Source organism: Hippopotamus amphibius, chromosome 5 (genome assembly GCF_030028045.1).
Source record: "Hippopotamus amphibius kiboko isolate mHipAmp2 chromosome 5, mHipAmp2.hap2, whole genome shotgun sequence".
Lineage (NCBI taxonomy): Eukaryota > Metazoa > Chordata > Mammalia > Artiodactyla > Hippopotamidae > Hippopotamus > Hippopotamus amphibius.
This window is the reverse complement of record NC_080190.1, coordinates 47,585,894-47,730,072: the sequence shown is the minus strand read 5'-3', so window position 1 is coordinate 47,730,072 and position 144,179 is coordinate 47,585,894. Positions and strand designations below refer to the sequence as shown.

General features: G+C 39.3%; 4 protein-coding genes and 1 long non-coding RNA gene across 10 annotated transcripts in view; 2 read left to right on the top strand and 3 right to left on the bottom strand.

Annotated features, from left to right (window-relative positions):
- The window catches only part of ZNF485 (zinc finger protein 485), a 10,190-nt gene extending 6,246 nt beyond the window's left edge, over positions 1-3,944 (bottom strand). The window contains 4 exon segments of the mRNA XM_057735991.1: positions 941-1,036; positions 1,508-1,634; positions 3,309-3,395; positions 3,888-3,944. Coding sequence (XP_057591974.1) covers positions 941-1,036; positions 1,508-1,634; positions 3,309-3,341 — 256 coding nt within the window. The 5' untranslated portion in view covers positions 3,342-3,395; positions 3,888-3,944.
- An 11,460-nt stretch (positions 3,945-15,404) lies between these two features.
- On the top strand, positions 15,405-31,879 carry ZNF239 (zinc finger protein 239). Of its 4 annotated transcripts, XM_057736382.1 has the most exons (5): positions 15,419-16,248; positions 19,322-19,426; positions 21,975-22,103; positions 27,994-28,044; positions 30,342-31,879. In XM_057736382.1, the coding sequence occupies exon 5, from the start codon at positions 30,606-30,608 to the stop codon at positions 31,824-31,826; it is 1,221 nt and encodes a 406-aa protein (XP_057592365.1). In that variant the 5' UTR covers positions 15,419-16,248; positions 19,322-19,426; positions 21,975-22,103; positions 27,994-28,044; positions 30,342-30,605; the 3' UTR covers positions 31,827-31,879. The 4 variants fall into 4 exon arrangements, 2 of the variants coding, with proteins under 2 accessions (XP_057592365.1, XP_057592364.1); XR_009053910.1 differs by lacking the exons at positions 19,322-19,426; positions 21,975-22,103; positions 30,342-31,879 and adding exons at positions 24,628-24,767; positions 28,715-28,901 and having other exon boundaries at positions 15,405-16,248; XR_009053909.1 differs by lacking the exons at positions 19,322-19,426; positions 21,975-22,103; positions 30,342-31,879 and adding exons at positions 24,628-24,767; positions 28,715-28,901 and having other exon boundaries at positions 15,405-16,248; positions 27,911-28,044.
- Positions 31,880-75,377: 43,498 nt separating this feature from the next.
- Positions 75,378-89,596, bottom strand: TFAM (transcription factor A, mitochondrial). The gene is made up of 7 exons (XM_057736361.1): positions 89,170-89,596; positions 88,479-88,597; positions 86,539-86,609; positions 85,979-86,128; positions 82,496-82,591; positions 76,682-76,738; positions 75,378-76,205 (listed from the first exon to the last, which is right to left on the bottom strand). The coding sequence occupies exons 1-7, from the start codon at positions 89,268-89,270 to the stop codon at positions 76,059-76,061; spliced, it is 741 nt and encodes a 246-aa protein (XP_057592344.1). The 5' UTR covers positions 89,271-89,596; the 3' UTR covers positions 75,378-76,058.
- LOC130853909 (uncharacterized) lies at positions 89,542-97,495 on the top strand. 2 transcript variants are annotated; one of them, XR_009053904.1, is made up of 3 exons: positions 89,542-89,716; positions 90,583-90,742; positions 97,321-97,495. It is a non-coding gene; the product is annotated as an uncharacterized LOC130853909 (long non-coding RNA). The 2 variants fall into 2 exon arrangements; XR_009053905.1 differs by lacking the exon at positions 97,321-97,495 and adding an exon at positions 92,729-92,816.
- Positions 97,496-105,097: 7,602 nt separating this feature from the next.
- On the bottom strand, positions 105,098-139,383 carry UBE2D1 (ubiquitin conjugating enzyme E2 D1). Of its 2 annotated transcripts, none has more exons than XM_057735577.1 (7): positions 139,106-139,383; positions 114,766-114,829; positions 114,637-114,668; positions 112,519-112,596; positions 111,365-111,470; positions 108,090-108,183; positions 105,098-107,114 (listed from the first exon to the last, which is right to left on the bottom strand). In XM_057735577.1, exons 1-7 carry the CDS (start codon positions 139,127-139,129, stop codon positions 107,069-107,071), a joined length of 444 nt encoding a protein of 147 aa, XP_057591560.1. In that variant the 5' UTR covers positions 139,130-139,383; the 3' UTR covers positions 105,098-107,068. The 2 variants fall into 2 exon arrangements, with proteins under 2 accessions (XP_057591560.1, XP_057591559.1); XM_057735576.1 differs by lacking the exon at positions 139,106-139,383 and adding an exon at positions 131,882-132,149.
- Positions 139,384-144,179: the final 4,796 nt, after the last annotated feature.

The following is a 144,179-nucleotide window of genomic DNA, read 5'->3' as shown; positions in this document are numbered from 1 at the left end:
CTTAAATCTGGAGATCTGCAGAATCAATTTCTACTGCTCTATGAGAATGAGATCTTTTCATTCTAGCTCCTGGATATCTACTTTTTCATATATTCTGGTGAAATGCTCCATTCCAAGTGCTTTGAATTAAATATTTTAAATTCAACATTCCTTACCATCATGAAAAAAACAGAAATTCTATGAAACAACTTCTGCATGGTAACATTCTTTTTTAAAATTGAAATATAGTTGATTTATAATGTGTTAATTTCTAAAAGAAAAAAAAGAAATAAAAGAAGGAACACTGGCAGGATACATATTTTAGGTGAGAGAAATATCCATGTTTAAAGATTTAGAAATGAACAATGACACAGAGAAAGTGACAGACATAAATCTATGCAAAGTATATACAGAAAAAAATGAGAGCCAAGAGCAAATGATAACAGAGAAAATAAGTAAAAGAAGACTGGGGGGGAAAGGAAGAAAATGCTTCCCCATCAGTTTCTTTACCAAAAATACTAATCACCTGATAGTCTGGAAACTATGCTTATAACCGAAATCTGCCACTGCCCCACTGTATGGTCAGGTATATGGGTATTAAAACTAGAAACGATTAAATAGCCATTTGTCAAGCTAACCATGGGAGAATCTGGAAGGCATTGAGAATGCATAGAAGGTAGAAACAAAGCGTAGCCTGACAATGCCTGAAAATGGGGAGGGAAAAAGCACATAGAGACTGATTTCAAGGTGAGAAGTCATAGGCCTGAGGCCTTTGTGAAGGGAGCAGGAGTAGAAAGAATGAGAAAAATGGCAAGTCATTTGATATGAGGATGACACTAAAAGGAGGAAATTAGTGTCAACTGCCACAGCCCTTCTGCACAGACAAGGGCTCTATAAGATGAGCTTCTGACCAAGAACCCTCTCCTCACTGTTCTGTGCACTGAACTCCTGCCTCACTCACCTGCATGAGTACCTGATGGAACCTCTTGTACTTCCATCCATGGCTCTGCCCCTTGCTCCAACTGGCTTATTAGCTTGGGTTTGGAAGAGAGAAGCCTTGATCACAGAGAAAGAAAATGAACGTGACTGTGGTTATGAGCACAAGGAGTTATCCTAAACCTCACTCTCAACTTGGGGGTCTACAAAGAGCATAGATGTCAGGAAGGCCTAGAGGGTGGTATTAAGGACATCCAAATCATAGTTATAGCAATGTAGGAGGGGAAGTCAGTTAGAAAACCAAGCCCCTCTGAGGACAGGACACTCCTATTGTTGGTGTCAGATGAATGCTGGCATGCAAAATTTAGAGAACTAAGCCAGACTGCACACAAAGCTGCTCATCTTAAACTCTGTATGGCTCTGATCTTTCTGAGGGGTGGAAGGAGCATTAAGCTCCAGCCTCTAAGCCCATGCTAAAAACAAACAAACAAAAACTTCTCATTTAAGAGTACAAATAGCCCAAATCATTAACCCTATGAAAATGCAGTTGCCCAGCAGACCAATTTTGAGTCAAAGAGAAGGAAATCCTTACCCACAAACACCAGATTCCCACAGTTCTCCAGTATCACATCCCTGTACAGGGCCCATCGAGCAGCATCCAGGTGTCTCCCTTTAATCTGGGTAAAGGCCACAGTCACATCCCCAAATGTCAGTGATTCCTGTAAAATCAAATCCAATTCTGCTTAGCAAGGAACCGTTGACTCCCTTGCCCCTGAGTGAGGGAGTCAGGAAGGCCTCACTGGAGAAGGAACGCAAGACATTCAAAGTCAGCTTAAAGATGAGAAGCTGGAAAGTGAGGTGAGTCGTGACCCCTCACACTTCGATCACTGCCCTTCTCATGCTTCTCCAATATGTCTATCATGCTCCCTCCTCCAGCCCTGGTGTTTGCTCATTTATCACTTAGTAAGTCTTTGCTTCAATGTCACCTCATCAGAAAGTTCTTTTCTCTCCTCCCACCTTCTACTACTCTCTATCCCATGACCCAATTTATTTTTTTCCACAGGATTTCTTACTACCAGGCAGGATAGGTTTAGATTTATGGTCAGTATACTCTATAATGTGAGCTCCAGGAGGGCAGGGACCACTTGGGTGACTGCTGTCTCCCCAGCTTAAAGCACTGCCTGACACATGGGTATGTTCAAGGATGTGTCATTCAACAAATGAACAGAAACACTGAAAGACATGCAAAATGATACTGGCTTTATCCTAGAAATTACAGAGATAAATATATATTTGTTAACTGCCATTCATAGCAGTAACAACTTAATATGTACCAGGCACAGTGCTAAGACCTAAGATATACATCATCTCTCTAAGTTTCCACCACAACTGTATAAAGTAAATCTAGTTTACAGCTAAGAATACTAAGACTGAGAGAGTTGAAAGAACTTGCTCAAGGTCGCAGGCTGGTTGAGTGTACAGTATTAAAAAGGACCTATAAAAAGTGGCAATGAGACTATGGAGCAAACCGAAAGAAATGATTATGACATATTAAAAGGAAAAAATGTGTAAGGCTAAAAAATATGCATGCAAAAGTGTTTCAAATGAAATAATTTGATTCGTTAGGGTGACAGGAATATGGGTAACCTTAATTTTTAAAAATTTGTTACTCTTAGTTTGTATAATAAACACTCAACTATTTTACTACTTCTTTTCAAAATGCTGATTACTTCCTGTCAACTTCTCAAAGTTCTTCAAAACCCAGTTTTCTCCAGGATTAAGGCAAATTCCAGCCTGGCACTCTAGAACCTGAACATTTCCAACTTTCTCTGCTCAGTCATGGTTCAGATGTAATGGCTCCACTCATGCTGCAGCACCTTCCCCTAGTCACCCCAAACTCTTTGCAATTATGCACATGTCATTTATTCTTCAATAAGAACCATAATGATCACCACCACTACCACCACCCCACCCCGAAGACTCCTTTGATCCCTGAAAGTCAAGAGAGCACCACCATGGTTGTGTCATGTGCATCATTCATGATGACTGTAACCTATTACATCTTTTAATGCTATGTGTCTGTTTTTCATCTTCTCTGAGCTGGCAATGTCTTTGAGGCAACAGCTATACTTTATGCACAAAGTATGTTTCAGTTTCTAGCACTCTAGAAAGCACAGGTAGCAATAATCTATTGGTGAGTGGGCAGAGAGAAGGACATGAAGAAATGGCTGTGGGGAGAGGGGTCCCTTCTCTGTGGAGCTACTTCACTCCAGGATTGGCTCTGGCAGCTTGGTCCATACACTGAGCAGAGCATTTTCCAAGTAAGAGGCATAAACCCAACTTCACTTTGAAACAACGGCGATTTTTCAGGAAAAGTAAAAAATCAAACTTACCTGGATCTGGGCTCTTGGTAGACTTGGAGCCATCTGTCCCCTGAACTGTTCTCACAGGCAAGGACAAAGAATCTCAACTAAGCCAATCTGGGAAGAAGAAAGGAAATATGAGGAAGTCCCTCCATGTTCTAGAACTTGCTCTCTGCACACTGAAGGAGAACAACCCACCACCCTCCCCACTCCCCATTAAGGTAGAGAGGTGAAGGTGGTTAAGGGCAGGATGAAAAGGCAGGGAAGGCCGCCTGGAGTCTGACCTTGCAGCAAGCTCCAGGCCAAGCTCTGACTGTGAGTCAGCCAGGCACCTTCGCCAGTATATGTGGAAAGTGTCGGAGACTCAATCCCTGGGCCTCAGCGCAAGGCTTTAAACCTTCGGGGACAGCACGGCTTCTACAACGGGCCCCGCTGACACCTGCCCGCCCCTCGTAGCCCGCTCCTTCCTCAACCTGCCCCTCGGGGAAAGGAGGAGCGCACCAGGTCTCCGTGACCCAGTCCGGCGGCAGCCCTTCCCGACTGGGCTGGGAAAGCTAGGCCGCAAAGCTGCGCGGGCTGAGGAGCCGCGACCACCCTCACTGCGCTTACCACCAAGACCCACCAGGCAGCCGAGGACGTCGCTGCCGCGCTCAACTCAAACTGAGGCGGGCAAGGCCGGAAACGGAAGTGACCGCGGAGACCTCTGGGAAATGTAGTCTGCGATGCCGTCCGGTGTCTTAAGTTCTTCATCCTATGAGCACTATTGGCATCACTTGCGGAGCTTGGAAAAGTAATTGTGCCTTGGTCCCAGCTCCACAGATTTTGCATTAATGCTCTGAGTGTGGTCCTGGCATCGGGATTTTTTTAAAGCTCCCAGTTGATTTTAATATTCAGCCAAGGTATCCACTGCTAGAAACCGATTTAGATCTGCAAAACATGTTTTAGGTTACTTTGGGTGAGCTGTTTATGGTTTATACATTTGTTTGTTTCCAAGTAATCCTGTTTTGATTTCAAACAAAGAAAAAGCATGTTAGAAAAGTATAGCACCCAGAACACTAAAAATTACTTTCTCACCATTAACTGACATAGAAGATGCAACATGATATGAATCAGTTTTAACAAATGTATCATTAAAAAATTCTGCTTATAAAACCCAGCAACTTGACAGCTTAGGAAGGAAAAATGTATCTCTTTAATTCAATTAGGACTTTTTATTTAAAAGAAAATTTCTCAGAATGGGGCAATTCATTCACCAACCTAACAATGATTAACCAATGCCCCAGCAGGTACCACTCACTGTTCTAGATGCTAAGGATAAAGCAATTGTCAAGGACTCCCTCCTTGGCCAAACTTTACTCAGGATCCTGTGAGCCTTCTTCTCCCCTAGGCCTTGTCTTTGGCCTGCTGAGTCCAAATTCAGCAAAGAATCCTGCTAACCCAGTTCATCAAGAATTCCCCTACCCTTGATATCTAATCAAGTTCCTTTCTACCTCCCCCCACCCCACCCTTGATACCCAACCAATTTCTTCTTAGTAATTTTCCATTTACTCCTTCACCCTACCAGTTGGCTGTAAATCCCCACTTGTCCCTGTTGTACTGAGGGTAAGTTCAAGCTCTCTCCCTATTGCAATAGTCTTGAATAAAGTCTTTTTTGCAGGTTTTAACAAGTGTCAGAATAATTTCTCTTTAACACAGTGAACAAAGTAAATAATGTTCCTCCCCTCAAAGATCTTACATTCAAATGGGGGCAGGAAGTGAGAGATTAAACAAAAGCAAGGTAAAGAGATTGGAGGAGGATCTTATTCAATATAGAGCTGTATGAAGTGCCCTCTTTGATAAGAGATCATACAAGCAGAGTCTGAAGGAACTGGGGTAACAAGAAGGGTATATCTGTGGGAAGTCTGTTCCAGGCAGAGGAAACAGCAGATGCAAAGCCACTACAGAGTACGCTTGGTTTATTTGAGGAACAGCAAAAGGTCAATGAGGTTGGAATACTAAAGACATAAATAAAGGCCAGATCATGTTTGTGATGACTAATTTTATGTATCACCTTGACTGAGCTAAGGGATGTCCAGACAGCTAGTAAAATATTATTTCTGGGTCCATCTGTGAGAGTGTTTCCAGAAGAGATTAACATTTGAATTGGTGAACTGAGTAAAGCAGACTGCTCTCCTCAATGTGGGTGAGCAACATCCAATCTACTGAGGGTCTGAATAGAATTTAAAAAGTGGAAGAAGGGGCTTTCCAGGTGGCACCATGGTTAAGAATCTGCCTACCAATGCAGGAGACACAGGTTCAAGCCCTGGGCCGGGAAGATCCCACATGCCATGGGGCAACTAAGCCTGTATGCCACAACTACTGAGCCTGTGCTCTAGAGCCTTCGAGCCACAACTATTGAGCCCATTCGCCACAACTACCGAAGACTGCGTGTTTAGAGCCCGTTCTCCGCAACAAGAGAAGCCACTGCAATGAGAAGCCTGTGCACCGCAACAAAGAGTAGCCCCCACTCGTTGCAACTAGAGAAAGCCCATGCACAGCAACAAAGACCCAATGCAGCCAATAAAAATAAAATAAATTAATTAATTTATTTAAAAAATTAAATTAAAAGTGGAGGAAGGGAGAATTTGGTCTCTCCCTTAGAGCTAAGACATCCATCTTCTTCTGCCTTCAAACATCAGAGCTTCTAGTTCTCAGACCTTTGGATGCTGGGACTTACACCAGCATAACATTCCTCCCTTTTCAGGTCTTCAGCCTCCAGCAGGAAGTTACACCATTGGCTCCCCTAGTTCTCAGGCCTTCGGATACAGACGGAATTACACCACTGGCTTTCCTAGTTCTCCAGCTTGCAGATGGCAGATCATTGGACAGTCTCCATGACCACATGAGCCGATTAATTAATCAAATACACACACTATTTGTTGTTTCTCTAGAGAACTCTAATACAATGTTGGTCCTTTTAGTCCACTCTAAAGACACTGGCTCTTATTTCAAGTGAGGTAAGAAACCATCAGAATAAGGAGAAATTGGTGGGACTTCCCTGGTGGTCCAGTGGTTAAGACTCCACACTCTCAATGCAGGGGGCCTGGGTTCAATCCCTGGTCAGGGAATTAGATCCTGCCTGCCATAACTAAAGATCCCACATGCCACAACGAAGATCCCACGTGCCACAACTAAGATCCAGCACAGCGAAATAAATAAACAATTTTTTTAAAAGTGACTTTATTAAAAAAAAGAAAAGAATATGGAGAAACTGGAATCCTCCTTTGTTCTTAGTAGGATCATAAAATAGTACAGCCACTTTGGAAAAAGCCTGGCAATTCCTCAAAACGATAAATATAGAGTTACCATATCACTCCATCATTCCACTCCTAGATACCTAACAAAGAGCAATGAAAATATACATCCACACAAAAATTTGTATATGAGTGTACATAGCAGTGTTATTCATTAGAGCCAAAAGTGGAAACAACACAAATGTACAACAACTGGTGAGTGGATAAACAAAATATGGTATATCCAAACAATAGAATAATATTTGGCAATAAAATGAATGAAGTAGTGATACATACTACATAATCAACAAACTATGAAAATATAATGCTAAATGAAAGAAGACAATCACAAAATACAACATATTGTATGATTCCACTTATATGAAATGTCCAAAATGTCAAATTCCATAGAGACAAAAATAGATAAATGCTAGTGGATGCAGGGAAGGAGGAATGGAGAGACACTATTGATGGGTATGGAGTTTCCTTGGGGACAGTAATGAAATGTTTTAAAATTAGATAGTATTTATATCAGTTTCCTGGGGCTGCTGTAACAAAGTACCACAAACTTAAACAATAGAAATTAATTTTGTCACAGCTCTGGAGGCTAGAGGAAAAAACCAAGGTGTCAGCAGGGTTGGTTCCTCCTCCAGACTTTAGGTAGAATTCTTCCTTGACTCTTCATAGGTTCCTTGGCTTACATTCTCTGTGTGTCTCTGTCTTCATATAGTATTTCCTCTTATAAGGATAGCTAATTATATTGGATTAGAGCCCAACCTAACAATCTCATCTCAAGTTGATCACATCTGCAACAACCCTATTTCCAAATAAAGTCACATTCTGGAGTACTGGAGGTTAGGACTTCAACATATGAAGGCAGGTGGGAACACAATTCAACTCATAACTTTTAGTTTTGTGTTTTGTTCCTTAATGTTTTGACTTTAATACCCTGTAATTTATTCTTTACAGTTCACAGCTTATAAGAGATAGGCCTAAGTTTGTCTCAAATGAATAGATAAGTTTTCTGCACCATTCATTTAAAAGTCTATTCTTTCCTCCACTAAACTGAAATGCCATCATTATCTTATGCCACACTATATGGTCTCCAAAACAAAAATTGTGGGGAATTCTTAACCTCTGCTGTTTTCCAGAAGCACAGGGCTCAGGTAAAGTTCAACACTCTCACTATTAATAAGGTGTGGTTAAATAACTTATAGTAAATCCATATGACAGAATACTAGACAATCATTTAAAAAACCAATATAGATATAGATATGTCACATAAATGTGCAGACAAAATATTTTTGAGTGAAAAAGTCAGTTTCCAAGACAGCCTGTGTAGTTTCATCCTACATAATACCTCACGTAATAATGAGAAATGCCAGAAAAGTATTCAGCAAAGACCTTCCACAAGATATGACCCAACTTATGCCAAGTACTGTGCTAAACCTTCCACTTGAATTCTCTCTTTTAATCCTCAAAGCTACCCTATGAGGTAGGTACTATTACTATCCTCAATAGCAAAAACTTTCCATTATAGAAATTTCAAAATATACACAACATATAATGAGCCTCTATGTACCCATAACCCAGATTCAACAAATATCAAGATTGTGTTCGTTTTCTTTTATCTATCAATCTCCCCTCCCCTTTGATTTTCCGGATTATTTAATAACCAGGTATATACCTGACTCAGGGCATTTTATTTTATTTTTTACATTGTACCATTGTCATACTTTAAAAAATAAATAATAATTTAAGAGCCTGAATATGCAAATGGACAACGGCAAAACCACATATAAAAACAATCTGCAGGAACCAGCCCAGCAAACCAACCCATTATCTACAGTAACTTAGCCCAGGAAACCAGCCTGCTATAAGTCAGACTTGTAAGAAGTCAGATCACCACCTCTAGCACAATCAGCCCAGGAAGACAAACTATCAATCACCCCAAAATGTCTGGCCTTGATTAAAAACTAGCACTATCCCTAATTTTTGTCCCCGCTTCCAACTTAGGACCAACCAGGGAAAACCAAATATACTCCCCTAACCAATCACATAAGATGCCCTCTTCTAGTCAGCCCCCTCTGCTTTCCCTTCGCCAACAACCTGCAAACAGGATGCATCTGAAGCCATTTCCCTGTTTTCCACTCTAAAGCTTTCCCACTTGGCTGCCTGCCTTTGAGTCTCTGCCAAAATGCAAATCACGGTGGCTGACTCCCTTGCCATTAGCAAGCTCTGAATAAATAGCTTTTGCTTATTCTCATGTGGTCTTTATTTTCCCCACAAATCCTTAATATCTAATATCCAGGCCATGTTCATATCTCCCTAAGTGCCTCACAGATTTTTCTACCTGGTTTGTTTGAATCAGATAGGGGAGCCCTTCAAGTTGGTCCTGGGTCCTTATGACATGATAGTAGTCATCTCTGGCACTTCCTTGCTCTCTGGCAGACAAGCTGTCTCAGGCTAACGCTATGCTTTGCCATGAACCAGCCATTTCTCCAGAGAGCCCTGGCTTCTTCAGTTTTCTGTAGTTGTGTGGATTCGTCCACAAACTGGAGCTTGTGGAGGAGCCTGTGGAATCTTAGCCCAGATTCAACAGTGTTCTCAGCCTCTTGCCGAGAATTCCACTCAGAACGGGGGGCTAGGATATTCATTGGCAGTTTTGAGGTTCTGGGCTCCACCATCCTCACTATCTCAGTGCAGCTGCTGGACCTGGTGGTGGTTTGACCCGACCCATTCTGGCATTTGAGGGTAGACCCTGACTCTGGTTTTGTTGAAGATATTGTCCAGTGGGGTGTTTCTCTGCTATCCTAGTGACTCAGCCCATTTTCATGAGTGATTTGGGGAGATTCAAAACCTCTGCTGCCAGCAACATGGATGGACCTAGAGATTATCATACTAAGTGAAGTCAGAAAAAGAAAAAGACAAATACCACATGATATCACTTACATGTGAAATCTAAAATATGACACAAATAAACTTATCTACGAAACCCCCTTGTGGTTGCCAAGGGGTAGGGGGGAGGGATGGATTGGGAGTTTGGGATTAGCAGATGCAGAGTATTATATACAGAAGAACAGCAAGGTCCTACTGTATAGCACAGGGAATTGTGTTCAATATCCTGTGATAAACCATAATGGAAAAGAATATGAAGAAGAATGTGTGTATATATACATATACACACACACATATATATACACACACACATATATATACAACTGAATTGTTTTGTGGTACAGCAGAAATTAATACAACTTTGTAAATCAACTATACTTTAATAAAATAAATTTTTTTGAGTTCCTCACTTTCACTTTTAACATTTTTTTCAGTATGTTTTTAACATTTTTATTGAAATATAATTCACATAACACATACTTCATCCTTGTAAAATGTGCAGTTCAACGATTTTTGGTATATTCACATGCATGTCCAACGATCCCCACAGGCAGTTTTAGAACATTTTCATCACCTCAAAAAGAGATTCCCTTTTACCTATCCCTCCCCTCTAATTGCCCCCTCTGCCAGCCTTAATGTTTTGTTTTTACTTTTTTTTTTCTGTACAATAAAGTGAATGAGCTGTATTTATACACATATCTCCATATCCCCCCCTTCCTGCGATTCCTTCCCACCCTTCCTATCCCAGCCCTCTAAGTTATCACCCATCATCGAGTTGATCTCCCTGTGCTATGCAGCAGCTTCCTACTAGCTATCTATTTTATATTTGGTAGTGTATGTATAATAAAATAAATTTTTTAAAAATTCTGCTGCCATAAGGATCTTTCTCTACTACCCATTTTTTTGTTGCTGTTTTTGTTTGTTTGTTTGTTTTAGTACATGAAGAAGGTTTAGAGAGGCTAAAAAAAATGTAGCCTCAGTTTGCTCATGTGCAAAATAGTTAATAATCTCTGCCTGCCTACTTTCCAGGACTGTTGTGAGAATTAGCTGGTATAACAGAAATGAAAAGTCAGAGATTCAAGGAAAGAGACGCCACAGAGAGCAAGCACAAGGGCAGACACACCTGGAGCAGGTTCAAAACATCCTCTGTGGTGCCTTGGTCTCCAAGGTATGTCCCTAATGACCACTGCCACCCGAAGGTCAATGATGAGAATGGTACAGCTAACTTTTACTGCCCAGCACAGTGATAAGCATCTTCCACACGTTATTATTTCATGCAGTCCTCACCACAGCTTGAAACAAGCAAGTACTGTGAGCCTCATTTTATGGAGGAGGAAATCAGGGCTTAGTGACTGATGAACTTGTTCATGATGGTAGTTTTCTGTTGGTAGAACCTGTACTTAAGCCCAGACTGTCTCCTCCACAGCCCCTGCCTTTAGCTTCTCTGCTTTGACTCCACAAAATGAAGAAGGTATGAGTTTTCACTTAAGATGAAGGAAAGACAGAGGACAGAGGACAGGGTGAGCCATAACGGGCTGTTTAGGACTTCCCCTGTCGAGGGGCTTTGAGCCTCAGATCCTCTTTCTCTGTGGTAGCAGACTGAGTTGAAGGCAGGGCTTAGCACATCTTTTGGGTTAGGCTACAAGAGGTCAATTACCCACTTAGAGTCTTTCAAGGAGTTCTTGGAAACATACCCCTCCTCTAGGGTTGCCAGATAAAATACAGGAAGCCCAGTAACATTTGGATTTCAGACAAACACTGCAGGGGACACATATTTTCTTAAAAATTATTCATTGTTTATCTGAAATTCAAATTTAGCTAGGCATACTGTATTTTCACTTGCTCAATCTGGCAACCCAACCCTCTTCACTCCATATGGATCCTTTTTTAAAATATCTCTGGGCTTCCCTAGTGGCACAGTGGTTAAGAATCCACCTGATAATGCAGGGGACACAGGTTCGAGCTCTGGTCCGGGAAGATCCCACATGCCGTGGAGCAACTAAGCCCATGTGCCACAATTACTGAGCCTGTGCTCTAGAGCCTGCAAGCCACAACTATCGAGCCCACGTGCCACAACTACTGAAGCCTGGGTGCCTAGAGCCTGTTCTCCGCAACAAGAGAAGCCATCGCAATGAGAAGCCTGCACACTGCAACGAAGAATAGCCCCCGCTCGCCGCAACTAGAGAAAGCCCACATGCAGCAACGAAGACCCAACACAGCCAATAAATAAATAAAATTTAAAACATCTCTACTATCCTAATACAACCTCTAAAAAGCCACAGTTTTTTGGTCTAAAGATTTCTAGATCTTTAGGGATACCCTATTACACATTTAACCTTAGATTGAGGGTTTAAGCCCTTTAAGCTATTATCTACTCATCAGTATCCTTAGTTGGCTGTGCCCAACATCTTTCAGAAAGTTGACATGTGGTGGGTGAATAAAGGTGAGAAGTGCAGCAACAGCACACATTCAGGGAGAAGAGGCTGATGGGGAAAGAGAGAGGATTCATAACACTGAAAATCACTGGAACTCTCCTCATCCCCAGTGCTGGTGGAGCCCTGTGGAGAAACAGCATTTCATGTGACAAGGTACACAGAATATACTCACTGGGTGCTTTCGAATGAGTAAGTGTGGGAATGATGCTGAGCTGCTTCTAGAAGCACATGTACTATAATGATGAGTCTCTACAGCCCTGAGGCCATCTTCCCTGGACCCCTAGCAGGGCAGCACCAAAAGCCCATCATTACTGGGCAAGATTAACTTCCTTCCTCCCTCCCCTCCTGCTTGCCTGGGTGCACTCGAATAATTCTCTTCTTTTCTCTGTGCCTCAATTCTCAGTCTGAAAAGTGAAGAGAGTTAGATGAGACCCTCCTTATCACCCTCTCCATTTCCATGGCTTTTGAGGGCATCCTGACAACAGTTTGGGTAACAGACCTGGAGACACCATTGGAACTCACAGAGATCCGGAAGGAGGAAGCTCCGTGTGCCCCTGCTCCAGTCAGAAGGCAGCCCGGTTAGGGGAAGGGCTCAAATCTATACAGAAGCCCTGGACTCCCTTATCCAGCTCCAACTGTGGTTTCTCCAGCTTTCCTAGGATTCCAGTTTGGCCAGACCTGCATCTGCCACCAACCAGCTTGGTCTGGTGCATTCCTCTGTTGGAGTGATCCCCCAGCAGGCTGGACTGGGAGGCAGGGCCCAAGGGGTCCAACAGCAACTCCTTTCCTCATGTCTAACCTGACCTGTTCCAGTTGTGATGCCCTGACAAGAGGAGGTGACAGATGTGCTGTAGTGAAACTAACCCCAATTCAATACCCAAAGTGCAGAGTTTGGACCATGGCTCTGCCATTTACTAGAAGCAGGATCTTAGGCAAGTCACTGCCTCTCTCTCTTTCTCATCCTCTGTGACTCACTTTTAAGAATAGTGAGGAAGAACCCCTACTCCACAGTGCTGTTCATAGGCAAGGATCAACTTTCGGTCATGAGCCAGAACAGGGCACCCAGGAGGAAATGGAAGTGCCTCTACCTTTCTTTCTGTGTGTCTCTCAAGAGCTCCCCAGATAAGGCCTAAAGACTCAGGTGCTCCATGACTAGTACCCCACCAGATCCCAAGACCTTAACATGTAGAATATGTAGGCCCCAAATGAACACCTCCCAAGATTTTACAGAATGAAAATTGATAATACAGAAGAGAGAGGGGAATGCCCTCATGTGTGAGAAAGGGGATAAGATTCAGGGTATAAATGGAGAGTTTTCTTAAATAGAAACTGGGGCTGTTCATTCAGATTGGAAAGTATAGCAGAAAGGCTCCAATGGAGAGAGGTGGGCAGACGTGCTTGGGTGAAGGTACAAAAGTTCTCTTTTCTCACAGAAAGCAAAAGTTATCAGCTGTGAGTGAGATGGAACAAGGAGTTGTTGGAGGCTTGAAGAAAGAGGAGAAACTGTGAGATAGTCATTTAGGAGAGTGGATGAACTAAGAAAATGTAATAGGATAGTTGGACAGCATTAAGGGCCTACCTGACCCTTATTGAAAATTGAGAATGAGACCAATCATCAGACCCATGTGTTTCTGTCAGGCCACATCCGCGACACAGGTACAGATGTGGAACAGGCAGGGAGTTTGATTCAACTAGCTTTGGTGTTTTATCAGGAGAATAAAACCAAGTAAGATAGGGTCAAGAGACTGATCATAGTGATGGGTCATTACCTCTAAACTGGGTGAGGAGGGAAGTGAGAACATGAGGGGGTGAGAGAGTCAGAGCAAGAGTGATAGAATCAATGGACAGGGAAGCAGTAGGTCCTGGGGAGATAGCTTGTGTTCCCCAGACAAAAGGCAGGAGAGTATCTCTGAGGAGGAGCCTCAGAGATATGCCGTAGGCCCCCCCAAAAGTGTCCATGTCCTAATCCCCAGAAATTGTGAATGTTACCTTATTGGGCGAAACGAACTTTGCAAATGTGATTAAATTAAAGGTCGTGATGTTGAGAGAGTATCTTGGATTAACCAGGCGGGTCTGATGTAATCATATCAGTCCTTAACAGAGACACAGGAAGAGCCAGTGCCAGAGAAGGTAACGTGATGAGGGAAGCAGCGACTGTAGTCGTGTGCTTTGAAGATGGAGGAAGAGGCCACAAGCCAAGGAATACAGGCCATGAATGTACCTTGAAAAAGGCAAGGAAACAGATCCTCCTCTAGAGCCTCCAGAAGGAGCCAGCAGTGCCCAAATCTTGACTTTAGCCCAGTGAAACTGATTTCAGACTTCTGACCTCCAGAACTGTAAGAGAATAAATTTGTGTTTGCTGTACATCACTAAGTTTGTGGTGATTTGTTACAGCAGCAACTGGAAATTAATACACCACGAAGAGGAAAGACACAGAGGAGATGTCTAGGCAACAGCTCTTTCACCCACAGGATAAATCTGAAGGGAAAGTATTCTGGAGAGATGCAGTGGGTCTGCATCACTCAGTGAGGGGTGAAGGTAATGGAGATGCCACCGGGGAGAATTCTGATGCCATTCCCTTGAAGACATTAACAATTAAAAGGGTCTCAAGGAGCAAGGTTTCTATGTAAATCAATGATACACAGTACTATCAAATTTTAAAAACAAAACTGCAGGCCTATATATATACAGCATGGCCCCATTTTTGTTTAAAAAGTGTATCTGTTTGTATAAATAGTTCTGTCTGAGTACTTTTAGGAAAGAATTCTGACTGCTTCGTATTGCATGAAAGATTCCCTCATCTCCTCAGTCTTTGTTCCAATATTCCCCATTTTAAATTGCAAATCATGTCCCAACCCACAAACCCCACCCGCAATCCCCCGACTCAGCTCCACTTTTTCCATAACACATACAACACACTAAACTTTTATCGTAATTATGTATTGCTCTAGTGGGAGATCTCGCTAGAATTTAACATTCACAGTGATTTTTTTTTGTTTAAGGGTTACTGGAACATAGCAGGACCTCAAATAATGTTGGTAAATGAACGAACTTCAGAGGTGAGAAGGGGATACTCACTTCAGAGTATTTTTTAAAGGTAAAGCGAAATTACAGGTGATATTTCCATTCTTTTCCCCCAGCAGCACTTTAACAAAATGAAAAACATTTTAATGGGCATTCCTAAAATAATTTTTACACGTTTGTAGTAAAGAAAACTAGGAAGATAACCTGAAAGACCTAGTCGCAGACCTCAAAGAACTGTGAAAAGCTTTCACGTTGGATGGGACCCTAAACTGTGGGGGCAGCGCCTCCCGAAGCTCCGGGGCCGACGCCGGAAGTGGGCGTGACCCGCCCGCGGCTTTCTGGGACTTGTAGTTCCGGGCTGCAGGCGCTGGAGCGGGTCGGTACCGCGAATCCTGCGCTTCCAGGTGTCGGATTCCACGTGGGAGGTGAGAGCGCCCGCGCAGTCCGTGCTGCCGGCAGAGAGGCGTCTGGCGGTCGAGTTGTGGCCGTGCCGCGGGGGAGGCGCCGGCGGCAGAGACCCGGAAGCCTGCCGGGCGGCCGTGGGAGGGCGCGCGTCCTGGCGGAGATGCGATCATGGGCCGCACGTGTGTCCGCACGCCGCGGCCGCCGCTGCGTTCCCCCGTCCTGGACACGGTCACCTGAGAGCAGGCGGCCCCTGGCGCGGAGCCGACCGCGGCTCCGAGAGGCCCTCCTCTGGTTTGCCTGAGCTCCGGCCTTGGCCGGCCTGGGAGCTTCGCAGTTGGCCACACCGGCCTTTTCCGTGCCGGTGACTGGCCTTATTCGAAGGAGGTGTTCGGTGGACGTTAGGGGACCGAGAGGGGCTCCTGTGAGGGACCGAAGTTTCCGTCCCCATAGCCCTGTCCTCGTTGAAAAGAGATTGCGTCAGAGCCCCTGCACCCCAGAAACGATTCAGGCCTTCAGGCGTCTCAGGCAGCCGAAATCTCTGCCGAGAGGCGACAATCCGACCGAAGAGCTCCTACTGCTCTAACTAGAACTTTAGGGCAAAAATCGCAAAGCCAAGGGAGACGGGCACATCTTAGAGCTGCTGGGGGCAGTGGGATTTTCTTACCCTCACGGATTCCCGGGGGGTGCTTGGCCTATTTGGTCCAAAGCCCAGTAAAGAGAGGTGAGGGAGGTGCAGCGAGGAGAGACAGGAAAGGCACCCCAGGAGAGGGTGTGTGAAGGTAGCAGGAGCTGATTAACATTTTTCCTGCAGTCTTGCTGGACTAGTTAGTCTGTGTCCTGCAAAGTGGACTTGATTTTCATGGTTATTTCGCTTTCCCTAACTCTCCCTTTCCAGGCATCTGTCCTTCCTGAGAGGAGGAAATGACCAAGTTCCAGGTGAGTTGGGTTGCTCTTCTCTGAGAATGGAAATAACCTTTCTTTCTTGGGAAGGACATCAGCATTGAGTGCGTGTCTGGTGTCAGGTCCTGTCTTGGTTCTGTGTGTGTTTTTTCATTATTGTCAGACTTCAGTGTGAGACATACAGTATTTTATAAATGTGGGTGTAGGAACATTAAGATACTAAGAGCATATAGCTATCAAATGTTGTCACCACGGTCTGCACAGTTAACCTGTTTTAAATTCCACCTCAGTTTTCACTGAACTACCCTGCATCCATGAATTTGGCCCACTCCCCGGAGTACTGGGCTATGCTCTTTTATTGAAAGACTCCACACAGCATCTTTGGTCCTGTCTCTCAAAGCATGCCTTTTCCTGCCAGACATTTCACTCACATCGAAAGTCATTCAAAGCTGTTACATGCTTAATCCAGTGCTAAGTGGTCTCAGGAAAACAAATAGAATTATAAACTACAATGCTTTTCTTCATGAGCAGGTGATGCGTATGAAAAAACAATTATGCACATTAACAATAATCATTTATTAAACTTGAAAGTGTTAAAAACTTGAGAAAATTTGTTACATAACAGCACAGTAATTATTATATCACTCCCAGAAATGCTCCTGAACCAGGCTGTGCATCAGAATTATCTGTGGCGTTCTTTAAGAATTAAAGGTTCCTAGGCACCATTCCCCTAGACCTACTAAAAGGAGAATTTCACTCCTTTTTTTATCCCTTTGATCTTTGTACATCTAAAGATATATTGCATTTATTGTGAAATATTTCCCTACATACTTGATATGAGCATTACTAAGGTACATAAGATGGATTGCTCATCTTGTGTGCTCTGGTTTTGCTCCCTTTACCAACATATCTACATGTTTAATTGGTACAATAAATTGTTGAATTACCACGTAGCAATTTTTTAAAAACCAGTTTCTCATTTGTCTCCACAAAACCATTTCTAGAAAGTTACCTCAAGACTGACACTTAGTATCATAGAATGTTTGAAAAGGAGGGAGTCAGCCAGCCTCCTCTCTGCCTTGGTGCCATCATCTTACGGAGGAAAGCCCTAATTCTGAGGGAGCTGAAGGGAGACACCATGTCTTTTATTGCAGAGAGCAGCAAAGGCAGAAGTAAACCCCATGTTTGCTAACTCCATGCTGTTCCTTCTCTGTAACTAAAGAGGTCATCATACCAGAAGTTATTTGAATAAAATATAGGCTGGATTTTTTTTATAGTTAGATGACATTTTTTTTTATTTGAAGTATAGTTGATTTACAATGTTTCAGGTGTACAGGCTGGATTTTAAGGACAAAAAATGAGTTCTTAACAACACCACCAGCAAGACCATTTTTTGCTTGGCAAAAACAGTCCTCACACCCATAGGAAGACACCATGAGTTCTTATAAAAATCAGTTTGTTTAGAGGACAGTAAGCTGCTTTGCGGTACTGAAAGCATGACATCTCTGTGCACTGAAAATAATTGAGAACTTCAGCAAAGAATTGACATAAGACCCTGTGCTCTTTTTATTTTCCTTCTCTTCTATCTCTTCCCTATTCACTGTGATGAAGTTGGGGATTGCTGGTAGAGTGAAATCTTGGGATTCTGGCATATGTTAATAACTTTTTGAATTTAAAGAAAGGACTTCATTCCAACAGTACTTACTGTTTTCTGTGTACCAGAGATTGTCCTTGCGTCTGCTGAAAGGCAGGAGTCCCATTTAACCCCTCTCTCCCTCTGTGACCTTGGATAAGTCACTTCACAGTTATGAACCTTAGTTTTCTCATCTGTAAATTGAGAGTGCTGAGTTTGATGATCTCGAGGTTTCTCTTTTACTTGTATCATTTCCTTATTCTTTTAAACTGAATGTGAATTTATAAATATTTATCATTTAGATTTTGAGTCAGTTGTGCTAGTTGCTGAGGATTTAAAGATTAGTTGAGTGTGGTCCCTATCCCTGAGAATCTTATAGCCAATTTGGGAGACAAATTTAATAGCTATAGTAGTGGTATGTGAAAGATACTGTGAGATCTTTGAGGAGGAGACATTTAACTTAACCTTATGCTTCAGAAAGGAGGTCGTTGACTGTCCTGAAACTTAAATGGATGAGGGGATGGGAGAAATATGTCAGGGCAGAAGCAATGTATAAAGGACTATTCTAGACTAGAGCATAATGTTCGGGTGACTACAGGTAATCCAGTGTGATGACATCTCCTGCCCATCACTACCTTCTGTATCACTGTTTCCTACCCCTAAGTGATTGTTGGATTTAGCATGAGTGGGCTCTGGAAAGAAAGTGGTAAGCTATGTGATATATGCAGTTTCGAGGAATTTGACATTTACCTCGTGAAACTGCTATTCTGTAACCTTCTACTCTGGTTGCCCTTCAAGATACTGAGTCCACTCTCCCATAGGAAGCACAGGTTCCACCTTGGGGTGACTGAATAGCTTTACTGGTACCTGGGGAGACTATTCATTATTCAGATTCTTTCATTCCCAGCTTTGTCTTGCTTTAGCAAGATGACTGTTTCCTTTCTTTTTTCCTTTCCCCTGACACACTGAATTTGGTCCACTGTCATACCATTTCTCATTTTGGACTTTTCAGCCTACTGCAAAGTTGGTGGTCCATCAACACATCCTTTCTGTTCTCAGCATGGAATTCTCCCTACCACTTTATCTATGGGATCTTAAAAAATTAATGACTCTGACTGTCCAATCCTTGGATTGAAACATGGCAAAACTTATATTTTGAAGATTTGGTGAAGAGTTATTGTGGCCTAGGTAAGAAATGAGGGCCTTTCCTAGAATAGTAGCAGTGGAAATAAGAAGTAACACACTGGATGGAGATTTAGGAGACAGAATTGACAAGAAGTGGTTTGAATATTGTTGAGGTAGGGATGGAGTCTTAGACAACCCAAACAACTGGATGGAAGATGGATAAAAAAGTCCAAAAGAGCAGTAGCTAATCTGACTGCTGATAATCCCTGGCCCTGTTTTCCTCAGGGTGTGTTTATGCCTCTAAGGCTGCAGCCTCCGCTTCTGTTTCTTCTTTGTTCCACCTTTGCACAGGGACTTGAAGCCTTCTCTAGTCCACCCTCATCCCTCTTCCTCAGACACAGTGGAGACCATGACCTTGAGAGGAGAACCTGGGAGGAAACAGCCACTTCTCCTCTGGTGACTAGTGGGGTTGAGCGGGGGACAGCTCCCTCCTGCGGGGAGGGGGGGGGGGAGTTGTCCTCAGTTTCCTGAGGAGGGTGTGGGTGGTGCCCCTTCAGGCTGAGGCCTGTGGTGTCAGCACTTCTGAAGGTTACTGGGTACTCCCCTGGCCCCAAGTTGAGCTGCTGCTTTGGGCTTCATTGGCTCTCAGCTGTTTTTTGTATATTCCATCCTCTGCTTTTCAGGGTGTGACTTGCAGACTGGTGCCAGCCCACAAACTGCTTGTTACCAGTCTGCAAAGATGTAAGGACAGAAATTAAGAGTAGTTTTTTTATTTAATTTTATCTGTTGAATCTAATAATTTTAAAAATTGGCATTGGTATTTTATATGTCTGCATTCTTATTTTCTAGTAACTTTTTGAACATTGTATTTAAAAAAAGTCTGTGACATATAGAAAAATCTTAAAAGAAACTGGTCCTTCGCCAGAGGTATTTCAACAAGTGTTGCTCCATCAGTAGAACCTTGGAGGGAACCAGACTCACTGTGAGGTTAACTAAATAAATACTTGGAGTCTTTTTACACACTAGGCCCTGCTTGAGGCCTCAGGGATGCAACCATGAACAAATGAGGCAGCCTCAGTTCTTAGGGAGAGAGTGACTGTAAAAAAGAAAATGTATAAATTAGAAAATGAGATAAGGCCTAAGTACAAAGATAATAAAACAGGGAGAAGTGATAGTTACTGGACGCTCCTGTGGATTAGACAGTCAAGGAAATGCTTCTCTGATATGGTGGCGTTCGGCTGAGATCTGAATAATAAGGAACCAGGTGTGTGAAGATGAAAAAGGACATTCTGGGCAGAGGGAAAGCCAGTGCAAAGGCCCTAAGTGGGATGAGTTTGATGTGGTCACAGGGGCCAGGTGACATGTAAGGGAGGAGGGACTCAGGCTGAGATTGGAGAATTGACAGGACTCCAGTCTGTAAAGCCTTGCAGTCAAGGATGAAGAGTCTGGATTTTATTCAGTGTCCATGGAAAAGCCTTTGGAGAGTTTCATGCCTGGAGTGGTGTTTTCAAAGATCACCCTGGCTGCTGTGTGGAAAATTCATCATGTGGGGGAGCAAGAGATACAAATTTAGAAGGTTAGTGTAGGTGGAGAGTTAATGTAAGATGGAAAGAAGTGGGTAGCTTCAGATATGTTTTAGAGGCAGAGGTGAGAGGACTTAGTAATGGATAAAATGTGAGGAAGTAAGAAGAGAATCAAAATGACTTCCAGGATTTTGGCTTGAACAATTGGGTGGGTCATGTGGCTCTTTACTAAAAGGGGGGACAAGGGAAGACCAGATACTGATGGAGATTGTTGGGAGCAAGAATTCTGTTGGGGCCTGTTGAGTTTTAAGTGCCTTTTAGACATCCAAGTGTAAATGTAGGTGGGAAGTTGGAGCCTGGAGTTGAGGAGAAGGGTTAAGGCTAGAGATAAATATTTGGGAATACCTAAGGAGAACATTTTACGGTTGTGTGTAAATGTGCTATTTTATTTTTTCCAGGAATAGTCAACTACTTAGTTTAGAAGAAGAAAGGGACGTGATTTATATGACTAGGGAAAAAACTGAGATCAGAAGTGTACTTTGGGGCTTCCCTGGTGGTGCAGTGGTTAAGAATCTGCCTGCCAGTGTAGGGGACACAGGTTCAATCCCTGGGCCAGGAAGATCCCATATGCCATGGAGCAGCTAAGCCCATGTGCCACAACTTCTGAGCCTGCGCTCTAGAGCCTGCGAGTCACAACTGCTGAAGCCTGAGAGCCTAGAGCCTGTGTTCCGTAATGAGAAACCCATGCACTGCAACAGAGTAGCCCCCACTCGCCAAAACTAGAGAAAGCCCACGTGCAGCAGCGAAGACCCAGTGCAGCCAAAAATTAAATAAATAAATAATAAAATCTTTAAAAAAAAAAAAGAATTTATAGAAGACTAAAAAAAATAAGAAGTGTACTTTGGCTGAGAGGAAAAAAGGAAGGATTAAAGGATGATGATCTTGGTAAAGCATATGTGATGGAGGAAGAAAAGGAGAAAAAATAAGATGTTCTTAAGGTGTGGATTTTGAGATATTAATATTTCAGAAGCAAAGTGATCCAAATAGTGAAATGGCCCTAATTATGTTGAGTTTGAAATGAGGCAGAGATCATTGGCATTAAAGAGATTAAAAAATGTGAGGTTATCGTGTTGGGTAAATTGTTCCCACGAGTGTTGAGGTTGTTGGGATGACAGTAGGAATGGGGCGCAAAGGACAGCTCAGCAGTGACCATGAGATGACAGTGATATGGAGAGATTCAGCAGCTGGATAGCTTGATCTTGGGTGAGTTGTGGGCAGGAGAGGAAGGATTTGGAAGGAAGTAGCAAAGGAGATGAGAAAGGAAAGGTTTTCCATCCAAACTTGACTTAGATCACCCCAATCCCTGAACTGCGCACTTCCTCTACCCTTTTCCCCCCTTCCAGTGCTCCCAACCTCACCTTCCTTCTGGGGCATTTGTGCAGATGGTTTTCAGTTGAGGAGGAATGTGCTTAATGTTTTAGGAACCAGTAACATTCAAAATGGATGTCTCTGTGGACTTCGCCAAAGAGAAGTGGGGTTGCTAGACCCTGCTCAGAGGAAGCTGCAAACAGCTGTGATGCTGGAGAACTACAACCACTTGGTCTCAGTAGGTGAGAACATGAACCTGGACACCGATGCACTGGAGTCTCTGTTTCTTGATCAGGCTGGGGAGCTGTAATTCAGGAATCAGTTTACTAATTTCTCTTTGACAGAAAAGGATGTTTCTGACTATTCTAAGCAGCTAAAGAACTTTACTTGGTAAGACTTGGAGAATGGTAGCCTTACTCGGTTGTCCAAGAAACCATACCTGGTCCATCACTTATAAGCCAGAGTTTGAGACTGAAATTTTTTTTTTTCTTCGCACAGGCACCCAATCCCTTTGTGTTTCTCAGATGCGCTCACCCAGTTGGCATAAGTTGAAGATCATTATCTAATGGAGAATTCTCCATGCCCATTAGTTTAGTTGCTGGTGTAAAGCCTCTAAACTCCTCACCTGGCTTTCAAGGTCCTTCATGCCCTACTTTTACCCTTAGAGCATTATTCTCTGCTGCCCCAAGGTCACCCTCCTTTCCAGCTAAGCCTGTTTTCCTGAGGTCCTCCATGCTTCCTTGCTCCGGGACCTTTGATTACCATGTTCTGGTTTCTGGTTAATTTTGTCCGTTAAGATTTTATTTGAAATCTATTACCTGTGTGAAATCTTTGACCACCCCTCATTCGACCTCCTTCTTTTCTCAGAACTTTGAATTTATATTTCACAGGCTTGGACCTGATTACATATTCTTTTGTATGCTTTTATTTATAACTTTTAAAATTAATTTATTTATTGGCTGCATTGGGTCTTCATTGCTGCACACGGGCTTTCTCTAGTTGAGGCGAGTGGGGGCTACACTTTGTTGTGGTGCACGGGCTTCTCAATGCAGTGGCTTCTCTTGTTGCAGAGCACAGGCTCTAGGTGCATGGGCTTCAGTAGTTGTGGCACACAGGCTCAGTAGTTGTGGTTCTCGGGCTCTAGAGCACAGGCTCGGTAGTTGTGGCGCATGGGCTTAGTTGCTCTACAGCATGTGGGATCTTCCCGGCCCAGGGATTGAACCCGTCTGCCCTGCATTGGCAGGCAGATTCTTAACCACTGTGCCACCAGGGAAGTCCTGGTATGCTTCTGTTTTAACCATTGGATCTGCAAGTCTGATTTATTTTCTTTGTTTCCAGCCAAGTTTCTGGAGGGAAAGTAATGTATCTGATACTTCCACTGCTGTATGTACATAGTCAAGATTTAAAAATTGACTGCTGTGGAGTTTAGCATCGAAGAAATACGTCTTACAGTCTTGTAAAAGAGACATTATAGTAAACACAGTATATTACTATAAATTCAGTAAGTCCTATGAAGGACACAGAATTGTGCTCTGAGAGAATGAAGGCATGGGATAGGATGAGGGTAAAGTATGTATTGTTGAGAGTTTCAAGGAAAGCCTCTGAAGTGATGTTTAAACTGAGATCTAAAGGATTAATGGACATTAAACAGGTGACGGTAGGGGAAGAATATTACAGGCAAGAGAATAGTGCAAGGGAAGACCCAAAAATGTAAAAGGAGTATGGCTAGAATACAGGGAGCATCTGGGAAGAACAGAGTGGAGCCTGGCTCATTCATGGCATTGAAGGCATTGGTTAAAAATGTGAATTCACGTTGAGTTCAACGAGAAGCCATTGGAACAATGAAATGATGTGAGCTGATTTACCCAGTATCACTGGGATTGCTTTATAGACACTGGTTTGCAGAGAGGCAAAAGTGAGGTAGGATCTGTGCTTACAGTTTCAAGCTCTGCTCTAGGTTTTCCTTTTTCTTTGATATAAAATTGAACATAGTTGTCCAACTTTTTGTGTGAGATACAAAAATCACAAAAATTCAAAGAACACAGATGCAGATTATGAAGTAAAATCACTAATAATAGCTTGTGTATCCTGTTTTCTCTATGTTCTCCATGTATGCGTTTTACAAATGTGTTAAAATGTTATGAGGTTATACTGTGTGTATTTTTCAACTGGCTATTTTACAAGGTATGTCTTAAGAAATTTTTGTTATGTCATATGAACTCCCTGTAAAAGGACACCTTTTCTCATTACATCAGCATCTTCTACTATTACATGCTCGTTCTTGATAATATTTTAAATATTTTTAAAAAGTTATCACAAGATTTCACTACTACTTATAAAACCTTCCATTAATACAGTTCCTTCGCCACTGATTTTCATAGACCTGTCATTTCTGCAGCCGTTCCTAAGTATTGTACAGCAAGGATGTTGAAGCAGTGTCCTTTGACCATTTAATAACATTGGCCCACCTCATGATTTAACTGCTCCAAACTGCACTGCTTTTCTTCTATTATTTTTTTTCCTTTTTCTTTTTTGCTACTACTTTTAAACTTTGCAAACGCTGCACACAAAGTAATACATTCACCTAGGTAAAGCAGATTCTATCAAATGGCTTACAATAAAAATCAGTCTCCCTGGTCTGCTGCAGTGTGACTTCACAAAGGCACTCAGTTTTAATCCTTTCACTTGTTCCTTATGGTGTTTGCGTTCATATTTTCAAATAATATGCTCATGCATCTACTTATTTTCCTTTTTTTTCCTTTAAAGAATAAAAGCATTCACATGGTTAAGAAAAAAAGCATTAAAAGATACACAATGTTGCTTGTCAATCATACCTTAAAAAGCTGGAAAAAAGTGTACAATGAGGATTTTAGACAAGCAGGAGAAAGGCAGAAGACAAATTATATGTGAGTAGCAAAGAAAGTCCAGATGTACTAAATGTTTTTAAATGATTACAGTAATACTATAAAAATAAAAACAAATTAAAAGGTGCATAGCAAAAACTTTCTTTCATGTCCCTAACTCCACTCTAACCAGGTTCTGGTCATTTGCTATCACAAACTGTCTGCAATGAGTAAATCTTGTGCAAATATCACTTCACAACTATATAAGGAAATTGAAGAATAAAGCCCCCAAGCTGGACTGCAGAGTGCATACATAATTGTCAAAATGTCCTTCTTGGGGGGTGATACCAATTTATACTCACAAGCAGTGTGTGTCACCAGACTTTGGATTTTTGCCAGTGTTAACAGGTAGAAAATGGTACCTCAGTATAGTTTTAATGTGAATTTATTATATTATGATATACTGCTATTTTTTCAGTTTATCAATATTTGATATTTTCTATTGACTTCTTTATATCATAGATGAGGATTTAGCTCTTTTACGTTATTTCTCCCAACAGGCCCATCTTTCCAAGAATTTATGTCAGAGTCACATCAGTGATTAATGCTTATGCTTATGTTGCTTTGACTTCATAATTCTTGTTCCTGCAGAGTCAAATAGTATACTATGATTACAGTTCCTTTTTTTGTTTTTTTTTCCCTTTTCTAAAACTAATACTTGCTTTTAAAATATATTTTATTTGGGGTTTTTTCTTTTCCATTCTGTTTTATAGAATTGTGGTTGATTTGGTTAATTATTTTTTATATATCAACAATTGATTCAGCTTGTCTGTTTTATTAACTTCTTTGCTCACTGCTATTTCTTGTATATCATCTTTTCCTTAAGGTAAGTTTAATTGTTTTTTGCTATGGTACATTGCTGAATAATTGTTTCATAATTTTTAAATCCTTTCTTATCTTAAAAGGTGTCTGTTCCTCCCACTGAAATGTTTGATTGGCTGGGTATAGAATAGAATGCTAATTTCACAATCATTTTACCTCCAAAATTAGAAGATATTGCTCAGTTATCTTCAGGTGTACAATATTGTTGTTTAGTAGTTCATTGTCAATATAATTCTCATTTATATTTGCACATAACCTGACTTTTCTGTCTGGATGCTTTTAGCATTTTCTGGGTTGGTTTGTTTTTCCCATGGAGTCCTGAGGTTTCACATACAATTTTTTCTTTTTCTAAATTTATTTATTTATTTATATATTTATTTATTTATTTATTTGCTGCATTGCGTCTTCATTGGTGCACATGGGCTTTCTCTAGTTGCAGCAAGCAGAGGCTACTCTTCATTGTGGCGCATGGGTTTCTCATTGCAGTGGCTTCTGTTGCGGAGCATGGGCTCTAGGTGTGAGGGCTTCAGTAGTTGTGGCATATGGGCTCAATAGTTGTGGCTCACAGGCTCTAGAACTCAGGCTCAATCGTTGTGGCACACGGACTTAGTTGCTCTGCAGCATGTGGGATCTTCCTGGAGCAGGGATTGAACCCATGTCCCCTGCATTGGCAGGCGGATTCTTTTTTTCTTTTTTCTTTTTTTTTTAAGAACCTTTATTGAGATATAATTGACATGCAATAAACCGCATATATTTAAAGTGCACAATTTGATTTTTTTTTCTTATTAGTAAAATGTATATATGGCAATCCCAATCTTCCAATTAATTCCACCCAACCCCCCGCCCCCACCCTGGCTTTCCCCACTTGGTATCCATATGTTTGTTCTCTACATCTGTGTGTCTGTTTCTTGGCAGGCAGATTCTTAACCACTGCATCACCTAAGAAGTCCCTCACGTACAATTTTTAACATTTAGTGGGCCCTGAACCTTGAATGAATTCTAGGAAACATTTTTTTCCTGTTCTTTTATCATTTCTTTCCCTCCATTCTACTTCCACTATACTAATCGAACCTACAAGATGGACTTTTATCTTTCCATCCATCTACCCTTTACTCTGCATTCCAGGAGTACCCCTCAATCTTCCATCTTAGCCAGATGTTCGTTTTGCTATTCAATCCGTCTAAATTGCAGGCCTTAGAATCAGACTGCCTGCACTATTTACAACAGCCAGGACATGGAAGCAACCTAAATGTCCATCAACAGATGAATGGATAAAGAAGATGTGGTACATATATACAATGGAATATTACTCAGCTGTAAAAAGGAACGAAATTGGGACATTTGTAGAGACATGGATGGACCTAGAGACTGTTATAAAGAGTGAAGTGAGTCAGAAAGAGAAAAAACAAATATATTAACACATATATGCGGAGTATAGAAAAATGGTACAAATCAACCAGTTTGCACGGCAGAAATAGACACAGATGTAGAGAACAAACATACGGACACCAAGTGGGGAAAGCCAGGGGGCGGGTGGGGGGGGATATTTAGGGGGGAATGAATTGGGAGATTGGGATTGCCATATATATACATTACTAATAAAAAAAAACATCAAATTGTACACTTTAAATATATGCAGTTTATTGTATGTCAATTGTATCTCATTAAAAGTTCTTAAAAAAATAATTTCTAAAAAGATCAAGTCATAACTCATATACAAACATTAAAAAAAAAGGAATCAGACTGCCTGACACTTAATAGCTATGACATAGGTTACTTGATCATTTCAACCTTGGCTTCTTCCAGTGTAGAATGGGTGTCCTAATAATTCCTCTCACATAAGATCATGCAACCAGGGGCTTCCTAGGTGGCGCAGTGGTTAAGAATCCGCCTGCCAATGCAGAGGTCACGGGTTCGATCCTAGCTCCAGGAAGATCCCACATGCCGCGGAGCAACTAAGCCCGTGTGCCAAAAAAAAAAAAAAAAAAAAAAAAAAGATCATGCAACCAGTGCCTGAGTGCTTCAAATGAGCATAGTAGGTCTTAAATATTATGATTATCATCTTTTTCAATCCTTTTATTAATTTAGGAGAATTCTGATTATTCTTCATAGCAGTGTGTTTATATTTTATTATTAGATTGTACTGTTTTTTCACAAGTGATATCCCCTCAGATTTCTCCAGGATTTTAATTATGAACCATTTAAATTCTGTTTCCTCTGTTTACTGTTTCTTGAGTTTGTGTCTCTCTTTATTGATGTTAGTTTTCTCCTTTTTTTGTCTCCTTATGTTTTCTTAATTGTCTTTTTTTTTTCTTTTCTGAAAGTCTTATGTTCACAGTATGATACTGGAGTGTACCTCTTCAGCTGATGCTCAACACTTATTGGTGCATGCCTGTTCTACTTACAGGGGACATCTTTGCTGACTGGGCTTGGGATGGATCTAATGAGAGTCCAGATGGTGAGTGATGTAGATCCTTTTTTTTTTTGAGGTTGCCTCTTCAGGCCAGTAAGTTATCTGGGACGTGCCTGCTTCAGTCTGCAGCTCTGGGGTGTCCTCCTTGTCAGAAATTCCACCTTACAGGTTACCTTGAGGCTTTATCCTGGGCACATGTGGAGTCAGTTGCTGCTTTTTGTACCTCAATCCTATCATTGTGCAGGTTTGGCATTACCTTCTGCTTCTCTCTGCAGCCCACATAATACTTTTAGGAGTCGTTCTTTGGCAGACAGTTTATTTTGTTTTTGATGCTTTATATGAGGCCACTATCCTTAGCCACCCAGTATTTCATTTTTTGTGGGGAAGAGGGTGGTTGCTATTGGAACAACTAGTTGAGCCATTAGAAATGCCTAACATGATTTAATAAACCTGTTTCCAGAATAAATCTCCCTTACTTCATAATTGTTGATTCTGAGCTTGGAATTTGAATTTCTAGAACTTCTTGAAAAGTTCTGCTACTTCTTCAGGAGGGTTTTTCTGTACATATTTGAGCTGTGCATTGTTTTTTTTCTAGTCTCCATTAGACCTCATCTATCTGCTCTTTATCGTTAGGAGTTCTCCAGCATTTTTATTCTAGTGATGGCAACCTTTTTTTTTCCCAAGACTATTATGGATTTTTTTTTTGTCATTTCAGTGAAATATAAAGATCTTCACCCTAATTGTTTTGACTAACATACATACTACAGATCTTCCTTGACTTACAGAGGGGTTACAGTCCCATAAACTCACTGTAAGTGGAAAATACTGTTAAGTCAAAAATGCATATAATACACCTAATCTACCGACCACCATAGCTTAGCCTAACCTACCTTAATCATACTCAGAACACTTACATTAGCCTACAGTTGGGTAAAATCTTGTAACCCAAAGCCCATTTTATAATAGTGTTGAATATCTCATACAGTTCATTGAATACTGTACTGAAAGTGAAAAACAGAATGGTTGTAAGCATATTGCTTGGAGCTGCGACCGCTGCCATTGCCCAGCATCATGAGAGTAATATCCAGCACATTGCTAGCCCAGGAAAAGATCAAAATTCAAAGTACTGTTTCTACTAAATGCATATTGATTTCGTACCACCATAAAGTCGAAAAACTGTACGTTAAGCCATCATAAGTCAGGGACCATCTATACTAAGTCTGAAATCTGTATTCCCAGCACAGTTATCTCCCAGGAGTTCCAGACCCATGTATCTCACTGCTTACTGAACAGTGCAAGAATGTTCCACCTGCACCACAAATTAAGCCAGATTCTGAGTTTTTTATCTGTCCCCCTTTCCTACTCCAGCCTTGGAGATTAAGATTCCCTATCTTATGATACAGCACCCCCATTCCTAGTCATTCAAGCAGGGAACGTGAGGATCATGCTTGGTGCCTCCCTTGCCTTCTGAGTTTAGTCAGTCATCATGTGATTTAGAATGAATCTCTCCCTTTCTCTCCGTAGCTATCCTCCTTATTGTTTTCTTCTGATTCACTACAGCAGCTCTCTCTCTACCTTAAAGTCTTGCTCATTTCTGATGGTGTTTATAATCACAAAGTCAGTTGTTTCACTCCCAATTGTAATCTAATAGCTTCCTGTCTCTGAGGGGATCTCTGAGTACACACCGAGCCCTTTGTTCTGGCTCTTGTCTTCCTCTCCAGGCATAGTCTTTACCACTGTTACCTGTTTTATTTCCTTCACAAGAAACTATATATTGTTTTCCTGAACATGTCATATTTTCTCTCCACATTTCATTTCTTTTTTCCTCACATTTGTTCCCAGAAATCTCCCCCAGGGTTTGAGCTGAATGCCCCTGCTCTGTGCTCCCATGACTGGCTCTGCATGCATCTGTAGTAGCACTTACATGGTAGTATTGTTGAACTATTTATCTTTCTTCCCAGTAGACTCTAGGTTGTCAAATAAAAGGATTTCTGTTTTCTTTTTGTATCCCAAGCACCTATTAAAGTAGATTACCAATTAAATACAAATTAATTAAAATAAAATGAAGTAGTAAAGTGAAATGAAATGTTATTTGTGGCAAGGATGTGGGATTCATAGCCTTCTGCAGGACTAGGGTATGAGTACTTTTATTGGCTATACTTAAAAGCAGAGACAAGATTTCTGTCTTGTCTTATGTACTCAAGCCGTCTTCCTTCCTGACATTAACCCAAAGGACATGACTTTAAGGACAGGACTGAACTGTTTGCTAGTTACCTTAGGCACTCCAGTTCTGAAATCTTGAAATCTACCCTTTGTTTGTTATCCCTCTCTTTGTTCCCTAGGAGACTTGAATGAAAATTCTGTGGAGAATCAAGAGAAAGGATTTACATTATCTATTACCTGAAGAGCTTTCCTGCTGACAAATTTTGGAAAACATGGCCAGTGCAATAACTGGGAGTCAGGATTAAATTGTGAATCTTCAAGGGGAGGTGTACAGGAACCCTGAACTGGATCTTTCCACTTGCCAAAAGTGGGGAAAAGCATCTTCTCGTATTTCCAGACACAAGAGCAGTGTGGTGACTCCTCAGAGTGATGATTTAAAAAACATGGAGAGTGAAGAATATTTATCTTTGAAAGTCCCAAGCCAAATGGCCGCAGAGGACTCCTCAGTGATGTTCTGTAAGAATGAGCCCCAGGATCCTCAGGAAAGCAAAAGTCTGTTTGTAACTGAAGAAAGCTCTGAGAGGAAACTGACAGAGGGAAAAAGTCCTCCCATCGACCACTGTTCAGAGAACCTTCAAAATAAACGTGTGTCTGATGTAAAAGAAGTGGTCTCGCCATCATTCAGAGGCGAGACAATTTGCCAGATTGGCCAGTTGAAAGAATCCTTGGATCCCTTTGACTGTAACCGCAAAGACATTTGCGGTTGGAAATCACGGGTGGTCAGTCATAGTCATCAGAGTGCTCATACAGAGGAGAAGCCCTGTAGCCCTTATAACTGTGGGAAAATACATACCACCAGCCCAGGTGGTCACCCAGGCGAGAAAATCCACACTGCAGAGAAACTATACAGATGTAGTCAGTGCGGTAGGGACTTCAGTGAGCGCTCAGAGCTAGTCCTTCATCAGAGGGACCACACAGAAGAAAAGCCCTACAGATGTGATCAGTGCGGGAAGGGCTTCACGAGAAGCTCGAGTCTCCTCATCCACCGTGAAGTCCACGCAGATGAGAAGCCTTATAAGTGTGACAAGTGTGGGAAGGGCTTCACGAGGAGTTCAAGTCTGCTCATTCATCACTCAGTCCACACAGGCGAGAAGCCTTACAAATGTGACAAGTGCGGGAAGGGCTTTACTCAGAGCTCCAAACTGCACATCCACCATCGAGTGCACACCGGCGAGAAGCCCTATGAGTGTGGGGAGTGTGGTATGAGCTTCAGTCAGCGCTCCAACCTGCACATCCACCAGCGCATCCACACGGGGGAGAGGCCCTACAAGTGTGGAGAGTGTGGGAAGGGCTTCAGTCAGAGTTCAAACCTTCACATCCACCGGTGCTCACACACGGGGGAGAAGCCTTATCAGTGCTACGAGTGTGGAAAGGGCTTCAGCCAGAGCTCAGACCTCCGCATCCACCTCAGAGTCCACACTGGAGAGAAGCCCTATCACTGTGGCAAGTGCGGGAAGGGATTCAGCCAGAGCTCCAAACTCCTCATTCACCAGAGAGTCCACACTGGAGAGAAGCCCTACGAGTGCAGCAAGTGTGGGAAGGGCTTCAGCCAGAGCTCCAACCTCCACATCCACCAGCGAGTCCACAGGAAAGATCCCCATTAAATGAGGTCTTCAATCACATGCTCATACTCTTGAGACTTAAATATTTTTAACATCACTCTTACTTTCATATTCTCAGGATATAGTAAGAGTTATTCAGATATGTTTCCTCACTGAAAATCATTCATTTAAAGTATTTAAGTACCAAGCACTTTGTTATGCTACACAGTGAATGGATTGCTCAGATGGGTAGAGTGAAAATACCTGTACTTTGCCGTTCAGTCAGTGTTACTAGAACTACATACCCTACCCAGCATTTTTAAGTGCAAGAATCTTATATTTGTCCAAGCAGAACATGTTTCCTTTGTTCACTTTCTCTGAGTAATTGGAACTTTGGCTTCTCTTCAAATCATGTGCCTTGTGTCTTTCATATTTCCTTCCAGCCCTGAGTAACCCTCTCTAAATTATGATCACACAATATGTTAGTTTAAGGTTGAGGGGGTGGTTGGAAATATAATGGGCATGGAAATTTGTTGTTTATTGCACACATATGCTATAGCCTGTGGCCTCAAAACAAGAAGGTGAGGGACTTCCCTGGCAGTCCAGTGGTTAAGACTCCATGCTTCCACCGCAGGGGGCATGGGTTTGATCCCTGGTCGAGGAATTATTGCATGCCACGCGATGCAGCCAAGAAAAAAACCAAAAAACAAGGTGGAGAAGAGCTACTCATATAGTACACCCCACACACTACAAGATGTGGAAACCCCTCGCCCGCCTCCCCACAAGGCAACTGCTCAAGAACATGCATAGTTCTTTTTCCTGGGTGCAACTAGTCTGTTGGGATTCTTCCAGATCTTGCCACCTCAGATGACACCCCCACCAAACTAATGCCAAGTAGGGTACGTATAACATATTGAAATGTGTTAAATGAAGTTGAAATATATTAAATGTTTTAATTTGTCTCTCAACATTTACCTTTCTTATTTCCTTAATTTTCTTCACCACCCACTTTCTATACCAAACAAAGGAGTCAGGAGAGAAAGTTTTGATATTTTTCTCTTCAGACTTATCTCGTTTTAATATTTCATATACCTCCAAAAATGTCATTTGTTTTTGCAGCATGGTTACTGAACCAAACTGGGGTCTGCTTGCGTGTGCACAGTAAAGCCAATCTACTGACTCAGTTTCACTAAGTTGTGAAAGAAGTGCACCATTATTGCAGGGCACCAAACGAGTCCAAACAGCTAGTGCTTAAAGCTTGAACTCCCTGATGGTTTTCAGGGAAAGATTTTAAAAGACAGGATGAGAAAGTGGGGACTGTGGGGTGCATGATCAGCTCGTGGACATTCTTCTGATTGGTTTGTGCTGAGGTCATCTGGAGTCAACATCAACCTTCTGTTTCCACCCTCTCTGGGGTCTGCTTGCTTGCGGGCAGCATACAGTTAACTTCTTCCACCTGGTGGCGGTTTCAGTATATGTAAAACAGCTCAAAGGATGTGACTTAGAATATTATCTGTAGCCCTTCAGGAGGAACTACAGGTCCTTGACTTCATTTAATGGCTAAACTGTTATTACTTTGTCTTGCTTGACTCTTTTGCTTCTTTCTGCATTTTTCACTTCTCTGATTAAATTTACTCTTTGAAACGTGTAGAAGGCTTGGAGAGTATGTTTGGGATGACCAGGCTTAAAATATGCACTGTATCACATATAATTCACTTGGAGTGTGGAGCTAGAACACCTCAAAGGGTTAATCATTTATCCCGTAGAAGTTGAAACAAGAAGCTTGTGCAATAGCTGAAAGAAAAGTGATTGCAAATATGTGACTAAAGCAGAAGTTACTATACAGTGAACTCCTAATTGCAGCCCTGATTTTCTAAACAATGACTAATGATTTCCAAAGCAGTGCCCAGTCACCTGTATTTCGGTTATCCACCGATGACTAGTATCCGAACGTGAAAAATGGTGGGGGAGATATGGGTGCAGTACTTATTACCTTAAGAAGGTGGAGTTGTAACTGGTATTTCCTGATCAAAGATAACATGAAACAGTTAACTGGACATAGATAACAGGGAATTGACAGATTAACTTGGGGGAAACATAGCTATTATCTAATAAGGAATGAAGGAGGGCGACAGGTTGAGATTTGCCTTCCTTCAAGAGATAGTTCTAGAATATTTGAGCAGCCCACATGGAATGATTAGGGTGGTGCCCAAGCATCTGCCCTTTGGCACTGCATAATACCCTCACTTGGTTGGATACCATAAGATGGCATCACAAGTGATGTGATGCCACTTCAGTGAGCTCTAGGATGATGCATGCCTCCAAGTTCCTCCTGCCCTTGTAAGACTGTATCTGAGCATCTGTTCTGGATTTGACTCTTGTTTGTCACATGTCTTCTAATTAATGTATATTATCTATCTGGGACTTGGAGCCAAATAAGATCACAAGAATGCATGTGCGAAAAATAAATAAAAAATAAATAATAAAAAAGAATCCATGTGTGGTGAGGCCAGAGGATACATCTGAAGTCCAAGTCTCAAATGGGTATAAATTAGCCTGCTTTCCAAGTCACCTTTTATATATACCTTGTTACCAATGTTTTTAATTACGTTTAGCTTTTACTGTTCTTTTAAGCATTACCTTCCTTAATACAATTGAAATGTGATCAGAGTCCTTGGGAAGCATTTCACCGATTATGGTAAGGAAGTTTGGGGAAAAAAAAATAAGTTAGAAAAGGGGACTTGTGCATAAAAATGCAGGAAGAACAACAGGGGATATGTCACATTTCATCAGACCTTAAAAATGCCATAGATTGAGAAAAAGAAAACACTTCATTAATTTTTAAGACACAATTTCAGAGATGTGGGGGCAAAAAAAAAATGTGTTGCAAAATGGTTCCTTTTCAGAATTCAAGGGTTGCCCTAGGATTGATCCTTTACTAGTACTTGACTTGAACAAAGACCTTTGGAAATTCTCAATAATTGTATTCAATTGATAATTCTAACACTAATTTAGCAAAGGATCTAGGTTACAGATTATTTGTCGAGTACTTGAGAAAAGATTTTACAATTCTCAAAATTCTTACCTATTCAGTAGGTGCTATTTACTTTCTTCATGGATTGTTTAAGATCTTAAGGTCAAAATACTAGTGAAAATGTGATCACTACTTATAGTTACACTTATAAATTATAATCTTTTAAATTCTTCCTTTCTCATCCCCTACCCTGACAGTCACAGTTAGGAGATAAAAAGAAATATGTAAGTTCACTTTTGCAGCTCCATGACCTTTCTCATTGTACTTTCATTGGCGAGAAAGGGTCATGACCGAGCATAGAGTGCAAGGCTGAACCCTAGGTAATGACAGGGAGTCCAAAGCAACGCACCCAAAGTGGTTGTGACAGTAAAACTGGCATTGGGTTGGTACCTGAGAGCAGGTGATACCAACAAGTAGGTTCAAGAGGTAGAGCTGGGAAAAGCTAAGACAGGGAGTGTGTGGCAACTGATCGACAGGGGCTACAGAAATCAGCAAAACGATAAGGGGAAAGGACTAGAAAATGTGCTCTTGTTAAACATCTCTCTGGACAGCATTAAAATGCTAGAAATTTTTTACATTTATAAAACCACAGCAATATAGAGAACAAGAGAAAAACCACCAGAAAATAGGAGGAGGTCTCAATAAAAATTTGAAACATGGAAGAACAGCTGTTGTATCAGAGCAGAAGCAGAGACCATATATACTACTTGCACTATGGACAAGAAGGAACCACCTTGGCTCCAGGCTCAAAAATGCTTAATACTATGGAGGACAGGAGAGAGACATGAAGGGAAAGCAGTGAAATTAATCTCCAGTTTTATAGAGGACATTTCCCCTCATTCCATACATACTTGCACTCCTCCCCGACCCCTGTGCACTGTCAACCAGGGACTTATCCTCCAGCAAGAGATGGGAAATTTCTTCTGTGTAGAAACTGAATGGCCCCTAGGGACAGATGTGTATTCTAGCTTTTGAGAATCCAACAGGAAAGCAATTATCTTCTAGCTCCAATACATTTATAACAGAGCTTCAAAATTCATGAAATAAGAACATGAAATAGCTGTAGGCAAACTATCAGTTATAGATATTTCAGCACTGTCAGGTAATTAATAGAAATGGACAGAAATCAGTGAGATACATAAGACTGTCAACTAACTTGACTAACATTTATAGAATACTCCAACCAACAACAGCATAATACACATTCTTCTCAAGTGCACATAATATGGGCTATAAAACAAGTTTCAAACAATTTAAAAGTGGAAATCATACAAGGTATATTCTATCAGCAGAATAATTAAATTAGAAATTGCTAACAGAAAGATATCTGAAGAGTCACCAAACATTTGGAAATGAATAGCTCCTAAATGTGCATGGGGTAAAGAGGAAGTAACAATGAAAATCTGAAAATATTTTGAACAGAATGAGTATATAAAAATTTGTGGGATGCAGCTAAAGCAGCATGGAATTTTATTAATAACTATGCTAATAAATTCAACAATTTAGTTGAAATAGAAAAAGTCCTTGAAAGGTACAAACTACCAAAGCTCACTCAATAAGAAAGAGAAAACCTGAATAGCCCTATTAAACAATTTATAGCCAACAACCTTCCCACAAGAAAAAAGTACAGGCCAGATGGCACAAGTGAATTCTCCCAAATATTTACGGAAGACATAGTAACAATTCTACACAAACTCTTCTAGGAATAAACATTTTCCAACTTGTTTTATGAGCCAACATTACCCACATACCAAAGCCAGACAAAGACATCACAAGAAAAGAAAATCAGAGATCAATATCTCTCATGAACATAGATGCAAACATTCTTTTAAAAAATAGCAAATTGAAACTTCTAATCTATAAAAGATGGTAATGCATTGATCGTGCCCAAGCAGGATTTATCCTAGAAATGCAAGATTGCCTTAGCATTCAAAATCTATGTATTTTTCATCATAGTAACACACTAAAAAAGAAAAACCATATCTCTTTATAATGTAGAGAAAGCATTTGAAAAAATTCAACACAAAGGGTATGTATGGAAGAACATACATCTGACATCATACATTAATGGTGAAATAAAGAGAAGTTTCCTCCTAAGACTGGGAACAAGGCAAAGATGTCTACTCACCACTTCCAGTCAACATCGTTCCAGTATTTCTCCTGTGCAACAAGGCAATAAAGAGAAAAGACCCCCACCCTCCACACACCTCGTGCTGCAAGTTCTGCTTGCTGCTCAAAAATCAGTACTCGAGAGAGAGGGATGTTGGTAGAAAGGAAAATTGCTTTTAATCAGAATGCTAAGGAGATGGTGGACTCTGTGTCCCCAGAAAACCACCTCCCAAGATTCTGCTCAGCCATGAAAGTTTTTAAAGGGGAAAGGTAAGTAATCTCAGTTAATCACTGAGATAGGAGGTCAGAGTCATCGCCATCCCCCACTGCATACAGGCTTGTTATGCAGGCTTGTTGACTTCTTGTGATCTTTCTTTCAATACTATCTTGTTCACACAGTGTGTTCACACTGTTTATTGATGAGATTACTGAAGGGGAAGCTAGGGAAGAGATCTGGTCAGCTGTTAATTACTTATTCTTCATTTCTACTTCTTTGATCTATGGAAAGAACCAATAGATTAGCAAAGTATTATGTGATCAAAAGATTTGAAAGGTGTGCTAGGGCCAGAGATGAGTAGAGTATGGGGGTGCCTGATTTATGGTTAGTGACAAGACAAAAGGGGCCTCCTGTAGAGAGCTCTTTCCTGCAAAGAGGTTTTTTCTGCCAAAAGCTGCTTACAAATCCCCACTTGTAAAAACATCATTCCATTTTTATTGGATTATGGTCGAAGGTCTGTCTTCTGTAACTTCATGCTGACGTAGGGCACCGTATTCTTAGAGTGGAAGATGTCGACATGGGTCTATAGCATCTTTTTGCTGACAATTATAGTTGCCTGTTTACATATGCGGGCAGGCCAAGCTACAATTATTTTGATGCCCACAAAGAGATATATTATTATGAGCAACAATGTTAATCCCATTCTCTTAAGGCCAAGTTCTTAAAGTTGTGCTAGCCATAGATTCAGTACTTTTTTATAAACAAGAGGCAGGGGACATGGAGGGACCTTTGTACTCAGCAGGGGGGTGGGGGTGGGTACAGGGTCTTGCTCAGTTCCACCAGCATGTGCTGCACACTGGCAGGAGCTAGGTTTGGGACAATTAGGCTGTGCCTGAGGGTCTGGGCAAGCAGACAGTTAAGGGCCATGGCCTTGCTGGCTCCAAAGAGAAGCACAGAGACCTAGACACAGGAAGGGAGAATGCATGTGATAGTGGAGACAGAGATTGGAGTTATGCGGCTGTAAGCCAAGGAACACCAAGGATGGACAGCCACCACCAGAAGCTGAGAGAAAGTCATGGAAGAGATTCTCCCCTAGAGCTTTCAGAGACTGCATGGCCCTGCTGACATCTTGATTTCAGACTTCTAGCCACCAGAACTGGAAGAATTAATTCCTATTATTTTAAGCCACCCAGGTACTTTGTTACTGTAGCCCTAGGAAACAAATACATAGACCTTCAAAAGTGGCCCTGAGACAAGTGACTTTTCCATTCGGGAAAAAAAAAAAATGAGCACAAATAGATTGGTTGCCAGAGACCGGCGGGGGACCTGAGGCCCAAGGAGACCTGAGGAACCCCGGAGCAACCAGGTAGGACCAGGGGGACGTCAGGGGGGTGGGAAAGGGGAAGCCGGACGGGACTGGCGCCCCTGGGGGGTGGTTGGGTGAGGGGGGATGTTGCTGCCTAGAGGGACCCTTGGGGGCTGGGGAGATCACGAAACCACAACTGTGTTTCTCCCACCCAGGAGGCCAGGAGGCCTGCTGAGCTCCCTGGCTTGGGGGCCTGCTGGGCTCCCCAGCAGGGTCCTCCACTGTCCAAGGGCCGCTCCAGGCCGCCTGGGTCCTGGGGGTGTCGCAGGGAAGCAGGAGGGGCGAGGAGGTGGAGAGGCGGACTGGTGGGGTTGGGGGCTTTGAGACTGGGGCACGGGGAGGCGAGAGAGCGTTTCACCTGCCCTCTTGGCCAGGGAGGCAAATTGGGCTCCCGGGCCTGGTCCTTCACTCTCTGGGCCCCACCTCCAGCGCATAGGTCCTAGGGGCATGGTGGGGAGGGAGACGGGGGAGGGAGAGAGGCAGACAGTGGGGGTGGGAAGGGATTTCTCCAGGTGAGAAGAATAGGGGAGGCACGACGGGTATTTCTTCCGGGCGGGTCCTCCACCCTCCAAGGCCACTCCAGGCTGTTGCTCCTAGAAGTACAGGAGGGAAGCGGTGGGGGGAGAAGAAGAGAGGAAGAAGGGGGGAGGGACCCTCTGGGATCAGAGGATTGGGGGAGGAGCAGGAGGCATTTCCACTGCATACTGGCCTGGGAAGCCTGCTGGGCTCCCAGGCCTGATCTCCAACTCTCCAGGGTCCCCTCCCAGACGCGTTGGTCCCAGGGATGTAGGAGTGTGTCAGGAAAAGAGGAAAAGAGGCAGACTGGTGGTGGGATGTTCCAGGATCAGAGGACCAGGGGAGGTGCGGAGGACCTCTCCGCTGCCCACTCGGGCCCGGTGGGCCTGCTGGGCTCCCAAGTCTGGTCCCTTGGTCTCTGGGGCTCTCTCCAGCTGAGTGGGTCATACAAGCATGGAAGGGAGGGAGGAGAGGGGAAGAGGAAGAGAGGCAGAGAGTGATGGGGGGGACCTTGCAGGACCAAAGGATCAGGGGAGACACTGCGGGAAATGTCCCTACCCACTTGGCACTGGGAGGCCTGTTGTGACCCCAGGCCTGGTCTTCAGTCCTCCAGGGGTCCCTCTAGGTCTCACTGGTCCTAGGGGTGTAGAAGGAAAGCAGGGGAGAAGAGGAGAGGCAGGCAAAGGAGGGGGCCCTCTGGGACTGGAGGATCAAGGGAGGCGGGGAAGGTATATCCCCTGCCCATTAGCCCTGGGAAGACTGCTAGGCTCACGGACCTGGTCTATCACACTTCAGGGCCCCCTCCAGCTGCTTGGGACCTAGGAGAGTGGGGGGCGGGGGAGAGGAATAGAGGCAGGCAGGGACCCTACAAGACTGGGAGATCTGGGGAAGTGCCGCAGGCATTACCTTAGCCCAGTTGGCCCTAGGAAGCCTGTTGGGTGTCAGAGTCTGGTCTCCTGCCTTCCAGTGCCCCCTCCAGCTGTGAGGGTCCTAGGGGAATAGGAGGGAGGGGTAAGGAAGAAGAGAACCCAAGGGGGAGCGACCCTCCGAGATTGGAGGACTAGGGGAGGTGCCTCACATTTCTCCCACCAACTCAGGTCCAGGGAGCCTGCTGGGTACCTTGACCTGGTCCTTTGTCCCCAGGACCAGAGGCATTCCTGGGCCCCTCTGCCTCATTGGGCCTAAGCCTCATTCCTCACCACTCCCAGGGCCTTTTCTAAGTGTAGGCCCTGCCCATTGCCTAATCCCCCCAACCCCAACCCCGCCCCCCATCTAAGCCCTGCACCCACAGGCAAGGCCTTTTCTGGCTTTTTTTTCTTTTCTTTTTCTTTTTTTTTCTTCCCACCTCCTCACTTCAGCTATTGCAGTTGTTTACCTTTCAGGTGTTGCTCCATCTATTTTTTTTTTTAATTTTTTCTAACACATCTGTTAGTTTCCTATTCTTACCGTATTTTCTATCTTGCTATTGTCCTGCTGTTCTCCTACTTCTTTTGATTATTACTATTTTCATTTTCCTGCACCACACGGCTTGTGGGATCTTGATTCACAAGCCTGGGGTCAGGCCCGAGCTTCTGAGGTGGGAGCTCTGAGTCCAAAACATTGAACTAACAGGGAAATCCAGTTCCCAGGGAATATTCATCAGAGTGAGGTCTCCCAGAGGTTCTCACCTCAACACCAAAGACCCAGCTACACTCAACAGCCTACACACTCCAGTGCTTGAAACCACAGGCCAAACACCCAGTGAGACAGGAACACAATCCTGCCCATCCAAAGTGAAGGGAAAGTGAGATGACAAAAAAACATGTCACAGATGAAGGAACAAGGTAAAAATACACAAGACCAAATAAGTGAAGAGGAAACAGGAAAATTGACTGAGAAAGAATTCAGAGTAATGGTAGGAAAGATGATCCAAAATCTCGATAACAAAATACAGAAACTACAACAAACAGTTAATAAGGACTCAGAAGAACTAAAGAGCAAACAAACAGTAATGGACAACAAAATAAGTGAAATTAAAAATACTCTAGGTGGTATAAACAGCAGAAAAACTGAGGCAGAAGAATGAATAAGTGAGTTGAAAGATAGAATGGGGGAAATAACTGCCACAGAGCAGAAAAAAGAACAAAAAGAATGGAAGACAGTCTCAGAGACCTTGGTGACAACACTAAGCACACCAACATTTGAATCATAGGCATCCCAGAAAAAGAAGGAAAAAAGAAAGGATCTGAGAAAATATCTGAAGAGGTTATAGTGGAAGACTTCCCCAACATGGAAAAGGAAATAATTAATCAAGTTCAAGAAGCACAGAGAGTCCCATACAGGAGAAATACACCGAGGCACATATTAATCAAACTAACGAAAATTAAACACAAAGGAGAAATATTAAAAGCAGCAAGAGAAAAGCAACAAATAACATATAAGGGTAAACCCATAAGGATAACAGCTGACCTTTCTGCAGACACTCTGCAGGCCAGAAGGGAGTGGCATGATATACTGAAAGTCCTGAAAGAGAAAAACCTACAGCCAAGAATACTCTAACAAGCAAGAATCTCATTCAGAGTCAACAGAAAAATCAAAAACTTTACAGACAAGCAAAAGCTAAGAGAATTCAGCATCACCAAGCCAGCCTTACAACAACTGCTAAAGGAACTTTTCTAAGTAGGAAACACAAGAGAAAGAAAAGACTTACAAAAACAAACCCCCCAAAATTAAGAAAATGGTAATAGGAACATACATGTCAATCATCACCTTAAATGTAAATGGATTAAATGCTCCAACCAAAAGACACAGACTGGTTGAATGGATACAAAAACAAAACCCTTCTATATGCTTTCTACAGGAAACCCACTTCAGACCAAGGGACACATATAGACTGAAAGTAAGGGGATGGAAAAAGATATTCCATGCAAACGGAAGTCAAAAGAAAGCTGGAGTAGCAATACTCATATCAGACAAATTAGACTTTAAAGTAAAGACTATTACAGGAGACAAAGAAGGAAATTACATAATGATCAAGGGATCCATCCAAGAACATATAACAATTGTAAATATCTATGCCCCAAACATAGGAGCACCTCAATACATAAGGCAAATGCTAACAGCTATAAAAGGGGAAATAGACAGGAACACAATAATAGTAAGAGACTTGAACACCCCACTTACACCAATGGACAGATCATCCAAACAGAAAATAAATAAGGACACACAAGCTTTAAATGACACATTAGACCATCTCGACTTAATTGATATCTATAGGACATTCCATCCCAAAACAACAGAATACACTTTCTTCTCAAGTGCACATGGATCATTCTCCAGGAGAGATCACATCTTGGGTCACAAATCAAGCCTCCATAAATTCAAGAAAATTGAAATCATATCAAGCATCTTCTCTGACTACAATGCCATGAGACTAGATATCAATTACAGGAAAAAAAAAACTGTAAAAAATACAAACACATGGAAACTAAACAATATGCTATTAAACAACCAAGAAATCACTGAAGAAATCAAAGAAGAAATCAAAAAATACCTAGAAACAAATGACAATGAAAAGACAACAACCCAAAACATATGGGATGCAGCAAAAGCAGTTCTAAGAGGGAAGTTTATAGCAATACAGTCCTACCTCAAGAAACAAGAAAAAGATCGAATAAACAACCTAACCTTACACCTAAAACAATTAGAGAAAGAAGAACAAAGAAACCCCAAAGTGAGTAGAGGGAAAGAAATCATAAAGATCAGAGCAGAAATAAATGAAAAAGAAATGAAACAATAGCAAAAATCAATGAAACTAAAAGCTGGTTCTTTGAGAAGATAAACAAAATTGATACACCATTAGCCAGACTCATCAGGAAAAAAAGGGAGAAGACACAAATCAACAGAATTTGAAATGAAAAAGGAGAAGTAACAACGGACACCACAGAAATACAAAAGATCATGAGAGACTACTACAAACAACTATATGCCAATACATTGGATATCCTGGAAGAAATGGATCAATTCTTAGAGAAGTACAATCCTCCAAGACTGAACCAGGAAGAAATAGAAAATATGAACAGACCAATCACAAGTATGGAAATTGAGACTGTGATTAAAAATCTCCCAACAAACAAAAGCCCAGGGCCAGATGGATTCACAGGCGAATTCTATCAAACATTTAGAGAAGAGCTAACACCTATCCTTCTCAAACTCTTCCAAAATATAGCAGAAGGAGGAACACTCCCAAACTCATTCTACAAGGCCACCATCACCCTGATACCAAAACCAGGCAAAGATGTCACAAAAAAAGAAAATTACAGGCCAATATCACTGATGAATATAGATGCAAAAATCCTCAACAAAATACTAGCTAACAGAATCCAACAGCACATTAAAAAGACCATACACCATGATCAAGTGATGTTTATCCCTGGAATGCAAGGATTCTTCAATATATGAAAATCAATCAATGTGGTACATCATATTAACAAATTGAAGGATAAAAACCATAATATCATCTCAATAGATGCAGAAAAAGCTTTTGACAAAATTCAACACCCATTTATGATAAAAAAAAAAAAACTACCCAGAAAATGGGCATAGAAGGAAATTACCTCAACATAATAAAAGCTATATGTGACAATCCAACAGTCAACATCATTCTAAATGGTGAAAAGCTGAAAGTATTCCCTCTAAGAACAGGAACAAGACAAGGGTGCCCACTCTCACCATTATTATTCAACATAATTTTGAAAGTTTTAGCCACAGCAATCAGAGAAGAAAATGAAATAAAAGGAATCCAAATTGGGAAAGAAGAAGTAAAATTGTCACTCTTTGCAGATGATATGATATTATATATAGAAAACCCAAAAGATTTTACCAGAAAACTGCTAGCACTAATCACTGAATTTAGTAAAGTAGCAGGATACAAAATTAATGCACAGAAATCTCTCACATTCCTATACACTAACAACGAAAGAGCAGAAAGAGAAATTAAGGAAACTCTCCCATTTACCACTGCAACAAAAAGAATAAAATACCTAGGAATAAATCTGCCTAAGGAGGCAAAAGACCTGTATGCAGAAAGCTATAAGACACTGATGAAAGAAATCAAAGATGATACAAATGGAGGGACATACCATGTTCTTGGATTGGAAGAATCAATATTGTGAAAATGACTATCTTACCCAAAGCAATTTACAGATTCAATACAATCCCTATCAAATTACCAACGGCATTTTTCACAAAACTAGAACAAGAAATCTTAAGATTTGTATGGAAATGCAAAAGACCCCGAATAGCCAAAGCAATCTTGAGAAGGAAAGACAGAGTTGGTGGAATCAGGCTTCCTGACTTCAAACTATACTACGAGGCCACAGTGATCAAGACAGTATGGTACTGGCACAAAAACAGAAAGGTAGATCAATGGAACAGAACAGAGAACCCAGAGGTAAACCCACCCACATATGGGCACCTTATCTTTGACAAAGGAGGCAAGAATATACAATAGAAAAAAGACAGCCTCTTCAATAAGTGGTGCTGCAAAAATTGGACAGCTACATGTAAAAGAAGGAAATTAGAACACTTCCTAACACCATACACAAAAATAAACTCAAAATGGATTAAAGACCTACATGTAAGGCCAAACACTATAAAACTCCTAGAGGAATACATAGGCAGAACACTCTATGACATACATCAAAGCAAGATCCTTTGTGACCCACCTCCTAGAATAATGGCAATAAAATCAAGAATAAACAAATGCGACATCATGAAACTTGAAAGCTTTCGCACAGTGAAAGAAACCATAAACAAGACAAGAAGACAACCCTCAGAATGGGAGAAAATACTTGCCAAAGAAGCAACAGACAAAGGATTAATCTCCAAAATATACAAGCAGCTCATGCAGCTTAACACCAAAAAAGCAAATAACCCTATCCACAAATGGGCAGAAGACCTAAATAGACATTTCTCCAAAGAAGACTTGCAGATGGCTAACAAACCCATGAAAAGATGCTGAACATCACTAATCATTAGAGAAATGCAAGTCAAAGCCACAATGAGGTATCACCTCACACCTGTCAGAATAGCCATCATCAAAAAATCTAGAAACAATAAATGTTGGAGAGGGTGTGGAGAAAAGGGAACCCTCCTGCACTGTTGGTGGGAATGTAAGCTGGTACAGCCACTATGGAAAACAGTTTGGAGGTTCCTTAAAAAACTAAAAATAGAACTACCATATGATCCAGTAATCCCACTACTGGGCATATACCCAGAGAAAACCATAATCCAAAAAGAAACATGTACCATAATGTTCACTGCAGCACTATTTACAATAGCCAGGACATGGAAGCAACCTAAATGCCCATCAACAGATGAATGGATAAAGAAGATGTGGCACATATATACAATGGAATATTTCTCAGCCATAAAAAGGAATGAAATTGAACTATATGTAATGAGGTGGATAGACCTACAGTCTGTCATACAGAGCAAAGTAAGCCAGAAAGTGAAAAACAAATACCGTATGCTAATTCATATATATGGACTCTAAAAAAATGGTACTGATGAACCCATTGACAGGGCAAGAATCAAGATGCAGATGCAGAGAATGGACTTGAGGACACGGGGCTGGAGGGCGGGGTGAAGGGGAAGCTGGGACGAAGTGAGAGAGTAGCATAGACATAGATACACTACCAAATGTAAAATAGATAGCTAGTGGGAAGTTGCTGTATAACAGAGGGAGATCAATTCAGCGATGGGTGATGCTTTAGAGGGCCAGTGGGAGGGAGGCTCAAGAGGGAGGGGACATGGGGATATATGTATAAATACAGCTGATTCACTTTGGTGTACCTCAAAAGCTGGTACAAGAGGATAAAGCAATTATATTCCAATAAAGAGCTTAAAAAATAAATAATTTTTAAAAATTAAAAAATTTAGTAAAAAATGAAAGTATATCACTAATTTATACCATAAAAAAAAATCCAGACTGAGATTCCCTGGTGATGCACTGGTTAAGAATCTGCCTGCCAATGCAGGGGACACAGGTTTGAATGCTGGTCCAGGAAGATCCCATGTGCCGTGGAGCAGCTAAGCCCGTGGGCCACAACTACTAAGCCTGTGCTCTAGAGCCTGCAAGCCACAACTACTGAGCCCATGTACTGCAACTACTGAAGCCCGCATGCCTAGAGCCAGTGCTCCACAACAAGAGAAGCCACTGCAATGAGCAGCCCCCACACTGCAATGAAGAGTAGCCCCCACTCTCTGCAACTAGAAAAAGCCCATGCTCAGCAATGAAGACCCAATGCAGCCGAAATAAATTAAATAAATAAATATCCAGATAGATTAAAAATATAAATATGAAAAGCAAAACTTTAGCCTTTTGGAAGAATATCTTTGTAACCTCAGTATAGAGGGACTTCCCTTGTGGTCCAGTGGTTAAGACTGCACCCCCAATGCAGGGGGCCCGGGTTCGATCCCTGGTCAGGAAACTAGATCCCATATGCATGCCGCAACTAAGAAGTTTTCATGTCGCAATTAAGAGTCCACATGCTGCAACTAAGAAGCCCACATGCTGCAGCTAAGAAGTCCACATGCCTCAACTAAGACCTGGTGCAACCAAAATAAATAAACAAATAAAAATAAATAAATAAATAAATATTTTTTAAAAAAGAAAAGAAAAAAATAAAATGCATATAATACTCCCAACCTACTGAATATCATAGCTTAGCCTAGCCTACCTTAAACGTGCCCAGGACATTTACATTAGCCTACAGTTGGGCAAAATTATCTAATGCAAAGCCTATTTTATAATAGTGTTGAATAGCTCATGCAGTTCATTGAATACTGTACTAGTGGTTGTATGGGTGCAGATGGTTGTAAAGTTGTTTTCCCTCGTGATCATGTGGCTGACTGGGAGCTATGCCTTGCTGCTCAGCATCACAAGAAGAGTATCCTACCACATATCGTTGGCCCAGGGAAAAGATCAAAATTCATAGCACAGTTTCCAGTGAACGGGCATTGCTCTAGCACCACGAAAGCTGAAAAATCATGAGTTGAGTCATTGTAATTTGGGGATTGTCTGTATTTTTTTTTTAATATTTATTTATTTATTTGGCTGCGCCAGGTCTTAGCTGCAGCATGTAGGATCTTCATTGCCATGTGCGGAATCTTTGTGGCACATGGGCTCTTTTAGTTGTGGTATGCGGGATCTTTCTAGTTGCAGCATGTGGGCTCTTAGTTGTGGCATATGGGATCTAGTTCCCTGACCAGGGATTGAACCCGGGACCCCTGCATTGGGAGTGCAGTCTTAACCACTGGACCACGAGAGAAGTCCCCTGTCTGTATTTTATACAGATAATATTTACATAAATTTACCCATATCTTTACTTGTTTCCTCCCCAAACTGCTTCTCATCAAGTTCCCCAGTCTGAGTTAAAGGTACTACCAGGTATCTAGTGCCTCAGGAAAAAAAAAAAAAACCTTTCAATTTTTCTCTTGATTATTCCCTTTTTCTTGTACCCATAATCCAATCTAACAGCAAATCCTGCTTTGGCTACAACTTCAAAATATATCAAGAATCCAATTATGTCACTTTACTTTCACTATTTCCAAGCCAGCATAAGGCGGTTCTCACATGGAGAAGTGCTAACTGCCCTCCTTGACTTTACTCGCCCCTCCTCCCCACATCTCTGTCAGCATTTCCCCTGTATAGCAGCCAGAGATATACATGAAGCAGATCAGAACACGTGCTGCTTTGTTCAAAACCTTCCAATGGCTCCATCTCAATTAGAATTAAGGAGCTTTCAGTAGCCAATAAAGCCAAATAACCTGGTACCAACTACCTCTCTGACATCATCTCTAACTCTCTGATCTCTATCCTGTCCTGCAGACACAACATTCTGGCCTCAAGTTCATGGCACAAGCTATACCATCTGACTGGAACATTCAAAATCCATTGCCTCACCCCAATCAAATCTGTGTTAATTATAATATGGACCTCAAAGAGGCTCTTTCCTGATCACTTTCATAAACAGCACCACATTTCATTCTCTTTTGCCACTAAAATGCAGTCATGATATTGTTAGCACTTGCAACCCTAGTATACAGACACACCTGGCATCCCGTAGATGTCAAATTAATACTTATTGAATTAATACATAATATATGATTAAAAGATGACAAAGGAAATTGATGTAGAAAGAATAATCAAATATCTAAAATGAAAGAGACAAGGATTGGATTTTTAGAAGAAAACCCAAAAAGAAACCAGTTAGCTGTTATCTGCCAGTGTGATATACACATCTGAGGCATGAAGGCCAATTATTCTTGGTCACTTCCAAAGTTCTACTAACTCTAAAAAAAATTTCCTAAAAAATCTCAGACATGCCAACATCTGAACTAACTCCCTGGGATCCAATTTCTCCCAAGGTTACAGTAACCTCTATGCTCACTAACTCACCTGGGTGGCTCTGACTTTGGGATTCTTCCTTCTAACATCCATGACTCTTCTCCTTGCTCCAATTTGAAAATTGCCTCCAGTTTGGTAACACAATACCCTGTGAGTGGGAAATGACACAGGACTCGACCAGGTGGCCTGAGGTTCAGGACCTTTGAAGGAGGACAAACATAGTCTGCACGAAAATAAATCCACTTGAACATTTCACTGGGGAAGAGAACACAAGGGTTCTTTGTAGCGACTGAAAGGGATCACATTTGACTCCTGAATTTCAAATCTATAAATTATTAATCTCTACAAAGAACCACATATGTCGCAGCTAAAAAGGAAACAAATATTGTTTGGAGTTACAAATTATACAATCCCTACCCACTCAGATGAGGTGACTGTAGTTCTCCAGCATCATGTCCTTGTACAGGGTCCTCTGAGCAGGGTCCAGGTGCTGCCACTCTTCCTAAGTGAAGCCCATAGTCACATCCTCAGATGACACTGGCCCCTGAAACAGCATATCTGTGTTCAATCTACAGTGACCAGAACTGGATAGCATGCAAAATGTTGGGGGTCTAATACCTGGTCATGTTCACAATTAATAGTTGAAGAGAAAATGCAATGTAGGATCCCTTCTGTCCGTACTATATGTTGTAGGAAAATAAGGAATCATGGTATAAGGACTTGCCAGTGTATTAATTTCTTAATTCATACAAAAAGTATAGAAGTTCCTGCAAGTGTGCCAGGAGCTGTCCCAATTTCTGGGAATACAAACAAAAATAAAAGATTAATGCTGCTCTCAAGGAGTTTATAACCAGGTCAGAAAACATATTTAAATATAAATATCTGCAACAAATTTTACAGAAGCAATATAATGAAAGGTAAATGGGTAGTTGCAAAAGAGGAGGAAACATTAAGTTCTATTTTGTACTATCTGGTTGAGTTTTACTGAGAAGTATTAAGTCTTGACACTAAATCACATATTCTTTATAAATATGGACCAACTACGAGGGTGAGTCAAAAATTATCCACACTCTGGCTGTAGAATTTATTTTAATTAACTTTTAGTAAAGCCAAATACATCATTTTTCAACATAATCCCCTTGCTTTTCAATACACTTTGTCCATCTGTCAACAAGCTTTCATACTTCCTCATTAAAAAATGTTTTAGGCTGAGCTGTGAGCCATGAGTACACAGTTGTCTTCACTTCTTGATCAGAAGTGAACCTTCGGATTGGGACTGCCATATATACATTACTAATAAGAAAAAAAATACCAAATTGTACACTCTAAATATATGCAGTTTATTGTCTGTTAAAAATAAAATAAAATAAAAGCAATCAAAACCAAAAAAAAAAGAAAAAGAAGTGAATCTTCGTCCTTGCAGGGCTGCTTTCAGGAGACCAAACAGGTAAAAGTCTGGTGGAGCAAGATCAGGACTATAGGGAGGATGCTTTAACACCTCAAAATGAAGTAATCCACGACAGACTTAGGTTTCAAAAAGTTTGTGTAAGATAAGTACCAAAACAACTCATGGAAGAGCATAAACAGAAGCATTTGGATAGCTGCAAACAAAATTTGGATCAATATTCTAAGGAAGGTGAGAGTTTCTTAAAGAGAATTATTACTGGTGACGAGACATGGATTCATCACTATGAGCCTACGAGTAAACAGCAGAGTATGAAATGGAAACATCCTCAATCGCTGACCAAGAAAAAGTTCAAAAGTCAACCATCAGCTGAAAAATTGATGCTTACAGTTTTCTGGGATTCTCAAGGAACAGTATTGGAACATTATCAGGAAAAAGGTTCAACAATCAACAGTGCTTATTACAGTGAGATACTTACTGAAGAGCTGAAGCCTAAACTTCAGATTAAACGCAGAGGACTGCTATCCAAGGGTGTCGTGATCTTGCACGACAATGCACGTCCACACACTTCTGTCTACACTGCTGACACTCTGCAAAAACTTCGTTTTGAGGTGTTAAAGCATCCTCCCTATAGTCCTGATCTTGCTCCATCAGACTTTCACCTGTTTGGTCCCCTGAAAGCAGCCCTACAAGGACGAAGATTCACTTCTGATGAAGAAGTGAAGACATTGGTGCATTTGTGGCTCACAGCTCAGCCTAAAACATTTTTTTAATGAGGGAGTATGAAAGCTTGTTGACAGGTGGACAAAGTGTATTGAAAAGCAAGGAGATTATGTTGAAAAATGATGTATTTGGCTTTTCTAAAAGTTAACTAAAATAAATTCTATAGCCAGAGTGTGGAAAATTTTTGACTCACCTCCTTACATAAAAAAAGGCATGGAAGCATTAAACATACTTGAGTGACTTCCCTGGTGGTGCAGTGGTTAAGAATCCACCTGCTGGGGCTTCCTAGATGGCGCAGTGGTTAAGAATCTGCCTGCCAATGCAGAGGTCACGGGTTCAATCCCAGCTCCAGGAAGATCCCACATGCCATGGAGCAACTAAGCCCGTGTGCCAAAAAAAAAAAAAAAAAAAAGAATCCACCTGCCAATGCAAAGGACATGGGTTCGACCCCTGGTCCGGGAAGATCTCACATGCTGTGAAGCAACTAAGCCCGTTCACTGCAAGGAAGAGTATCCCCCGCTCACTGCAACTAGAGAAAGCCTGTGCTCGGCAACAAAGACCCAATACAGCCAATAAATAAATAAATAAAATTTATTTAAAAAATTAAAATTAAAATTAAAAAAAATAAAACATACTTGATAAGTTAATGGAACTATATGGTAGTAGAAAAAGGTTTGAGATGTATTAAGATAAAGCCTTACAAAAAAAAAAAAAAAAAAGCCTCACAGACATAATTAGGAGCAAGATTATAAGTTATTGTGGATATTTCAAAATATCTGATCAGTTACCCCTTAAAATTTGAGCACTCATCCAGCATGGCTATTTATATCTTTATATGTACATGAAATCTCATTCTTATTTTTAAAATACAAACATCTGTACATAGATACGCTAATAATTCCTTCCCACATTCCAATAGCTTGGGTACTCCCTGGGACAGTGTTCTCAAAGTGTGATCCATAAGTCAACAACATCAGCATCACCTGGGAACTTGTTAGAAATGCAAAATTCTCAAGCCCCATTTCAGATCTACTATGGTACCCAGTGTCCAAGTTGGTCATCACCTCCTCCCCCTTGCCCTTGTGCAATCCTCTTCCAAATTAAATAGGGCTGACTTTTTTAACCAATAGGATGTTGCAGAAATTAACAGAGTATGACCAATGAGGCCAAGTCACAGAAGAACACTGCTGCTTCCACTTTGTTCCTTCATGGCTCACTTTCTCTGGGAAAGCCAGCTGCCATGTCCTGAGGACACTGTAGCAGCCCTATGGAGAAGTCTACACGGGGAGGAAATGAGGCCTCCTGCCAAACATCAATACTAATTTGCCAGCCATGTGAGTGAGCCATCAGAGAAACAAATCCTCCAGCCCCAGTCAGGCCTCCAGATGGCTGCAGCCTCATGAGACCCCTACATGAGATAACAAATGTTTCTCGTTGTCTTAAGCTGCTAAATATTTGGGTGCTTTCTTACACAGCATTAGATAACTAAGGCATCTACAGTGACAGATACTCTGGGTGTGGGACTTAGTGAACAGTGTTTTAATAAGCCCTCCAGATATGAGACATCAAAGCTTAAAAACCAGTGATCAAGGGTAACGAAAACACTAAAGGAATTTGAAGTCTCTGGCACCTACAGCTACAACAAACATTAAATACAGCCCAATCCCTAGCCAGACTAACACAAATCCTTACACTAAAAATGTATTTACCTCAGTTCTATTACCAGATACATGTCTAGCTCTGAACAAACAATTACAAGACATACCAAAAAGTCATAAAAAACACACTCAGAAGAGACAGAGTAATAATCAGAACCAGACTCAGATACAATGCAGACGTTGGAATTATCAGACAGGGAGTTTAAAATAACTATAATTAATGTGTTAAAGCATTGAATGAAAAAATTAGACAACATTCAAGTACAAATGAGTAATATAAGCAAAGAAATAGGAATTCTAGAAAAAAAAAATCAAAAGTAAATGCTTGAAGCTGAAACCACAGTAACGGAAATGAGGAATGCCTTTGATGGACTCATTACACAACAAGCCAAGGAAAGAACCAGAGAACTTGAAAATCGGTCAACAAAAACTTCACAGAATGAAAAGTGAAAAGAAAAAGAATGAAAAAAACAGAACATCCAAGAACTGTGGCACAACATTAAAAGGCATAATATATGCATAATTAGAATATCAGAAGAAGGAACAGAGCAGAAGAAATATCTGAAGTAGTAATAACCAAAAACATTCCAAAATTAATGACAAATCCAGGAATCTCAGAGAATACTAAGCAGGATAAATACCCACAGATCCACTTCTTGTCATATCATATTCAAACTGCAGGAAACCAAATACAAAAGATCTTGAAGAAAGCAAAGAAGTGGGGGGTGGGGGGAGGTGGCACAGGGGTTGGTGGAATGTGAACCTTACCTACAAAAGAACAATGATAAGACTTACAACAGACTTCTCAGAATCCATGCAAGCAAGGAGAGAGTGGAGTGAAATATCTAAAGTGTTGAAGGAAGAAAACACCACCAACCCAGAATTAATGAAAAAGACACATTAAAGCATACATTTATATAATTCTGAATGACAAGGATAAACTCTTAAGAGCTTCTAGATGGAAGAACAGCTGACTCACAAAGTAAAGCAAAGTATCCTAGCTTGGGACTTCTCTGTAGCGGTGAAAGCAAAAAGACAATGAGATTATGAGAAAAGAATTTCAATCCTGGAATATTATACATAAATACATTGTCTTTCATATGACAGGCCCAAAATCAGATGTGTTCAAATGAGCAGGACCTCAGGAAGTAAATCATCCCTGTAAACTCTACAAGGGCACACTAAAGAGGTACTAACAAGCTGCCAAGCAAGTCTGAAGCAAGAGGAAAGTGAAGAGGAGGGAAAGGAGTGAGAAACAACAGAGCTTGTTACTGATATATGGTTACAACTAGATGGATAATATTAATATGATTTGAAATGTACAACATAATATTAAAGAAGACCTCTTAAAACAGAAGTGACTCTTCATAAGAACAGAGCCAATAATATACTAATAAATTAGCAAAACAGAGCCTGGGTGTGGGGAGGAGTAATGGATGGATTAAAACTTTCAAAGGTCATCTAAGAGGGCCTGGAGGAAGAGGAGTAGCAGTCACTACACTATGGAACAGCAGAAGAGCAACAAACTAATCTGATATGTCAGTAGATATGGCCCAGTTTTAATATTTAGGTGTGGGTTGGTAGCTATGAGAACTGAAAATCAGAAAACTACCAAACTAACAGAGAAGAAAAATGAAACAGTGACAAATCTGAATATGCCAGAAAAAGTATAAAGATTCTGAAGAAGTATAATTAATAGTATAAATTATGATATATATTGTATTGTTATACTCAAAAATATTTAGTAAACTAAGACAGATATATAAAACCAAATGTATGAATTATCACAGAAAATGGGAATGGATATATTTCTTTTTTTCTTTTTTATAAATTTATTTATTTATTTATTTATTGGCTGTGTTGGGTCTCCACTGCTGCGAGTGGGGGCTACTCTTTGTTGTGGTGCATGGGCTCCGCATTGCAGTGGCTTCTATTGTTGCGGTGCACGGGCTCTAGGCGCGTGGGTTTCAGTAGTTGTGGCAGGTGGGCTCAATTGTTGTGACTCGCGGGCTCTAGAGCACAGGTTCAGTAGTCGTGGCGCACCAGCTTAGTTGCTCCTCAGCATGTGGGATCTTCCCGGACCAGGGCTTGAACCCTTGTGCCCTGCATTGGCAGGCAGATTCTTAACCACTGTGGCACCAGGGAAGTCCCGGAAATGGATGTATTTCTCATCCAGGACAGAATGCCATATTAGTCTAAAAAAAAACCCCAAAATGTTGCCGTTTGTTGTTTACAAAAAATAAATCTAAAACAAAGTGATAAAGAATGGTTAAAAAAGAAGGAATGGACAAAATATTATAGGAAATACAAATAAAAGGGAAACAAGCATGGTCTTATTTATATCAGATTAAGTAGAATTTGCAGCCTTAAACTTCAATGGCGCAAAGGCAGATATCATGTAATGATTAAAGGTAAAAATTAATCATGCTTTAAGTCAAACCTGTATATATCCAAATAGACAAAAGAAAAACTGCTACAATTACAAGAGAATCTGGTTAAAGAAAACAAACCACAATCACAGTAAGAGGCAATATATCCCTATCAACAAGAAAGGACTATCAAAAGGAGTTTGTTGAACTTGCACATTCAGGTAATTACTAATGACAGTTAAAATTCATTGGGCAGTTATTTAGAAAAATATCTTTCATAGGATATTTTAAATACATACTATCTCATACTCAAGACACATCTATAACATAAATACTATTTTTCCCACTTAACAGATAAGAAAATTGAGGCAGAAAGGTTACCCAGCTTCCCAACGTCACCCTAAATTGGACCAGGTCATCCAAAATTAAAGCGTCACTTATAATCTTTATGTGATGCTGTGCTTTCAGAGAAAATATTACTAAGTTCTACAAATCAGAGGTTTTACAAGCTACTTTGTCTCATTATGACCTATAAAACCAAAACGAAAAAAACTCACTAAAAAGTCATTAACTCGTAAAATAAGACATTCTCCAAATGAAAAACTTTAGATGAAAGAAAAGTAACCAACATCCAAATTACTACTGTCTTAGAAAGAAACAAAGGGGAAAATCCATTACATGAAAACTTAAGATCTACAACTAAAGCTGTCACAGAGAAAAACTGTCAACTTATTTTTTAAATAAAGACTGAAAATAATTATGAATTTTATATTCAGCTAAAAGAAATATGAAAAATAAAAAGCGAATCAAAAAAAGCATGAAAAAATAAAGATAAAATCTGAAGTGAATAAAATCAAAATAAAGCCAAAATAAATGAGGAAGACTAAATTAAACCAAAAGCATTTTTTTTTAGTATGTCCCATGCATAAAATAGGCAAAACTGGGGGGACGGGGGCAAAAGAAAACTAATGTAAAACTTTAAGACAATTTAATTTAGCAAACAATTTTTTTTGGTTGTTGTACTTAAAAATTTTTACAAGAGGGGGAGGAAATCTACTGGATATAATTTTTTTAACTCAAAGGGGGAAAAAGCTATGTTCAAAATAAAAACTATAAAAGGGGCTTGACTTGCTAGGTATTTTTTATTACAAATCTCCTCTGATCAAAAGAAAAATACGTCAGTGACAAGAAAAAGTCCTGAAATACAGTCAAATATATGTACAGTGCCTATTTGTAAAAAAAATTACACTCACACTATATTAAAATATATATTTGAATGAATAAGTATCAAACAAAACAAAAGACAAGGAAACACCCAAGTAATAAGGTATTGAGTCTGTTACACAAAAGTAGAAAATCTTAGATTGGATTAAAAAGATTGAGCTACACGGTGCTTACAAAGGAGACACCTAAAACAAAACGGTAGTTCATTCATTCATTCATTTAACGACTTTTCAATACTTATTATGCACTTAGGATACAACAGTGAAAAACAATGTTGTCCCCCTCCAGTCTTCAGAGGAATTACAGTCATTCAAACCGGGAAAAACAGACAATAAACAACATAGTAATAATGAAACTATAGTATTGGATAAGAAGAAGTGTTTTGAAAGAGTGTGTTTGAGAAGTGCCATGTTGAAACTATCAATACATAATGGATTAAGGTAAGGGGGATGGGAACGCTGAGGGTTAGTGTAGTAATTTTAAGGTGGAAATTTGTGTAGAGCAAAGAGAATTGTGAGAATTCCTTGGGTGACTGTGCTTCGCTCTGGGACAAAAAGCATCTGCTCCCACCTGGGGATAACAAATGACAAACTGGGAAGAAACAACTACAACTTACATCATGTTCTAAACTTTCCATAAAGAAAATCCAGACCCTATATAAATTCACTGGTGAATTTGTACAAACAACTAAGTAATAAATAATACCAATCTTCAACAACGCTTTCAGAGAATAGACAATGAGGAAATACTTAACATGTTTCTTTGAGGCCATATAAAATTGATATGAAACCTGACAAAAACATTATAAAAAAGGAAAATAAATCTCTTTCATGAAGAAAGACAAAAATCCTAAACAACTTGTCATGAAATATATTTAAAGATGACATAATATCAAGACCAAGTGGGATTTTTTTCCTAGAAAAATAGGCTGGTTTAGCACCTAAAAGTCAAAACATTAATAGAATTATATCCGTCAATATGTTAATATCAATCCATTAAAAGAATAAAGAAGAAAACCATATAATCAACTCAATAATTAAATTCAACACCATTGAATGATAAAAACTTTCAGCAAACCAGGAGTCAGGAGTAGAATGAAACCTCCCCAAGGACAGCTACCAAAAATGTTACAGCAAGTATCATCCTAAATGATAAAATATCAAAAAGTTTCCCTTGAGACCAGGATGAAAACAAGTATGTACTATTCAATTCCATGGTACATTAGAGCTACTAGCCATAGCAATAAAGAAAAAGAAAGAAAAGTTTTTAAATGGGTTAAAAAGTAAGAAATATCCATATAACAAAATTGTGTGAACAGAAACTCCAAAATAATCTATAGATAAAATATTAGAGGTAATAAATGGTAAAAAAATAAAATAAAATAAAATAAAATAAATAAATGGTAAGGTCACTGAAAACAAGTTCAGTATACAAAAATTGACTATACATATTAGCAACACCTAAATAAGGAGAAAAATTTTCAACTACCTAAGAATAAATCTAACAAAAGAAGTACAAGATGGGGCTTCCTAGGTGGCGCAGTGGTTAAGAATCTGCCTGTCAATGCAGAGGACACGGGTTTGATCCCTGCTCCAGGAAGATCCCACATGCCACGGAGCAACTAAGCCTGTGTGACACAACTATTGAGCCTGCACTTTAGAGCCCGTGAGCCATGACTATTGAGCCCACGTGCCACAACTACTGAAGCCCACGGGCCTAGAGCCTGTGCTCCAGAACGAGAAGCAAGGGCACTGCGGAGTCCATGCACCACAACAAAGAGTAGCCCCCACTTGCCGCAACTAGAGAAAGCCCATGCACAGCAACGAAGACCCAACACAGCCAATAAATAAATAAATTAATAAATTAAAAAAAAAAAGTACAAGATGTACACATGGAAATTATCAAACATTGCTGAGAAAAATTAAAGGAGACCTAAGTAAATGGAGAGAAATGCTATGTTCATGAGTTGAAAACTCAAGTCAATATTAATATAACCAAACTCCAGATCAATCTATAGATTCAGTGCAATACCAAATTCCAGCAGATGCCCAGGGCAGGGGTGGAATGGGGGCGGGGGGGGGGGTTGTTGACAAGATGATTATAAAGTGTATGCAGAAATACAACGCACTTAAAGTAATCAAGGTAAATCTTGAAGAACAAAAGTGGAAAACATAGCCACAGATATGAATACTTTTTATAACACTAGGATAACAGGGCAGGGCGGTACTGGCATGAGGCTAGACGAAGAGGCAACTGCAGTAGAAATAAGAACCCAAAAAGAGACACACACATATAGTCACCTGATTTCGAACAGACACCACAATTCTGTGGGGAAAGGAAGGTCTTTTCAATAAATGGTACTGTGGGAACTAACTAGCCATAGCTCAAAAAAAAGATACATACATATTTATGTGTATGTATCTAATAATTCAAAATAGATCATAGACTTAAATGTGAAAGCTAAAACAAATCAAGTTTTCAGAAGAGAACATAAGAGAATTTCTTTATGAATTCATGATGGGCAAAGATTTCTTTCAAACAGGACACAAAGAGCAGTAACGACTAAAGAAAATATTGACAAACTGGACTTAATTAAAATTCAGAACAAGTCTCAGATTTAAAACAATATCTGTAGTACACATATCTGACAAAGGACTCATATCTAGAACATATAAACATAGAAGTTAAAACAGCAGAGAGGGCTTCCTAGGTGGCGCAGTGGTTAAGAATCTGCCTGCCAATGCAGAGGTCATGGGTTCGATCCCAGCTCCAGGAAGATCCCACATGCCGCTGAGCAACTAAGCCCGTGAGCCGGAAAAAAAAAAAAAAAAAAAAAAACAGCGGAGAAAAACTATCAATTTTTTTAATAAACAAAACTGGAATACACATTTTAATAAAAGATAACAAAATGGTCAGAAAACATGAAAAGATGCTCATTGTGATCAGCAATCTGAGAAACACAAATTAAAACCACAATGAGATACCACTACACTCACCCACCGAATACTAAAAAAGAAAAAAGAAAAGAAAATCTCACAAGCAATACCAAATGCTAACAAGGCGATGGCACAAGAGAACCTCTCACACATCGCTGGGGGAGTGTCAAGCAGTACAACTACTTTGTAAAATCTGTTTGGCTGAATCTATCAAAGTCAAACATATGTATGCAGGCTATGACCCATCAATTCCACTCCTAGGTATCTGTCCCTCAGATTCAAGTGCACATGTGTACAAAAGCCAGAATTAGAAACAACCCAAATATCCTTTCGGAGCAGAAAAAAACTGATATATTCATACCACGGGAAAGAAACCAAACGACCGCTATACATGGATGACCTCAGACACATAATATTGAGTAAAAGAAGTCAGACATAACAGAATATATATATTGCATTCTTCTATTTGCATGAAGTTTAAAATGAGACAAAACATATGATAATACAAGTCAAAATAATGATTACCTTTGAGTAAGTGGGCACGTACAGTCTTAGAAAGAAAACAAGGAAGCCTTCTGTGGCACAGAAAATGCCCCTTATCTTGAGCTGGGTGATAGCTATCCAACTGCAGCACATATGAAAAATTCATCAAGTTGTACCCTGAGGAGTTGTGTGCACTTTATTTCAATTTCAAAAAAAGGAAGAAATATTAACAACTTCAATGTAACAAGATTTGATCACTGACTGGATGTGCGGGTAGCAGGTAAAGGACAGCACTTAGAAATAGATACTAGGGGACTTCCCTGATGGTGCAATGTTAAGAATCCGCCTGCCAATGCAGGGGACACAGGTTCAATCCCTGGTCTGGGAAGATCCCACACGCCGCGGAGCAACTAAGCCTGTGTGCCACAACTACTGAGCCTGCGCTCTAGAGCCTGCGAGCCACAACTACAGAAGCTGGTGCGCCTAGATCTTGTGCTCCACAACAAGAGAAGCTACCACAATGAGAAGCCAGCGCACCGCAACAAAGAGTAGCCCCTGCTCTCCACAGCTAGAGAAAGCCCAAGAGCTGCAGCAAAGACCCAACACAGCCAATTAGAAAGGAAGAAAGAAAGAAGGAAAGAAAGAAGGAAAGGAAGAAAGAAAGAAAAAGAAAGAAAGAAAGAAAGAAAGAAAGAAAGAAAGAAAGAAAGAAAGAAAGAAAGAAAGAAAGAAAGAAAGAAAGAAAGAAAGAAAAAGAAAGAAAGAAAGGAAGGAAGGAAGGAAGGAAGGAAGGAAGGAAGGAAGGGAAGGGAAGGAAGGGAAGGAAGGGAAGGAAGGGAAGGAAGGGAAGGAAGGGAAGGAAAGGGAAGGGGGAGGAGAGGAGAGGAGAGGAGAGGAAAGGAAAGGAAAGGAAAGGAAAGGAAAGGAAAGGAAAGGAAAAAAGAAATAGATACTGGGTTTGTCACCTGGATGATGGGCTGGCTGGTGATAACATTTGATGGGAAATAAAGGAAGAGGGTGGGGAGCTTTAATAACAACTTTCCTTTTGGATTGTAGAGTTCAACAGGCCTTTAGAAGAGCTAAACAGAGATGTCCAGCAGAGAGTTGGCCAATTGGGTCTAAGGTAGTGGAGAGTTCTGGGCTGGAGTGCCAGAAAAGGATCCCAGCAAATGGTGCATCCCCAGACAGGACAGGAGATCACTCAGCAAAACCAGGAGAGTGAGGACAATAAAAGGCCAAAAATAGACACCTTGGGAGAAGCAGTAATAAGAGACAAGAAGAGGAAGACTCCATGGAGCAAACAGAAAAGAAATAATCACAGAGGAAGAGACCAGAAACCAAGCAACACTTTCTAGGAGGGACTGAACATGAGTATCAACTGGATAGAATGCTCAATTAAGGCAAATACTATAGGATCAATGACATTTGTCATAATAAGGTCACCGGTGTCCCTTACCAGACAGATCCAACAAGTGATGCAGTTTGAAATGTGAAAGGGCGATGGGGAAGCATGTGCCAGAAAATACATCTTTAACCTATCTACTACACAATCTATACATAATATTAGAGAAGATTATCTGAAGGTGACATAATCCATTCTTTCTTGCAGATATCCCTGGTTCTGTGCATGGATCAAGTGGGACCATGAGAAAGCGGTCTACAAGGCCTCAGTGTTGCAGCCCCTAGAAACCTGCCTTGATTGAGTTCTCCTTTGGCACAAAGTGTCCTGCTTCCCCTGAGGAGTAATTACAGGCAGCTGGCTACACCCATTTCCCATAGTCACTGAAAGATCATTTACTATGATACCTACAGGAAGATTAGGAAAGGAACATTTTCTTTAGAATTCTTAATGCCTCATGAGGAATTAGCATGATGATTTCTTTAAGGGTCAATGCAAATCATGTAACAAAGAACATCTGCATTTTTGCTATGACTATCAGAAAAATCAGATAAATTTGCTCAACAATAGTACAGAATAGTCTAGTAATAGCACAGAACCTGTATATTTCTGCATATTACTTCATCCTAATATTGATGTGATCCTACATATTATCCCTGAAGTTGATTTTCATCCATTTATTTATTTCCATTCTAACCTACTAACCCTAAAAAGTCTCATATAAGACACTGTAAACAAAGGAGAGAAAAAATAAACAACTCACCTGAGATCTGTTCATTTTCTGTGGATTGAGGAAACATTTGGAGAACTACAAAGGCTGGGCTGGAGGAAGAAAGAATAGATCACAAGGGACTTCCTAGGTGGCACAGTGGTAAAGAATCCACCTTGCAATGCAGGGGACAGAGGTTAGAACCCTGACCCAGGAAGATACCACATGCTGCGAAGCAACTGTCTGTGCGCCACAACTATTGAGCCTGCGCTCTAGAGCCTGTGAGCCACAACTATTGAGCCCATGTGCTGCAACTACTGAAGCCCACGTGCCTAGAGCCTGTGCTCCTCAACAAGAGAAGCCACTGCAAGCCCGTGCACCACAATGAAGAGTAGCCCCCACTCTCTGCAACTAGAGAAAGCCTGTGTGCAGCAACAAAGACCCAATGCAGACAATAAATAAATAAACTTATAAAAAAAATCACAAGAGATCTGATCTACCTTGCATCTCCTGGATTCTCCTGCCTATAAGCTCCACACACTAGCTGGATAAAATGCCCTCCTGTAGAACATCTTTTGGTCCTTAACTCCCTCAGCAGTAGTTTCTCAGTCTTTTAATAGAAACTGGGTTTGACTTAACTATGTCTGAAAATCTACCTATTGACTAGGCTGCTAAGAATGGGATGACCAGGACATTCATCCTCTTGGGCTCAGTGGTTTTCATCTTTCATGCTAGGCAGAAACAGGTAGTCCAGGAAGCTCTTTCCTTCACTACTTCCTGTGTCTGTGAAGTCAGGATGGATGGAAGCAGACACATCTGGCAATGCCACGTGTGATAAAGGGCATGGTGTGAAGCCACCTCAGGAACTGGAAAGAATGGAGAATCTGAAAGGATGTTAAGAAGATCTGAGATAAGTTTTCTTAGTGGTGGGTGTATTTTTCCCCCAGACTGCACTCTCTCAAAACTGTAATTTCCTGGGAAGACGTGCCCCTTCCCTTAGCCCAGCTCACCTCTCCTGAAACTTGGCTCAAACCACACGTTGTCACAGCCTGAGAGTGGCTTGCAAAGCACAAGGATCACATAGTGCTGTGTGCAAATCTAGGGTCTGCTCTTTCTTGGCCTTGATCCTCCTCTATTCTGCAGCCCTGGTGGGAGGTCTCCACTCGGAGACCATCTTCCAGGTGGGATTCCTCTTTACCTCACAAAATTGCCTTGCTCCTAGGAACCAAGACCTGAACCCGGAGGACAAAATCTTTTCAGCTGGAACCTACATGAGCGACCCAAATCCTGGAACTCCCTGTGCCCCAAAATCTCAGGTGGGTCCTTCAATAAACTCAAGCCAGGACCACTGAAAACACACACGCTGGACAGTTCAGATCAGGCCCAGAACTAACCATTATGAACTGTTATCCCAGAGCCCTGAAGAGACACCAAGAACCCCAGAAATACAAGTGACCCATGATAAAAGAGTTCACGTTATACTTCACAGCGATGCCCCTTGCCTCAGTGCATGGACGGATACAACGCTAGATTCAGGCAGAATTGTTTCTTAGGGAGGAAGCAGGTGTGGATGTGCCTCCCAGCGCCGCCTCCCGCCGGCTCTGCGGTTTTGAGGCACTAGCCGGCCTCTCTGAGCATGTTTGCTGATCTAATAGAGTGGGAGGGCGAGGACTCCCTGCAGTCCTCACAGAGTGCGCGACAGCCGCGGAAGAGTGGCCGCCAACACTACAGAGGCCTTTCTGGGGATCCGCAGGCGCCAGTAAGCGCACAAGCACAGAGCCGAACAGCCCACTGCTGCAGCTCCAGGGGGCGGGGATCGAGGCCGGAACCCGTTCTCCCCCACGCTCGGTCGCCCTTCACACCGGCCACGTCCCAACCGCGCTGCAGTCCTCGCCGCACCCGGACTGAGGCTGCCCGCGGGGCGGCGCATGCGCCGGAGCACTTGGCCGCTGCTCCCGAGGGGCGCGCACCGCGACCACAAGGGTGCGTCCCTGTCAGGCCCCTGGGCGGGAGCCTAGCGCCAGAGCTGGCGGCAGGACCTGAGCTGAGTGTGTCCGAGCCGCAGAGGGGGTGTGAGGCGATTGAGGTGCTAGCCGAGACCCTGAGACGGGTGGAAGAAAAGACCCGAGAAGAGAGACCCGCAGTGCAAACGTTGAAAACAAACCTAGTGATAGCAGGGCTTCGCGCAGGAAGGCATGGCAGCTCAGTGCTGGTGGTGCTGGCAGTAGTAGTAATCATGATAAAGTGTGATGATGCCAGCTTCTCGAAATTACTTGTGAGAAATGGAGTATTGCCTGTCATGTCAGTAAACAAAGAATGTCATAGTCATCAGCGATTGCAGCCACCTGGGAGGGTGAGCTGGTGAGCCCTGAGAGAACTCAGGAAGGAAACAAAGAATATCTGCCCTCTAGCAGCCGTCAGATTGCAACCCCTCCCCACAGTGAGTCCTGAGGAAACTTAGGATAAGAAAACAAAGGGTACTGGCCCCAGATAGCTGAGGTGTGTATCAGACGAATGGTTTCAGTGAGCCCTGACTTGCACCTCCCCATACATAGAAAAGCACCAAATTCCTTAACTTGAGATATCTAGTTTTCTTTTATTAACGATGATCTTTTGTTCCAACTACCTGCCCTTTGTTGCAAAACTCCTATATATCCTGGCTCCCCCTTTGTCTTCTGGGAGGAGTTTTCTCAGGGTTACTTGAAATGCTGCCTCCAGGGCTTGAAATCCTAAGCATGTCAGCCGCATAAAACATAACCCAACTTTTAGGTTGTGCATTCTTTTTCAGTTGACACTTGCACTACACAAAATTGTTAGATGAGTAAAAATATGCACAAACTGAAAAAGATTGTACAACCGTTTGATGTTTTACACAAATGGGATTTTCAAGCCATAACTCTTTCAGTAAACAATATAAACATTTTCTTGGTCAATATATTTCCTAGTTCTTGTTGAAAATGTCAAACAAATAGAAAATTTGCAATATTCAGTGAGCAAAAAGGAAAAAAAAGATTCAGTGAGCAGATTTACCTCACCTAGAGTCAATAGCTATTAATAATTAATATTTTGCCATATTTGCTTTATCTAGATGTGTCTTTACTTGTGATGAAACTTCAGCCCTAAGAATGTCATCATATATCTTCTAAAAGTAAGGACATACTCTTACATTATCATAATACCATTATCACACCTATAAAATTTAACCATAAAAAGCATCTAATATCAAGTCCATATTCAAATTTCTCATCCTAAGAGCGTCTGTTACAGAAATTTTAAGTTTTTGAAGCTGTCTTTTTTTAATCCAGAATTCAACAAAACTCACATATTTATAATACATAGCAGTGATATGAGGAATGTGTAAGTGTAGACATGGCAAGATTCACTCAAAAGTCACTAGATAATAAAATATAAATTTTCCCATTGGAAAAAAGTGTAGAGGGCATTCTCAAAAAGCATAAATCTACAAATAGGATAGAGAATTTTTGTTTTAATTCTGCTTCATATTTTCTGAGTATTCCAGACTATTATCCACCATTCAACTACACAGTGCATCAAAATCAAATTTTCTTAAAAACATAATTCTGTTCCAGAGTTATCAATTTTCAGGCATGTTTTTACAGCACAAGCATTAACACCACACCTTAAATGAATATTTGGATTAGTTGGTTAAAAAAGGATTTTGAATTTTAACAACACTGAATGTTAAAAGAGCAGTACAAGTCAGCAGATCCTTTACAAGTTTCAAAGCAAATTCACATTTATAGGAGACTGACACAGGATGAAGTTAAATTTTGTGTGTTAAAGGTGACTACATATAGTAATAAACCTGCCCTTGATTTGCTGTTCAAGAGAATTTTGAAATTCTGTGACTCTCAACAATTTTTTTACATTTTAAGAGAATTGCACTATTTTAAACATTGTACATAACACAACTTTCAAATATTTATTCACATTATTTTAAATTTGCACAATTTACATTCCCATAAAATGTGGCAGCACTGTACTTGACAGGCAATCCTTTGCAGGGCTCAGATATGCATGAATTTCATCCAACATGGTTTGGTTAAATAACACGACTCCCCAACAACACAATTCAAGTTTCAGTTCCTATTGCTATTAATTGTAAGAAATCCCATAAAGGACTACATACTTGGTTGCTAGCTCTTCAGTCTACAAACCACTACATTAATAATGGATGCATTGGGATTGCCATATATACATTACTAATAAGAAAAAAAATCAAATTGTACACTTTAAATACATGCAGTTTATTGTATGTCAATTATATCTCAATAAAAGTTCTTAAAAAAAAATAATGGAGGCACACCGTGATCAGTGACCAGTGACATTATTTCTTTCAAAGTCTGTTGGTGACTGGTCATTGTAAATCTGTTATTCAATTCAGGCAGAAACAGCAAGAATCATAGTTGCATGGGCTCTTTGTCTCCTGGTGATAAACTGTTGTGGTTACTAAGAACGCCAAAACTCCCTGTATGTAACGATTCCATCCAGGCCTCTTCAGAGAGACAACCAAAGTCTAGCAAGGCTTCTAGCCGCATAAAACAGTGTCCCTAGGGTGAAACCTCTGATAAGCTTCCCCACCCCTGCCCTCCCCCCCCCCCAAAATGCTTACCTGAAAAAACGACTCCAGAATTTACTGTTACTTCCAGTGTATACCTAATGATAGGCCCCTGTATTTACTAAAAAGGACTTACAATTATGAATCTTTCCCCTGTGTACTTAACTTACAGTATTATATTACTTTCAGGTGTACAACATAATGATTCAAAATGTTATAGATTATACTTCATATAACATTATAATAAAATGTTGGCTATATTTCCTGTGCTGTAAGTTACATCCTTGTAACTTATTTTGTACTTAGTAGTTTTTACCTGTTAATCTCCTTCACCTGTCTTGCCCCCTCCCACCTGGTAACCACTAGTTTGTTCCACTGTATCTGTGAGTCTGTTTCTGTTATGTTATATTCATTTGTTTGCTTTATTTTTCAGATTCCACATATAAGTGAAAACATACACTATGTCTTTCTGTGATTTATTTAACTAAGCATAATATGCTTCAGGTCCATTTATATTGTCACAAATGGCTAAATTTTATTCTTTCTATGGCTGAGTAGTATTCTATTGTATATATATACCACATCTTTATCCATTCATCTGTTGATGGGCACTTACGTTGCTTCCATATCTTGGCTATTGTCAATAATGCCGCAATGAACATGGGGGTGCATATATCTTTTTGAAATAGTGTTTTCCTTTTCTTTGATATATATCCAGGAATGGAATTGTGAGTCATGTGGTAGTTCTATTTTTCATTTTTTGAGGAACCTCCACAGTTTTCCATAGTGGTTGTACCAATTTACATTCTCATCAACCGTGTATTAGGGTTCTCTTTTTTCCACATCCTCACCAACACTTATTTCTTGTCTTTTGAATGATAGTCATTCTAACAGGTGATAGAGGTGTGAGGTGATACCTCATTGCGGTTTTGATTTGCATTTCCCTGATGCTTAATGAGTTTGAGCATTTTTCATGTGCCTATTGTTCCTCTGTATATCTTCTTTGGAAAAAATACCTATTCAGTTTCTCTGCCCATCTTTTAATCAGGTTGTTTGTTTTTTTGATATGGAGTTGTCTGAGTGTATATTGATATTTTAGATATTAACCCTTTATCACACATATCATTTGCAAATATCTCCTCCCAATCAGTATATTGCCCTCTCATTTTGTTGACAGTTTGCTGTGCAAGTTTGATTACATCCCATTTGTTTATTTTTGCTTCTGTTTCCCTTGCCTGAGGAGACAGATCCAAAAAAATACTGCTATAACCTATGTCAAAGAGCATATTGCGTACATCTTCTTCTGGAAGTTTCATGGTTTCAAGTCTTACATTGGTCTTTAATTCATTTTGAGTTTTTTTTTTATATGATGTGAGAAAATATTCAAATTTCATTCTTTTACATGTAGCTCTCCAGTTTTTTTTAGCACCATTTATTGAAGAGACTGTATTTCACCCATTGTAAATTCCTCCCTCCTTTGTCAAAGTTTAATTTACAATATGTGTTTGGGTTTGTTTATGGGTTCTCTAATCTGTTTCATGGATCTATGTTTCTGATTTTGTGCCAGTACCATACTGTTCTGATTACTTTAGCTTTGTAGTATAGTCTGAGGTCAGGGTGCATGACACCTTTTGCTTTGTTCTTTTTTCTCAAGATGGCTTTGGCTATTTGAAGCTGTTCGTGGCTCCATACAAAATTTAGAATCATTTGTTTAGGTTCTTTGGAAAATGTTGTGGATTTGATTTAATCTGTAGATTGCTTTGGGTAGTATGGTCATTTTAACAATATTAATTCTTCTAATCCACGAATGTGGAATATCTTTCCATTTATTTGTATTGTATTCAATTTCCTTCATAAGTGTCTTACAGTTTTCAGAATATAGGTCTTTCACCTCCTTGGTTAAATTTATTCCTAGGTATTTTATTCTTTTTGATGTGATTGTAAAAGGGATTATTTTCTTGATTTCTCTTTCTGATATTTCATTATTAGTGTATAGAAATTCAACAAATTTCTGTATATCAATCTTGTATCCTGCAACTTTACTGAATTCATTTATTAGTTCTAAATAAATAAACTAATTCATTTATTAGTTTTTTGGTGGAGTCTTTAGGGTTTTCTATATATAGTATCATGTCATCTGTAAATAGAGACATTTTCACTTCTTCCCTTCCAATTTGGATGCCTCTTATTTCTTTTTCTTATCTGATTGCTGTGGCTAGGACTTCCAATACTATGTTAAATAGAAATGGCAAAAGTGGGCATCCTTGTCTTGTTTCTGATATTAGAGGAGGAAAAACTTTCAGCTTTTCATCATTGCGTATGTTTAGCTGTGGGTTTGTCACAAATGGCCTTTATTATTAAATTGAGGTATGTTCTCTCCATAGCAACTTTGTTGAGGTTTTATCATGAATGGATGTCGGATTTTGTGAAATGTTTTCTTCTGGATCTATTGAGGTATTATATTTATCTTTCATTTTGTTAATGCGGTGTATCACAACAATCAATTTGCAGATGTTGCCTCATCTTTGCATTCCTGGTATAAATCCCACTTGATCATGATGTATTATACTTTTTATGTATTGTTGAATTCAGTTTGCTAATATTTTGCTGAGGATTTTTGCATCTATGTTCATCAAGGATATTAGCCTGTAATTTTCTTTTTCTGTAGCATCTGTCTGTTTTGGTATCAGATTAATGCTAGCCTTATAAAATGAGTTTGGAAGCATTTTCTTTTTTTTGTTGGGTGGGGGATAGTTTGAGAAAGGCATTACTTTTTAAGTGTTTGATTAGAATTCCCCTGTAAAGCCATCCAGTTCTGGACTTTTGCTTGTTGGGAGTTTTTTGATTACTGATTCAATTTCAGACTAGTAATTGGCCTGTTCAGATTTTCTATTTCTTCCTGATTCAGTCTTGGAATATTGTACGTTTCTAGGAATTTATCCATTTGTTCTAGGTTGTCCACTCTGTTGGCATATAATTGTATGTAGTATTCTCTTATGATTTTATTTCTGTGATATCAGTTATAAATTCTCCTTTCATTTCTTTTTTTTTTTTTAAGATTTATTTTATTTTATTTTTGGCTGCATTGGATTGGTCTTCATTGCTGTGAACGGGCTTTCTCTAGTTGTGGAGAGTGGGGGCTACTCTTCATTGTGGTGCACCAGTTTCTCATTGTGGTGGCTTCTCTTGTTGCGCAGCATATGCTCTAGGTGCACAGGCTTCAGTAGTTGTGGCTCACAGGCTCTAGAGCGCAGACTCAGTAGCTGTGGCACATGGGCTTTGTTGATCCGCGGCATGTGGAATCTTCCCAGCCCAGGGATTGAACCCATGTCCCCTGCATTGGCAAATGCATTCTTAACCACTGCGCCACTAGGGAAGCCCCTCTCCTTTCATTTCTAATTTTGTTTATTTGGGCCCTCTCTCCTTTGTTCTTAATGAGTCTGGTGAAAAGTTTATCAATTTTGTTTATCTTTTCAAAATACCAGCTCTTAATTTCATTGATCTTTTCACGGCATCGCCAAAATAGATAGATAGATATAGATAGATGATACCTTGATAGATGATGATGATTAGATAGATAGATAGATATAGATTGATAGATAATAGAAAAAGTGATTATTGATAGGTGTTTGCTTATTGTCATTTTGTTACTTGTTTTCTGGTTGTTTTTGTAGTTCTTCTCTGTTCTTTTCTTCTTTTAGTTTCTTCCCTTGTGATTTGATGATTTTCCTTAGGGGTATGCTTGTGTTCCTTTCCAGTTTTTTGTGTACCTATTATAGGTTTTTGATTTGTGGTTACTGTGGGGTTCATATATGTTGAACTATATCTATTTGCTTCTAAACTGATAGTTATTTAAGTTCAAAGACATTCTAAAAGATCTACATTTTACATCCCTTCCCCACACTTTTTTTGGCCACACCGCACAGCATGTGGGAACTTAGTTCCCTGACCAGGGATCGAACCCACACCCCCTGCAGTGGAACTGTGGAGTCTTAACCACTGGACTGCCAGGGACGTCCCCACATTTGGTTTTTGAAGTCATATTTTACATCTTCATGTTTATCTCTTCATATTTACTGTAGTTATAGTTGGTTTTACAATTTTTCTCTTTTAATCTTCATACTAGTTTATTCATACTAGCTTGATCCTCAATCTTTACTATATTTTGCCTTTACTCGTCACTAGTGGGATTTTTCCTTTCCCATAAATTCTTGTTGTAGTCTTCTCCATTTAGGGAAGATCCTTTAACAATTCTTTTAGGGTCAGTTTAGTACTGATGAACTCTTTCAGTTTTGGCTTATCTGAGAAGTTCTCTCTCCTTCAATTCTGAATGACAGTCTTGCTGGATAGAGTATCCTAGGTTTTTGCATATCCTAGAGTATTGTAGGTTTTTCCCTTTCAGCACTTTAAATATATCATGCCACTCCCTCCTGGCCTGCAAAATTTCTGCAGAAAAATCAGCTGATAGCTTTATGGGGTTCCCTTGTATGTGCCTCTTTGTTTTACTCTTGCTGTCTTTAGGATTCTCTCTTTAACTTTTGCCATTTGAATTACGATGTCTTGGTGTAGGTCTCTTTGGATTCATCTTGTTTGGCACTTTCTGTGATTTCTGTACCTGGACATTTTTCCTTCTTCAGGCTTTGGAAGTTTTCAGCCAAAATTTCATCAAATACATTTTCAACCCCTTTCTCTTCTCCTTCTGGGATCCCTATAATGTGAACGTTAGTATTCTTGATGCTGTTCCAGAGGTCCCTTGAAATATTCTCATTTTAAAAAATTTTTCTTTTTGCTGTTCTGACTTGGTGATTTCTAGTATTCTATCTTCTAGATTGCTTATGCATTCTTTTATCGCTTAATCTCCTGTTAATTCCTTCTAATGTATTTTTTGTTTGTTATTCTTCAGCTCTAATTGGTTCTTTTTCATGTTTTACAGTTCTTTGAACTTCTCATTGTGTTCCTCTATTCTTTTCCCAAGTTCAGTGAATTTTTTTTTTTTTAATGTATTTTTTCCCCCTATTTCTTTGAATTTATCAGGTAAATTATGTTTCATTTCCCCCCCTGGGATTTTCCTCCCCCCGTTCATTTGAAACATATTCCTGTCTTCTCATTTGACTTTCCCTATTTGTCTCTAGAAATTAGATGAAACTATCACTATTATGGTCTTGTAGGCATGTCCTTCTGTGGGAGCATCCCTATGTAGTCTGTTAGCCCAGTGACTTTTGTGGGAGAGCTGGATCTGAAGTGAGCATAGGTCATGTCTTCTCCTGGTGTGTACTGATGGCGGGTGCTTTGATAGGAGGTATGGCTAGCGTCCAAGGGAATAGAGCTGGAGTCACATGTGAGCTGGGACTTGTCCAAGGCTCAGTGGTGGTTGTCACCCTATTGGGAAGTGGGACAAGATCCAAGGGACTGGAGCAGGAGCCCTAAGGGAGTCAAGCTTCTTCCTGGCATGATGGCAGTCTCTGCCTTGGCTAGTAGTGATGTTGGGCCTGAGGGGTTGGAACAGCACTTCTGAGCTGGCTTTGCTTTTTCTCCAGTGCACGCATACATGCGTGATGGCAATGGTGGTCTCCACCTTGCTCAGAGGTGGGGTTGGGGCCCAAGAGGTTGGAGCCCCAATTCTAGGCTGGCTTGCTCTTTCCCTACTACATTCCCGCATGTCCAATTTTGGTAGCAGTCTTTGCCTTGGTCAGAGGTGAGGTTGGGGCCGAGGGGTTGGTTTCACTTCTGAGCTGGCTCTACTTTTTTCCCAGTGCATACATGTGTTGGCAATGCTGTCTCCACCTTAGTGGGGAATGGTGTCAGTTCAGGAGGGACTGGAGTGTACACTGGGGTGTCCTGGCAGGCCGACCAAAGCATCAGGCAGTTTTTAATCTGCTGTTCTGTTCTGGGACTGGGAGCAAGTCTGTGTGTGCTCTTCAAGAGCGGCCTCAGTTTCTTACAGCCCTCCAGTAAGCCCCAATGATTTTCAAACCCACTAAGCAGGCTTGTCTTCCTAATGTCAGACCCCAGGACTCAGGTGCCTAATATGGAGCATGAATTCCTTGCTCCCTAGGGAGGATTCCCAAGTCTGTGGCATCCTCATCTTCTGAGTCACCTGCTAGGATGTGGATCCTGACTAGGATGCTTCTCCTCCCCTACCATACTCTGTACAACAGCCTTGGTTGTACAAGAGCTGTTCTGCTAGTCTTCAGGTCTCCTTCAGCAAGAATTGCTCTATACAGTTGTATTTTTGATGTGTTCATTGGGGGACGTGAGCTCATGGTCTTCCTGCTCCTGCTTGATCCCACCCTCTCTCCAGATCAAAAAAACAATTAAAATAGCATCTTAGAGATGGGTATAATCAGTTGACTTTTTAAAGTGAAAGCTGATGTATTGGTAGCCTCTATAGTAAAAAGTCACTGTGTCAGAACTGTATAATTGACCCTTGAACAACATGGGTTTGAACTGTGTGAGTCTAACATATGCAGATTTTTTTCTACAATACTACATAATTAATGGTTGGTTGAATCCACAGATGCATAACTGTGTATGTAGAGGAACCACATATACAGAGGGCCAACTATAAATTATACATGGATTTTTGACTGTGCCCCTAACTCCTGCATTGTTCAAAGGTCAAATATACTGCCTTCCTTATTCTCCTAACTTATACATGATTTGTGGGGGTGGAGAAATGAAATTGGTTAAATCTTAAATTAATACAGACAAAAAAGTAAATTCAATTATTTTCTTGCACATTACATACATACATTAGACACCATTATGTAACAATGATTTAAATGATGTTAGGGTGATTTTTAAATGTTCAGCTTATTTGAAATTCTTGTTTAGGGTCAATTTTAAGTATGTAGCTTCTTAGCCAGCAAAAAAAATTTTTTTAATATTTTTTAATGTGCTAGAAAATACTCGTGTTTTATGTATTTTCCATTAAATATAATCAATTACCAAAAGTATTTGTCAACAATGTGAGAGAATGATGATACTAGCTTTGTATAGTTTTACTTTCTGTTTGGAAACATACAAATTCAAAGTAATAAATATATTCATTTCTTATCCTTCCCAAAGGTTAAATTTAAAAAAAGAGTATTACTGCTTTAAAATTCAAAACATACAATCTGTGCTTATATTTTCAAATTTTTCTGTAAGAGCTTGGAGCTTTGAAAAGGAGAGTGGCTGTGAGGGGAGGAAAGGAAGGGAGAGAGTATTCTTATGAGAGCATTCTTATAGTAAAAAGACATAAAATTAAGAGAAATAATGGATACTTATTACTTATCTAAGAACTTCCTGCTGCTTTAGCACAACCTGTTGATGATTAATTTTAGGTATGGTAAATATCAGAAAAAAAATCAATAAAATTGTCTAGTTACTTTAACTCCACTTTTAGTAACATCACTTTAATTCAGAAATTTAAATATACACATTCATAGCCAACTTTTTAAAAAAGCATATGCCTTGTAAAAAAAGTAACATTTCCAAAAAAAGGAGTTAGCCAAAAGCAATAGAGAAATTACATGATTACAGTAGGCTGAATTTGCACATAATATCCCTTAAACATCAGAAAGTAGAATAATTACACACACACCCCTGTCATAAAATTATTTCAAAAAATCTAATACTGGTACTCTAATGAACAAAAGTATAGACATCTCTTTATGACCACCTGCTCAGAACAGCATAAACAGTGCTTTCATTTCCTCAGCATCTTTTCCCCTGGCACTATTCTTTAGCTCTTACAGCAATTACTTTGTTGGGTCAATTTAAGAAAAGTCTAAAATGTAAGGCTTTATATGACTGGCCACTGGTTACTGATGTAACCTCTTATTCTTCATAAGAATAGAATATTTGTGTATATCATTAAACTCGATGGCATTTGATATATGGAATGCCAGTCTTCAACATGTATGGAAGTTTATTAAGAAAGGTTTAAAATCAGATTATCCTAATATTTAAAGTATTAACAATGACATTCTTTCAGAAACAAAGAAAAACAAAATATTATCATAAGATGGTTTTGCTCTAGCTCCTTTCACTGTTTCATACTTTTCCTCCCTGTATTAAGATGTAAATATTTAAGAACTTACCAGACACTGAACTTCCCTGTATATTCAGGAAGATAAGATTTGAATGTGTTCGGTATAGAATGACATAGGTAGTTAAATGCTAAAAGGGCTCAGAAAGTAATTGCAAAGATGTTTTATACAGTTGTCCTGAAGGTGTTTACATAACTCATTTCTCTACCTCACCCATTCTATAATATTCATTACAAACAATGACTCCTATGTGCTCCCTGGGCTCATCTGAAGCACAGAACACAGTAAATTGAGTGATTATTTTCTCCATTCTCCTAAGGCTGGTACAAAATCAGTACCATTCTAGATGCCATAGGAAATTAGGGATTAATTCTCTCCTGGAAACCTAACTGAGAAAAACTTATGATAGACACTAGCACACGTCCCTTCCTTCCCTAACCCTTCCTCCCCAGAATACTCTACCCTCAGACCCATGGCGCCTATTTACCTAATGGCAGACTTTGTCCTGTATTCCTATCCATAGGGGAAAGTTGTCTGAAAACACTCAACTTCATATATTTAAATCTTAGGCTTCCTCTTAAGCTATATTTTTCTCTACAATCCCTACCTTTGCCAAGTTTAGTATATAACAAGTCATTTTTTCATGACTTTTTACTTATTTTCTATCTATAAACTACAAAAATCTTCATTTGTTTCTGGAGATCTAGAATACACAATTTGGGGGCATATTTTGCATAACATAAATATAAATTTTGAGTTATCCTATTCCTATGAACTGACGATGACAAATATTTGGCTCACAAAAGCTGGTGTGGATTTTGAAAACCTTTGCTTGACTCTCCTAAGAGGATAAACAAATGCTAAAAGATGGTAAGATTTATGTGCTAACTGGCAAACTCTTAAGATTTATTTTACTAAGCCATAGCAAATAATTTAAGAGCATCCCATTCCACACCATACAGATCAGTCTTTGCAGACTATGCATCTCTGTAGCAACTAATCAACTCTGTCACTGGTGCACAAAAGCAGCCATAAACAATGAGTATGGCTGTGTTCCAATAAAGCTTTATTTATGGACACTGAATTTCATATTAACTTTTATGTCTTGAAATATTCTTTTTTTTTTTAACCATTTAAAATTGTAAACACAATTCTTGGCTCACAAGGCCGTGAAAAGCAGGAAGGGGGCTGGATTTGGCCAACAGGCCAGAACTGGCTGTCCTTTATATAAGCTTTTATATGTTATGCCAAATGCTTAAAAATTATAGGTTCGAAGTCTAGAAACTTTGGAAACCTACGTTTTTTAGGTCTCATATTTTAAAACTTATACAAAATAAGTTCTCCACTTTCTGGATAAATACACTCACATAAGAGAAAAAAAAAATCACATTCCTACTTTAAAAAAACAAACAAAAAAACCAGAAAGCTGTAAAATGAATGTTTCACCTTAAAACACATAATTAGGAAACACTTAAATTTTTATCCTATGCAATATGAAACAATATGCATAGATTTGGTACATAATTTTTTAGTTTTTAATTTAGGAAAAAAGATAATGAGGAAAAAGGTTTATAAACCTCTCTCTTTTATAAAAGTTGCAACTGACACCAGAAAGCCCTTGCATGTACAACCATCATCTCTGACTACAATATGAATTATACCCAGGATGTGGAATTTACCAAGATGAGTTCTGGATGCTCTTTTAAAAATGCACAATTATATCACAGAATACAATGGCTTCCACAAACTTTGAGACACTTTTGAATAGGAAACTCCTGCCTCCATAATATAAGGAAACAAAAATATTCTTTCCATAGTCATCAACTATAAAAAAACTTCACAGTCTGATCTACCTTTATCAAAGGTAAAATGATTCACTGCTACATTTCATGGATTAGTTTGATGCTCAGTAGTTTCTAAACACAAAATAAATTCCACATGAACTCTTATCTGTTTGGGTTTTCCAAAGCAAGACACCAATACAAAATGTGTTGAACTGGCTGGCCGAAGTCCATGGGCTAAAGAAAAGGAATTAAATATAAATGTTTACCAACTTTATCCACTAATTTTACAACAGCTTTGGGTACTGAGACCTAATTGGTTTCTTGTGTCTATCCATTACGAACATAACTCAATCTTCTATTTTAATACTTCCCAGGGTCATTTTTTGCTGGGTATTTCATTGAGCGTCGTATAAGATCATCTCGTCCAACTTCAACCATTTGTTCTTCCCAAGATTTCATTTCGTTATGATAACGAACTTTGTCATCTTCAGCAAGTTGAATATATACCTGAGAAAAAGTGTAATCGTTAAAATGATTTCTTTAGAGGAATCTTCACAATTAATTTCTGGAAGGCTTTCCTAAATATATTCTAGAAATTACCTTACTATTCTACACGTATAAAGGGGGACTGGAAAGGAATGTTTTTGTGAGATAAAAATTAGATCAAAAAAAGATAAAGATTTTTAAATATTAATGAAGTTATTACAATTTCAGGGCTTGGAGTATAGAAAAGGAACAGGGGCAGGATGTGATCATCACTGGCTACAGTGACACTAAGTTATGAGTGACACTGTTTTAAATACCAATTTTATTTGCAGTCAAAAACTACCAAAAGAAAAAGCCAAACTGGTTCTAAGAATATGAAAATAATTTAAAAATACTTTGTGTAATATAAGGTTGTTTTCACATAAATCAAGCCTTGCCCTAATATATTCTCATAGATATTCTAACTAGACATTTGAGATTAAAACCATACTACTTACTTGCTTTTGAGAATGAGAGAGATTTTTCCAGCTTTCATTTACAGTTTTCAGCTTTACCTGTAAAACATGTTTAAATACCAGATATAGGGACTTCAATGATTAAAGAAAAATGCTTTTTTATTATTAATTCCAACAACAAAGACTCAGATATCAAGAATCATAGGCAAAGACTCATCAATTTTTGACATCTTTTCTAAGTAAAAATTATTAAACTGTTAAAATGTACAAAAATGAAGAGTATGAAGATATTTTAAGATATCTTTTAAAATTTGAGATGTAATTGACATATAACATTAGTTTCAGGTGTACAACATAATGATTAAATATTTGTATATACTGCAGAATGATCAGAGTAAGTCTAGTTAACATTCATCACCACAGTTACAAATTTCTGTGTGTGTGATGACTTTTAAGATCTCCTCTCCTAGTAATTTTCAAATACGCAACACAGTATTAATGCAACACAGTATTAACTCTAGTCATTATACTGTACATTATATCCCCAGGACTTATTTATTTATAACTGGAAGTTTGTACCTTCTGGCTACCTTCACCCATTTCACTCCCCACCCCCACCCACCAACTCTAGCGAACACCAATCTGTTACCTGTGTTTATGAGCTCTTTTTTTAAGTTTCCACATATAAATGAGATTATACATTGTCGTTTTCTGACATTTTTTTCACTTAGCATTACATTCTCAAGGACCATTCATGTTGCTGCAAATGGCAAGACTACGTTATTCTCAGACCATTCACGTTGTCACAAATGCAAGACTCCTTTATGATGGTCTGAATAATATTCCATTGCATATACACCACATTTTCTTTATCCATTCATCCATCAATGGACACTTAGACTGCTTCCATGTCTTGGCTAATGTAAATAATGCTGCAGTAAACATGGGGGTATATATATCTTTCTAAGTTAGTGTTTTAGCACAAGGGCTCCCTTTTTACCACATCCTTACCAACACTTGTTATTTCTTGCTTTTTTGATAATAGCCATTCTAACAGGTATGAGGTGATATCTCAGTTTTGATTTACATTTTTATGATAGTGATGTTGAGTACCTCTTCATGTACTCGTTAGCCATCTCTATGTCTTCTCTGGAAAAAATGTCCATTCAGATCCTTTGCCAAACTTTTAATCAGATTTTTTTTTTTTTTGCGGCTGAGTTGTGTGAGTTCTTTAAATCATTTGCAAATATTTCCCCCCCTTTTGGTAGGATGAGTTCATTTTGTTGATGGTTCTTTTGCTGTGCAGATATTTATCTTTTTGGATTCAGAAATATTAATATTTAAGTATAAACTACATTTTGTCATAGACTAACTTCAAAACTAAGTGTTTTATTTCCTCTCTGTAGCTTAATGTTTTATTCTAAAATTTGTGCCAACACGTTTAGTTGTAGCCATAGGAACAATACAACACCAGTTCTTCTACTTAGCTGAACTTAATTATGTGACTTGGAAAAAGTCATATTATCTCCCTAGGCTTGGTTCTTCATCTGTAAAATTAAAGGGATGTAGGAATCCCACAGCTGGAAGAGAGGCAGAGAGGAGAGTGAGTATACCTCACACAGCTTGTGCTGTTGCTACCAGAGAGCAAAGACTAAAGGGAAAAATAGGTGGGTGGAGAAAAAGGGACAGAAAAGAGACAGAGGGACAGGAGAAGGAGAATGTGAGGGAAAGATGGATATGGTTTGCAATACACCTGTTTAAAGCTAGAAGGATATCATCAGTGAATTTAAGGAGTTAAAACAATGAACTCTACTATTCTGACCAGAACTCTGAATTTTATTTTCCTATCAAAAAAATTGAGATACCAGATAGTATCCAAGCCCATGTTTTGAATATTTTAAACTTACCTTTATAAACACATTTAATATATTCAGGGATAGTTACTAAATAACTGCTCTCTTAATTTTGGAAAGAATTGCTTTAAAATGCTCTCAATTCTTTTATAACATATCTTTTTGCTTATATTTAATCCATGAAGTTTCACACTCAATGTGTTAAACAATAATTTATGAAGTTGCATGAGTAAATAATCTATCTTTAACCTACAAAAATAATTCATTAAAAAAAACTAAAGGGATGGAAAGACATTTACTTTTGTTGCCTTCTAAAACCCCATTAAATGAGCCCTTCTACCAGGTGAGGACACAGTGAGAAGGTGACAGCTATGAACCAGAAGAGGGCCTTCATCATGATGGTGCCTTGATCTTGGACTTCCTAACCTCCAGAACTATAAGCAATAAACTTATTTTTTTTTAATTAAACAATTAAAATTTCTTAAGGCATAAAAACCACATGGACAAAGACAATAGGAGAGGGCACTACCTGTTCAGCATTTTGGAAGCTGAAAAGCAGACAGAGAAATAGTATCTAATCCAAGAAAAGCTAAAAGGCAAATTGATTTACAATGCAGGATTCTCAAGTAGCTCAGGAATTGGCAGCACAAGATAAGTATAAAATAGAGGTGAAGGTCAAGCTAAATCATGAGGATCGACTGAAAGTCTGTTTAAAAAAAGAGGTTAAATTCCCACCATGGGCAGATTCTATGACATTCATCCTCTGAAGAGCGTAAAATAGTTACTCTGTGGATACCTAGTACAGTTGGGGCAATGGTAACACGCTGAAAGCAAGGAGATTAAGTGAAAATGTATATCGCAGAAAGAAAAGCAAAAAAGAGAAAACAATACAGGGCTTCCATGGTAGCGCAGTAGATAAGAATCTGCCTGCCAATGCACGGGACACGGGTTTGAGCCCTGGTCTGGGAAGATCCCACATGCCTCGGAGCAACTAAGCCCATGTGCCACAACTACTGAGCCCACACGCCACAGCTACTGAAGCCCATGCACCTAGAGCCCGTGCTCCACAAGAGAAGCTGCCACAATAAGAACCCTGACCACTGCAATGAAGAGGAGCCCCCACTCTCCGCAACCAGAGAAAGCCTGTGTGCAGCAACAAAGACCCAATGCAGCCAATAAATAAAAAATTAATAAATAAATAATAAATAAATAAATAAAAATTTAAAAAGAGAGAGAAAACAATACAGAAAAACTAAGAAAATTAGAGGACCAGTTCAGAAGATGCATAAAAAAATCATAAGAGTTCCAGAGAGTCAGAACAAAGGAAAAAAGAGAAGGGGAGGGAAAAAAAAGAAACAGATCATAGTCAAAAGACCAACTATCAAAATGGCTTTATACTTCTCACAAGCAATTTAAAAAGCTACTAGAGAATCAATATTTTTAAATTTTTCAAAGAACATGATTTCCACCCTAGAATTCTATAAGTCAAACTATCAAACAAATGTACATTTTTAGACATGCAAGAACTCAAAAAATTAATCTCCCATGTACTCTTACTGGAGGAAATGCTGTAACAGAATTAGTGAACCAAGAAAGACAACAGAAGAAGCAAAAGCACCACAAGGATGATGATGAAGATCCAGGATATCAGCTAGGCACTAAGCATAGAAGGCAACAACCAAACTGAAACAAATCAGAGGTTCCTGATTGAAACTGACAGAATATTTAATGCATCTAAATGTACTCAAAGTTAGTGAATATTGAAGAGTTTGGGTTGAGTTATGGATAGTACATAAAAAACTAAGCAAATACAAAAACAAGACAATCAATTTCAGGGAAAGTTTTGCAAGAAAGGAAAAATAATGACACCATATGGAACAGCTCAGCTATGAATATGGTATACATTATCATAATAAGTAATCAATATTTATCTAACCAAAATTATGACAACTATATTGGGGGGTAGGGTGATGGAAATTTGAACAGTAGAATGAGAGTTAAATGTTCATTGTAAATAGTGAGAGGTAGTGCCTAAAATATACATAATCCTTAGAATTAAAAAAAAACAGGGGCTTCCCTAGTGGCGCAGTGGTTAAGAATCTGCCTGCCAATGCAGGGGACGCGGGTTCAGGTTTGAGCCCAAGCCCTGGTCCGGAAAGATCTCACATGTCACAGAGCAACTAAGCCCATGAGCCACAACAACTGAGCCTGTGCTCTAGAGCCCAGGAGCCACATCTACTGAACCCACGCACTGCAACTACTGAAGCCTGTGCACCTAGAGCCTGTGCTCCACAACAAGAGAAGCCACCGCAATAAGAAGCCTACGCACCGCAGTGAAGAGTAGCCCTGCTCTCTGCAACTACAGAAAGCCTGCACACAGCAACAAAGACCCAATGCAGCCAATAAATAAAAAATAAATAAAATTTTTTAAAAAATCAGGGAGTAACAATATAAGAACATTATTTAGAGATATGGGTAAATACCACAAGAATCAACTAAAAGAGAGTGTACTTGCTCCTGGAGTAAGGAATATGACAGCACGGTAAAACTAGTATCTTTCATAACAAGCCTTATTTTGATTCTTTAAACTATGAGGATGTATTTTTTTATATGAATAAAAATGATATAATCGAGTTAATTTTAATTTCCAGGGATAAGACCTAGCCATGAAGCTTCCAAAGTGATTCCAAGATGCAGTCAGAGTTGAGAACCACTGATTCAGTAAGATTCTTTAGCACATAACCCTGTTATAAGAAAACTATCAAAAAATCCAAGGTTAGTTAGTGACCGAGCAAATTCCAACTAAAAAAATAAATAGGCTTGGGCTTCCCTGGTGGCGCAGTGCTTAAGAATCCGCCTGACAATGCAGGGGGACATGGGTTCGATCCCTAGGCTGGAAAGATCCCACATGCTGCGGAGCAACTAAGTTGCACTACAATGACTGAGCCCTCGTGCTGCAACTACTGAAGCCTGAGAGCCTAGAGCCCATGCTCTGCAACAAGAGAAGCCACCGCAGTGAGAAACCCGCACACCGCAACGAAGAGTAGCCCCCACTTGCCACAACTAGAGAAAGCCCATGTGCAGCAACAAAGACCCTATGCAGCCAAAAATTAAAAATAAATAATAAAATCTTAAAAATAAATACATAAATAGGCTTGCTTTTTTAGTAATGTAGGGCCATGGAAACTAAATTTAAAATCCCAAGGGGAGTAAATCAGTGAAACAATATAGTCAGGAAAAAGTACATCGTATATACACATTATTTAATTATATGTCCAACAGTATTTATAAAATGAACTACAGATCTAAATAACCCAAAGAAGCAGAGTGGCAAAAACCTTCATCTCAGACTGACAAGAATTAGGAATCTGAACAGACAACTTCTCTTACCATGGCATATTAAAAAAGGAAAAATATAATTGCCCATTTGGAGCTTCTAAGGAAATAAAAGAAAGACTAAGCCACAGCAGGAATGACAAGCTTTTTTTTCTTTCTACACGTGCATATCATGACATTCACATGTGTAATACATTCCCATGGGCATAACTAAAATTTTATTAAAGGATGTAACATGAAGCCATAGGTTACACTAAAATCCCAGTACAAAATATTACACCTCTACTCTCATTCTTTCCCAGTGATTGTAAAACAGTTAAGAACTGCTGGCTAAGTCTCCAGAACTTTAACAACCCTATAAAGCTGAAAATTTTACACATTTTTTAAATTTTAAAAGTTGACTATATATATATACACACACACACACACACACACACACACACACACAGGCAAATACATACTCAAATTAATTGTATGTGGTAAGAAAAAGGATTCTTCTTTAAAAGAGATACAAGAAAGAGGTCCTTATTTGTGTATACTATTTGTTTATAGTAATTTACCACTTTTCTTCACCACTTGACATGTGACACCCCTAAAAATTCCTGTCTAGATATTTAAAAAATTAAAATAAAGAAAAATTTTAAAAACAAACACAGTTTTGTTTTACCTGTGATGTACCTTCCTTAGCTTCCTGAAAGCGTTCAGATATAAAAATGTTATAAGCTGAGCGAGGTCTCTTCGGTTTTCCAAGCATTGTTAACTCCTAAGTAATAAAAATGGAAGAGTAAGATAAAGTTTTAACCTCTATGAGACTTAATTTTACCTACAGAAACTTTATTCACTACTATACATTACAGAATGTTCTTCAACGTGAACATTATGATTCTTATATAGAGTTTCTGATTGTTCCCTCTTGAGGTCAGAAGTTTTGATAGTACTGTTTTGAAAATTCTAATAGATTTTATGAGTTATTTTTCATACAAAAACATTTCTTTTACATATTATTTTCATGGCCTCCATGAACTAAATAACTGAGCACATATGTACAAAATCTTTTTTTAAAAGATAAAAAAACCCTCTGTTTCATCCTTACAGGACACCACCATCTCTTTGGCCAAAGCACATGCCTTCACAACTCAAGGGCATTAGAGTATGTTTAATAATCTCTCATTTCATTTTCTTCCTTGCATGTCTCTCAACCTTTAACCCTCAACAGATATGTTAAATTCAATTCTTTTTACTAGGTATCAAAAGGAGTGGGGGGAAATGCAGCATGTAATGAAGGATACTGGATCATCCTAACTTAGTTTCTGAATTTAGTAATGTGTAAAATGATGTGGCTTTTATATGGCAATTTGGTTACAGTCAATAAGAAACCCAAATTTCATTCCTAAGTAAAAGCAGGGCTCCTCTGATTTACATGTAGAGATCACTTTCTAGGCCCTGAACCTCTCAGTCAGAAAACTAGGCATTTTACAATTTATTACCCCTTTTGCTTCTAGAGCTACTGCTAGGGATTTCTCTCCTAGGTGCTTCACTTGCAACTTCCTGGTTCCCACACTTCTCACCTACTCTCTAACTAGTTGGAACTGGGAATCTAATGGAAAGAAAAATTCCAACAGGGAGAAAGAATGGATGTCTGAGGGAAAAACCATTCAGATTTCAGGTTTCCAGTTCCACATGTAAGGAGTTTCAAAGTCACCACTCCATCCTAACAAGTATACAGTTGAACAGACTGGAAAATCAACAACACCTCTTGGATCCACAGAAGAGAGGACAACAGGGCAAACTGCTGCCCCCAAGACTGAAGAGACAGACATAGACAGGTGAACAAGGGAGTCAAGGCCTACAGGAGCAGAGACTCAGGCATGGAAACCAGTGCTAGGGAGGAAACAACTGCAGTTAACAAACTGCTGCAGGCTCCACGTGGACAACTCCTAGAGTTAAGCAGTCACAGGAAGGCCCTCACAATATTGTAAGATTTATCTCCAGGAACTTGACCAGATTCCCACAGTAAACATCAAGAAAAATCCCCTCTTGCTTCCAGTAAAAAGAGAGGAAAAGGACCATTTTGAAGTGCCTGAGTACTTTATTATTCTTAACAAGGCCTGCCCTCAGGGGAAACTAGTTAATCAGTTAAACTGGTGTACTATCAGAGCCTAACTGACTTCAATGAAAGGTAATACTCGACTACAGCTTACCCTAGCCATCCTGTACCACCTAAAAAGGGGAGAAAAAAACAGAAACACTTATGAACTTCACAGTGCAAGGCATAGGCTCATTAAGGGACCCAGACCTAGTCACTGGACTATAGAATGCTTCCCTTGTCCCCATGCCTTACCACATTACTAAGGCCTATATACAGCAGTTCCTTTTACGCAGCACACCATGTGTAGCTATCAAGATAAAATTCCAAGGCATACTAAAAGGCAAAAAACCTAATTTGAAGAGACAAAGCAAGCATCAGAACTAGATATGGCAGGGATGTTAGAATTATCAGACCAGGATTTTAAAACAACTGTGACTGGGACTTCCCTGATGGTGCAGTGATTAAGAATCCACCTGCCAATTCAGGGGACATGGGTTCAATCCCCGGTCCGGGAAGATCCCACGGTGCCCTAAAGCCCACACATCGCAACTACTGAGCCCACGTACCGTAACTACTGAAGCCCTCGTGCCACAACTACTGAGCCTGCATGCTGCAACTACTGATGCCTGCATGCCTAGAGTCCGTGCTGCACAAGAGAAGTCACTGAAATGAGAAGCCCGTGCACCGCAACAAAGAGTAGCCCCCGCTTGCCACAGATAGAGAAAGCCCACATAGCAACAAAGACCCAATGCAGCCAAAAAAAGAAAAGGAAAAAAGATAAAGATATTTAATACCAAAAACAAACAAACAAAACCAAAAAAACACTAACAGAGGGTATTCCCTGGCGGTCCAGTGGTTAGACTCCGAGCTTCAGGAAGTCTAACTGCAGGGGGCATGAGTTCAATTCCTGGTGGGGAAACTAAGATCCCACAAGCTGCAGAGCGGCCCAAAAATATTAAAAAGAAAAAACCCAAACCTCAAAAACCCAAAAGCAAAGAGAACAAAGACTGAAAAGAAAAAAGAATAGAATATCCAACAACTATGGGACAACTACAATAGGTATAACACACATGTAATGGGAATATGAGAACAGAGAAAGGAACAGAAGAAATATTTGAATGCAAAACCCCTTATATCTGCCTAATCCTCATTTCTGGTCCTCCCCACTCTAAGTACTAGAAAGGAAGAGCAAAAGAGGGAGAGTAAACCCTAGTTCTCAACCCTCCAAATACCATCCCTCTGCAGAGCCTGTATTTCTCACTATCGGTATCTTTTCTGGCTTCCTTTTACTAATTGGATCAGCAGTCTCAGATTACTATCACTGACTTGAAATTGGGTGGGTCCTCAATCCGAGTGCTAGGAGGACTTAAGACATTAGGGTCAGGGAAAGAGATCCTAGCACCTCACATTAAAGGCTGGAATCTACTTTTCCAGAGAAACAGTTTTAACTCTGATGACCATTTTCTACTGTATATGTACTGGACCAGCAAGTTCACCACCTCACACCTAATACTATAGAAAGATGTAGTCTGTCAAACAATGGAATTTATATGGAATAATACCTTAAGCTGGAAACCACTAATTTTGAACCATGTGGGATTTTTAGGAAAAATAGGATTTCATCCTAAAGGCACTTGTTTGATTAGATACAACAGGCACTTTTTAAACATTGTTAATTAATTCACTCTATTCAGCAAAATTCAGAATCAAATTCACCACTGCCTATAGAAGAATTCAAACCAGTAGGTTATTCTAGACAAGACCCAGAAGCAAGATTTTTGCTATTCCTGATTTGGTTATTTCAGGCCAAACTCTGTTCCTAGAGCTTTCCTAACCATATACCTTAAATTCAGATGCATCCAAAAGTAGCAAAAAGGGTTTCTAAAACAGCCTCAAAGACAAGTGATCCTAGTAGCAGAAGAGAACTATCCTATTTTTTCCTAACTGGAGTACGCTTGACATTCTACCACATCATCAAAATAAGAAAAAAAACACCTATATCCATAGATATATAAATTTCAGTTCTTTGCCAAAGGAAAACAATATTTCAATAATACTCACTCTCTTTTTTATTAATGCTTTCTTTTTTAAACGTTTCTGCATGATTTCTTTTTCCAAAGATACCATTTGACTTGGTGTTAGTTGTTCTTGAATTCTGTGTATCTCTTCTTTGTATGCCTGCCAGTCTGCCCTGTAAGCATCTTCATATATCTATAAACAGAAAACACAAATAAGAAGTCAATAAACTGTTGCTGGCTAATTAAACATAGCACACCTGTCAGGGAAAGACAACTGCATAGCTTCAGGTAAAGACAAACTAAACCACCAAGTGGAAAATGTGCTCTGGGATCATATTTATAAATCACGTATTTTTCATATACATGATTACCAAGGTGAAAGTCCATTAATTAGCCTCCAACTTCAAACTGCTGCCAACCTTTCATTGCCACTCCCATACATCCACATTCTCATCATTTATATGGCTCAGAAGGTATGAAGTTCCTTTGTAGATAATGGATGTTAAAGAAAAAAACTCTGGGTCATCTGTTCCTTAAAGGACATGACAATTGTTCTTAACTGCAGAATAACTGGTCAGCAATGTTGAAAACTTATATGCTTACCTTTTTCTCTGAATCAGGAAGTTCCCTCCACACCTCGGCGATTTTTTTAATTAGTTCTGAATTTTTCGCATCTATGAAATGAAACAAAGTAAAAATTGATGTCACAATTTTATGTCTCAGGATCAATTTCTAAAGACTTCCAGGAAAGCATAATCCATTAGCTCTAAAATTATTTTTACAGACACCTCTATACCACACACAACTTAATACAATGATTTAGCTTTTCTTTAACCAACTAATTTAAATATGATAAACAATTTAATATTTTATCTAACATTGTTAAAGTCTGTTATCTAATAATCAAGGATTATCACTTACCACCAAAATGGTCCTCAGAAATTGACTACTAGTTTAAGCAATTGGATAATCAGCGTCTACAAGTTTTGTACTTCATATTTCAATCAAAACATTTTTTTCAAGTCTTTCGGGAATTATCAAGTTTTCATAAAATCTAACTAAACAACAAAACATAGTCTTGTATATCGACTACAGAAATATCATTTGCAAACAAACTCAATTATTCTAAAACCAATTCACGGGGCTTCCTAGGTGGCACAGTGGTTAAGAATCCACCTGCCAATGCAGGGGACATGGGTTCGATCCCTGCTCCAGGAAGATCCCACATGCTGCCGAGCAACTAAGCCCATGTGCCACAACTATTGAGCCCATGCTTTAGAGCCCGTGAGCCACAACTACTGAGCCCACATGTCACAGCTTCTGAAGCCCACATGCCTAGAGTCTGTGCTCCGCAACAAGAAGCCACGGCAATGAGGAGCCCGCGCACGACAATGAAGAGTAGCTCCCACTCGCCACAACTAGAGAAAGCCCATGTGCAGCAACAAAGACCCAACATAGCCAATAAATAAATAAATTTATAAAAAAAAATAAAAAATAGAATAAATAAAACCAATTCACTATTCCCCACTGCCTTCCTCATCTTAACTGGAATGACAGAGTATAAATGATTTAGCAAACCACTTGTTAGTTTCAACTCTTATGTTTTAAAATATGTGAGAGCAAAGATCAGCAATTACTAATTTAGTCATTATCTTTACACTGTAACCCAAATAAAGACCTACAACTTTTCTAGGGAGTCAACAAATCCCCTAACTGGAAATCTTTCAGGAATTCAAGAAGTGACTTTCAGGGCATCCCTGGTGGCCCAGTGGTTAAGAATCAGCCTGCCAATGCAGTGGAGACTGGTTCCAGTTCTGGTCTGGGAAGATCCCACATGCTGCAGAGCAACTAAGCCCGTGTGCCACAACTATTGAGCCTGCGCTCTAGAGCCCGAGAGCCGCAACTACTGAGCCCACGTGCCACAACTACTGAAACCTGCATGCCTAGAGCTCGAGCTCCACAACAAGAGAAGCCATCACAATGAGAAGCCCGTGCACTACAACAAGTAGCCCCCGACTGCCACAACCAGAGAGACCCCGTGCATAGCAACAAAGACCCAACGCAGCCAAAAAATAAATCTATTAAAAAAAAAAAATTTCTTTTGAAAAGTGACTTTCAGTGAAAAAGCTCTTGAAATTAACAGTAATTTGCATAGGGCATTAAAGTTTACATAACAAGTCCACTGCAACTTTAATAATCATTCCCAGTGGCAGAAAAAGGAGCTAAGCAAGAGGGAAAATGATTCATCAATGGTCCTCTGGACCAATGGCAAGGAGGCCCAAAATTCAGCTTTTTCATCCTCTTCCCTGGGTGCTTTCACTCTACATGCTATTTTAAAAATACCTTTCACTAGTTCTCAATTACATTTAAAGTATTTTTATTTGGCAAAAAATGTTATACTTCCTATTTTACAGACCATCAAACAGAATGATTATGTTTCTGCATTCACTGGATGCTTTGGTAGTGAAAATCAAGTTTGCAATTTAACTGCTCAGTGGCCTCTTCATTACATCAGAGAAGAGTATATAACCCAAATTCCTTACCTGGGTTCTGAGCTTTAAATATGGGTAGCTGTTCTTTAGAAAATCGAACGTATGAAGTCATAGGCTTCTTTGGATAACCACTCAAGCTGGACGAAAACCATTTTGGTACATTCGCAAAACTATATACAAATAAAAAGAAAATAACCAATGTTAAGAATTTAAGTGCCTATATTCATAAGTGACTGAACACAGATTCCAAACAAAATGTCATCAAGATGCTATATATCTGAGACCTTCGACAAGAAAGCTAATGACATCTAAAATCCTGTCCTATCCAGAGGGAAGGGCTTGCAAAACTGAAGTCTCAAAGCCCTCACCTCCTAGGAAGGGCAGAGAGTGAAAGAAAGCATGTATACTCCAGCTCCTGGACCCCGCCTCCTCAATGCCTAGATGAAGTTGGGAGACTCCTGGAGCGACTTCGTAGGGGACACAGAACCGGGTGCTCCAAGGTTGGACAGGGAGGAGGGGCGGGGAGGAGGGGAAAGGGAGCCGGAAGCAAGGCACGATGTACTGATGGAATAAGGCCTGGTCTCAAAACTACCAGCCCCTTGGCAAGGTCGAGGTCTGAATCACAGGGCCTAGTCGGCCCTGACATTTTAGGAGGGACAGCAAGTGGAGAAAAGCGTCTATATTCCAACCCGAGAGCGTCCTGAGGCCTGCCGCCTCCTGAGGCGCAAGCGTGCAGTCTTACCTGAAGGGAGAGCGCAGTCGACTGCCACAGCCCGCGCAGAGGTCGGCTCCCGACTTTCCCAAAGCACTCAGCACGCCCCACACGCCCCGGAGAAGCGCCATCGCATCCGCAGACAAAGCACTGACCGACGCCCCAATCTCGTGCAGCGCCCTGACACAACAGAACAACCGCAACACTGAAGACCTGAACCCGCGAGCGACCCTCCCGAGTTTGCTACCATGCCCGCCACTCGCGAAGCACTATGGGAGCTCGGTTGACTTCCGGTTTGGATAGGGGCCGGGGCAGGGAAGAAGGCGCAGGCGCTGTAGTGGCTTCCTTGGTGGGCGGGACTACGAAGAAGTAGGAGGAGCTCGGGGGCGGAGAGGGGAAAGAGCAGCCCGGCCCGTCTGCGGAGGGCCCTGGCCTCGAGGGGGCCCTGCGGAGCCGCCTCTGCCCCTGGCCCGCCCTCCGCAGCCTGTTCAGCCGCGGGGCCACGAGGCTGATGGAGGCACAGCGGTGGCCTCACCCGGACAGGGCACTGGCTGGCCTGTGACGACGGGAAGGACTAGTACGTAACAGACAGCTTTACCACAGCGTAGCTGTGCCGCCCATGCTCCTCTGAAGTCAGGTTGCTGGGTGCTACGCGCCCAGGAGAGTCCCTCAGTTCAAGCAGCAGCTGGAGCTCAGAGTCCAAAATTACTGCCGGAGGAGAGGGGTGGGGCATGGTTTCAAACCTTAAAATGCAGATTCCCGGGCCTTGCCGCAGAGCCTGATTCAGTATGTCTGTGTGGGTCCCATGTCTCCGCGTCTTTAACAGGTTCCTCAAGGTTTAACAAGTTCTAATGCCAGTGGTCATGGGACCACATTTAAAGCAATATCAATCCAGACCATCACCCCATCCACTACAACTATCGCAAACCCAGTCTTCAAGCTTGATATCCAACCCTGCTTAATTTGTGGGGAGGAGACTTTGGCTAGTTAGTTGTCCAGGGACTAGAGTTCTAGCTCCAGCATTAACATTAACGTCTTGATCCAGGAATGTCACATCTCCTCTCTAAGATTTAATGTCCCCCACTGCGGATGAGGATGTTGGACTAGATCAGAGTTTTCCCAACCAAAGCCCTGAGAGCATGTGACAAGTATGCCTTGAGGTATTGATTTGCTGTACAATCATTTTCTATGTGGACAATGGCACGAAAAAGATTGGGAAGACCCAAACTAAAGCTATCTAAGGGTCTTTCTAGCTCTGACGTTCCATTAGCTACCTCCTGAAACATCCTTTCCTCTGTTGGATAGCTTTGTTAGAAAATTCTTACCAGTGTACTATTGAGCTGAGAGTCTGTAGCCTTGAAACATTGGCCCTTTGGTGCCATGAGGACTAAGCCCACTTATTCTTTTAAGTGGTAAGCAACTATCACCATTTCCTGTTCACAGACTCTCAGGATTGAAAGGGACCTTCTGGGTCATCTGTTCAAACCTCTCACCCTGTTATGGAAGAGGAACAGGATTGGGTTTTGTCATTCTCCCCACCTCCAGTGAAGACTAGTGGCAGAGACAAAGAAATGAACAGTTACAATACAGTGTCAAGATAGAGGTAAGTATAGGCTAGAATTCCCTACAATTACATTTTAGCTGATTTCTGAAATAATTTTTCTTTATATTTTTCTAGAGTGTTTTTATTCTTTTCTTTTTTGGACAGTTTCTTTTTCTTTTTTAAAAATATTTATTTACTTATTTGGTTGCACTGGGTCTTAGTTGAGGCAGGTGGGCTCCTTATTTGTGGCATACATGTGGGATCTAGTTCCCTGACCAGGGATCGAACCTGGGCCTCCTGCATTGGGGGCATGGAGTCTTAACCACTGTGCCACCAGGGAAGTCCCTAGAGTGTTTTTTTTTCTTTCAGATGATTGATATAAAGTTAAACCTCTTTTGGATATTTAAAAATCCTTTTGTTGTTTTAGTGTCATTTTCATAAATCTTGCTATAAAGTTCATTTAGTAAGTCTGATCTATAACATTTCTGTTTTCATCAGATGCCAACTTTCTTTAAAACTCATGTACATTGCAGTGATAATTTTATTCCAAACTCAGTGTTTACACAGAAAATACAATTCTACCTACTTACTCACACTGTCTCTGAACAAAAAGGCACATGACTGTTCATATTTACTTTATAAAACTTGAAGACTTTTCCAGGGTTCTATCCCTTTATTTTGTTTTAAAACTTCACCCATTCCCAATGTTTCAGTCCCAACTGACTTCAACTATCAGTTACATCCTCATGGTTCCCACATTTCATATTGAATCCAGACCTTTCCCTTTACTCTCGCATCTATTATGTCCAAAAAGCTCGTTCGGGTTTTTCCCATAAGAGTGCATGGCAAATTTGAACAAACTTTTTGGCCAACCACAATGTATAGCTACTGTCATCTTTACCATCATGTTTCACAGATACCTCAGTTTTCCCTGAACAGAATTCACTATCTTTGGCCTATCTTGAACTCCTTATCTTGGTAAGAGTCACCAGTATCCCATTGGAATCATGCAAGCCAGTTACTTGATAAACTGTTATATATTCTTCCTCATTGACACCCCTCACCCATCAACCAACTGATGATAAGTATTACTGATTCTACTTCATTTGCCCCTCTAGTTAGTATTTCCTCCTCTTCCATCCCATTTCTGTAGTTTTTGTTCAGGCTAGTAGTGTGTTGGTAAATTCAGCTCTCTGAAAAGAGAGCCCTAATTTGTAGTGTTTGCCGAGATCTATGGTGTAAATACTCCCATGGCTGATTTCAAACCACCAGCTGAATGTCACTGAACCTGAAGTTGGGAAGAGATATACATAATTGGCTCTTCAAGCCAGTACCAGCCAGCTCCTGTATGCCACTGGTTCACAATGCCTCTGCTGTCTTTTCCCTCAATCTTACAGTAGTTTTCCTAGTGTTTTTCTTTTTTCTTTTTTTTTTTAATTTGGCCACACCGCACAGCATGTGGGATCTTAGTGCCCCGACCAGAGATGGAATCCTTGGCTGCAGTGGAAGTACGGACTCTTAACCACTGGACCACCAGGGAAGCCCCCAGTTTCCCTACTTTCAGTCTTACTTTCCTTCAAACCATATTTCACAGCCACCAGATCAGTCCTTCTAAAAGTCCTTGATTAGGGATTGAACCCCGGCCTCCTGCATTGGGAGTGTGGAGTCTTACCCACTGGACCACCAGGAAAGTCCCAAAGCACTTCAGTTTGGCTCTGAGTTTACTGTTGCATTTTGTGTGATATGTGTAAGTTATGGAAATTACTGGATAAGCATACAGACTGAGAAGTTAGACAGACCTAGGTTCGAATATCCTGTGCTTGTTACTAGGTGTGTGAACTTGCTAAATGACAATCTCTCTGATCCAGCATTTCCCCCTCTGTGAAATGGGAACAGTAATGGTTGATTCTTAGAATTGTTATGAAGATTAAATTAGAGAATGTATAAAAAGTTCTTAGTACAGTCTCTGGCACATAGTGAAAGTTAATAAATAATGGCTATCTTTTCTTTTTTTTTGGACGTGCTGTGCGGCATGTGGGATCTTAGTTCCCCAACCAGGAATCAAACCCGTGCCCCCTGCATTGGGAGTGCAGCGTCTTAACCACTGGACTGTCAGGGAAGTCCCAATAGTGGCTATTATTATCCTTACATTATTCATAACAATTATTTGTAACTTCTAAATAATTATAGGTATAGTATGGATTGTACCCAAACAAAAAAGACATATTTGCATCATAGCCCTGTCTTATTTTGTCATTTCCTCTCCCAATTAAATAACATACGGATTATGTACCAGTATTGCTGCTTTCTTTCTGTTGAACTTTTAACGTTTCTTAATTATTAGTGATGTTTGGTCATAAACACTGTGGTAGGTGATGAAAAATGAAAACAACACACCCTTAGGTTGGAATTGTTCTTTAAATGTTTTCAGAACATCTTTATATAACTATTTGATTATATGATTCACAAATTGAAGAAGTAGACAAAAGTATTATCATGATCATGGTTCCCAATTTACAGATTAGAGAAATTAAGTTCAGAAAGCCCACGTCACCAGGTTACAACAGTTAGTAAGTTGTGGAATTGAACACCTGGTCTTCCAATTCATTGTCTGTGCTTTTCTCATTATATCAGACTATCCCTCAGACTCAGTCAACACATCACATCATTCCAGCCCCAAGTGGAAGTGTCATTTGCCAATAGAAGGGACAGTTATGTGTGGAGCTGGGAACCATGTAAAATTTGGGAACATGAAAGCAATGATCATGGTTTATTGATACTTGCACACTAGTTAAGGTGGAAGTAGCACCAATAAATAGCGGCAGCAGCAGCAGTCAGAGACCAAGATAAATCCCTGGTGAGTAAGAGTTAGATACATAGATATTACATGAAGAAAAAATATTCCTAAGAGAAAGCAGTCTTGCTTTTGTAATTATAATGGATAAATAATCCAGCTACAATAGGAGCAATCATCTAGTAGATTTGGCACAAGGAATAGATGTAATTCTGAACTCATAAGTAAAATATAGTTCTAGAAATAAGATTATACTGTAAATACCACGTCTAAAGACTATTTACTCATCAGCAATTAAATAGCACTGTGATAGGCATTGGAAGTGGTACAGAAAGGATAAGACAGTTCCTGTTTCAACAAGGTTACACTTTGGGGAAATAAAGTATAAACATACAAAAATACAAAAGTATAACAATTCTTTGCAGCAATACAAGAAAAAAAATTATAATCTGAATATCTCCTAGCTTATCTTTCCTGTAAATCAAGATTTTAATAAATTATATGTGAAGAAAACTACACGTATAATTGTTTCCTTCAAACCATTTTCATTCACTTAGGGTCTATTATCACCTCACAGTAGTTTGCCTTTTAAACCAGTATACGTGCCGCACAGTGCAGCCAAAACGTAAAAAAACAAAACAACAACAACAACAAACAACAGTATACGAAAGGATGGAAAGGAGAGAAAAATTAGAAAGAAAGATCTTTTGTATGTTAATAGCTCCCAGGTATCTAAATTAATTTATGAATTACTTCTCAATTAGAACAAGGTATGCAACCTTAATTACTAAGAGCTAATCAGAGTTATTTTTAGTCAATGTTGTAGCATATTATGCAAAATAAATATAGCTTTTCTGTTTTAAAACTGATTCATGAGTCAGCAGGAGAAAGGACAAGTAAAAAGGATAGCTATAATTTTATGCAAATTATAAAACCCAAATTCATATTGCTGGATATTCCTGAAAGCTGACTTAAAGAGTGGAAGAAATTCAGAATGATTATATTGAGGGAATAGTGCTATTAATAAACAAGATAACCTACATTGTCTGCCCTCACATTATTGTAAAATACTTGATCAATACAAATGATAATAATTATAATTAATTGCTCAACTACATGGCAAGCATGTTAATATATTTTATCTCTAATTCTTTCATAATTCCTACAAAGTCGAATTATTTGTATTGTACAGGTATGAAAACTGGTATTCAGAGACACATATATAGGAAGGATTATCTTCCTTTTTACATCTTGTTAAAAATTTCCACCTATGAATCCACAGTTTGCAGCTTTGAAATTATATTTAACTCTATGTAAGCATAATATAGGCAATTCAGTCATGAAGTTGCAGTAGTTTTTTTTTTTTTTTTTTGGCCACACTGCGCGGTTTGCAGAATCTTAGTTCCCTGACCAGGGATCAAACCTGCACCCCTGCAGTGGAAGCGTGGAATACTAACCACTGGACCACCAGGGAATTCCCAGTTGTTTTTGTTTTTTTAATTTTTAATTTTTTACAATAAACTGCATATATTTAGAGTGTACAATTTGGTATCCCAAATACTCCTTTACATTCTATCATTTCTTTTCTATCTTCATAAAGAGTCTTTCTTGACGTTAATTTTTGGGGTTGTTAAAAATAACATCTGAAGTTCCTTTATTTGCTCATTCATTCAGCCATTCAAAAACAGGCTTGAAGATTTTAAAACTATACACACACATATGCATATGTGTGCATGCAAAAAAAAGTGTGCAAAATAATACACATAAAATTGGGTTTAATGGTGACTATATCTGAGTATTGCAGGAGTGAGTAGATGGTACTCAGTTTTTACTTTATATAGATCTGTATTGTTTAACAAAATACAATAGTAATATTTATCATTTTAAATATTTAAAAAAAACCCACAAACCTCCATTCCTAGTAAAAGCCAGTACTATGCTAGATACTGCAATAAGTTCTAAAAATACAAAGGTGACTAAGGCATGATCCATCTATTTAAATCTGCTGGGAGAGTAGGGGATGGCTTCATAAAGTAGGTGACATTTGAACTGGTTTTTTTTTTCCAAGTGAGGAGGGGTGGAGCTGCTTTCCAGAAAAGGGAAACAATATGTGCAAGTCGCAGATATGCATGAGGGCATGGTGTGTTTAAAAAGACAAAATATATGTGAGAAGGAATGGTATCAGACAAATCCAAAGAGTTTGGGTGGCATTAGGTTGTGAAGGGCTATGTGTAATATGCTAAGGGGTTTGTTAGCAAAAGATGGACAAATAACTTTTTAGGCAGCTTAAACTCGTTTTTAGAAAAATATCTTTTGTACGAGCACTGAGAGTGATGGAAGTGAGGAGACTGTAAAGAAGGAGGTAAATTAGAAGGCTATTGCTATAATCCAAGAAAGAGGTTGAGATTCTGAACTAAGATTCTGCCACAGCTCATACTGCAAAGGCATTTCTAAGTACAATCAACAGGATTTCATTCACAGGTGGAAGCCAAGAATGGTTCTGAGGATTCTAGTATGACAAACTATTCCAATTCCAATTCTACACTCTACACTAAATAAACAGCCCCAAACAAATGGTTTCATTACATCATTTTGTTGATTAAAAACTTACACTGATTTCTTACAGGCAAATCAAGGTTTCACCTGGAGTTAATCTGCCTTCTCCACTTAATCTTTTCTCTCATTATTGCACACAGACCAAGGCCATTTTCCTTTTTACTTTATTATCTTTGGTTTCTCTTATTTTAATGAATGCCTTCCCCACTCAAATATGCCATTAAAATCCTAAGTATCATCTGAGGCCTAGTTCATTCATTTATTTATTCAATAAATATTTGAGCTATTGGGTGCCAGATACTGTGCTAGGTCCCAGGGAGTCAAAAATCATAAGCACTAAGGACCTCATCATTAATGACACTGATAATGCAGCATGATAAGGGCTGGGGGTGGAGAGATGTCAGCACTATGGCTGAATAAGTTGACCCTTGCTTGCACCCCGCCCCCAACAAAAATTTGGCATCTCGCCACAGACGAAAGTGCCTTTATGGGAGCTGTGAGTGTCTCCGCCAAGGGATCTGGGAGGAATCTTGCCCACCTGTGCACTGGGTAATAGACCTACAGACTGTGGTCCTCGTCCTGGCTGTGGACCCTGCAGTGGCCCATGAGCTGGCTCCAGCCCCTCACAGCCACAGCCCAAGAACTCCTGCAAAACACTGTCTTAGACGATCACTTATGGATGAAAGGGCCATTTTGGAAGGTTTCCAGCAGAGAACTTCCAGGACAATGTTGAAGCAAAACAAAACAAAAACAAACAAGTTTCGACACATTGGAGAAGGTAAAAGAGGTAGTTTGACTTTACTGCATCAATCCTTCCCCAAGACAGCACAGCTTAGGGCCAAGAGAGATTTTCTGGGCCTGTGATATCTCCAGCAAGGGAAAGTGAGAGTGTGTGAGTGACCACCTGGCCTCCTCAGCTGTGTGGAACACAGAAGGGAGCTCATTTCTCTCTCAGCCCATCTAGAATACTGAATCATGAACTTCAGGACTGGGGAGTGGGAAGAGGCTGGGAGAACATCAGATAGAATTCTTGGAGGGCGTTAAAGGGACACGGCTCATACTGTGTTGTGGACTCCATTAAGAAACCATAAGCTGCTAGGGACACATGGTCTCCCCAAACTGGTCCACGAGCACCCTCATTTCTTGGCACAACTCATGCATACACACATGCCCCTACCCTGTGTCCAACTCCCTGTGTGCATTTCTGACAACAGTAGTGATGAAACCGAGCGTGGCACTGTGGGGATACCGGGCATGGAGGCCTCTTTTTGTCCCCCATTTCTTGCAGGTAAGACTCCGCCCTCCGTGACCTTCTCTGAGTTCCAAAGGGCAGATCTGAACAGCTGCTAATCAAGGGAGGAGCAGCCAAGAGACCACCTGAGGCAAGATTAAAGGGATCAGAGAAGCTCATCAAGATTAGGAGACCTCACCACCTGAGACCCAGCACAGACCCTCATCTTGTCAGCAACCCCACCCTTGAGAAGTTTGTTCTAAAACTCCTCATTAAATCCTCCTGGGTTGGAACACATAGTTTTTTCAAGGCAGGAGTCTGCTGTGTCTCCCTGTGCCTGGCAAAGTAATAAAGCTACTCCTTTCTACTCTGCCAGAGCTCTGTCTCCGTGTTTCTATTCGGCACCAGTGAACAGAGGCCGGGTTTTTGGCAACAATGAGAGCCAGTTTTGGCATATGGCTAGTGAGCACACACAGAAAGGCAGCCAGAATCTGCAGGGCAGAGAGAAACCACAAGCTTGAGCTTTAGCGCCACCTTTGGGAAAACAAAAGGGAATCTATCAGCATTGGGTGAGATAATTAAAGGACTGAAGAGGGCATTTTAGGCACCATGATCAGTTTGACCAAAGTCTGAGATTGGTAAGCACCTCTCTGTACTGGAAGTGGAAGAGGCTGGGAGCCAGAGGGAACTGCAGGAATTTGGGTGGGAGGCAGGGAGTGGAAAATGAGTCAGGAAATGCAAGCCACATCAGATCACGAGTCTTAAGGGCTTAGTACTTTATTCTTCTGGTTGATGATTTAAATCAAGGAAATGAACATGTGAACCATAAGACACATATATAAATCCGATAAAAATGAGCTTCACTGTTTGAAGTACAAGTGTAGGATTCAAAGGCTAACCCATTAGCATCTCCATTCTTTCTTTCCCAGACTCCTCTGCAAAACCACTGCTGAGGCTGTGGGCAAATATCAAACTTTTTGGGGGGCCATGTCCTGCAGCATCTTATTTCCTGGACCAGGGATCAAACCCAAGTGCCCTGCGATGGAAGCGCAGAGGCTTAACCACTGGACCACCAGGGAAGTCCCTAAACATTTTTAAATGATAACCCACAAGATCAAATTTCAGTTAGATGGAATATTTTGACATTTCTGAGGATGATTAATTTGAGGGCAGTGTGAAGGTAGGGAAAAAAGATAGAAATTTGTAGTAGTACTGCATTCAAAGAATGAAGAGGTAGGGATATCTGTTTCCAGATAGGTGGTCCTACTGAAAATCAGAACTGGATGAAATATATCAAAGATAAACTCTGAGTATTTGCAGTCACTCTTCTCCTGTAGTATAGGCTAGAGCTGAGAATTTGGGCTTAGCACAGGCAGTAGGTCACTGCTGGGGCAGAGGAACTAACAGAGATTTCTGTGGATGTACAGTGCTAGAGTGGCAAAACTGGAAACTTAAAGGACCTCAACGTGCAACTTGTTTTCTCAATTTATGTACCAGAATCTTAAGCTATGTTGGTAAAGAAGCTAAAGAACTAAACTTTTGTGACTCCCCTTGTGGTCCAGTGGTTAAGATTCTGCCCTTCCACTGCAGGAGGCACAGGTTCAATCCCTGATCGGGGAATAAGAGCCCACATGATCCTGCATGCTGCATGGTGCAGCCAAGAAAAAAAGAAAAAGATTAAAAAAAAAAAAAAGAACTTTTGAAAACATAGTATGATTTCCTGCAGTCTCATAGCATTGAGAAGACAAAGGCCTGCCAGAGGACAGGGGCCCCAAGGAACACACTAGCAGTTAAAAGTCTGCAGTGGAGAACTGGCACTAATGATCTACAGTCCCCCTTTTACCTGGGGCACTTGATTTGGATGTGGTGTGAGGATGAGAATTTCAGGCTCGATCTCTGACCAAGAGCAGTTTTTCATGACAGAAAAACTAGTAGTACTTGTGGTGGTTGCAAACATCACAAGGGACAAACAGGCAGATTTGAAAGACTTCAAACATATGGTTAGTCCACACTCAAGATGTTTGCCAAATTCTGCGGCTCTAAGAAGCAAAAAGCTAAAACTGTGAATCAAAAATACTATTGAAAAGCAGAGTGGAATTTCCTGCAGTCTCTCTGGTCTGAGAATACAAAGACAATGCCAGAGGGCTGTGCTCTATGAACAAGGGTAAACCAGACATAGACTGAATGATAAAACTGCAACCAGCCTCAACTAACCACAGACCTTGATTGCCATAAGGTGATCACCTTTGCACACTATTTGTCTAGCATAGGACAGGGTGAGCCCTCTCTGGTGGAAGAGAATATCATCTAGAGACTACAGTTTTTATACACAGTGTCTGGCTTTCAATAAAAGCATAAAAGCGCACATGCAGGTGATTCAGTTCCTTGAAGTTAACGAAGACTTTAAAATAACTGTGATTAAGGACTTCAAAAAATAGAAAAAAAAGGGCAAAATAAACAGTTTTGAAACATAATAGAAAACTAAAATATGGGGGAAAAAATCAAATGGTAGTTCTAGAACTGAGAAAGACAATCTGAAACTAACTACAATATCTGAAATTGAGGGGATGGGTTTAAGAGCAGATTGAACATGCAGAAGACAGGATTAGTGAACTGGAAAAAAGATGAATACAAAATTTCCGAACAGAAGCACAAAGGAAAAAAGAAAAAGAAAAACACAGAAAATAGGTTAGCAAACAGGTTTAATACATTTTATACTGGTGTCCTAAAAGGGAAAAATAGGATGGGGCAGAGGTAATATTTGATGAAACAAGGGCTGAGATTTTCTAAAACTCATGAATATGTAGCAACCTACAGATCAAGAAGCTCTGTGAATCTCAAGCAAGATAAAGACAACAAAAATTATACCTTGTAACATCATAGTAAAACTATTAAAATTTTAAAAAAGTATATAATCTTAAAAGTAGTCAGAGAAAATAGACACTTTTTAAAGTGGCAACAATTAACTAACAGCAGATTTCTCAACAGAATTGTGGAATCCAAAGACAATGGAATGATATCTTTAAAGTGCTGAAAGAAAATAGCAAGCTAAATTCTATTCCCAGAGAAAATATCCTACAGAAATGATAGCAATATAAAAACATTTCAAGGAAAAAAAAAAAAAAAGACTATTTGTCACCAGAAGACTTGCACTAAAAGCAATGCTAAATGAAGTTGTTTAGTCAGAAGGCAAATGATCTCAGAAACATGAAAATTCAAGAAGCAATGGAGACCACTGGAAAAGTATATTATGGAGGTCAGTATACTGGCAATAACATACAAAATAAGAACACTGTCTTGTGAAATTTAATATATACGTAGAATCAATTTCATAATGATAATGCAAAAAGTAGGAAAGCAGTAACAGGGCCCAAATAGTTTAAGGTTCTTACTTTACTGAGAAAATGGTGTAAGTAATACTTTATATTAAACTGTAGTAAGACAACGATGGATCATTTAATTCAGGGTAATCACACACATAAAGAAATAAAAGGATGTCAAACTAACAAGTTATTAGAGGGAAAAAATGGGACGATTATAGAAATTGATTAATCCAAAAGAGGGCAAGAAGGGAGGGAAAAATAAAACATGGTTAAAAAAAAATCAGGTACATGGGAATTCCCTGGCAGTCCAGTGGTTAAGATTCAGTGCTTTCACTGTTGTGGCCCGGGTTCAATCACTGGTCAGGGAACTAAGATCTCCCAAGCTGTGTAGCATGGTCAAAAAAAGAAAAAAAAAGAAAAAAGAGAAAAGAAAAAGAAAAAATCCATGAACATAGTAGGTAGGTAGAAACCCAACTTACATCAGTAATTCCATTAAATGCAAAGGACTAAATACTCCAATTAAAATACTAAAATTTTCATATTGGATAAAAAAACAAATCAAACCAAACTATAATAAGTGCAGGAGACGTTTTTTAAAAAACACAGAGAGGCCAAAGTTAAAGAACAAAGAGAGACGTACACTGCAAACACTAGCCAAAAAGAAAGTTATATTAATATTAAAGTAGACTTTAAGCCAAAAGCATTATTAGAGATAAACAAAGACATTTCTTCATGAGAAAGGGATCATTCTGCCCGTAAAACATCGTGATTTCATATGTGAGTGTATCGTGTGTGTATGTGTAATCCAATAACATAACTTCAAAATCTTCACAGCAAATATAAACTAATAAATTTCACAATCATAAAGGAGAAACTTGCATAAATCAATCATAATGGCTCTGAGAAAAAACAAATATTGTGAGCATAATTAACAAACTTGATCTAATTGGCACATAAACTCTGCACCTAATAACAGATTCATATTATATATAAATGCAAATGCACCATTTATCAAAATTTACCATATTATTCTGGGTCTGAAAGCAAGGTTTAAAAAATTAGGTACCAAGGAATAACTCCAATGAAAGGTGTACAAGATCTCTGCACAACAAACTACGAAACAATCAGAAATTAAAGACAGCCTAAGTACACTGTGATCTATATATTCATGGAAGACTCAATAAGATGTGATGGTGACCCCAAATTCCTTCTCATGGAGCAATGGGAGACTACGTTCCCTTCCCTTGAATTTGAGAGAGTTTGTTACTGCTTCACACAAGAAGTGACGCTATGTGACTTCAAAAGCTAGACTATGAAAGGTCTTACGGCTTTCTCCCCCGTTTTCTTAGAAGACTTGCTCTCCAGATGCTGCCTTTTGGAACTGAATTGTCATGTTGCGAGAAGCTCAAGCCACATAGAAAGGCTTTTAATAAGTGCTCTAGTAGACAGCGCTCAACCGGGTGCCAGCGTCTTAGTGAGGAAGCCTCCCAATCATTTCCACCTCTAGTCATTTGAGTCCCCTGAGTTGAGGCCCTAAGTATCATGCAACAGACAAGCCCTTCCTACTGTGCCCCATTCCAATTCCTGACCCAACAGAATTTATGAGCAAGAACTGTTCTTTTATATCACTTATTTTAGGGTGGTTTGTAATTCAGCAGTAGATAATCAGGACAAAAGACACCAACTTTACCAAAATTGCCCTAGAGATCCTATAAAATCCCAATTAAAATCTCAGCAGAAATGGAAAAGCTGATCCTAAAATGTATTTTGAATCACAAAGGATGTGAACAGTCAGAACAATATTATAAAAGAACAAAGTTAGAAAACCCACACTTTATCTGATCTCGGAAGTTACTACACAGCTGCAGTAATCAATGTTCTGTGGTATTAGTATAAGGCACATAGATCATTAGAACAGAATTTTGAGTCCATAAATAAACCTCTAGGGTCGGTTGACTTTCGACAAGGGTACAGAGACCTTTCAAGGGGAAAGAACAGTCTTTTCAACAAATGGTGCAGGCCTCATATTTAGAAGGGCTTACCAGGTTGGCCCTCAGCTGGCATCTAGAAATTATGACTTTAGGAAACTTCCCTATGTGATATAAGGTTGTATCTGCTGTGCTAGCCTGACTAGACTTTTTAAATAAACAACATGATTTTGGTGAACACCTGCTTACCTTCTGGGAACCTAGAATTTTGGTGGGCAAAGGGTGCCTACATGGTTTAGGCCCCAATAAACTCCCTGAACTTTGCATTTCAAACAGGCTTCCTGGGCAAAAACACTGAGCCTGTGTCCCTGCATTTCACTGTTGGAGGGAGAGTGCACTTTGTGTGGCCCCTTCAGAGAGCTTCGCGGTTTCCTCCAGACTCTGCCTGATCTGTCTTTTCCCCTGACTGAGGCAGCTGCGTATCTTTGTTGTGTCGCTATAATAAATCTTAGCTTTGAGTATGACCATATGCTTAGTCCTGTGAATTCTTCTATTGACAAACTGAATGTGTGGGTGGTCACGGGACCGCCAAAATGGGTGTATCAGGAGTGCTTACACAAGTGGTGTCACAACTGTTCCCCACAATATGTGTATTAAGAGTTTACAATAAAATGTCTTATATGCAACTCATAGTGATCTTTTGCACTAAAAAAGATTTTAACAAAAGCAAGCAAAGGATATGAGGAAAGCATACACTTGTATGTGTGCCAGCATAATAAAAGCAACTTCCTCCTGGGGTAAGAAAGGCACACCTCTCCCTCTACAACAGTAGAACCTAAGAGAGAGCTAAAATAAGCTTTTAAAAAGATGTACCTTATTATACAAAAATGCCTCCAAATGCTAGAACTTTTAGGTGAATATTCTCTCTTCCTATTAGTTCATTTACAATTTAAAACCACATTCTTTCATATATAACAGGATAATGAGAGCAGAAACTTAAATGTAACGATGCAAATAAGTGATAAAACACTATTAGGTTGTCACCAAGACACAATTGCATTACAAACTATTTCTGTAACCCAAAATGTCAGCTGTCCACAAATTTTCAGTCACCACTAGGACTGAAAAATACTTCTGGTCAAACTGTATCAATATACAGTTCAGGAGTTTGCAGATATCAGTACAAAAAATTGTTTTTTTAGAAATGACTGGTTATCTATACATAGGAGTTTTTACAAGTGAAATTAGATGAATCTCTACCTGCTGCCTTGTTTGTACAACACGACTGGCATAGCAGTCAAAGAGAAGCACTGTAAAAAATGAGAACTTTCACAAATAATCTGCATTACATTTTAGGACTATTAAACTGCAATTAAACTTTTGCTTTAAAGAAAAAATTTTTGGAAGCCATAGTTTACAGTTGATAGAGTGCTAGAAGTAAACTTTTAAAATTCATGTTTGTTATTATTTTATTAATAATCACTTAAAAGATTTAAACAAACTAAAAAGATGTGTTGTATCTTAACAAACCAAAAAGTCAACAATTTGAATACACTGAAGCTACATGGCCATGCCAAGAGCATTAATCACATTTTCCATGGCTAGTCCTAGTGAGTAACAGGACCAATGATTCTACTGCAGAACTCAAATTTTAAAACATTGACTGGTCTGGACTCTTGAGTCCAGCTCAAATTGACTACCAACAAACAGACAGGATATAAATAGCTTCAACAAGAATCTCTCTTAATCTGAGAGAAAAATTAATTTCCCCAATTTTTCCACCTTAAAAATACAGAACTGTGAGACAGCAGGATCCTGCAAAACACCAATGACTGAATCATGAACAGAGATAAACAGATCATTGTGATAAAATAAGAGAAATGAAAAACTACATGTGGTACCTGTTTTTATCATTAAGTTAAAAAAATTACTCCAGTATTTAACTCTTAGGGTTGCTCTTGTGCTGTTTGTGTTTCTCACCTAATATCTTTTGATCCTTTGAAATTGCTTAAGCAACTGACAAAGTAAATTTAAAATTTCCCCTAACAGAGTTTATGGAGGGGTGGGGGTTGGGAGTATAACTTAAAGCAAAAATGAATAATTATATATGGTTTACACAGGCATGGGTAAAGCTTGTTCAGGAATCATATGCTTCTGAGATAGTTGGGGCATGAAGGTGAGGTTACCTCCTACAGCCTGTATCACGGATTTAGTGTATATGGCAGTTATGAGTGTCCAGAATTCAATTTGAATATGGTTTCCAACTATGTCTCAAAGCACCTAGGACTTTGAGAGGTTGTAACCTAAAACTCCAAAAGACTACCCATTTTGCTCACTCCCAAGAGGTCCTTAAATTAATGGTTAATCTACGAAGGAAGGCCCTTGGCTTCGGATTTACAGTTAGGTAACTGATGTACTCTTTGTTAGAATTAAACAAAACAACAAACCCAAAGTAGTGATCTGACTGATCATTATGCCACTGCTGAACTTTTAAGATTTTTAATTAATTATGAGAACTTGTGCTCACGCCTCAAGAGAGTGGTTGTACAATTCAGATGTAAGCAAAGGCAAACAAGAGTTAGGCAAGTTTCAAAACTTTAATACAGAAAAAAAAAGACATTTCCAAAAATAAATGCCACACAAATAAAAGTTTTTAAAAAAGTGAAAGATATTCAAGAAACAAAACCCTTTATTATCAAAATATACTAAATACTTAAATCTAATGATGTTGAGTGTTCAAATTCTGGGCCAATGTAGCTTATAATAACATAGTGTTTTTCATGATATGGCTGTTTCAAGACATCACTGAATATAGTTACTTTTTAACCAATATTTTCTTAAACATCCATTTCACAATTCATTTAATTATTTTACATTCATTTATAAAAACACATTTTCTAACAATGGGTTATTTTGTGCTTTAATAATAATGAACCATGGTAAAATACTTAAGTGATTTAAATTCTTTGCTAATGACTACACCCATCACAGATTTTTGTACACTTATACAGCTACTGCAATAATCAGAAGAGCTACAACTCTTCTTAAAAATGACACTCAAGTTTGGTAAGCATGCTAATAATTAGAGATGTATTTTTTTTTCCAAGTTAAAACATTAGAGCTTTCTAGCTTTCTTTAAATCTGCAAAGATAACCTGCTCATTTAAATCACTTTTAACTTACAGTTTATAAAACAGAGGGGAAATGTCATTTTAGAATTTTCTTTATAACTTCTATGGTAAAAAATGGATGTCCTCTTTCAAACTGTGATGGCACTAAAATTCTATTTTAGAAATTCTAGATTTTAAAATGTTAAGAAATACAATGTCAGTTACATCTGGAGGGGCATTTTAATGAATTAACCCAATTTTTTTCAGGTCTATAAAGATTTTCCTTCAATGTGAGTGACACTGCCTTATATTCATCTCAGTACTTTAGAAAATAATTCATTTTAGATATGATCCAAGATAAATGCCGACATATTCTAAATTCTCTTCTATAACAAGGGATTGATGTTTACATCATTCTTTAGATTAACAATTTAGTAAACAGATATCAATACAAACCTAAAGCAATAAAATTTATATAATTAATGGTGATTAGTGCCAAATACAACAGACTTCATCCTTACAATTTGGAATTAATTTTCATGCAAAATTTTATATAGAGTATTGATACTTATAAAGTAATTTTTTATCTTTTTAAGTAATCAAGACAAATAGTAGAAAAAGCATTTTATTTAAATGGAAAAAGCTACATTAAGATCTGTAAAAGGTGTCAATATAATATTGCCTATACAGAAAAAAATTCAGATGTGAATAGCAACAAATAAAAGTTACACATCTTTCTACTTAGCAGTGCAATTAATTCACATTGTAATAAAGTTAAGTCAAGTATAACAAAATCAAAACAAGTGTTTCTCCATAATCAGTATACTGAGAATTACAGTGTAAAGATCATTTTAGGTTTAAGAAATCTGCAATCAATCTACAGAATACCCTAAGACAAGAGAGACAGAGAGTTAATTCATTTCATTATCAGCTGTTGGGTTTTTTCAATACTGTTCACAGGAAAAAGGTAACGAGTTGACATACATGTAAATAGAATATATTTAGTCTATACAGTAAAAAAATACAAATTATAAAGTGAGCTAACAAAGAATGAAATCTGAATACAGATTTATAAAACTGATGACATCTTAGACAACACATACAGTATTTTTCATGTAAAAACATCGTTTCAGCAAAAAATAATTTGGTTGCTTTTCAGATGCATTGTAGATCCTGTAAGTAGCTGAAGATGCAGATGTCCAAGTATCTTAAAAACCATAATAAATGTCTTTCTCAATGCATACAAAATGATAAATGCTCTCATCACAGTCTCAAGAATATTTTTGGAAGTTTGTTTTGTCTTGCTTCAGAAGTACATTTAAAATGGATAAAAATCAAAGGACTTCATGGTACAATGAAACAGTAAACAGTGCTTGATTTACTGCTAATGTTGAAAAAAACCTAGATTTTACAGTACTCTGGTATATATGAAAATTTTTTTGATTTTACATTGCATATTTCTGAGTCCATTCTCTTGCGTGTCTGTTGTACCTGCAGACATAGAAAAGGGATATAGTAAAAACATACAAATTAAACAGAAAACATAAGCAATTTTTTAAAATAATGGATCTCTTTACAACCTATATGAAAACATACCTAAGTTATAAACAACAAAATAAAGAAACCAATTTCTAATACAAATCTATAAAAGCCAACCCTGAATGGTCATTATCTGTAAAATGCAAATGAATCAATGGTGCCAGCAAGATGAAGCGCTTGAAAATTAGGTCAGTTTAGGGGTAGTTAGGGATAACTTATCTTCCTGGGAGAAGGTAAGGAATGTGATATTTAGTAATTTCCAATTATCAACTTTTAAAATTTTAAATTTACTACCTAGAATTACAGTTTGATAGTTACTATTAAAAAATGCATACTATGCAAATCCAGAATAAGTAGTATTAAATAGTAAAGGATGGGGACTTCCCTGGTGGCACAGTGGTTAAGAATCCACCTGCCAATGCAGGAGACAAAGGTTCAATCCCTGATCCAGGAAGATCCCACATGCCTCGGAGCAACTAAGCCTGTGAGCCACAACTACTGAGCCTGAGCTCTAGAGCCTGTGAGCCACAACTACTGAGCCCATGTGCCACAACTACTGAAGCCCATACTCCTAGGGCCCGTGCTCCACAACAAGAGAAGCCACCACAATGAGAAGCCTGTGCACTACAACAAAGAGCAGCCCCCACCCGCTGCAACTAGAGAAAGCCCACACACAGCAGCGAAGACCCAATGCAGCCAACAGAAAGACAGATAAATAAATAAATAGTAAAGGATGAAACAGTAAGTGGGAAGGGATGGGATTTTTTGTAAAAGTAGTAATAGAATTTAAAAAGAAAGATTTACTCCATTGGAAAGATAAACATAATAAGCATAACTAAAGGTACTTAAATACACTGATAATACTCATGTTTTGGCAGACTATACAGAAATGCACCGAAACAGAAACTAATATAAGCAAACACTTACTTTTCTTTGTCTGATTTATAGATTTGTGCAATATCTGGTACTAAGGGGTCATCTGGATTAGGGTCACAAAGCAGAGAACATATGGACAATAAAACTAGATTTAAAAGAGAACATCATATTAGGTAATGAGCTTTCTACTTTATACAAATTATACATATGAAAATAGTTTTACTGAATAGACAATAAACTTTTAAAGAAAAAAACTAAAATGAACACATTAAATTACATTTGAGATTAACTTTGGTTGGTAGCAAATATCTTTAATTTTTTAAATTACAAAATTACCATACAATGTATATAATACAAATTTATTATAATTTTTGAAATTTTAAATTCTATTTGAATTTCTACTTATTAAAAAATGTGAACCTCCAAAGTAGCTATTAACTTTTAAACTCAAGAGCTCTCTACAAAAGTATTTTCTGGGGAACACACATATACCCCAAATGGTACATAGTTGGAAAAGTATTAGAATAGCATCCTAACTTTAGATGTTCCTTAGAGATACTTTTTTACTTTAATGAGAAAACTGTCCACTTTTTATTCTATTTTGATGCAGAAAATCTATGTTCTAGTAGTTCACGGTAAAGCAATCCAAATTACAGTCAACAGTTCAAACTACTTTGGGAGCTCGAGCTCATGCACTTTTTAAGTTAAGCTTAGAGCTGAAGAAGGAAGATTTGTAAGATTATTTTCAATGAATTTTTTTATTCCATGTACATTATTTGTATCAAATGCATTTAAAAATAATATGCACAGCTATCATTATATAACTTGTATATTTTAAAATATAAATGAAAATTGAAAAAGTATAGTAGTTGGTTCTTGCCATGTTACATCAAAATACTAATGCAAATAGCTACAAGTAAAAAACCAAGTATCTGAAAGAGAAGAGAACAAGGACTCTGGTTCCTCATCTGCCTGCTTCCATGCCACCACTTCCCAGGGGAAACATTGCATCTTTGGAACAACCCTCCATCTTCACCTTTGTATACTATGTTCCTTTATCTCTTCCTACTCTTACAAATCCAAAGGTGAATTTATAAGGCAGAGCTGATTCTTAAATGACTTGGAAAGGGGAGGCTAAGGGCTAACGAAAACTATTTCATTCATCTTTTTTATCTTCCATCTGCCCAATGGAATTTCAAGCCTATATATTAAACCAACAGAGTAAATTATCTGGGCTCACATCTCCAGAAAGTTTCCAAACTAAACTCATGATAAAAAGCTAAATAAGAGACATTTAAAATATTAAAGAACCTAGTGACATACAAAACAGACTTGAGGACGTGGTGGGGGAAGGGGGTGGTGCAGGGAAGCTGGCATGTAGTGAGAGTAGCACTGACACATATATACCACCAAATGTAAAATAGCTAGCTAGTGGGAAGCTGCTGCATAGCACAGGGAGATCAGTTTGGCACTTTGTGATGACCTAGAGGGGTGGGAGGGGGAGGGCAGGAGGGAGGCTCAAGGGGGAGGGGACAGAAGAATATATGTATAAATACAGCGGATTCACTTTGTTATACAGCAGAAACTAACACAACATTGTAAAGCAGTTATATTCCAATATAGATGTATAAAAATAAATATGAAAAAGTGAAAAATGTACAAATAAGGAAACTATAAGCTACTTTATAAAATAAGCAAGAGGGAAGTTCCTCATCTCCCCACTCCTGCTGCCAAGAGCCCTGTGCCCTGATTTCACTATTATTCACACAAATCAAATGTTTTAAGTTAAGGAAAAAGGTAACAATAATTAACATTTATTTAAATGCTTACTGTGTAGTAACTGCATAGTGACCATATGTGGTAGTACTATTATAATCCCTATTTGACATATGAGGAAACAGACTGTTTGAAACTGTTCTTAAAGGACAGTTTCTAGACGCCAACAAAACTAATTACTTTTATAAAAAGCTACCAATGTCAGAAGATAAGTGTTCAACACTGGCAGTGTGTTCTTTCTTTTATATGTATAAGTATTTAGCTGTATATGCTAAATAAATTTTATTTTGTGATACCATTCCAGGAAAGAGTATATTAATTTGAATAACCCTATGGCATAGTATCTTTCCTACATCTAGTGTGTAAAAGTTATATTACGTGAAAGATTTTTAAAAGGACACTAGAATCTACATGAGCATTTTATAGGGACATGTTAGGTCAGAAAAACTGCCATTCATAAATAACTAACCAATCTGAAGGACTGTTACTTATACTTGAAATAATCATGGCAATGGACACTGCTTTCTATAAGCCTTACCAATTTTTAAAACAAGTTATATATTCAGTTAGCACTTATTTAAAAAAATTTTTTTAATGATCATGGATTCTTCCCACAAATCCTTCAAGAGAAACAGTTTTCTTAAATTTTATAAAAAGGGAAAACTACCAAGTTACTTTCAGGGGCAGATGCTTCTAACTCAAAACAATAACTTGAGCTCTCTTCTGTTAGAGAAACAAGACAAAATTAAAAGGCTGGAAAAGCAAATACCACTAGCTAATAAAACAAACAGCTTCAGATGCCCTATTTACACATCTCATGATTTAGCAAAGAATAATGCCATATAACTGTGAAAGTTGAGAATCTACCTGGATTATGTATCAGTCCTTACAATGATGGTATTGATTATCTGAAGTTTAGACTAACATGCTATATGTACTACATTATTCTGAAGTATGAAATGTTTCTTTCATTTTTTCTTTTTTGGCCACACCACACAGCTTGTGGGATCTTAGTTTCCCAACTAGGGATTGAACCTGGGCCCTCGGCAGTGAAAGCGTGGAGTCCTAACCACTGGATCACCAGGGAATTCTAGTCTTTCATTTTAAATCATTTACTTTATCTGCCTAGTCTGACATTTCTTCTTAGATGAAGTAAAAGAGATGTAAAGCTTTACTCGTTATGTCAATAAATAATTCCATTTAATGAATGGGACAACTGGTCCTAAAATCTTATTTTTACTTCTATGTGTGTGTCTCTCTCTGTCCCTCTTTCTTTTTAAAGATAAAGCCCAAACTAAAGTGGTGAAATGTCAACAGGCTTATCCCCAAATTCCTAGTTCCAACATTTTAAATTTCTCTCACTTCATCATTTAGATCTGCTCATCAACCCTCAAGTAAGAGTAATATAAAAGCTATGAAAGCAAAGCAAAAGCAAAGTAGAAGAAAACACAGTAGACTGTTTTTTTTAAACTTTAGTCCCTAAGATATTTCTGTTGTGTTTTTCCTGTCTCACTGTTATCAACTGTTACAAATCTGATAAATGAAATTACCTTTTGATACAGTCAGAGCTGGTGACCATTGCGACCTCAGGATATCAAGACAAATACTTCCATTACTGTTTATGTTTGGATGGTAAATTTTTGTTGTGAAAGCAATCTAAACACAAAACAAAACAAAACTGTAACAATCCATGAACTACGAAAGCTAACAGAACCAATTTGCTCTAGGGTAACATGTCCTCAATTTTATGTGACCTTAGAGGAGAAATGTATTCAACACAAACTAGATGAGCATCTACTTTAATGTGCATGTAGCTTTAGCTACTGATAATGTGAAAGTAAATAAAGTTTCCTGCTCTCCCCAACCCCAAGGAATTGAGAAGTATTTTGGAAAGTGTGGTAAATAAGTCTATAAAAGCTGGTATGACTGGTTGAGTAGCACCTGTGGTAATTAACCACGGCTTTCATCATCTCTCAAAGCAATCCTTTTCTTAATTTGATTATCAATTGACACCTTGATCTAGAAATAGGATGCTGACCCTATTCCAGAGGAAAGTTGAGGAGCTCCAGCTTAATATCTGTCCTAAGAAATCCACCAAGAATTCTAATCTTTCACAAGAGTTGTTATATCGTTTCATGTATATGTTAATCTGGTGTTTTTAAAGATCTAAAGTAATTATTTCCTCAGTGACACTATTTGTTACTGATTTTCTCCTTTATTGACACCCCTATCATTTGTTGGTTTCCTCTATAGATCTAAGCTAAATTTAATAAGAACATGTTTTAATCTTTCCTACACTAAATAAAAGGACTGCGTCATATTTACTTTCGTATTCCCCAACAGAACACGGTAGGTGCTCAATAAATGTTTGCTGAATATTTGAGAAAGAAGGGTCAACCTAGGAAAGATAATTCCCTGAATGGAAAAGTCTGATTCTTGACCATAAAACCTTCCCAAACTACACACACCTAATAAGGAGGGAAAGACAGATAGGGAAGCTAATTTCTAGCCTAACAGAGACTGCCTTTTGTTTACAGACATAATACAATATTTGAGTAAGAAAGCATATTTTAGATTCAGTGGTTTTACAGAACAATTTGAACATGCCAACCTACCCACGGTCTTTTGCCATCATGAAAATATCTCTGGATAGAGAGTAAAATCCCTGACACAGGAGTTATCTCAATCATAAAAATAAAAATACCTTTGGTGGTTTAAAAGGATAGTCTGTTGGAAAATGTACAGTGAGAAAGAAGACTCCACCTTGATATGCGCTATCAGGCTGAAATTACAAAATAATTACATCAGTATGTGATTATTGTATTTATTATTAGTAACCCAAGATGAATCCCTCCAAATATACCAGTTTGAAAAAAATGCCATCATTTTGTCATAAGTTCAAATCATTTACCTTGAAAACAGGTTTCTCTTTGCAGGCATGAAGGAGGATTTTCCAACAATCATGCAGACATCATAGTTAAAAAAGAAAACAAAAATAGGACACACACAGTGGTGTGGTGGTGTGACGCGCCCAAACAAATGTGTTTATGAGTACAGATTGTTAAAGATCAGTATACACACAAGACTGCTGTGAGAAAAGAATAATTTTCTGTAGCAGTAATCAGTGTGAAAGAAAAGGGTTGGGCTAGTATTCTTCTTCTTAATTATAAAACTTAAGTTCTCACAGTCCTTTAAGGGGCAAGAATAGAGATGAAATGAAAAGACCAACTTATGAAAAGTTACATAATTTAGACCTCAAATCTTCACTTAGTAACAGTTTACAAAATAATGTGGAAAATGCAAAAACGCCCCAAACAAAACTAGATAAATTCACTTTCATAGAATTATCGAATTAGGAATCAACTTTACAAGAGGAATTTAAATATGGCCATATCTCTTTCAGCAATTAGGAAATACTTATTACAAGCAAGCAAGAAAAAAAAAAAGGATGCTTTAAAAAAGGGAAAAAGAGAAAAAAAAGTAGTAAAATACCTTAAATTCGATTTTAATCCATTTATATTTAATTAAATGTATCATTACATTAACATTTTGGTAAGGCTATCATTACTTCCTCCTTAAGTTTCTACATATACATCAGAGGACTGTACTGAATAATTATTCTTACTATATACACTGTTTAATTCTAGTTCATCAAAAAGTATAAGGAATGTAGAAAATGTAAGTTAATTACCATCAACAGACATGGTCTTCTTAGATATTCAAATTATACTACAGAGTGACATATTTACATTACTAAAATAAAGGGGGTAAAACATAATTGTAACCATTTGCTACCTGTGATTCACCTGAGAAATATTTGTGAAGGGCTGCAATTCAAATGGGAAGGGTGAGACTTGATATTGTTCTGAAGGTTCTTGGTAAGCAATAAAAAACAAATAACTAGATTCTTATTAAAAGCTGTTAAATAAATATGTTGCACTTCACCCTTTAAAAAACTAACTTAACATAACAATTTATTAATTTAAGACACGTGCCCAGGACTCCTGCTCTGAAAATGCAATACCTGTTGTATTTTTTAAAAGTTAAGCATGAGGCAATATGATTAGAAACTCTATGGCTTACTACATAAAGCTCTTTCAAGGAAGGGAGGAGAGAATGATGCTAATGGAAACACGTTACTAACCGCAGTCTTACCTAGAAAGTGGATTTGAGCTGTCAGTGCCCATTCTTATGCAATCAGATTTTTGACCATAGAAAGTCATAACTGCTTCTCAGGTATAGAAAGAAATAATCTTAACAAAGGTAATAAATATTAAGAGAAGCCAGTCACAGAACAGCAGGTAATTTTGAGTTCAGGACAATGCAACAAAAGAGGCAAATTCACGAGGTGGCAACAATACAGCCACTGCAATATTTTATCCCACTCTCTCTCACACACAGGAACAGTGATGAAACTGCAAACTGGTGCTTGTTACTTATAAGAATTCCATTATTGGGTTAATTAGACTTATTTCTAATCTACTAAAACGTTGATGTGAGAGTAATTATGCTTAGTTCTGAACAACTGACTTTGTGTTTAAAAAAAGATATAGCAAACAGGCAGCCTTGCTGCAAACTGTGGGTGATCCATTACTACGCATGGTGATCAAGGGCTTGGCAAAGTTCTGTAAACGTGCTGCTCGCAAGCACTGCCACCAGGGCTCTAGAAAAATAACCATAAATCCTTTACTCATATTTTGCTTTCGGAGTGACTCAGAATACAAGAAAATTCAACTCTAGCCACAAACATCTGATCAAAGGTGAAATGGCATGAATGAAGGATGGCTGAGGGGATTATTTCACATATATGAATCATACTTACAGGCCCCATAATAGTTGCTTGCCAGTGGAACACTGAAACAAACAAAGGAGTTTTGCAGTCATTAACAAGTGTTGAAATAAATATGTATTATTAATGGTAGCAAAATCCTAGCAAGAGAGCAAAGCTTACAGTCATCTCCCACAGGTCCAGCGGAACAGTGAGCAGGTGGGTCACGCTGTAGATCACTTAATTCCTGAAGCAAAGCAAAAATACTTAAGGTTGATTCTTTCCAGTGAAAAAAGCATAATAATACAGGAAAACACAAACTATTCATTTAAAAATCATTTTAGGCAGTTCTATTCAAAATATGGACACATAAAATATATTCTGTCACTGATGGGTAGAAGAATGAGGAATGAGGTATTAAATTCCTTCATGAGACAGCTCCAAACCTTGAAAAAATTAAATGGATTAAAATATTGGTTTTCTTGAAAATCCCTAAGACAAAATATTTTTGCGTATCTATTATATGTAGGGTAATTTATGTAAATGCTAGGTGTATAACTTATAAAAAAAACAGATCCTACTTCAACCAGTTTATAATCTAATTTGTGAGCGAGAAGGCTCACAGAGAGATGGATATTTAAGGAACAACATGAAGGTTAAATGGAAAGAAAGGAGAGCAGCTGGGCCACATTTTAAAGCCTAGCACACTGATTCATATGCTCTTTTCTCCTCTCAAAGAAGCAAAAGGAAGGATCATGGAAATGGCACAGCTTTAGTTGGCCAGTCCTCTGTTGGCATTCCAATCCTACCAAAACTAGCTCTACGACCTCGGGGAATAATTTACCTTCAGTTGGGAAGGAAATGATCACCACCAACTATGAAAGGTGTAAATTCAATATAAAAGACTATATATTAGAACTGAAGAACCTAATTTAGTTAGGAAGATCAGAGAACGTCTTTGAGAAAGTGACATTTCAGTGGAAATCTAGAGGATGAATGGGAATCAGTTTTGGGAGAAATGAGTAACATTGTGAGGCCCAGTGGCATAAGATGAGGTTGAAAAAGTAGGCAGAGGCCAGGCAGAAAACTGAGAACAGTATACATCATATTAAGGATTGGGGGTTTTATACCAAGTGCACTGGGCGGGGTTTTAAGAAGTGGCATAATCTGATTTAAAAGATGGCTCTGACTGGTCCATGTGTTGAATGGATCACAGATGGGAAAAAGGAGAAGCTACCAGATTAGTTATTACAGGCAATAATAGGGCTTTGGACTTGAAAAGCACCAGATAAGAGGACAGATCTGGGATATTGTGAAGGGCCTACTTATCACAGGACTGATGATGAATCACGTGTACAGAGGAAGGAGAAAGGTCATTAATATATATGACGAAGACTAGCAGCAGCTATTATTCACTCAATGTTTTATCATCTTAATAATCCTGAGAGGCAGGTGTTGTTATGCTTCCCATTTTACGTATGAAGAATAAAGGTGACACACTTCACTGTGTGCTCACAGAGCTAGTATAGGGTGGAACTGGGATTCAAACCCTGGCAGTGGAACTTCTAGCTTCTATAGGTGTAGATACCATTTACTGAGATGTGGGAATATACTAGAAGACATGTTGATTTGGAAAGTAGATACACTGAATCTGTGATCCTTGTGATATGAAAGAAAAATTTATTCAACACACAGGGCTACAGCTTACAAGAGGATTAGACTAGAAATCAGAAAATCATTGTATATAACTGGTATTTAAAAATCGTGAGAATGAGATAAACATTTTCATGGGAATACATGTAAACAAATACTGCACTCATCAAATCTAAGATGCCATCAACGGTAAATCACATCTTTATTTTAAGTACCAATAGTTAAGAAGAAATATTGCCAATTAATTTTAAGACATCATCAACTATAAGATGCATCCTGGGACTTTCCTGGTTGTGCAGTGGTTAAAAATCTGCCTGCCAATGCAGGGGACACGGGTTTAATCCATGGTCTGGGAAGATCCCACATGCTGTGGAGCAATTAGGCCCGTGCGCCGCAACTACTGAAGCCCGTGCTCTGCAACAAGAGAAGCCACCGCAATGAGAAGCCCACGCACTGCAATGAAGAGTAGCTCCTCACCACAACTAGAGAAAGCCCGCACGCAGCAATGAAGACCCAACACAGCCAATAAATAAATAATTTTTTTAAGACACATCCAGATTTTAGAAATGTTAAAATGAAAAAGATGTGCACCTTGGAGTCACTGCAATGAGTTCAGTGTTCTAACAATAGAGAGACAAAGAGTAGGGAAAGGCTTTTCTAAGAAAGTGATATATGAGCTAAGTAACCGAGCCAAGTGCAAACTCAGGTCTCCTTCCAAATCTTCCAGTCTTTTCTAATATACCTCAGTACAGTACTTTCATTTTTGTTTTTGTTGTTTTTTCCCCACAGCTTGTGCTGTGCTTCTCTTCTTGACAAGAATTAACTAACAGAGTTAGCAGCTTCTTTGGCCTGGTATAATTAAACAATAAAGAGGAAGATTTCAGTGATAGTGGTTAAAAAAGCAAGGCTTTGAAGTTCAAGTCCAGGTGCCATCACTCATTTGCCTCATGATCTTGGGCAAAACTTTTTTTTCCCTCTCTAAGCCTTAGTTTTCTTTAATGCAAAGTGACATTATGACTTTCATCCACAGTTTCTATGACAAACAAGTGAAATGATACATATGAAGCATACAGCAGTCTCTGGCCATAATAGGCCAAATAAATGTAACATTACCCCGTATTTGATAACCCCCCGATTCTCTATGGTGGCAGAATTTAATTATTTAACCAGTTTAAATGATGTTCCCAAGCCATAGCCCTGTTTTATTCATTCATTCATTCATTCATTTATTTATGGCTTCACTGCGTGGCTTACAGGATATTAGTTCCCCCACCAAGGATCGAACCTGGGTCCCCTGCAGTGGAAGCGTGGAGTCCTAACCACTGGACCACCAGGGAGTTCCCCATAGCCCCATTTTAGAATGACTGTGCTTTATTTAACAGTTTTCTAATTTGGGCTTTTAGGAGATTGCTTTTGAAAAGATTCATCACAATGAGTTTTCTAAACGTTAGTGTAAATGGAAAAATGGAACTTCTTGGCCCTTATTTTTTTTAAGTGATAATTTTTTTTAACATTAATTTATTTATTTAGGCTGTGCTGGGTTTTCATCGTGGCACGTGGGCTTCTCTAGTTGTGGTGCGCAGGCTCAGTAGTTGCAGAGCGCGGGCTTAGTTGTGGTAAGTGGGATCTCAGTTTCTCAACCAGGGATTGAACCCGGGCCCCCTGCATTGGGAGTGCAGAATCTTAACCACTGGACTACCATGGAAGTCCCTCTTGGCCATAATTTTAACTAGAAAACTAGTTAATTAGAAAATGATAGTCTCCTATGAAACAGAAACACAACCACAGACATAGAGAACAGACTGGTGTTTGCAGAGGGAGTTGGGGGAAGGGTGGAGTGAGAGGCTGGGGTTAGCAGATGTAAGCTTTTACATGTAGAATGGATAAACGACAAGGTCCTACTGTGTAGCACAGAGAACTATATTCAATATCCTATGATAAACCATAATGGAAAAGAATATATATATCAGAATGTGTGTATATATCTATCTATATATATGTATAACTGAATCACTTTGTTATACAGCAGTAATTAACACATTGTAAAGCAAGTACACTCCAATTAAAAATAATTTAAGAAAAAGAAATTAATAGTCTGTGGTTAAAAAACTTAATGATTTGCATGTATATATTTTACAGACTAATGTATATATGAGTAAATCATACATAAATACATACAAATTTATTTTGTTTACTAACAAAAAACCCCAAACCATGTTTTACTTGGAATAGCCTTGAATCGTGTTCAAATTTCAAATGTCATACTGTTCTTTCAAATCCCTTCAAAATAGTATAGAAAAATACTCATTACCATGTTCTTATATTTTTGTGCCCTGATTCTACCTCCTATTAGAAGTTAGAGTTAAGGATGAGAAAGATAAAATCTAACAACTGAACTCCTGAAAAGGCCGGGTTCTTAAGTTGTCTATTTAAAGCTCACTTATCATAGGAAAGAGGCAGCTGATGGTACATCAAACATTCTTTTTTTTTTTTACATCAAACATTCTTAATAGTCACATCAATCATTATTTACTACTACTAATGACACAAGTGCTTTGGTGAGGAGACTTACACATCCTAGACTTTTTAGGTGGGTCTAAATTTCTAATGTTCTCTGTATCAAAATATGTGTCTGCTGCTATATTTAAGATGGATAACTAACAAGGACCTACTGTATAGCACAGGGAACTCTGCTCAATGTTATGTGGCAGCCTGGATGGGAGGGGAGTTTGGGGGAGAATGGATACATGTACAAGTACGGCTGAGTCACTCTGCTGTGCACCTGAAATTATCACAACATTGATAATCAGCTACACCCCAATACAAAAAAAAAGTTTAAAAAACTGTGTCTAGAAATATGCCCTGTTATATTGTTTGGAAATATGTAACTGAAACTATGGTGCATATGCAGAGACAGAATGACCAACAGAAAACAAAAGGCACAACATACACCCTCTCCCTTGGCTGCAAAAGTATAAACCTTAAATTTGAAAAATGAAAAATTCTGAGATGTGCTAAGGAGGTGAAAATATAAAACAAAAACTATAACCAAACAAATCAAAACCCCACCTTTTTGCTCTTAGTCTATTCAGAAGCCAATGTACTTTTAGATGAACACAAGAAATCAAGGACCACTGATACTTCTTTTGATTTAGTTTAAGATTTTCAGACACCGCCCTATTACCTGATTTATGCTTTCTCTCCTATACCTGGCATTCTTATTTATCTACTTCTAGCATCACAGCAGCCACACATGGAGTATTAAAAATAATTTAATGATTCTTATGTTATTTCAAAAGGAAATGCTAGGATCAGTAATCTCTTCCTTTGCTCTTCTCTACTAAGATTTAGCACTGAATTACACAAGCTGCTCAAGTCCAGAGGATCCTCATTAGATCCAATTTATCCCATGCTGATTAAAACTAAATTTATGTATGTATGTATGCATGCGTGTATTGGTTGTGTTGGGTCTTCGTTGTTGCAGGCAGGCTTTCTCCAGTTGCAGCGAGCAGGGGCTACTCTTCATTGCGGTGCACTGGCTTCTCATTGCGGTGGCTTCTCTTGTTCATGTGGCGCAGTGGTTGAGAATCCGCCTGTCAATGTGGAGAAACGGTTTTGAGCCCTGGTCCGGGAAGATTCCACATGCCAAGGAGCAACAAAGCCTGTGCGCCACAACTACTGAGACTGTGCTCTACAGCCTCCAAGCCACAACTATTGAGCTCATGTGCGTGTGCCACAACTACTGAAGCCTGCATGCCTAGAGCCCCTGCTCTGCAACAAGAGAAAGCCTGCATGCAGCAACAAAGACCCTATGCAACCTAAAACAAATAAATTAATCAAAAAAAAAAGACAAAGCATTTGAAATCACTTTTTTTAAAATAAATTTTTTAATTTATTGGCTACATTGGGTCTTTGTTGCTGCGCTTGGGCTTTCTCCAGCTGTGGCATGCAGGGACCACTCTTCATTGTGGTGTGTGGGCCGCTCACCGTGGTGGCTTCTCTTGTTGCAGAGCACGGGTTTCAGGTGCATGGGCTTCAGCAGTTGTGGCACGTGGGCTCAACAGTTGTGGCTCACGGGCTCTAGAGCACAGGCTCAGTAGTTGTGGCACACAGGCTTAGCTGTTACGCGGCATGTGGGATCTTCCTGGACCAGGGATGGAACCTGTGCCCCCTGCATTGGTAGGCGGATTCTTAACCACTGTGCCACCAGGGAAGTCCCCATTTATTTTTAATTAAGTAGTGTGTGTGTGTGTGTGTGTGTGTGTGTGTGTGTGTTATAAAAGCAAAACAAAGCAAACAGTGCTTTGTAGGGAAAAACAAGAGAGAGCAATGTATAAATAGTCAAACACCCATAAGGCCATTACCTAAAGAAAACCACTGTCACCCTATCAGAATACCTCCATCCATGGTTTTGGTGGGAAATAAGCATGTCACTTGCTGTTGGAGGGACTGTAAGTTGAGACAGAACCTTTTGGAGGGCAATTGTTATGCAAGTAATCCATAGAGTATTGGGAAAAATATATGTGGCAGAAGTATGCCCAACAGATCCTATAATACTGTACATGCATAGAAAACAAATTAAAAGAATACACACCAAACTATTAACAGTAGTTATATCTGGGAGTGGGTTGTCACTTTTATGTCTTCTACATTGTTTCAACTTTTTACAATAATTTTTCAAGTTTTTAAAGAAAAAAATAATGCTTTTTACTCAGGTTCTTATGCATTTTAAGAGAGATGAAATGACACTTTTCCCCCCACTACATATATTATAAACATCTTCTCTTTTTTTATAAATTTATTTATTTATTTATTTTATTGGCTGTGTTGGGTCTTCGCTGCTGCACACGAGCTTTCTCTAGTTGCGGTGAGTGGGGGCTACTCTTCCTTGTGGTACGCAGGCTTCTCATTGCGGTGGCCTCTCTTGTTGCACAGCACAGGCAGGGGAAGACTTTACATATTTCATTTAATCTATTGAAATAATGGGAGAGTTCAATTTTTCTTTTATTTTACCTTTACAGTCCTTTAAACAGAGACTTGACCCCATTTTAGCAGGCTCTGATAGAACACACACCATTCACTTAAAGGGTATTCCTAGTGTCTATTTTGGGCAGAATGCATTTTATGAAATTTACCTGTCCTAGAAATGAGAAAATATTTTATAGAGGAAATTATCTGAATAAATTAGGGGAAAAGAAACCATTCCTTATATTGTTTAAAAAAGAGAAGAGAAAACAGAAATAGGCTGCTCCCAACAGATACATGAGATGAAAGGAGATTTTATAAATTTATTTATTTATTTATTTTATTGGCTGTGTTGGGTCTTTTTTGCTGTGCACGGGCTTTCTTTTTAGCTGTGGTGAGTGGGGGCTACTCTTTGTTGTGGAGCACGGGCTCTAGGCATGTGGGCTTCAGTAGTTGCAGCACATGGGCTCAACAGTTGTGGCTCATGGGCTCTACAGCACAGGCTCAATAGTTGTGGCGCACGGGCTTAGCTGCTCCAAGGCATGTGGTATCTTCCTGGGGCAGGGATCGAACCCATGTCCCCTGCATTGGTAGGTGGATTCTTACCCACTGAGCCACCTAGGAAGTCCATCTTCTCTCTTTTTTATTAAAATATTTAGCAAGACAAAAATTTTTTAAAGACTAAGGAACTGTCACAGATTAGAGGACATTATATATATATACACATACACACACACACACACGCTAAGGAGACACAAAAAATAAATTCAATGTGCGATCCCAGATTGGATCCTTGGACAGGAAAAGAATACTGGAAAAATCTGAATTAGGTCTGTAGTTTAGTTTACAGTACTGTATCAATGTTATTTTCCTCATTTTGATAACTGTACTATGGTTATGTAAGTTGCAAATATTAGGGGAAATTAAGTGAAGGCTATATGAGAACTTTCTGTACTATTTTTACAAATGTTCTGTAAGACTAAAATTACTTCATAATAAAAAATAATGTAAAACATTTTTTATACATTCCAAAACTTAATTCACTATTTTCCTTCCCAAGCTTGCTTCTTTTTCTGTGTTCCCTATATTTATTAATGGGATTATTAGTCTCCTAGTCACCAGGCTCACTTTGATTCCCTTTTCTCTTGTTCAGCTTGTGACATGAAGAGTATAATACACTCTACTTTCATACCTATTACATCACCTCAAAAATCTATTACAGTTCAACTATAACTCCCAATACTCTATGAATTACCTGCATAACAATCTTCTAAAAGCACAGCTCAATTTATTTCATTTTGCTGCTTAGAAAATGTCAGTGGCTCCCCAATGCTTATTAAAGACCAAACTCAACCAATGAAGTCTTTTCATTATTTAATCCTAACCTTATGCTTTCAACTGGGTTCCCCTTCACAAACATGCCCAGTAATTCTCCAAAGAATGCCCTTGAGTTTTCTAAAACACTTTCAGGTCTGTGAGGTCAAAATTAATTTCCTAATAAAACTAAGATATTATTTGCCTTTTTCACTCTACACTGGTGTAGAGTATTGACTTCCGGTTTAAGAATATGTGATACTGTAATAGACTGAATGCATGAACAGATGTGAGAATTCAACTGTCATTTATAAGCCTGACTATAATGAGATCTAAACAGGTATAAAACAATGACACTCCACTTTTTTTTGTTTTGGAACATATAGTTATTCTTAATAAAAATGTTATTAAGTTAACAGGCAATGGGTTTGTTATTTTTAAATTACTAAATATTTTTAAATTTCTGTTTTAATTTCTCATATGGTAAATATTAATAGATATGGCCTACACAAACAAAAGCTCTTTTTCAGGCACTCACTACTTTTTTTTTAATTTTTTAAAAAAAATTATTTATTTATTTATTTATGGCTGCATTGGGTTCCTATTGCTGTGTGTGGGCTTTCTCTAGTTGCGGCGAGCAGGGCTACTCTTAGTTGCGGTATGAGGGCTTCTCCTTGCGGTGGCTTCTCTTGTTGCAGAGCACGGGCTCTAGACGTGTGGGCTTTAGCAGTTGTAGCACGTGGGCTCAGTAGTTGCAGCTCGCAGGCTCTAGAGCACAGGCTCGGTAGTTGTGGCGTACGTACTTAGTTGCTCCATAGCAAATGGGATCTTCCCGGACCAGGGCTTGAACCTGTGTCCCCGGCATTGGCAGGCAGATTCTAAATCTCTGCGCCACCAGGGAAGCCCAAGGCACTCAATACTTTTAATATAAAGGGGTCCTGAGACCAAAAAGTTTGAGAACCATCTTGTCAGGTCTAGCCTGAGTACTTGGATGTCCCTTGTACATGGCTAAAGTTTTCTGACCTTCATAATTTTCCTTCTCCTAAAATAACCTTCCTTCTATCTCCCTATGCCCAAATTTTATCCATTCTCCTTAACAGCGGCTGTCTTCTCAATGACCACTTTAAAAACATGAGTTATAAAGTCAGACCTGGCCTTGCTACTGATCTTTACTAGCTATGTAACCTTGGGCAACTCACTTAACCTCTTGCCCAAGTGCCTCATATAAGGACATCACTGGAAGAACTATATTGAGAATTAAATGAACACACATAAGTACCTAGCTTAATACCAGGCATGTATAATAGATGCTCAAGAAATACTAATTTCCTCCTTCCCTTTCCTCTTCTACCAGAATATTATTTTAAGACTGGGATTTTTTTGCATTTTATTCATGGATTCCTCCACAATACTTAGCACAATGTCTTTTATATAAGGTGCTTGATATTGTTTGAGTTAAACAATACAGTTTAAGGAATAGCTTGATACAGCCACTATGGAGAACAGTATGGAGGTTCCTTAAAAAACTAAAAATAGAGCTACAGTATGATCCAGCAATCCCACTCCTGGGCATATACCCAGAGAAAACCATAATCCAAAAAGATACATGCATCCCTATGTTCACTGCAGCACTATTTACAATAGCCAGGACATGGAAGCAACCTAAATGTCCATCAACAGATGAATGGATAAAGATGTGGTACATATATACAATGGAATATTACTCAGCCATAAAAAGGAACAAAATTGGGTCATTTGTAGAGATGTGGATGGACCTAGAGACTGGCATACAGAGTCAAGTCAGAAAGAGAAAAACAAATATTGTATATTAACACATATATGTGGAATCTAGAAAAATGGTACAGATGAACTTACCTGCAAAGCAGAAATAGAGACAGACATAGAGAACAAACATATGGATACCAAGGGGGGAGATGGACTGGGAGATGGGGATTGACATATATACACTACTATGTATAAAACAGGTAACTAATGAGAACCGACATTATAACACAGGGAATTCTACTTAATGCTCTGTGGTGACCTAAATGGGAAGGAAATCCAAAAAAGAGGGGATATATGTATACATATAGTTGATTCACTTTGCTGTATAGCAGAAACTAACACAACATTATAAAGCAACTATACTCCAATTAAAAAAAAAAACAAAAAGGAACAGAGTGATCAGCAGAGCATAGACATCTCAAATTTCTACTTTATAGAAATGCAAATTACTAGATTTGGCAGTAGAATCAGAATCAATTACTCCCTCATATAGATATGTAATAAAAAAAATCTTAATAACAGGTGTTAAGATAGAATAGTGCAGGTCACTTAAAAAGACTGGGGTGGCCTTTTAAATAACATATAATAACATCTAGAAATGAATCTCAAAAGAATTTTAATTGGGACTTCCTGGGTGGCGCAGTGGATAAGAGTCTACTTGCCAGTGCAAGGGACATGGGTTTGATCCCTGCTTCAGGAAGATCTCACATGCCTCAGAGCAACTAAGCCTGTGCACCACAACTATTGAGCCCATGTGCTGCAACTACTGAAGCCCACATGCCTAGAGCTCATGCTCTGCACGCAGTGAGGAGCCCACGCACCACAATGAAGAGTAGCCTCCCTTGCTGCAACTAGAGCAAGCCCATGTGCAGCAACGAAGACCCAATGCAGCCAATAAATTAATTTAAGAAAAAAAAAAGAAAAAAGAAAAGAATGCAGGTATTTTTTAAAAAAAGAGTATTAATTATTAAGGTATCAAAAACACATGCCACTGCCACAACTATTTTCAATTTACAGAATGTATAATATTCTAGCAGTGTCCAAAGCTACATAAAATTCTTGTTAGACTTTTTTGTTGTGGTTCTTTTGATTTAGAAGATCTCAAAACTCTAAATATTCCATCCTTATTGTTTATTTAAGATGTTTCTGACCTACTTTCAGGACACAGCTTTGGGCTGCTTTTCCAAGAGGAGTTAGGGGTTTGTGCTGAGCTGACCTAGTCTCAAAGTTAAGCTGTCTTCCAAACACAGGCAATCCTTGGTGACAGAGCTACCCATAGACAGAGCTGCAGTCTGTGGCATGGAGTGAGGTTTTCTTTCCTTACTTGTTCCAAGCTCAATTTAACCAGCTGAACTAATTATAGCAGGAGTTTATTAAGCACTTCCACATCCTTTCTAATAGGGATCATGATTCTGATTTTGTACTTGTCCCAACTCCACTTCCAATGTTTTAAAGATTTATTTTAGTAGTTTAAGATTATGATGCTAATAAAAATCCTCATAAGTCACTGGTCTGGCACATTTGCTGATGATTAAACTGGGGATGAAATTCAAAAAGAACTTATTTGTGGAAAAAAGTAACTTCATAAGATATACTGGGTTGGCCAAAAAGTTTGTTCGGTTAGTGAATACCTTCTTCAATAAAGTTCTTCATGAAAATGAAAAATGTGCCTTTTATTTAAAACTGAACGAACTTTTTGGCCAACCCAATAGTTTAAAAGATATAGGAAAGACGTCCTCTGGATCCTTAGAAACTTACAAGTAGTTGTGTCTCCAAGAAAATACATATGAGTAGCTACAAGCCTCAAGGGTCACCGTCTGAATGTGTTTATTAAAGTTTAGATCACTCAAGGGAGTCCTAGAAAGAAAGTTTCTTCTAGGACAGAACTGTGACCTGGGAAGGAACTGGTATAAAATACCCTGACACAAAATACTTTTTTTTTTTAAATTAACAAACTACTTCCTAAATAAAAAATAAACTCAAATATGAAACATTTAAAAGGTTGTAAGAGCTGGGAAACTCTGAAAAGCTACATGGATTGCCTCAGATTCTTACTCCACCCATTTAAACTTGGGGCACACCACAATACTTAGACACAAATAACCCTCATTTGTTAAAACGTGGATTGATGGAGCATAGAAAAAGATAATGATTTTTTCTTGTTTTAATTTGCCAATTATTACAAGCAACACTCGGGGCTGCTGCATTTTGCCCCAGAGGCCATGTGTGCCAACTCCAAGGGGCACCACTCACACAGATTTCAATGCGAGTGGTGCTCCCTGGGGCTCTACAAAGCTTCATAGATTTATTTATTTATTGGCTGCGTTGGGTCTTCATTGCTGCACACAGGCTTTCTCTAGTTGCGGTCAGGGGGGGCTACTCTTCATTGTGGTGCGTGGGCTCCTCATGGTGGTGGCTTCTCTTGTGGAGCATGGGCTCTAGGCCCATGGGCTTCAGTAGTTGCAGCACATGGGCTCAATGGTTGTGGCTCACAGGCTCTAGAGCACAGGCTCAATAATTGTGGTGTATGGGCTTAGTTGTTCCATGGCATGTGGGATCTTCCTGGACCAGGGCTTCAACCCGTGTCCGCAGCACTGGCAGCCAAATTCTTAACCACTGCACCACCAAGGAAGTCCCTACAAAGCTTCATTACAGAAAGCTGCACATTTTAAAAATGGACAGCATATCCTTCCAATCCAACTTAGGATAGTATCACTGTTTTGAATAAACAAAAAGCACTTTTCATGTAGAAGCAAAAGTGATGGTGTTTGACATCTAAGTGGTACCATAAGCACTTATTTTAACTTCATCAATGTGCTGAAAATGAAAAGAAAATGGCAAACTTGAAATTCAAAATTTAAAAGTGAAGACAGTGACATTCTAGTGCAGGAAAAAGGAAAAATTTTTTCAATAGGTGGTGATAGGTCAACTGGGTATCCACATAGGGAAAAAAAAAAAGAGAGAGAGAGAGAAAAAACTTTGACCTCCCCCACCTCAAACTATACAAAGAAATCAATTCTAAATAGATCATATGTTTAAATATGAAAGATAAAATAATAGTACTTTTAAAAGAAAACATAAAATGTCTTCATGATCTTGGAGGAGGCACAGATTTCTCAAGTAAGACACAAAGAGCATTAACCATAAGAGAAAAAGAGAAAATCTGAACTTGAATAAAATCAAGATCATCTATCTGTTCATAGAAAAGACATTAAAAAGTGTTAAAAGGTAAGCCATAAAATAGAAGATATTTGCAATACATTTATCTGACAAAAGGCTCACATCCAGAATATGTTTTAAAAAATATTCCTACAGGTCAGTTTCTCAAAGACAGACTTGAATAAGCACTTTACAAAAGACGCTTTCCAAATGGCCAACAAGCATATGGGAAGAAGCTCAGCTTCATTAGTCATCAAAGAAATGCAAATTAAAACCAAAATGCTATGTCACTACAACCCCCAAAGCATGGTGAAAATAAAAAAGAAGTAAAAGAAGTACAAATGTCGACAAAGACGTGAAGCACCTGGAACTCTCACATGCCACTGGTGGAAGAGGAAAAATCTGACAGTAACCATTAACGGTGAACATGACCAAGCAATTCTACTGCCAGCTACATAGAGAGAAATCATATAATGTAAAAGATGGCTATCAAATAATGAGACTAGCTATAAATACATATATGAAAATAACTTGTTATGGTAAACACACTGCATGTGTTTACATGTATTTTGTGTATCTTTCAATTTCATTTCCAGTGGCTTTTTAAATTGAAAATTGAAATACAGAGCTTCAACTTCCATCTTCTCCTTTGAGACAAAGTAAGCTTAAAACAAACCAACCTTATATTTAAACACAGACCATGCAATAAATAAACTGGTGACAGTATGCCCCCAAATAGCCTGTGTCAATGAAGTAGTTTTCTATTCCAATCTGATTGATACAAATAAAAAAACTAATTAAACTTCAAAATACAAGATACAGTAATGAAAGGCAGTATAAGATACTGTCCCTATCTAGATAGTGTCCCTAGACTGGCACTGTAAAAGCACTATGAGTCCACAAAAACATGTACTTAATGAATTTATATAGCCTTACATGGCTAAGCACTTCTATTCTAGTTCAGATTTCTATACCCAACTAGACACAAAGAAAAGTACTGAGAGGCCTGAAACTGAATTTTAAATTGGCACAGATGGCATGTTTATAACATCCCCACAATATGCTGAGTGTTCTCCATAAAACCAACCTAGACACAGTCCCTGCCTCTAGGGGACTTAAAATCTAAAAGTAGATGAGGCAGCCTAATTCAAAGAAAGTAAACAAACAAAAGGAAACAAAGAAGGAATGTAAGAGAAGAGAGGCCTGCATTAATCTTTCAGCTCCCAGAAGGGTAACAGCCCAATCTGAACAGTGGAGAAGGAAAGCTAACAAGTCAGAGTTTCCTTATTTACCATCATACTTAATATGACACTATGCAGTAAATATGCTCTAAAAAATTGTGCTGACCAGACTGAAAATGCTTTGTTGTTCTCTAGTTTCAACATGCAGAAGGTCTAAATCTCCATGATGGATATAATATATACCCCACTGGGTGTGTGTAAAGCACATTAAACAGCTCATGCATAGGGACTGATTTACAGCTCAAAATCTAAATTACTGAATCCAAAGCATATGAGAGCACTATTTCAAAAATCTTGGCTCAACAGGCAATTAATTAATGTGACACAACCATCTTTATCTCAAAACTCCTAAAACAAGACAGTGATTCTTACTGGATTGCATTTTTGATGTTTAACGGGATATATGAGCTATATTTGGTTTGTCTGTAAATAAACACTTCATGGGCTTACAGTTCAGCCTCTGATCTCCTCATCCAGTTGACTAGAGCTATTTCAATAGGGAGATGTCAAACAATTCTCAGAAATGTCTCTGAACACAGAACCTCTGTAAGTCCTTGAATTAAAAAACATCCTTATTTTAAACTGTGAAGATTCTTTCTGGAAGACTTCAAAATGCTGATGACATCCAATTAATTAAGTTATAGGAACCAAATTCACTTCAATAAACTGGTCCTGGCTGCTTCACTGTCTCTTTGGATCAGGTATCTCTGGCAAAGGCTGTTTATTAAAAATGATGATAATGCAGCCAAGTTCCACACAAAAAGAAGATGACGAAGACGACAATGACACTACTGACTTTGCCGCATCAAAGTAATATTATTGAATCTGAACTATAAAGAGCACAATTTAGAATAAATATTTGATGTCAGGTATCTACCCAATGTCTCAGATCTGTAACCACTGTCCCGCAGTGCTCTCTACAGCAGCCATAATATGATGACTTTCTATTTCCCCAAATGCTATCTTGTCTCTAGTTTAAAACATGGCTTCCTTTTAAAGAGAAGACTCTCAATAACCTCCCTTTATATGTAAAATTTCCATCATAGAAATTCCGTAAATAAAAATATATCTTAGATAAACCTAAGGTATCCCAGTAAAAAACTGTACTTGAATCTACTTTAGGAAGTACTATGGTAAAAATGCACTTATTCCAGTAACCCAAACTCTAAACTTTGGGATCACCATGATTCCTTCTTCCCTTCATGCCCAACCCCACCCTCCCATCCCCTACACTAATCAGTACCAAGTTGTTCAGATTCTCCTTTAGTCCAGGATCCTCCCACAGCAAGGGTCCCAGGAGGAAGCCCATCATTAGAAAAACTGAGGTCCAAAGGGCAGAAGAGTCGGAGAAAAGCCAGAGGAGAAACATTTCAGGATAAGAAGCCAAAGGTTTGAGCCAGGGAGACACTATGAAAGAATCTGGGAACAGACTGGGCAGTAGACAGAGGAGTCTGAAGAGACTGCCCAGATTACTGAGCTTTTGAGATTTGACTTGAAAGGCCAAGCGGGGGGAGGTATGGTGGGTCAGACCAACTCAAAAAGGCCAGGTGGTACAAACACCCTACAATTTTTCTCACATACCCTTTTCCAAATTCACTCTGCCACCAGGCTAGCTCAGACCCTCCCGGACCTCACCTGAACAAGTACAATGCTGTCTTAACTGACCTGTTGTCCTCCTATTTCTCTATTGTCCTCCTATTTCTCTACCAACACACTGTGGTCAAAATCATCTTCTTAAAGTACCATGTCAAACCCTTTCAATGTTTTTCATCAGCCTTAATAGAAGATTTATAAATCCTTAAAACGGTTTCCAGGATCTGACTCCTCTCTAGCCTCACACTTTCCCCCAACATCCTCTGCACCAGTCATAATGACTTTCAATTCCCCAAAATGCTGTCTTGCCTCTAGTTTCAAACATGATTTCCTTTTAGATAGAAGACTCCTAATCACCCTCCCAACTTTCACTTTCACGTTTTATCTTAAATATTGTTTCCTTAAGGTGGCTTTCCTTGAACCCTCCAAAGGGTCCCTGCTATATTCCCATGGCACTCTGTACTTCCCTTTTTGTGATGTACAACAAATCTATAATTACAAACAGTAAAGAAGTCTGTGTTCTATGAGGGCCAGAACGTATACCTAGCAATTGGATTAAGAATGTTTCTTCCTTACTCAAAAATCTTCAATGGCATCCCCCAACTTCTGCATTAAGTACATATTTGTCAGCATGGGACTTCAAGGCCCTCCACAGTATGAACTTTTTAAATTAATTAATGAAGTTGTGCTGGTCTTAGTTGCAGGAGGCGGGCTCCTTAGTTGTGGCATGCGAACTCTTAGTTGTGGCACCCATGTGGGATCTAGTTCCCTGACCAGGGATCAAACCTGGGCCCCCTGTACTGGAAGCTCGGAGTTCTAACAACTGCACCACCAGGGAAGTCCCCACAGTATGAATTTTTATGGTCTACTATTTTCTGAATGCTTCCCCAAAGCAGGATTATCTGTTCCTTTCCAAAGAAGCCATGTACTTAGTAGTGCCTTCATTTCTGTAGCTTCCTCTATGAACCTGGCTTCCCTGTCTTTAAAAATACTACCCATTCTTCCAAACCTATATCCAATTCCATCTTCTCCATAGAATTTTTCCTGATTTCCCCCAAGTAAATTTGGCTTCTCCCACCTTTGACTCCCCTCCTGCTCAAATATGTTGTATTTTCCTTATGATACTTTCCTAAGTCTACCTAGTTGTTATGGTACATCTCATATTCTTATGTTTTAAATGTCTTAGATAGTGCTGGTTATACCTTGCTTTTCCATATATCTCCTTATCACATTTTGTATATGCCTTATATACAGAAGGTGCTCCATACATGCATTAACTTGAATCTAAAAAAATCTACTACATATAAAGCAGTTGTGTAAGGCAGTTGTCTAAATATGTGGATAAAATGATTTTAAAAGTACAAAAGATACCTGTGAAACAGATGGATGCTAAATGGAATTAGAAAAGCACATTATGTTACCAGTACAAAGACAGAAATACATCTTTATTTGCATCTCAAATAAATGCTCTTTCATCAAAAAGTAATACATCTTTAGAGACATTTATCTTACATTATACATTAAGATGCCCACATTTATTTCAAATCTAACAATTTAAAATAAATATAATTTTAACTCATTTCATGTACCAGTATAACACAGTGCGACTGCTCAATATTTATCTTTGTGACCATTTTTGCTGTTTGCTGGACAAAAGGAAAACAGAAAATAACATTATTTAGGTGCGCTTAAAACTATAAGTCAGAAAAGACCACAGAAGTTTAGTTCAACTCATTAAATTTCTAGATAAAGAAATAAAGACTATGAGATTCTTGGCCAAGGTCACAAAACCAAAGCCAGGACAAAGGCTCAGACCATCTGACTTCCACTGCAGCACTCTTCCCACCCCAAAACAATACTCACCTCAAGGCTGTAATAACTAGAGTACATTATTTTCAATCCACATTGGAGCCAACAACATTCCAGTACCGAATTACAGCCATTTGCACATTTTCAGTCATGCTCAAGAGAAACAAAAGTGTGACAAATGAAGGAATGAAAAGGAATTTTTATTATCTTTTCCCAGGATCCTTCTATCTTACAAATGGTTAGAAATGAACACTACTTCATAAGCTTTGAGAGTGTCTGTGTTCAAAGACACTATGAAAGGCAAGAAAAACATGATAGGAAATTACATACATAATAGAATTTTGACACAGGATGGAACATGCAACAAAGAACATTTTAAATGCTACTCTATCAAAGTTACTATTTATTTCATAGTAACCAAGAAAGATGATGTTTCAAGGAAAAAAAAAAAGGTAGCAGCTTATTTCTCAAAACCCACTTAAACCTAGCTACCAATATTTACCATATATTTACCATCTTACAGTTGCATTCCTAATACTGGCACATAGTAGGCACTTAGTATTTTCATAATAAAGTAATTAATCTCTTAGTAGCGCCTAGTACTATTCTTGACTACTGCAGTTGTATATCAGTGACTACAAAATGCTGCTGCTTGTAGCAGAATACAATGAACATTGACATTTTGTATCAAACAGAAATGTTCCAAGCCTAGAACATTTTACAATGTGTATGTATCTGTATCTGTGTATGTGTGCTTGTATATGTGTATACAGGCTCTATTTGCTTTCTCTCTATATACATACATACACATATATGTATACATGAATATATGACATGTATTTTTGACAATAGTGATTTTACCTAAAGATCTTGTGCTATGGGACAGTGATTTTCAAACTTTTCTTACAGCAGTTCATAGTAAGAAAACATTATATACCACAACCTAGTACATATAACACGTACATGCACAAGAACACACATACATGCACAAGAACACACGTATATAACTAAAACAAGCGTTTCGTGAAACACCACCATTACTATACCCGAAGCACTAATATTTTCTATTTCATTTTTAAAAATGCAGTTTGTGATCCACTAAACTGATTTTTGTCACCCCTGTTCTGAAAGATCATAAAAGTGTGACAAGACACTAAGACACTGGCAAGGTGTTAACCTTAGTTTGGCATTCATTCCTTAGACATAGCCTAGGCTCTGCAGACACCAACCAGACACTGGCAAAATGAAGACTAGAAGTTATTGAACATTGTTCATTCAAAAGCTATGCTGAACACCATAAGGACATTATTACTGTGTAAGTAAAAAATACAGACCACATTTAAAACAAGTCTCAAAAATTTTAAAGGAGTCAAATAATAATACATATTCTGATCACAATGGAATTAAATTAGAAATCAATAACAGAAAGCTCTGTAAAAATCCCAATTATTTGGAAAATAAATAATATATTTCTAAATAACTCAAGGATCGAAAAAGAAAACAAAAGGAAAACTAGAAAATATTTTTAACTAAATTAAAATTAAAAGACAACACATCAAAACTCGGAGGAAGCAAAAATACCAGCAAGAGTTTTACTGGTTTAGAGAAGAACAATGAGCCCAGGCCGCCATGTCCGCTGGGTTCCCTCTAGAGCAACCCAAACTGCTCACAAAAGGAGGGTGACCACCTGGAGTGAGAGCCATTAGGTTAATTTTACTGCTAATGAAGTTTAAGGTGAAGGAAAAATCCCCCCACCTCACCCCAGTTAGAAAGGCTTTCCTAAATCTGAAAGGAGACTAGGAACCTAATAAGCAATTTGCCATCAGTGAAGAAGAGCCACGCAAACAGGATAATACGAATAGAGAACAGTGGGGGAAACATCCAGAAAGAGGCAAGACAGGAAGCTGCAGAGCATGGTGTGATTCAACGGGCAGCGCTAGACAGACTGTTTCAGGATGGTTTCTCCCCAAGCGAAGGACAACTCCTGGGACACAGGAGTCTCTTACTATGGTCTAATGTTATGTAACTGAACCTTCACAGATTCATCCCAGAACCAAATTAAATGCAGGAAAAAACCCTCAGTTTCTCAGAGGCCATCTAGACCAAAACAGGCCACAATCAGAACCTGTTTGGCCTTCATATGTTCTGAGGTGGTCTGTGGACCCCTCCAATCCTCAAACCCTGCAAATCTGGGTTATATTATATATTCCAGTATTTTTTAATTCAGCATGCAGGGCTGAGAGGAGAGAGGACAAGTATCTCAATACTTATTTTTAATTGAAAATAGTATCAGTTTATCCACTGTTTAAAAAGGGGGTGAGGAGGGCTAAAACATTATAGACAACCATTAATTCAGTTCGATGGAAAGTACTAGGCTGATCATTTTGATTAGAGGTGCTCATTATATATGTTTTCTACATGTATTTCAGGGAACTAAAACGAATGAGGATGCTACTCTGCTTTGCTGGAGGCAATCCCACATTCTGCTAGGTCTGGTTTTTATATGTGCCTGGCTTCCTAAAATAGGCATAAACAGCCTTATTTAGATCTATGCTATTTATTTCCAGAGAAGGAACCTCAGAACTTTTAAACTAGGATAGGTTATCTAATCTTTTTACACCTTTGTTGTGATAAAGGAAGAAAAATACATGATCCTGGCAGCCAAAAGAAGACTGAACTTAATTACAAAGATTTAAAAGCAGAAAAATTTATACAGTGGCTTTTTAGAAAAAGAACACTTTCTTCCTTTCATCTCAAAGCAAAACATTTATCTACCAAGAAGCATGAATACTGTGTTCTTTCTTTTTAAAACTTTTTAAAAAGTAATATCCTTTTTTACTGAAGGAACCTGGAGTCTTAGACTTAATCTTGTAATCTGAAAGTCTAACATACCCATGCAATCTGAACTGTTGACTACTACTCAAAGCCATTATAGGAACTAAACAGTTAGATCAATTCATATGCCATATCCTCAAATGAAAACCTCACAATGAAATGATACTTTTGACAGAACATTAATGAATTAAAACCAATTTTTCTAAATCCTTTTGGAGGAGAAACATTTTAAGTGATGGAATAAAGATGAACAAAGTTATATTATTCTTTTACCATATTAACCAATCTAGTGCACATTACTTCACAGCAGAAATTTACAATGCATAATCAACATGCTGAGTGATGCATCAGTGATGATTAAATATGCCAAGGTCTTAATTATAATACCACTTTACATTTGTATAGAACATTCCACTTTGCAAAACACATCCATAAACTCCTTTGACTCTATGTCCTTCAATTTAAGTTCAATAGCTGGAAGATGTGAATCTACCTGGATATACTGAAATAGTTAAGAGCAGGGACTCTGGAGCCAACTGTCTGGTTTGGATTCTTAGCATTGCCACTTACAATTGCAGAACGTGATTCTGAGTACATTACTCAACATCTTTATGCCTGGTTTCATCATCTGTAAAATGGGGATAATAATTGTTTCTACCTCTCAGGCCCACTGATGATGAAATCAATTAATATATGTCAAGCACGGAACACAGTATCTAGCACAGAGTAACCATTATATATTACACGTGCCAGTTGTACTTATCAGCAGCATCACCGCATGGATAGGGAAACAAGCTGCTAAGTCACAGAGCCAGGAATGGAAACCAGAGCTTCTTCTCCCATTTGATGCTCCATCCACAAAGGGCGGGGGGTCTGTTTTTTTGAAGTATCCTAAGGTTTTCTAGACTGATGTAAAACAGTTTAATATGGAATTGTACAAATCAAAAAATTCAACAGTTCAAAACATTTATAAAGTGTGTATTTTAATTTATGTTTACATATACATTTTAGGTTAAATTGACTATTAAAAATACAAATACTCCATTTTGAGGGCAGAACTATACACTGAGGAATTTAGTCATCTGTGTCACTATATTTGCAAAACAAAACTCAAATCTAGAGGGAAATATACTAAAATGATAACCGTGTTAGAATTTCCTTTTTCTTTTTTCTTTTTCCTTTTTCTGGTCTTCAAGACATTCAGTATTGTGATATAACATTTGTAATTTTAAAAAATGATTTCCAAAAAAAGTTTACCAAGGTTTGAAAATAGTGTTGACAGAATTAACACTTTCAAAATTAATTCTAGAAAATAATAAATGTCCAGCTGAAAAACTGCCCTCTTTTTTCAGACATGTTTTGGGCTATCTTTCCTCAGACTTCAAATTTTTTCCCTTTAGTGATTTAGGTGACTGTGACAACATCTTCCACTGTATCTAAAAATAGGGCATGGGTGTATAAATTTATGAGCTGAAATGCAAAAATGCACTGGATGTCTAAATTAGAGTATTAAATCATTTAGCATACCCTAGCATAAAAATATTTTTTGAGCACTCATATCCACACGCTTTGTATATTCATACACTTTTAATTCAACCATTTTTAATCTTTTTATATGAAGTGAAGTTACGAACTTTTTAAAACATGCCAAATCACCACTTAAGAGATTAACTGGGACAAAGCACTCCACTCCAAACCTCAAGTTCCTTATCTGAATAATAAGGAGAGTAGACTAGAATGTCAGTCAGTGGTTTACAACCTTCTTTCCACCCCAGCATATCTGAGGGATTCAACATCTCTCCACTTACAGCAGTGGGGACAGGCTGAAAATGTCCCACAGGTGATTCTCATACACTACCCTATAAGCTATCCCCTGCCCTCCACTCCATTCCACTCCTGCAGAGTTCTGTAAGGTTCTGCGCAGTTCTAAACCCTGCCCCTGTAGGTACAGGAAAATCACAACCCAATGACCTGGAAAGGTACCTGACAGTGTTACTTTAATGTATTTTAAAAGAAAGGCCAAAAGTTAATAACGCATATTCTTTTGCTGAAGCATGCAAGATTTAAAAAGAAGTTGTAAACTGATTATATCAAAGAGGGCTTTGTAACTTAACTGTTCATATGGCAAACAGCACAGCTCCCCTGGAATTCGCTTCTAATCAAGGAGGCAGGTAAAGGAAGAGGAAAAGTGGGGAATCAAATAAAACACCTCCCAAAGTTGAGAGAATGGTTTGAATGTGTGATTAATGGAAAAGATAGTTGTACAAGTCAACTTTTCTGATAACAGAGAAGGAAAGCCAAAGATTGACAAGCAAAGATAACATGTGATGCCAAATCTCTCTTTTTTTTTAACCAGACAACTCTGTTATAATAATAACAGCTAACAGCTACTAAATAATAATAACTAATAGCTACTAAAAATATGATTTGAGTATATGCCATATTATAAATATAAGCCAAATATATTGGCTTAGCATGGTAATTGATAATTGTCCAGTATATTTACAAAGTATTAACTTTCTTTGAATGTCTACTTAGTGTGGACAAATTCTATGCTATTTAAAAGCTACTGCATGTGCAAAGTATTGTGAAACATTCTCACAACTAGGGAAGAAGGAAATGGAATTTTAAGACTTCCTTGGAAAATGTGTGTTTACCTCAAATGTGAGCCAACATTATATCGTCATTAATAAGTACACAAGGCATGGCAAAGATGCTGAGTGGGGCTTCAAAATGAGAATTATCTATATGAAAAAAAATGTGTAACTGCATTATCTTCAAATCAGAAAACATATTAATCAATAAATGCTGATTATTAGCTATGTGTCTTATAGTGAGAAGAACCTTAAAAGGCACAAAAAATAACAGTATTTCACAGATTCAGTATTTGACTTCCCTTCCCCACCCCCCAATTGGCTGGGTATGAAAGTTGCTGTCCTCTGTACCAGAAGATGACACCAATGGTGACTGAGAATACAATGTATACATCTCTATCACTGCTCTATTGATTCGTGCCTGAAAAAGTTGATAAAAAATTTTGGTAGGATTTCTTTTGAAACGCTTTACAAAACATGCTGTCCATTGTTGGCTTAACTTGCTGAAAGCACTTTCCATTAAAAAAACAAATTCTCAGTGTCTTCCACATGAATCATAACAGTAAAACCTAAAACTTGTGTCAGTGAACAGACCAAATAACCCAAAAAGAAATAAAAGTGAACAGAAAGAAAATGACCCAACCTCGGTTAAGATGTTCACATTAGAGACAGTAACAATAAACATTATGCAAGAGAAGACAATTCCTAACACTGAGTTGGGATGGATAAATATTTGCTTAATGAATATACACATTTCTTCCTCATTCTATACCCATGTGTCAAAGCATCAAACAATTTAATCTGTGGCAGTTTCTGTTGTGTCTCAAACTTTACATGTAAGTTTATCATGAGGCGGAAAAAAAAAAAACCTGCTTGGCTCGACTCACCATGAATCACAGCCAGGAGGTCATCTTGTCGTGTATCAGCAACTATGTTTTCACTACAGCTATGTGACCTTAAGTGGCAGCAGCAGAGGCACCAAAATAGAAGGGGCAGGAGGCTTCTCCTGGTTTCTCGGCCCCAAATGAGCTTGTCCAGCCCATTCGGGCATCTGAGCAAAAGCCAACCGCAGAGGAGAGAAAGAACAAACCCAAGAGCTCCGCGGAGGAAGGCTGCAGGCCCACCACACCTTCCCTGCCCTCCCCGGGAGCCCGGGGAGGCAAGAACATAAAAGAGGACGGGCTTAAGAAACAGCGTGGAGAGGGCAGCATGACAAGGGCCAAAGCTAGCCGGGTGTGGGATAAAACCCAACAGTGACCGAGCTGTACAGCTTTCGGGAAGGTCTGGACACCGAGGAGGCTCTCCAGCCTGGGCTCCGCGCGCAGCTCCGGCGCGAGCGCACCCGAGCGGGCCCCCTGCCTCCAGGCACCTCCAGCACCCGGGACCTGCCGCTGCTCCCACCTCACCTGTCGGATGCCCGCTGGCCCCGCCGGCGTCTCCGGCCCCCGGTCCCCGCCCCGGCCCATCCTCCCTTCACGTCCCCTCCCTGCGCGTCTCTCGGGGCCACCGCCGGGGTCAGCGTGGGCAGGGGGCCGAAGCCCGCCCCGCCGCCCCAGGCCGGGCCCCGGCACTCACTTTCTGAATCCGCTTCAGCGCCATGGGTCAGGGAGGGCGGCGGGGACACCGGCCGGCAGGGGGCGGCTGCGGGGCTCGGGGGCGTGGGGTCGTCGCGGGCTTGGCTCGCCGGCTCCTGGGCTGGCTCAGCCGGGTGGGTCCCCGGCTCGCCGCTCTCCGGCTCGCTCCCGGCGCCGCTGCCTGCCCAGAGTGCGCCCGAGCGCGAGCGTGCGCGAGTGTGCGGGCGGGGCCGCCGGCGAGACTCTTTTGTTTCCGCTTTTGCTTCTGGGAAGGAGCCTGCGCCCGCCCCGCCCCGCCCCGCCCCGCCCCGCCGGGCACGCTGGGAAGTGTAGTTTCTGTGCCCTGCTCGGCCGCCGCCCCGGCAGCCTGGGCTCTGAGCTGCCGGCTCTGGACTTGCTCCCTGCAACTGCATTTTAATCAGTGGAAACCTGGAGTTCCCATTCTGTAAGATGAGGGTAACGAATTAGCTCGGAAAACATGTACCGGATTCTAATATGTACTACAGCTCATCTTGTTATTTTTACCTTTAGAGATTTCAGTCTTCTCAGATATATGAAGTGCCCCAATTTCTGACACATGCACAGACTCATACCAGTTATGACGCCTTACTTACCTCCTTAGTTCCTCTTTCAAAAGGCGCTCATCCTGTATGTCTGCGCCGCCTTGGAACTCCGGATTCTGAGCTCCATCCTCACTCTCGGCTCCTTCCTCTCCGTTGGCAGTACAGTACCAGCTCAGTGCACATAGTCTACTCGCACTCCTCACTCCCCCAATGCTGATGAACTTGTGCTCATTAAAACTTGTCTTCTGCTTTCAGCACCAGCAGAATTCGGTTTTCACCAAAGCTGAGCTTGAGTTTCTAATTCCCGAAATCAAGTCACTCCTTTTCCTCTGTGATGTTTTTGATCCATTTGATTGCGTGCGAGCTACCCTTTTTCTTTTCAGAACGCTCACCACCTCCAGCTTCCAGAGCACCGGGGTGGTTCGGTCTTCTATTTCTCTGACTTACCCTTTTCTGTTACCAGCTCCTCTTCTCAAGAGTTAGAGTACCCTGGAGTTCCAATCTCCGATCTCTCACCAGCACTATCTTCCTAGAAGATAGACTTTGTGTCCTCCCATGAACTGGGAGGCTACCCAGCATGACTGGAGGAGCGTGGGCTTTGTAGATGGACCCTTATCCTGGGACGGAATCCCAACTCTGACCCCTACCACTGTGTGACTGTGTAGCAACTTAAACTCTCTAAACCTCAGTTTCCTCATGTCCAAAGAGATAATAATCTCTAGGTATTTTATCGTAAGAATTAACTGATAGGGACTTCCTAGGTGGTGCAGTGGTTAAGAATCCGCCTGCCAATGCAGGGGACACGGGTTCGAGCCCTGGTCTGGGAAGATCCCACATACCACTGAGCAACTAAGCCCCTGTACCACAACTATTGAGCCTGCCCTCTAGAGCCCGTGAGCCACAACAAGAGAAGCCACTGCAGTGTGCAGCCCTCACACCACAACAAAAAGTAGCTCCCACACCGCAACAAAGAGTAGCCCCCACCCCTGCTCTCTGCAACATCAACAAAGACCCAATGCAACAAATAAATAAATAAATAAAATAAACATTAAAAAAAGAATTAACTGATATTAATATAATGTGCCAAACACAGTACCTAATATGTTGAAAGTGCCCTACAAAAATTATTTCCTTACTCTCACCCCAGTTTCAGCCTTTCGTGTCCAAAAGTCTGCTAGACATGTCCACCTTCCTCCCCTGTGGCCAGGAATCAGAATGTGTTACAAGATGAGGGTTAGAAGAAAGCTCTTCAGGAAGCCCAGAACAATAGCTACCATAGCATTGTAAAGGCTTACAAAGAGCAAGGAGCAAAAATCCATTCATGTAACTTAAAAGAAAATGTTCAGGGAAATAGGATAGTGAAAGATGATAGAAATAATTAATGGAATCTGAAACTTATCTTAGAAGCCTCTCATTCCCCATCCCCACCTCCCTCACCCAAAATAAGTGTAAAAACTGAAACTGGTCTGGAGCCTGGCTACTCTCTTATTTTCCTTTTCCTGAGGTCTCGCTTCTCTCTGCACGCTGGCCCACCCTTCTTTTTTCAGCTCCCCCTTAACTTCTCTTGTATAGGGCATGAGCTCCCACCACGCTTACTCCACTTTTTGGCATTCTTCAAGCAACTGTTCCTGCTGCTAAATGGCCAAGCCTTTTGGTACTCCTATTTATCTCCCTAAAAGGAAGAATTGGCACAACTCATTTTTTACTCCAGGCCAATGCATGTGCAGCTAGTAAGCAAAGTCTGGGTTGACTACCCTTGGGTTAGTTGGCTACCCATGGTCCAATCAGCTGTGGGAAGTTTGAAATACTTTGGGGCAAAGAGGTTTCTGAAAACACCAGCAAGGTCATATTATCCTGCAAAGAGGTGTATTGGGGCTAGCTTGGTGCACCATCTTTGTGCTCCAGAAAGTAGGACCCTATCCCAAACATTGCTCTTCCTTTTTATAGGGCAAGCATGAGAGTGTTCTTGTAAATAGGGGAGAAACAGTCTGGGCTTGGGCACCAGCTGCTTTGGGGAGTTGTATTCCTAACCTGATAGTATTTGGGTATCATACAGGAAGTGAGGCCATGCTCAGCCGCTCCCACTACTGGGAAGCACTAGTTGCAGGTAGCTCGTTACCAGGAAGCCCAGAAAAAACCTCCAAGGTCTTTAAACAGACAGTCCTGATAGGACAGTCCATCGTCACTTGATAGATAACAGAAACACACACTCAAGCAGAGGCTACAGTCAAGGCAGTTTCATTCAAAAGGCACTGAGAGCCCAGGACACTGGCATTAATTTCTCCCTCTTCCAGGGTATCCTATGTACTGCTGAAAGACAGTCATCGTATCACTCCATTTTTTAAAAACCTCTATTGATTTGTATCATGGAAGTCCAATGCCTCAGCTTACTGGAAAACACCCACCCCAATTTGTCCCTAAACGCCCCCTTTCTGTCTTTAGCTCACACATTATAGTTAAGTAATGTCATGTGTCTTTGCACAATCCATTCTCTCTGCATAGAACGACCTCCCACCATGCACCTGCCAAACATATCCTTCAAAACCCAACTCAAATGATACAGACTTTATCAGAGGGATTGCACTTCCTTTCAGAAACTCATATTTAAGGATACAGAGCCGCCATTCTCAGCACTTGGAATACAGAATGGTTGCCTGATGATGTTAATCAGGAAAAAGAATGGTCCAGGGGAAAAACGTGAATTAAGGAATTAAGACATTTGGAGAAGTCTCTGGAGAGAGACATTTGGAGACCAAGTAAAAGAGGTGAATGAAGAACTTCTTGGGGCCTGGTGGAGTGTGGTGACTCTTTGATAGAGTCAGAGCAACAACCTGGGCAGTTTGTGAAGACCCTGAAGAAACTGACACAGTGATCTGGCCAGAAATTTTCCGAGTAGAGCAAAAAGGAAGGGTTTGATGAAAAGATGCAGGCATTCCTAGTGAGTGTGGCATGATGGAGCAGGGCGTGTGTCAGGAGTCCAGAGTCTGTAGTCCCTGCGCTTGGCCCTGGCTGGGTGAGGCGAGCAGAGTGGCTGCCTTGCTAGGAACACCACCACCAACTCTGCTGTCTTTGGAACAGAAGGTACCTGTTTCTCAGGTAACGGTCACTGATAGCCAATTTTGCTTCTCTTCCACCTGTTCTCTATGCAAACATGTTTGTCTTTGCAAATATAAGAGCTCCTTTTGGTTTTCTCTTTGTGCCTCTTTGTGGCTGTGCTGTCAAAAGCCTTTGTAGAGGGCCTCCCCACTCAAATGCTCCCAATTCTTGTGAACTTTGGGTGTTTTTTTGGGCTGATGAGAGCTCTCGTTTGTCCTGGGGCAGTTCTGGACATATAGGCCACCATGGTCTTCAGATACAGCAAGGCCTTTTCCCTTGTGATTCTATTGTCTCATAACTGTAAAACCAGAATCACCAGAAGGCAAAACCCAGTCAGGAGAGTTGGGATGGCTCAGAACAGGTGGTTGGCACACATGTAGTTCAAGCATTCTTCCTTTTAAAGTATTTCCAGAATAGCTCTCTGGCTTGTTGGCTCACCGGTTCTATCCTTACCCCCTCCCCCACTAACTGTCCAGCTACAGGTCAGAAGATTCAAGGGGATGATTCCCAGGCTGGGGCATGTATTTGAAACGTGAACATCCTTGTCCCCAAGTAACCCTCTACAGGGTTAGAACCCAGTGTTGAGGGAATTCTCTGGTGGTGCAGTGGTTAAGAATCCACCTGCCAATGTAGGGAACATGGGTTCAATCCCTAGTCCAGGAAGATCCCACATGTCGCAGAGCAACTAAGCCCGTGCACCACAACTACTAAGCCTGCGTGCTGCAACTACTGAAGACTGCACGCCTAGAACCCATGCTCTGAAACAAGAGAAGCCACCTCAATGAGAAGTCCCAGCTTGCCACAACTAGAGAAAGCCCATGCACAGCAAAGATGCAACACAGACAAAAAAAAGAAAAAAAAAAAAAAAAGAAAGAAAGGCAGAGAGCCTCAAAGGTTGTGAGGCCAACCATAAATTTTTCAGGAGTGACAGACAGGTATATACTTCCTTTAAGGATTTTTTCTGTTATGTGTATTCTTCTAGGACTTACATTTCCTTCAAAACTGTTTCTGTCCATTTTGTAGACTATTTTTTAAATGGTTAATTAAAACCAATTTCAAGCACTGAACAGCAAGCAGAATGTTTAAACATTTTTTGGTTTCTGTTTGTCTAATGAGGTATGAGAAAGAAACGCCTTCTGTAGTTCCAGTCATAATATATTTTAATAAAGTTTTGAGCAGCCCTGGTGTATTAGGCAGGACTCTCCAGAGAAACAGAACCAATAAGGTACACAGTACATAGATATGTAAGAGGAGATTATTATGGGGATTGGCTCACATGATTATGGAAGCTGAGATATGCCATGATATGCCATCTGCAAGCTGGAGAACCAGGAAAGCCAGTGATATTATTCAGGCCAAGTCCGAAAGTCTGAAAACCGGAGAAGCCTATGATATAATTTCCAATCTGAGGCCAAA

Excerpts from the sequence above, each read along its gene's own strand:
- ZNF239 (XM_057736381.1), top strand. The coding sequence starts at position 30,606 with ATGGAGAGTGAAGAATATTTATCTTTGAAAGTCCCAAGCCAAATGGCC.
- TFAM (XM_057736361.1), bottom strand. The coding sequence starts at position 89,270 with ATGGCGCTTCTCCGGGGCGTGTGGGGCGTGCTGAGTGCTTTGGGAAAG. Across the intron at positions 88,598-89,169 it reads CGACTGCGCTCTCCCTTCAG|TTTTGCGAATGTACCAAAAT; the intron begins GTAAGACTGCAC and ends ATTTGTATATAG. Across the intron at positions 86,610-88,478 it reads ATTTAAAGCTCAGAACCCAG|ATGCGAAAAATTCAGAACTA; the intron begins GTAAGGAATTTG and ends TTCATTTCATAG.
- UBE2D1 (XM_057735576.1), bottom strand. The coding sequence starts at position 131,926 with ATGGTCACAAAGATAAATATTGAGCAGTCGCACTGTGTTATACTG. Across the intron at positions 114,669-114,765 it reads TGGACCTGTGGGAGATGACT|TGTTCCACTGGCAAGCAACT; the intron begins GTAAGCTTTGCT and ends TGTTTGTTTCAG. Across the intron at positions 108,184-111,364 it reads AGCTCTGACTGTATCAAAAG|TTTTATTGTCCATATGTTCT; the intron begins GTAATTTCATTT and ends TTTTAAATCTAG.